The 144,179-nt window shown below is 43.3% G+C and overlaps 2 protein-coding genes across 7 annotated transcripts in view; one reads left to right on the top strand and one right to left on the bottom strand.

Moving 5' to 3' along the window:
- Positions 1-7,494, bottom strand: part of E2F3 (E2F transcription factor 3) — a 40,826-nt gene extending 33,332 nt beyond the window's left edge. The window contains exon 1 of one of the 3 annotated variants that reach the window (XM_064443693.1): positions 6,853-7,494. In XM_064443693.1, coding sequence (XP_064299763.1) covers positions 6,853-7,191 — 339 coding nt within the window. In that variant the 5' untranslated portion in view covers positions 7,192-7,494. Of the gene's footprint in view, positions 1-6,270; positions 6,600-6,852 lie in introns of those variants that run through there. The other 2 variants (XM_064443692.1, XM_064443695.1) reach the window with 2 other exon arrangements.
- A 28,062-nt stretch (positions 7,495-35,556) lies between these two features.
- MBOAT1 (membrane bound O-acyltransferase domain containing 1) lies at positions 35,557-94,519 on the top strand. 4 transcript variants are annotated; one of them, XR_010371624.1, is made up of 13 exons: positions 35,557-35,708; positions 60,949-61,094; positions 61,400-61,477; positions 65,123-65,218; positions 74,572-74,627; positions 76,836-76,890; positions 79,655-79,838; positions 81,499-81,691; positions 84,805-84,908; positions 87,681-87,745; positions 89,131-89,198; positions 90,488-90,639; positions 92,686-92,825. XR_010371624.1 is itself a non-coding variant. In XM_064443690.1 (13 exons), exons 1-13 carry the CDS (start codon positions 35,619-35,621, stop codon positions 92,816-92,818), a joined length of 1,485 nt encoding a protein of 494 aa, XP_064299760.1. In that variant the 5' UTR covers positions 35,558-35,618; the 3' UTR covers positions 92,819-94,519. The 4 variants fall into 4 exon arrangements, 2 of the variants coding, with proteins under 2 accessions (XP_064299760.1, XP_064299761.1); XM_064443690.1 differs by having other exon boundaries at positions 35,558-35,708; positions 89,131-89,263; positions 92,686-94,519; XR_010371623.1 differs by lacking the exon at positions 92,686-92,825 and having other exon boundaries at positions 89,131-90,091; positions 90,488-90,574.
- Positions 94,520-144,179: the final 49,660 nt, after the last annotated feature.

Raw genomic sequence — 144,179 nt, 5'->3', positions numbered from 1 at the left:
CCACTACCAACACATTTCCAATTAGTCATGTATGTACAAAAGGAAGACTAAAGCGGATGCAGTAGAACACTCCCACTACATAGCTGAGGCCATTTTCAGTATGCTCCAGCTTCATCATCATCTAGACAAACTCTTGTCTTCTCCCTTTGCAGGGTTTGCAGATGGAAATATTTACCATAGCTCACGTTGAGCCCACAAGGCATTTAGAACTCCACAAATGCCACGAGATCCAGCACATAGCAGCACCATCCAAGCAGACAGCATAGTACTTCAGGAGACACCCATGCCAGGCATAGCACTTCCAAGTGTGGTTTTGGACCAACTTACTTGAGGAAAACAGAAGTGAAATAGTTCCCTTTTAAAGATGTGATAAATTGGGCAATTTTGCCAAGTCTGTCTTCAAACAGAAGACAGAACTGGAATTGAAACTGAGTCCAAATACTTCAGCAGCAGCACCTCAGGCACTGCAACAGCCCCATCCTGGAGGCACCGGCAGGCTGCCTCCCTCTCTCCACACACCACTGCCCTGGACACATGAAGGGGGTTTCTTCTCCCTACAGCAAACAATTCTGCTCTCGAAAAATAATACAGGAAGTGATTAACTCTGCCAGCCAAAACAAAAGACTGAAGTCCAACTTAGTCATTTGTAGGTTGCCACCATATATATGCTCTCACTGCTGCCAGCTGTAAATGAGATTATTTGCAGAGACTGCAAAACCCAGAGATTTAGTTACACCAAGACCACCTTTCCATCTGCCAAAGTCTTGCTCTGGGCATGGCTGGATCTACAGTACCACCATTGGTGCAAGAAGCCCACCTGAACTGAAGTCACAGTCTCCAACTCATCCTTAGCAGGCAGCTCCTCCACAAGCCAGGATTAAAGCCTGAGCCACGCTCCCACTCCTCCACACCAGCACCAACCCTGCCACCAGAACCACAGCCATCAGACCAAAACGCACCTTCTGAAGTGAAGCCTGAAGGTTTGAAAGGTGTCAGACTTGAAGTTACTAAGAAAAGATCACATCTTTGCTTCTCATTCAGTTCCCCTCTTGGTGCTTTGGGGAACCTCTCGCAGCCACACCAGACTTACAGGCCCACACAGGACAGGGGCTCCGAAGAGGAATGGTGCTACTTTGTTTTCGTTTTTGCAACTTACACTTTGTAATGAGCCTTTCCTACAGTAATCAGGCGCACCTGGCCCCTCTGCTCCACACCTCCTGTTTCCCACCCAGGGCCAGGTTAAGACCTTGTGAAACAAGCCAGCTCTGAAAGGGTCTCTGGCTCCTACTAGGCCTGCAAAGCGGGTCCACCATGTCTTCAAAACATCTTTTGAAGCTACCAATCCCCAGAAGCTTGGCAAGTAAAACCTCACAACTAATAGCCATGTTTGTTTTCAAGAATCATGTGATTATTTTTTTTAAAGGACACTTCTATTTCAGCATTAATAGCTTTCATTTCAGGAGAAATTAAATAGTCTATCACTCTTCAGCTTGGAGGAGACAGCTGAGGACAGAAGATAATGTATCATAAACTGTGTTGAGAAACATATGAGGAAATAATTTTCCCCTACCGCAGTATCCAATGACACTAGAGACAGCAAGTTCAAAAAGAAAAAAGGCAGAAGCAAAATTATTTTTTTTTCCATACAAGATAACTAAATCATAGATAGAACTTGTTGCTACATGAGGTCAGAACTACAACTAGATGCAAACAGAGATTAGACAAAAATCGCAGGCAATCGGTAGCTGTAGAACTCATTGTAATCCCCGACCAAGGAAGTGCTCTCTCAAAGCAAGTAGTAGAAGGGCTGTCCTGTGCAAGCCCTCTTCTTGTGTTCCTTCCTCAAATGTTTGCCAGTTGTAGTCAGAGAAGCAGTAGGAGAACCTTTCATCTTGCAAAATACAGCAGTTCCTAAGTTTAAAGATTTTTTTTTTTAATGCTTGCACATACTAACAAATGAGCACACTGTAAAAATTCACAGAGCAGCACCAATGTACGTGGTATAAAATGAGGGGGGAAAAATGCCTTTAATTGTGCAATCAGTTGAAGCAGCCTCTACAGAAGGATAAACTGGCCCTAAAGTGACTCATATCCAGCCTTTGGCAAGCAGGCTGGTGGCACAAGGAAGATACATACCTTCACGGTCAGAACAGGCAAGAACAACTTCTGAAAATTGAGGCTCAGTAAGACGATTTAACACCTCAACACTACTGCATGTGAAAGCTCCTGCCTCCTTCCTTCATCTCACTCACCCCATCTTGAGCTATGTACACCCAATACCTACTGCGTGCCAGACCTAATTGCTCATGAGACCCAGCTATTTTACCTTGTTAAAGCAGCAGAAAACCAACCCCAAGCGCAGAGGGGTGGGAAGAGCACTCCCAGGCCAGGAGTAGGATGAAGAAGGTGCTGCAGAGGAAACGATGAGGGAAAAGCAAGCCTACTCCTTCCATCAACAGTAAAGCCTTTGAGCGGCTCAGCTGCTTGCTCATGGAAACCTGCCAGAAGCCTTATCACCGTGGGGCAGGAAACATACTTCAGTAGTTCTGGGGCAGACGGAGCCACACCAGCATGGCTGGACTCTGCACGAGGATAGCAAAGCCACCATCAGTGAGCACAGCAAGCTACGGGCTATTCCTGTACATTTTTATTAGGATGCCTGCTTTCCACTAGATGCTTGTTGGCAGTTAGGGCAATCAGGATTTATACCTCTTTGAACTCTCCTCAGACAGTGGTGCCAAAGGACCATGTGGTACCTCCTTGGGCTCAGAAGAAGTCTGTCACTGGAGGAGATGGATTTACACCAAAGAAACTCCTTTAAATGCTATTCAGAAAGCAAAGGCCCCAGTCTCATGCTCACATTAATTCCTATTGAGGCAAAGAAATAGGAAAACAGCTCTGCATATGAAAACACCTATGTCTTCTACCCAGACAAAACTTTTTATTCCTGCAAAATAAGGAAAAGCTACTGGTTAACTACCCACTTCTTTCATGCAGCTTATAGGTTTTTCTCTCATACCTTAAATTCTTGTTCAGCATTTATGTCCTATTCGGCCTGCTCCTTTACCTAACACCTAGGAGAAAGGCTGTGCACTACCCCATTTTTCTCCCCTTCCAGCTGTGACTTGCTGCAAAGGAAGGAAGGAGAGGTGCTTTCTAAACTACCAGAAAAATGAGAGAGGTGCTAAGTATTCAGTTTGGAAATGTAAATCCTCCCGCCCCCTTCTGAAGTATGCCGAACCAGCCTCTCCACAGCTCATGTCATCTAAAGGCCACAGGAGTTCTCTAAAGATATTCTTGTTAAGAGGATTTAGCCCCTTTTAAAAAGGACTTAACATGTGGGTGGTGTCTCCATTTAAGCATTTTCTCATGGCTAAGAAAATGGCCCTCTTCTTAAAGGCTTATCTTTATAACCCAAAGACAGTAAGAAATTCTCCACTATTTGAATTAGAAACATTTTGAGCAGCTTGCTTTTACAGCAGCCCCATTTTTAAGTACTGGGATTTGCAAATGGTAGTGACTTTCTCACACCAAGCGAGAAGCCAACACCAGCAAGAATGTTTTTGGGGTACCTTGCCAAACATTAATTTCTCCCATGTTTTCATGAGGACCCGAGTGGATTCACAAACTTGCTGCCACCAAAAGAGCATGGTGTCACCAGTCCTGTGCCCTCTCCCTGGCCACCGCCTTCCCTTGGTGGTCCCTAGCACTTACCAGACCTTCCATTAGCTGGTTCAACCTGCCTGCCCAGCAGAAAGCCTTTTATTTATTTATTTTGGTGAGGGTTAATTTTCCATCCTGGGAAGGCTGAGCTTCCAGAAGGGAAGAAGGGAAGTGGCACCAGCCCCGGCAGGGTGCAGGAAGGCAGGGGAGGACACAGGACCGCCTGCCCCTTGCAGCAGCACTGACCCAGTCTCCAGAGGCACAGGCTTCCCACAGGAGCACAAGCTGATGGTTGCTTTGCAAGGGTTAATTCTTCATTACCGCTTGTGTTTAAGCCATGGCAGGGGTTCAGATCTGCCCGGTAACACTTTCTATTAACTCCACAGGAATCATGAAAAAGCTCCTCAAGTTGAAAGGGCAGGCAGCCTGAGTCACAGCCCCCCAGAGCCCGGGACTCACCAGGGTACCAAAGCCCGGTTAGCAACCTTCAGTTGCTGGAGCCGCTGCACCAGGCGGCGACAGAGCAAGGAAGAGGTTTTGGACAGTGTCAAGACACCTGCCTGGGAGATGGAGTGTGCAAGCTCATCTCTCTGGGGCTGGAGCCGCCTGTTGTTATGGACTAGGCTTACCCTTCAAAGCTTTTCCAGCACGGTTACACTTACACAACCATAAACTAACAAATTCCCAGAGGGGAAGCAGCTTGCTTCAGCAAAAGAAACTTTTTCATTTGCTGCTATAGGCAAACACCCCACTGAACAGGCTAAACTGTACTGCTGTACTGACTCTTTTCCAGTCATACCATAGTTTATATTTGGAAGTGATGGGTGGCCTGCCACTGCAGTTACATCTGCTAAGATAAGGGTATTTTCATAACCCTAACCAGCGCAGGTGTGCAGGCCAAATTTTAGACTTATCCCTACAGTCTTTTGCATAGCAGGGCCTTGTTTTCATCTGGGGGGTCTCGGTCTCCATGCACTACTTGCAACTCAACTAATCAAGCGCTAAATTTATATTGGTTCTGCTCGCCTGAGCTCACCGCTTCAACCAGCCAGCGTTTTCTCACTCTTCTCACCAGTCTCCAATACCAGTTTCTCAAAACAGCTCAGCTAGGAGCCAACCGGGAAAACACCCTTGCCTCCCAGACCCAGAAATCCTCTGTGAGTTTTGGGAAAAACCAGGTGGGAGCCGGGGAACTGTGAAAGGGCTGGATTGTCTCTCCGCCAAGCAGTTTGTGGAACAGAAAGACAAGGCAGAGCACTAGGGCACATCAGCCTTAATTCCCGAAAGATGGGTCTGCAGCAAACCAGCAGGGCTCCAAGAGGGGCACCCGCATGAGCACGGCTGTCAGGGCAGAGCAGGATGCGCAGCCCCTTTCCTGGCATGTGCCATGGGTGGCTTATCGCCCTGGGAGGGTGCCAGCTCGAGCCTATAGATACCGCTGACCTGACCACTCTCTTCCTCCCCCATCCCACGTCTCTCCCTGAAGCAGAGGGTACGCATGGGGGCTGAGGGTACACAACAAACTCACTACTTGTGTGGGGACTTATTTGCAGGCGGATCCCAAAATTGCCTTCCTGCTTTTAAGTCTTTAAGGGGGGGGAAAGAAGACTTCCTAGACTTTTATGGCCAGGAGTTTCTCCCATTAGAGAGGTAAATACTATACCAAAAAAAAAAAAAAGCACTAGGTGTATATTTCATGGTCTTGTAGCACCCATTAAGGAGGAATTTCAGGGGTCCCCTATGACCCCAACATCCCTCCCACAACGCTGGAAAAAAAACCTGTGAAATTATTCTCCCAGAGTCATCCCATTACAGATATTCCTCTTTGTATTCACTTAACACCACCTTCTAGGAATCGGACCTTTGCATGGGACTGCCAAATATTTACAAAGCAGCTTGAATCAGCCTGCTTGACATCCCCCTCCACTAGGATATGCTGAGGACCAGGAGCGATGAAAAAAATCAAGTATCTTTTACAGCAAAGATACATATATTTTTAAAAAACAAATAAATTTAAAAATGCTTTGGATGAGATTTAACGAGCCTTGAAACTTCCATTGCTACCTCAGCAACCAACACCTGCACAAACCCACGCGAAAGGCAGCTCCTGCCATCCCCACGGTGTCCCAGCGGCACGAAGGCGCGAAGGCTGCTCCCAAGCTCTCGCAAAACTATTTCAGAATTCCAGCAGCATCTGATACCTGGACCATCACCGACCGGGGGCGGGGGGGGGGGGGGTGGGGGGGGGCTGGGGCTGGGATGGGGGAAGGTGGTGGGGGGGGGGTGTTAAACCCCCTTTTGCCCGGGCAGGGGCGCACCGGGGCGGGAGGGGAAGAGGCGGGAGGGAGTTTCGGGATCCCACGCCGCCGGGCGGGGGTCGTGGGCGCCGGCGGGGTGAGCCGCGCCCTCCCCCGCTCTCCAACTCGGCGGAGCCCACGAGGGCCAACGCGCACCCGAAAACAGCGAGGACAAAGAAAACCCCACGAGTGGGGGGGGGGGAGGCCGGAATATTTTTTGGGGTGAGGGGGAGGCGGAAATTTTGGGGGGTGGAATTTGAGGTGGGGGGAGGGAGGATCGGTGAGTGCCGCCACCCCACGAGTCACTGACCTGCTGCAGGGGCATTTCCGCGAGCGGCGGGGGCCGGGGGCGGCCGGCCGGCGGTCGGGCTGTCCCAGGCCAGAGGGAGGAGGAGGAGGAGGAGGAGGAGGAAGCGGCGTCCCCCTCCCCGCCCGCCCCGGCTCCCAGTCACAGCCGCGGCCTCCGCGCACGTGTGCCAGACGTCACCGGCGGCTCCGGGGGTGAAGCGGAGACACCGGCGGGGCACGGCCCGGCCCGGCCCCCCGCCCCGGGGGACGCGGGGCCCTTCCCCGCCGCCGCGCTCTTTGCACCCCTGCGGCGGGACCTGGCAGGGGAGGCTTTTATTTTCCTACCCCCCTTTATTTTTTTTTCTGTTTTTTTTTTTTTTTTTCTCCTCCTTTTAAATCAGACCCGGCAGCGGGGGGGTGGGAAGGAGGCAGGAAAGTTTATTGCAACAAAGCGCTGCCTCCGCCTTTCCTGCCCTCTCCCCCCGCACGCCCCCGCCCGCCCGTCCCCGGGCCCGGACGGCGGCGGGGAGAGGGCCCTGCCTGGCGCTGATCCCCCACCGTCCCCTTCACCCTCCCGCGGGGACGGGGGAAAAAACAAAATTACCGGGGGGCGGCCTCCGCCTCCGCCGAGAGCGGGCTGCAGCAGCGCCGTCCTGCCGGCGGGTCCGTGGGGGGTGCAGTACAGCGAGCTGCCAGCGGGCTGGCCCCCATCCGCCGCCGGGGCAAAGGCACCGGCAGCCTGGGAAGCGGCGGCGGCAGTGCAGGAGGAGGAGGAGGAGGAGGAGACAACACAGGGCGCCCCCGCCGCCGCGCCGGTGCTGCGGATCTGGATGAAGGTGCCGGCGGCAAAGCGGGCCGGGAAGGCGGCGGGGGCTGCTCTGGAGTCCGTGGACGGTGCGGGCGGCGGCGCTGCCGGGGCCGGCTGCTGGAGTCCCCTTCTCATCCTTCCCTCCGGGTCTGTCCCCGCAGCCGCGTCTCCTCCTCCCCCCGTCCCTCCCCCCCCGGCCTTCCCAGCTCCTTTCCTCCTCGATGCCGAGGCCCCGCGCAAAATACTGGGGGCTGCGGGTGCCGGGGGGGCCCCGGCGGCAGGATGCGGGGTGCCGGGGGGGGACGGAGGCGGCGGGGCGGGCAGATGCGGCGGATGGAGCGGAGCCGCTCCCGCTGTGTGGGGCCGGCTGGAAAATGGCTCCAGGAAGCGGCGGCTGCTGACAATGAATGAAGGGAAAGGAGACGGGTTACGCGCCAAGGGCCTCCCGCGAAACTCGGATTTCCCGCCCTCTTTTCAAACCAAATTTGCATGGCCCCGCCCCCGGGGCGCGCCCCGCCCGCCTCGCCGCTTCATTGGCCCCCGCCGCCTTCCCCGCCGTCCAACGGGGCGCCGCCTCCCCGCCCCTCTTCCTTCCCACTGGCCCCCGCCGCCGGCCCGGGGCGGCCGCGATTTGCATGCCTCCCGCCGATTGGCTGCGGGGGCGAGGCTGGGGGATTCCCCCGCCGAGGAGCCGGGATCCCGGTTCGCCGGTTCCCTGACACTGACAGCTGCGGCGGCGCCGGCCGCAACGTGCCCGCCGCGGGGGCCGCCACGCCCCTCGGCCACGCCTCTCGGCGCCGCCACGCCCCTCAGCCCCAATGTGCTCACCCGCGGGGCGCAGCGTGGGGCTGCGGGGTGCGGGGTGCGGGGGGAGGCCGCCGCTTTCCAGCCCCGGGAAGGCGCTGGCCCGGCGGACGTGAGGAAACCCTGCCGCTGCGGGGGCGCGGGGAGGTGGGTGTGTGGCCCCGGCGGCCCCCTTCCGTTGGGCCGGGATTCCCCCCTTCCCCCCCCGGCACCTCCGCTGCTCGGAAGGGGTCACCTGAGTTCTCGCCCCGGTTTGCTCGGGAAGGCACCGGCCTGTGCAGGTGACGGTTTTAGGGAGCCGTTCAAAGGCGTCCCGATGCGGGATTTCATGCTCTGGTAGCTGGAGCAGTGCTTTCCGTCGTCGTTGTACTTCTGCACCCAAAAATCTTCAAACCAGCCTCTCTGAGTCATTTATTTATTTATTTATTTATTTTTCACAAAAAGAGAGCACCCACCAAAATATTCCCTTCCCTCAGGATCTGTATTACCGCCAAGAAGGAAAACAGTGGAACTGTGTCCACCAGCTCTTTCCACTTTCCGGTCAGCATCTTCACCTATTAAACACACCCGAAACTTAAATAACCCCTTAACTTATTAAGTCCCCACTACCCCTCACTCAGCACCCACTACCCACACCCATTTTTCCCATGTTTTTTTTGCCCCCTCGCACCCTGCCGCCAGTGCTCCCAACAGACGTGCTGCAGGCTGCCCATCCAGGCTGACGCTGCTGAATCAGGCAGATGAAGACCCTTCCCCTCGGTAACCTTCCCCATGCCCAACACTAGCGGGTACACAAACAAGTTGTTCTATCAAGGCTGCAACCCTGCCCCTGGTTCCCCCCAGTCTGGCCCTGGTTCAGACAGAATGGACGCCTACAGTGTGATGTTGTTGCACGTAAAACGAAGGCATCTTCCATTCTGGGCATGTTTTCCATGAAAGGAGGAAATTCAGCTCTGTTTGGCACCGGAGAGGCCTTGATTAAGCTACTGCATACAATTTTGGGCACAGCACGTTAAGGAAGGTACAGACTGAAGAGAATCCAGAGGAAAATAAGAACAAAACATGGTCAGAAAAAATGTGTCCTACTACAAAGGTTGGCTTTTGTTTTGTCGGGGTGACAAGTAGGGGAAGAGGACATGGCAGTGGTGATCAGATGGACAAAAGGTCCTAAAAAGACTGCTCTTCTTCCATAGGGAAGGTATTGGACTTTTTAAGCGATATTAGATTTAATCTAGATAATTGGGGATCAATAGATGTTGAAGTAAGGAAACCAAGCAGCAGCCTACCCAGGGATACTGCAGGTTCTTCAACAGATGAGGAAGACTTCTTTTAGGGGTGATGCAAGTTTGAGCTGGACCAATCCAGGACCTTTCCAAATCTAAATGCCTTTCCAAGTCTTCATTACGGTCCTTCCAGACCAGGCAGGAACAGGGCTTGACTGAAAAAATGCCATGCTCTTCTGCAGAACCTTAGCATTGTTTAAAATTTTAACTAAATCTGCAGTTCTGCTGCTGCGGACCGCTCCTAAGGAGTCAGCCAGCAATGTCCAACCTTGTGCCCGTGCACAACGTGCAGCAGCTGAGAGCTGTCCCCAGCGCGCCTTGGCCACAGCAGCTCTGGCAGCACCTTGCCAGCCGGCTGAGGCGTATCCTCAGCAGAAGCAGGGAGAAACACAAATCTCTCCCTACTGCAGAGTTCATCTTCAGTCTTCTTCTGGAGCGCCTTTTATGGTTTTCCTTTGCCATGGTCTCTGCCATCTTCAGCTAACTACCCATCATGCGAGGCCGTCCTACACCAGGACTCGCTGCCTCGCAGCAGGAGAAGGTTACTTGGGCACATCGAGGGCCAAAGCAGGGCAGAACCTGAGGAGTGAGGACAGCAGGTGAAGGGGGAGGGAAAAGCCCAGATATAGAGAAATGTGCGGGCAGGTGGGCAGCCAGCTTGCTCATAGTTCAAAATAAAGATTTTTTTTTTTCCACATATAGAAATGGTAACACTAAATTGCTTTTGAGTATCCTGGAGGAAAAGGAATGGAAATCACAGGAAAGAACAGTAACCATGGGCAGCCATGAAAGGAGTAAAGGGGACTCTTCAGGAAAGAGAGGAGAGGGAAAAAAGGCATCCAGGAAACAATGTGGATAGAGACAACAGCATTCAAAAAATAAAAATAATTTAAAAAACCCCCAAACAAACAGGAAAAAAGGGGGAGAAAAGGAAATAATCAAGGGTCCTGCAAGATGAGGAGAAGAAACATGGGACATGATGTTACATCATAAGGATAAAAAGCAATAAAGAAAGAAACGAGGTACAAACATAGCAAAGTGATGACAGCAAAGAGTCATTAGAGCAGACCTTTAAAGAGAAAGAACAGAGAAAGACTAAAGTATAAAAAAGCCATGTAGATATAGTAGGAATAGCCAGGATCCCAGGAACAGAAACAAAACACAGTCAAACAGAGGGAGCAAAAGAGGCAGTGCACAGGTTAAGGGACGGTACACTTCAGAATTCACTTTCCTATATTGGTTCTTTCATTCTCTAACTTTCTAGTAGCTCATTACACTGCAAAGAGCCTAAGTCAAGCACCTGAAATAAAGTAAAGCTAAACTATTAATGGTTAAATCCAGTATTGTTTCTTTGTGTGGTGTTTTACTTTGTGAAGGAAAAGGGCCTGGCTTAGTGCATAAAAAAGTTTAAAAAGTTTTCAAGAAACAAGCAAAACCCTGTTACGCTCAGAAGGATGCTTTAGCTCAACCACAATAAATGCAGAAAGACAACATCTACTGTTACATAAGAATAGAAAGCAAATCCTTACCCCAACAGGAGAAGAAACTCTGCCAGGTAGCACTTCCCTGTAACCGGATGTAAAAAGCTAGTCCCAGAAATGTGCACCAGCCTAGCGGGGTGGCCAGGACGTGTGGCCCATATGGCCTGAATGGGAAGGTCACATGTTCCTGTCTTCTGGAAGTGGAGTTCTGCTGTGCCTGTGGTGGGGCTGGTGGAGAAACTTCAAAGAAATGCATGGGGTTCATCTGAAAAGCAACTTTGCTGTCCATAAACTGGCTTGTGCAGAAACCACTGCTGTGTGTTTTCTTTAAATACAATTGTGTGGCAGATATTTCAGTTTGCAGTGGGACCTATTAAACATGTAATTCACTTGCTAGAGCTAACAGAAGGAACCTAAAGAAAGTGGAAAGTAAAACATGCGTAAGAATTGTACAGAGAACTACAGAAAAGAAGCTAATTGCAGGCCCAAGCACTTCTGTTGGTCTATAAAAAAAAATATTGTGCCTGCTGGGATGTCATCAACCACATATCTATTGCAGAGAAAATACCCTGCAGAACTCAAAAGGCTTAGGAGATATTATAACTGAGACTTATATGCAGATGTGATTTATCTTCCCTTTTGAGTATGGTACTATGGTACTATGCTACTATCTTTGTGAGCAGCATCGTCATCTGTATGATGATATGCAATTTTACCCACAGCGTCATTTAGGGAAAAGGCTGCGTTTGTCCTGGAAATGGATGGACCTGTGTAATAAGGATCGCTTTCTTTGGGATTCTGACTGTTGTTGCAGGTAGTGGAAGCAACAGCAGAGATTAAGCTTTGCCTTGATGTTAAAATGGGTAAAAGCTGCCCCGGACACCTGGATTCTAATGCAACTTCTCCCATGAAGAAGATTCTGGACAATGTAAAAATGAAGACTGCAAAAAAGATCCTGAGTTAAAAAACCTGTCTCTACAAAAGGTTCAAATAGTAATAGACAGTAAATAAATGTATAGCCCTGCATAAGGGATAATTATAAGGACAGAAAATACTGAACAACTACTTACTACATCCTTCATACTCAATGAAGAATTGTGCAGGAATAATGTTCTCATAATGAAAGACTGCATCATTATGCATATATGCAAGGAGCAGAACGGAGATCATACAAAAACCACTTTCCTAATTATTAAGCTTTAAGAACTCAGTTTCTTAAATTTTGGAGATTGACTTCACAAGCATCAAAGGAAGAGTTGAGAAGGCAGGGATGGGATTATGTGCTCGTGATCACACATCTGGAACACAACTTGCATGAGAGCAAATGGACGTCTGGAGGGAACACTGAGAGTGGTGGGATATGTGCTTCCTGCTGTCACTGAAAGTGTGACACCCCATCACCCAGGTCATTAAAGAAGATGTTAAACACTGTGGGCCCCAGTGATGACCCCTACCAGACACTGCTAATGACTGGCCTCCAGCTGGACTTTGTCCTGTTGATGAGAACCCTCTAGGCTGCACAGTCAGCCAGTTTTCAATCCACTTCACTGTCCACTTAACATAGCCCACACTTCATCCATTTGTCTATGAGGATGTTACAGGAGACGCTGTCAAGATAAACATCATCCACTGCTCTCCCCTCATCCACTGAACCAGCCAATCTCACTGTATAAGGCTATCAGATTGGTCAAGCATATCTTTGGCTTCATAAATCCAAGCTGACTATCACCTTCCTGTCTTTCATGTGCTTGGAAATGGTTTCCAAGAAAATTCGTTCCATCACCTTCTTAGGGACTGAGGTGATGCTGACAGATCTGTAGTTCCCCGATCCTCCTGCTTGCCTTTCTTGAAGACAGGATTGACATTTGCTTCCTTCCAGTCTTTAGGAACCTCCCCCAGTCTCCATGATCTTTCATGTATTATTGAAAGTGGCCTCACAGCGATGTTGGCCAGCTCCCTCAGCACTTGGGGGTACATCCTGTCAGGTCCCATGAATTTGTGTACGTCCAGTTTGTTTAAATATTCCCCAACTTGATCCTCCATCTAGGGTAAAACCTCATTTCTCTAGACCTCTCTCAGTCTCTTAGGAACCTGAAAGTCCTGAAGGCAAATCTTACCAGTAAAGATGGAGGCAAGGATGGCATTCAGTACCTCAGCCTTCTCCATGTCCTTTGTCACCAAGCCCCCATTCAGCAGCAGGCCCGCATTTTCCCCTCATCTTCCTTTATGTACCTAGAGAAACTCTTCTTCTTGCCTTTCACATCCCTCTCAAGATTCAACTTCAGGTGGGCTTTGGCTTTCCTAACCCCATCCATGTATGCTTTGACAGCATCTACATGTTATTGCCAGGTCACTTGTCCCTGCTTCCACCTCTTTCATGCTTCCTTCTTACATATTGAGTTTTGTCAGGAGCTCCTTGTTCATCTATGCCAGCCTCTTGCTGCCTTCACTTGATTTCCAGCACATTGGGATTGATCAAACTATAGCGTGGAGGAGGTCATCCCTGAAAAGCATCTGATTGTCCTCTTCTCTCCAGGACAAGCTTCCACGGGATTCTTCCAGGCAGACACCTGAAAAAGCCAAAGTCTGCTCTTTTCCAGCCTGGGTAGTGATCCTACTGGGTCTCAGAATGAGAAATGCTGGATAACCTTAAGTATAGGCATGCCTACCCTCCCAGAGAATAATATATAGGCATCCCTTCTGGAGAGCAATGTGAGAATAAACTTGATGGAGCTGCAGTAAAGTAATAGCAGATTCTGCTTTTGTGCATGGTGCTAGATACTTGGGACATTACTGGAAATAATCTGAGTCCACAACCTTTGAACACAGTTTATGTCATTAGACCCTTTTTTCTTTTAGTTGGAACTAGAGTTAGAAACAAGCATTCAACTAACCAACTAAAAAAATTTAACTCCTGTGAAGTAAATGCCTAAAACCTGGGCAAATTCATTAACATGTTCACACTTACAGGATTTACAGGGATTATAACGATATCTTCTAGGGTAGAGACCAAGATTTAAGAAACATCACTTTAAAATTAAACTAAACAAGATAAACTGACTTCCTTATTCTGTAATTTCTACTAAGAAGGTGATCTGAGAATTTAGGAGTGAAAACGGCTCATATGAGCAGCATATGATCTAATTATTGGGTGTATTTACTTAACAGTTTCTAGAAACATTTACAGGACTATCATCCCTTAATTTTTAAAAGGCATCAACCTTGAAATGTCACTTTGCCATAAAAAAGTAATTAGACATGGGCACAACCTTTTTTACCAGCAAGCCATCCCTCCTATTTCAGTGGTTTCAGGGAAAGCAGCAGACCGCCTAACTAGAGCGACAGCATACAGTAACTCAGCATCCTTTGGTAGCATCTCCTTATTATACCTGTGTAACATCAATTAATTCTAGTTATCAAAAGAACTTGGTGGTGGAGAAATGATTGCTTGGTTCGTATGAGTTTATTTTTCAGGGCTGATGTTTGTTTGGTTTTTTTTTAACTGTTGGCAAGGTCATCACAATTTGTTGATATTCCATAAGAATCTCAATTCTTTGCATGTAGTCATGTATTTATGTGAAAAAAAACATCCCGTACATATCTATAAACTTGTTAATGTCTTCCATTTGTATACTTTGCTACCTATATACATTGGTAAACATGTAATTTTGATTTGCAGCAAATAATACTTAAGGAAATACAACAAAAATCATGCATGCATTATAAATTCTGTATGTCAGCATAGTTCTGCTTTAGGGATGATTTTAGTGAGGAATGTCAAGTCTGACTGTCTGCTTGAGGAGATGGAAGGGCGCTACACTCCTGTCATAGAAAGACAGAAACATATACCTGACCTTACACAGGCTAGTTATCACAAGGTGACTTTAAGTGTCTGTGTATTGCAGGATTAGGGGATTGGCTACTTGCTAGACTGTTGGACCTTCCGTTGCAAGTTTCTGCCCTTCCTTTTGTGGGATTGCAGCACACCTCACAGTTCTCACCCTCGGTGAACATGGCCCGGTGCAAGAGACTAAACTAGGAGGGAGAAGAGACATGGGGTCTGTTCCTCTGTGGCCAGCTCTGATCCCTTTTGCCAATTCAGTCCAACTTTACATAACACATTAATATCCATAGTAGCCTCCTGCACAGCGTCCTCACACAGCAATCAATTTAAACCTTGTTCATCTTGATCAAGTGCTATTTACAACACAAAGCAACCTAAAATAAAGCTGCTCTCAAGCCATCTAACCCTCTTAAGTCTACTTCTCAGACCTTCAATCTTTAAGTTCTTTCAGCCTTTGTATAACTGAACCAGTTGCCGTCCAAAAGACCAAACAATCCCCTTGTAATAATCAAGCCTAAACAGCTGTTTGTGAAGAGACTCTGCACCCAGAGCAGATTGCTTCGCCTCAGCTGCTGGCATCTGGAGCATGCAGAAGTCTGTGGGACAGCTATCCACGCAGGCCCTGAACCTTACATGCTCTTAACTTCAGGAGAAGAGCTGGCTTCAAAAGATTACTAAGATTGGGTATATAATATTGACAATTTTGTTCATTTTTATGTGCTTTTATCTTCAAGGTTTTATTTTTAAAAAGCAAGTTATTTAGGGACTTTTTGGGTGAGAGGCAGTTCTAGGGTGTTCTGATAGGAATCTTTCAATTTTGCCTTCCAGAGTTTTCTCCAGTTTTCTTGACTGGAGCAAGGGCTGCAATCCAGGTGTCTGGACTGATCACTTGAAATCATTTGCTGAGGAGTTGCTCTGACAGTGGTCTGGCTGGCAGTGGAAGAGCTCTATGGGAGGGTGCCCACAGCCTGCACACTCTCCTACGACAGAGATATGTTCAAACCCATTTTCCAAAGCAGGCAGAAGACAAATTTGAACCCAGGCTCCAATATCCCTTGCTGTGGGCAAACAAGGAGAGAAAATTTCAACTTCTGCTCAGTAAGTAACTCGCTGTGAAGAGCCAGAGTAGGGAACCCTCCGAAGCATCCTGCTCATTTTGGTTTTTTTTCCTGAGGAGGGAAGGCCAGCTCTTCATCTTGGGTGTCGGTTTCTCTCCATGCGCTGGACAGGAAGAGCTTGGGTGTTTGATTCAGGCCCAAAGGTTTCCCTAGGTGGCACAGGAACAGCTGCTGAGCACACAGCTACATGGCGAGAGCCTGGGCCGGGGTGAGGTTAGGCAGGTGGCAGAGAGCAAGGAAAAGCATCAATGGCTGAGTGGCTGGTGGACTGTTTGCTTCGTTAGGTCAGGGCCTACAAGACAGGCATCACAGTGCATCTTATCATCTTATATCATTACATCTTATATCCCCTCCATCAGTCCAGCTTGAGATTGCCTCCTATTAGAGACAGGAGCAGGACTACTTTATTAGGGCTCTGTCTCTTCTGTACTAGAAGATTTTCATTTCTGTGTAAACAAGGTCTCCTTTATCCTTCTTTAACTAGTGTGTTTGTTGTAGGAAAGTTATACCAGTGGAATGTCTTAATTCAGTCCAGGTTTGTTAGGTTTCTTTTCCACATTCATCCAGATCAGATAAATTGCATGCTGTATTTACTTTTTTGAATGCTTGCCTAAAGAGTCTATGCACTGAGGCTGTTTCTCATAATGTTCTGACTTTTGGAACCAACTATTTACAGGCTTTGGCAAAATGGTTAGATTTATTATTTATTAACCAGAAAATCAACAACCCTTTCTTTTAGAAAGGTACAGGGTTGCACAAAGTATACTGTGCTACCAAAAGTACAAGTTTTGTTCTGGACTTTTTCATAGTTCCTGTTATTTATGGTTTGATAGGTATGGTCATTACCATTTTTGGAGATGGAAATCCTTTTCTTCTTTCTCTTTCACTTTCAAACTTCCCTAACATTCCATGAACTCTTGTTGCATCAAGAATTTTTGTAAAGTTTGCTTTGAGATCATAGTTAGATTTTTCTGTGCCTTGTGAAGAAGCATTTCTTTACTGTGCTTTTAAAATGTTTCTTAAATCCACTTTTCATCTCACAGAGGGTTGCTATAAGCAGAGTTATATTCATCCTTATCTTCCACTTTAGTATGCCTGGATATAACATGGGTTAGCATTTTTCTTTGGTTTGAATTGTTTTGTCAATATAGGTTTTGCAGGAATATGGCCTTACTTCTCCAATACCCAGCAGCTTGTCTGAAATCTCATACTTCATCATCACAGGAGCATTACAGCAAGACATGCATTTTGGAGGCATCAAAAGTATTTACAACAACAATAATATATTCAAATAATGCTTGAATATTATTTCAGCATATAAAGGCTTCAGAAACCCATTCTGTTTAGACTACAGTGGAAACCAAGTTAAGAGCCCAAGGTTTCCACATGTGGTCAGAACTATCCCTGTGGGACTATCTTCTGCCTTCCTTGTCACAAGCTAGGTGCTAACAGAGCATGATAATAATGAAGACAGTTGGGGAGTTCCTGTTTTCTGACTTCTAGCCTTCTGTTTTGTCCTGAGCTGTTCAGATTAGGTACCTTCTGGAGACACATGAACATGGGGTACAGGAAGCGCAACCCACATCGCTCCAACATCATTCACGGCTGATTCAGGCTTGAGCATCAACTCTAAGAGCTTCCACTCTTAGGCTGTAGTTGCATGCATGACTTGAGCAGGCAGAAGCTGTCACTGCCACCAGAAGGAGTGCTGCCTTTCACTTATCATGTGTTCCTGTCCCTGTGCTACCCCTCCCTTTGCTTGTGGCTGGGGAACTGATCTGAGTAACAGCCAGCTATTATTTGGGCTGGGTTAGTCTTATCAGTTCCTGATCCGTTTCACTGCAGGGCTGCACAGAATTTTTTTGTGCCAACACAGGGGAGGGGACAACAAGGAGGCAGGGATGATCCAGGTGCCTGGAAAAAAAGGGATCTGAGACACCACCAGCTCAAAGAATTCATGAAACTCCAGGCTCTTTCTGACTGTGCTTTGCAGGAGTTCAGTTAATGAGGTTGGTTGAATTTTTGCTGTTTTGCCTTTTTTCAATTGTTCCTCATCCATCTCTGCAAAACAGGTGGTCTACACTACTTCCCATTCCTCTGGGCGTTTCTTAACACCCCTGCTTTCCAAGGTGGGACACTGGGAGCACCGAGTTCAGCGAAGATGTGGCTGTCAGCTGCCTAGATCCCAGGCAGGACAGTGGAGTCTGGTGGTCAAAGAGAAAATTGCAACCAATGAGACCTTCCACCTTTGAGATCTACAGCAAGCAGCTTTGGCCTTACAGCTTCTGTTCCATCTGCAAAACAGACCCACACAGGCTTCCTCTTGGCTGAACCACAGCTGGACAAACTGCTTAACACTGCACTTTCCTAATAGCAGTCTCTGTACTATGTTGACTGTAGAAGGGATGTTAACAGGGCTGATGCTTTCTCTTCTTGCTGTAACTCTGGGCTGTGCTTGGTTTGTTGGAGTGCAGCTGCAGATCCAAGTTTCCTCAGACCTGGGAGTAAAAGCTGATATAGTAGAGACCAGCTGGCATTGTCCCACGCTCCAGGACTCTTCTGTATAAGATGTGTGTAGGGGTGATACCATCTGCCCCCAAACTCAAGGGAAGAACCAGCTACAGATACAGCTGGGACAAACAGCTATAGGAGCAGCTGTTCATCAGCCTCTTAATCTCAGATTTTATGCACACCTATCCTTGGCACGGTCCCATTTGCCTACTTTTCTTATTATTTACTTAGGTTGGCCTTTCTCAGAACCTCCTCCCACCAAACCATGCCATTTCCTGCCACTACTTCATTGCAGTTGACTCTGCTTTGATCTCACCAGTCTTTGTCTCTCTAAAATAAAAATAATCTCTTTATAATTGAGTGTCATTGCACTCCATGGGTACCATTGCAAGGAAAAGGATTATAACTATTAGAATATTAAATATTCAAATATTAGAGATTTAATAATAGAATGGCTGTTGATGTTGTGAGTGATAATGGTAAGATAGGAGGGACTCTGAGTAATATCACAAAGATGAGCAAATCTTTATCCCTTCTGAGGAACTTCCATATGCAGAAGTGTGGGTGCTATGATGTGGCTGTCAAAGTCTTAGAAAATTATGAAGCTTGTGGAATGGACAGTTGTGAGATAAGACACTAAAGTAAATTGCTCTGTACTTCTAGTAGGAAATAGTGTCTGTTCTGATGCAGTCCTTGCCCGCAAGGAAAACCTCTTGTCAGGTTTTCTGGTCCCTATGTGTCCCCAGATTTGAGCACAATCTGGTCATGCATAAAGATTTTAGGATTCAATTCTCAAAATGATAAGTCTTGCTATGCATCTTTTAAAAAACTAGAGAGATTCAAGACCATGAAAATCCTCATTAGCCAGACATCAGTATTCTGAGACTAAAGAGAGTAGCTGTTGAAAGAAGCGTATACTTGCAAAGCATATTATTATTTATCAAGGTGAACAGGAGGCAAATATTTCTTTGACTCTAGCTCTTTTTGTTTTTAACTTTGTGTAAAATATCTTTCTTATTATGATCAGAACAAAGACAATTCATGTCTTTTAAATTCTAAACTTAGCAGAAGAGAAAAGAGAGGCTTGTGCTCTGTTTTCATAAACAATTTAGCATTTCCATTTTGGAAAATGTATGATGCAAGTTGATTTAGCTGAGCTGGGGTGTAAATGCATTCTTGTTTTGGTCTTCAATTCACTTGTATGTCTGACTCATCTGGGAAGATCTTGTCTTTCTGGGAAAGATATGGCAGCAAATCAGTCGGGAAACAGCAGATTTCTTCAGATCTCACATTCATCTGATTTTGCAGTGTGCCATTTCTAAGCTTGTGAGACAGATGGGAAATCTTAGGAGCTTGGAAACTTTGGAGACTGTTGCACTGAGATTAGTGAGATCTTCATGAACTAGTCAACAACTTCATCTATGTTGTATCAAATGTTATGTCTCTGCATTCCATGAAACACCATGGGTAAATATGCAATCTCTCAGAGATACAAGAAATCTCATTTTTGAGATAAAGGGCAGCAAAGACAACAGGATAATTCCCTAGTCCTGATTTACCCAATGGGGCAGCACTACTGAAATACACAAAAAGCCTGAGAGGCGTTATGAAATGTGCTGCCTGAAGATTGCTTTCTTGATCTAAGGACTGCCAGAAGCCTCTGAAAGGGTGCCATGCTGCAGAACAAAGAGCCAAGCATCCTGTGCATGTACTTGACAGGTTCACATGCTGCTGATGGAGGATACTGGCATTAACTTAGCAGAGAGTTGCAGAAGCAGAGAAGGCTGCCAGGACATGTGGTCATTATGCAGGTCAGTCTCCTGCTTGAAGCTGAACTATTGCCTGACTAGATCAAGTCAGATATGACCTTGAAATGGAAGTGTCATGACAGACAGCAAGAACATTCGGCTGATTATCAGCTCTCCAATAACAAATTATAGATTTTGGTTTTCTTCCTGATGCACTGACAACTTTCTGTTCTCTTTCAATGTATAAAGCCCTACTCACCTACCAAAATAACAACAAATGAACAAAAAGATACATATCCAAGTCTTCTCAACTGTTGCTCAGAAGCCCTTTCCACCCACCGTCAGTTTACAATAATTTTAAATTATTGCATACTTAGGGAAGCAAGGTTTGCTATTGAGAAAATACTTACAAACATAATAACTAAGTGCAGTCAAGCTTTTTTAATAGCTAGGTTTCCTTGGTGGTGCCTACTTAGGCTGATTGTGATTTAAGGTTAAAAATAAATTAGTTGTGCTAATACAGGTATGAGTATAGTGAGTAATTTGGTGAATACTGATTTCACAGGAATGTCAGCAGAGTATAGTTAATAAAGTCAATGCTGAGCAATACAGCTTGCTTCTGTCTGCCATTAAGGCTCTTTGTCTAAAGCAGGGCTGTCTGTTTAAAGAGCATCTTCTTGTGATCACTGACATTATAACAACTTAAAACTATTATTGCACCTGCTCACTTCCAGGCACCTGAATATAGTCTGTGATGATGTTAAAATAAAGTTACCCTTCATACTGGGTTAACTGGTTACATCAAACCCATGTACAAACATTAATGGCTTAAACTGGGATGTAAATGAAAGGAATAGCAGTAGTAACCCTGCTGTTAACAGGCAGGGAATGGAGTACAGGCTAAGGAACAGAAATCATCCTCTGTTTCTCAGTTTCAATATTTCCTCATCTTTTGTTTCAACAGGACCCATTTAGGTTCATATGAGGCATATCCTGAGATCTTTTTGCTCCAGGTGTGCAACATTAACTATCTGAGCAGGGTACATTTAGAAAACAAGGGTTCGAAGGGATTGGGAAGAGATCTCTCCTTCTCCTTCTCCTTCTCCTTCTCCTTCTCCTTCTCCTTCTCCTTCTCCTTCTCCTTCTCCTTCTCCTTCTCCTTCTCCTTCTCCTTCTCCTTCTCCTTCTCCTTCTCCTTCTCCTTCTCCTTCTCCTTCTCCTTCTCCTTCTCCTTTCTCCTTCTCCTTCTCCTCTTCCTTCTCCTTCTCCTTCTCCTCTTTCTTGTGGAGGGGTGGTTGGCTGGAGGTGGGCCCAAAGAAGGCAGGACAAGGTGTGTGGATGGGTTAATTCAGCATTCTGTACTTATAAACTGTTCCACTGAGTAATTATTTCCCCTGATTTTTGTCTAACATACAGTTTTGCTGAGGAAGAGCTTAATTTTTTGTGTGCTGCCATTTAAAAAGATGACCTAATTTGTGCCTTTTTCTGTAAGAAAGAGAAATAAAAGAAGAAACCTAGAAGCAAAAATCTCAAGTGACGTTATCTGTCCAGAGACTTATCTGTTACTAAGAAATTAAAGAGCATCAGGGAACACTTCTGGGCATGGATTTTACTTTATTTTATTTTAAAACTTTAAAATTATTAGAACAGTTGCTAGCATGCTTTTGGTCCATACTAACTACCGTTCTCCCAAAACAGTTCTGGGCAAATTTCAGGAGTTGCTGCGGGCCCAGGATTGTTCCTGGTAAACCACTTGAATATGTCTACCCTGTTTTGGAGGATATTATGGACTCCTAAATTTCACTGATATACCCTACTAGTTCACTCAATGACTTGTGTTTTATTAGAATACTAAATTACAGTTCCAGGAAATAGATTAAAACCTGATTTTAAAGTCAAAAGAGATGAAAGGTTACCGAGGTTTTTTTGAGAATTTATTCCTCTTAATCATTTGAGCTTAGTGTCTGTTTTGAAGTACATGGCTCCAATTTCCAGTCACTGACTGTTATTTTATACTTTCTTCAGTTAGCCTACAGTCGTTCAGTACTTCCTTCTTCAGAAGATACTTATACACTGTAGTCAAACCTGATTTTTATAAGAGGTTGTGTTTTTCAGGTCTCTGTTCATAAGATATTTTCTACAGCTCTGCTAAAATGCTGGTTTGTTTTGTACCAACACCCATTTTCAACATCCTTTTAAACAAGGATAGCTAATGCAGTTATGCAGGCTCTAGTGTAGTCTTAGTTCTCAAGTACCTCCTTCCTACCATTTCTCTCTGCATTATTTTCTAAGCCGTGCCAATTCTTAGTATTGCATTTGGAGGCTTTGTTCAGCTACTGCCTCCTGCAATTCCTCCCAGAGTCACCACTGTCCGGACCACAGCCTCCGATGCTGTGGGCAGAGCCTCTGTTTCTTGCACAATTTTATGTTTGGCTACAATTTGTTTGAAAAGGACCAGGTCATCGCAGAATGACTCAGATGGCTCCGTACAAGTGCCCTGTCCGCTCAAGTAACTCTAATCAGGCAAATCTGTGTTGTCCACAAATGTTATGGGAAGTGATATTTACAGCCTTGAAACAATTTTACTGTCTTCATTTAATAACCACAAATATAATAAAGATATCAGACTAATACGGCCCTGCAAAAGTATCTTTCTGTCAACAGCAATTCATTGACCCTTAGTTCCTCATTCTTTTTCATTTATTTAACTTTTATTCTATATTGGGTTGCTATTTCTTCATAAATTTTCCATTTATTAAACATTTATTTGAATACTGTCCATTTTGTCATTAATACGGGAATTTCTCTTAAAAAAAAGGATGCAGCATGTATTTAAGGAGCTGCTACAAATCAGATGCTAAGTGTTGACATTCAGGCTTCAGCACCATATTTTTTGGGACAGATTTCTGTGAGTATGGAGTGGTTTCTCAAGACTAGAAAAGCCTTAATAAGGGAATGTCCTGAGCAGGTTTCTCTGTAAACTACAAGGGAGCAATGTCAAAATGGAGCTATATGGCAATGAAAATAGTAGTTGAAAATGCAGATAGTATTGTGGGGAAGCTTTTGCTTAACCAATTCTGTATTCTCACCAGTGTTTTATAAAGTGTCCATCCAATTCTCAAAAGCAACGTATCAGAGACAAAAGGAAAAAAACAAACACAATTTAACCTAAATAGCAGTTGATTAATATGACTGGTTGTAAACCTGAAGTGAAGTCTGACTGTAAGTCTGGAGTAAAGTAGGAGTTAAAGCTTTTATCCTCATCTGTTCTGATACATCAAACACAGAGCAGAGCCCTCCATGAAGTTCAAGGTTCTCAAGTTTCCTTAGGTCACAGCCATACACATAGTTTATAGAGTCAAAATAAACAATTAGCAGAGCTTTTAAAAAACAGCTAATCCATTTCTATTTGTTATTAGCCCAGCTGGTCAATTATTTGCTTCTCAGCATGCCCACTAACCATCTAGAAGTTTCTACTGTTATACTCCTGACCATGTATAACATACAACGTTCGCTTGTAACTATTTACAGTAGAATTTCCTCTTCATACTTTAGCTGTTAAATAGCCTCTGAAAATAATTTCTTGGAGCAATAAGTATTTTCAAGTATGTAGTTTCTTGCTTTTCTTGTTCACAGTCTTGAATTCAGAAATGAACTTCAAGTGATAAGAGCCATTCAATTTTACTTTTCAGCAGTAAATAAGTTAGGCTACCTCCTAAGTTACAGGACTTTGCACTGTATAAAATGTAAGCCAAACACAATCTTCAAGTATAATCACATACTTAGGAAATAATTGTTGGTGTTTCCTTACGACTATGAAGCGGTAGCTGGATTTTTCTTGTGCTCAGCCCTCTCAGGCTGAGGAATGCCAAAGATGGGGACAGAAACTTGAAAGCTATTCACTGATGCACGGGACAGCCTCAGGCACATCCTGCAGAGGTAAAGGATGGTTTGTTTATCAACAAGGAATATTCCTGCTGGTAAAACTTTTGCAATTTGCAGATGGCAATGAGTATGCTATGCAGCAGAGAGTTAGTACCTACTGAAAGGACCCTGCTTTTAGGAACAGTGTGATTTTTGTAATCCACAACGTGTTCAGAATCTTTAGTGAGCTGGAATAACTTTATGTCACAACAAATCTTTTAATCATTTAGTGGTTTTCATTTTTCTTGTGTTCTTTCCATTATGTCCCTTGGGAATATTAGGATTATCTTTGTGTTTTGCACTCTTTACCATATCCAGAAATGAAGATGGATGCTATATCTGCAGGGATCTTAACGCAACAAAGTCGGACTTTGTGACAGAATTTTTTCATTTCATGATACCGGCATGTGTGAGAAATCAAAGGAACAGTCTGAGCAAGCAGTCAGCTCTTAATTATCTCCATACCCAAGCTGAGCTGAATTAAGCAGAGAATGGGAGTTGCAATATTAGGTTATATTTTAACATCCTGTACAGCACAGGCTAGTTTTAGCCTTCCAAAAGTCTAATGTAAAACTCTGGGATACTGTTACCAACCTGACCTTCCACTCCCATGCCCAGAAAAACCCTGCAGGAGGAATAATCTCTGTGCAAAGCTATGGCTTGCCAATGAAGAGAGGACAAATAGCCTTGCTTTTCCTACTGTCCCCAGTGTCAAATCTACCGTGTAGGGCCACATGGAAAAGTTGGCAAATCCAATGGAAAGGGGAAGCAGGGACTGCTGAGAAGAGACACTCTGAGTTAATATACTTTTGTCAGTATTCATTCTCTATTGCGCCCTATTGTTTTCCTCCGCACGTCACAGAGTCAGAGTTCCTTGTGGGGAGAGTCAGGCCATGACAGCACAGTCACTGAATAAGCTCCTCTGCAGTGGTTGAGAAGAGGGCTTTGCCTGTGTACATGGGGGTTTGGGACAGGAGTCCTGAGTATTGCTTTTCTTCAGATATTGTTCCACTACCTCTTTTTCCCACTGGTCCCACAGCCTGCTTCCCGTTGGCAGACACAGTGGACCAGTGGAGCTGGAACCACTCTTAGTCTTTTTCAAGACAAACAACACTTGGATGCATCCCTCTGTTTACATGGTAGACGTAAACTGCAGAACTCTACGGTTTGAATTTAAGCCAAAATCATTACACTGCTTGGTTTCAAGACATCAGGGAGCTCTCCCTAAAAATCTCAGGCCAGGCCCTTAAAATCAGTAGCGGCATTTGAAAAACCCACACAGCTAGAATATAAGTTGCCCATAGTGGCGCTTAGCAGTGAGCTAGGGCAGCAATGTATAAGACGTATCTGAAGCCTACTTAGAGAAGATAAATTCAAGTTAGATCAGAAGCCTAAATGTTTCCTTATAGGCATAACTCAGGCAAGCAGCATACACCAATGGAAGCTACAGGAGTTCAATAACTATGTAATGGCGATCGCCCTTATTGACAACCTTGGCTATGCATAGGAGGGAAAAGGAGATCTTTCATTAACTGTATAGGAGGCTGTCACTACAGCAGATCCAGATCATACTCTGTCAAGTGGAATGCAATTTTTCAGTTCCTGTGTAGCAAATTATGATGATATCAATTTAAAAACATGTTTGTAAGCAGTCATCTGGCAAGTGCATTGTACACTGGCCCATCTGTTACCACAGTAATTGGGTCATCCAATTCAGAAGAAGCTGTTTTGCCCGTGTAGTGACAGAAGCAATGACCTCATATGAAGAAAGCCTGTATCTGACCAGGGATTCTAACAGTGGGGTAGAGGAAAGAAAATATTCCTGTGAAACCAGCTGGAAACAGCAGACTCCCATTAGGCACGTGCTCACCTGATGCTCTGGAGCAGGTCTAATTGCACTTCAGAAATGATGCTGAAGGAAAAAAAGGAAAAAGGTTCTGAAAGTTATCACTACAGAGAGGACTGTAACCTACCTAAAGAGAAAGTTGCCAGGACTAGCTGTCTTCCTGTCCAGTGCTACAGATCACCAGCTTCAGCACCCTTCTGTTTACAGCAGGAACTGCCCATGTGAAAAAATGATACTGAGAAGGTCCTGGTGTATTTTAAATTTTTGGGGTGGCAATTTTTATTTGGATCTTCTTTTCTAAGAAGAGTTAATAAGAGTTGGTTTCTGATTTCAAGATAAATAGGGTTTTGGTTACAAAAATTACAAAGTTATAACACCCATTTTACTGTTCATGGGAGGACAATCAGGCTTTCTTGTACATTGAGTATTCATTTTCTCTTCTCTCTCTATCTCTCAGGGCAATTATCCATTAGAATAACTTTGCTAGGATTACAAGTCTTCTCTATCCCTAGCAATTTTAAAAGCTAGAGTACCTGCCCTTCTTCAAGTTAGGCTCTTAGTCTGAACAAGAAATAATTGTTACAAAAAGCTTATGTTACCTAATCAGAGTAGACGACTTCTTCTGAACCTTTTGATTTTCTCTTCTGAGACAAACACCATTACTAAACACGCACAGAATGAGTTTCTGAGAGTTGAGATGTCCACAATGCCGTGGCCACCTCTGGAGTACAAAGTCAGGTAAGAGCTTTTTGTAGTGAAACTCAACAGCTTCTCATTGACATAGATATATGTCTAACATGTAAAACAAACTGAGAAACTTCCCGTCAAATGTAAGGGAAGCACCTTATAGCTTAGTTTGAGAGTAAGCACCAAAAATATATACTTATTCTCTGAATGAAGTCCAAAAATGATTTAGTGGAAAGAAAGCCAAAGTAGGAAGACAAAAAGAAAGTTGAATCCTTCTAAAATGAAGCTTTGTCATACCTTCCCAACAGTTCAGACTTTGTGACCACCAGGGTCACTTCTGGCCTTATAGCCGTGAATCTCCACTGCCAGCGATATGTGAGTGGAGCTTTCAGCTACATCAGCCATTTCCATAATTTTTTTTCACATCGGACTTTAAAATTCCCCAAAGTAATTAACAGAGTCATCACTTTGAAAAAGACAACAGTTGCTGAAAATCATTAAAGTTTCACTTAATCTAGCAGACTACACCACTGTTGATCAATCCATTTCTTAGATGCACCTGTAAAATATGCAGTGAACATCATCCAGCACATTTCTCCCAGCTTGGGCAAAGGGGGGGTCCTTTGTTGCTCGTGATGAGTGAGCTGACTTTTGAAAGAGGAGCTAAATGATAGGACTGAGGCAGACAGGGTAATATTCAAACATCTTTTCAATATAGGGGATCATGTTATCCATGTAACATCAAGCCCCTCAGTCCAAATAAACCTTGTGTACTCTTCTGTTGCACCATTCCGATGGCACTTGGAGGCCCAGTTTTCTAGGCATCCGCACCATCTTAGCCTTGTGAGAAACTCATGCTGTGTGTTACGAGATTGGTCTACTTGGACCACTAATCCAAATAAATGTTTATTTGGATGCCTAGCTTTATAGTAGGGCAGGTGATTTTTTAAAATTATTTTCCTGTGCTGCTAAGAAACCTGCAATTTTTTCACATACTCTTAATACTGTAGGCATGGTACTCCTGAGCACCTGCTAAAGCAGATGATGCTCACCTTCATCTAAACTCTTTTCCTTAACCAGGTCTCCTTTTTCCTACAGAAGTAGTCTCATGCTTATGGGACAGCCAGAAGGTGTGCCAACATCCACAGTAAGTTTATAAAAATATCTGCGGACAGATGTGATTGACAGGAGACTTTGAAGGTGAAGGTGTCAGTTTCTTTTCCTTGTAGTATCCACAGCTTTTCTTTGATGATCCTGACTTGAAGCAGCGACACAAACTGATCTGCCCAGGAGGGTCTGTTAAGTGGCTGCCTTTAAAACAAACATCATCAATGTTTTACAGATCAGCCAGCAGGGGTCCTGCCTTTGCCAGTGATGAAAATACACTTAAAGGTCTCATTGTTAATTGGGTCATGTTCTTTCTGGTGGAGCTTGCTGGATGTTGAATGCAGCCCTTTCCCCCATACATATAAATATTATACTCATAATAATAATCACAGCAGTAATACGTTTATTATGTTTATTATCACTGTGCCAAGCAGCTGTATTCATGGGGGAAGACCCTATTTTGTTGGATGTTACACAAGCACAGAATAAAGCAGGCGGCCCCGACTGAAGGGGCTAATGATCTAAGTAGGAGGCAGGAATCAAAGCTGGATATAGACCAGCTGGCGTAGGAGGCCAAGGAAACAATAAGACAGCACTAATCAGTGAGTATGCTGTGATCGCAGCATAACAACTCTCTGTTGACAAGCTTGCAGTAGAAAAGCGGTTTTTCCCCTTGAAACAATAAGAAAAAAGTTTTAAGAAGTAATTAGAAAGAAGATTAATATACTAATCTTGCATGTTTACTGGGGTCAAGGGCAAGTTCAGAAGAAAACCCAGGAGTGCTTGTTTGAAAATCTAACATAAGGGCTAACGCTTGTCTTAGGGTGGACAGATAGACAATGGGGAACCTAGAAAAGTAAAAATGACACAGGACAGAGTAAAACAGAATATGCAAAAATAGGAGTGACATGTTCAAAGATGTGAGCTTGAGAAATACACTTTGCACTAGCATTCTGATGGGACAAGGGCAAATTTACCAATGTTGAAGGAAAAAGCATGTTTCAGTAACCAGAACAAGAGACAATGAGAGCCTGGATGAGTTTTTAGCTGAGCGTGTGTTGACTATATCTCTACAGATATTCACTCAAATAGAATAGTGGAGTACCAATTTAAAATAGAAAAATGCAATTTCTATCAATCAAATGGATTAGAAAATCTTTACAATCCAGAATTTCTTGTAGTTACATAATTAATACATTTCTCATCTTAAATAACACTCATCATACTTATCCCTGATTTTTTTTTTCCTTTGGACATTATTTGAAAAAGTCATGACTATCCACAACTAGAATAGCAGTACACACAGTTAGATCTCTTGAACAGCGTAGTATAGGACAAAGCGTTTAGTTAACACTAGTGTTACTAGATACCTTATTCAGGCTATACATGTTGTGGAGCAGTGGATTTAGCCAACAGTGTTACTTGATAGCATTAGTGGACAAAAAACTTTGTATATCTTGGCTCTTTAAATCCATGCAGCAGTACTGAAAGATTCCTGCATTGTAATTTAATCTTTTCCACAAGATTTTTACCAACAATTGAAAGGGTTTCTTTGCTTATATAAGTTTAATTTTTCTTCATAAAAAATTGTAATATTACACCTACAGCTTTAAAAACACCAGAATAGTTTTCTGCTAACTGTAAGTCTTGACTGGTTTCAACACCTTTTTTTCCCCACCTATTATATCTGGTGCAAAAAGGCTTTCTGGAAAATGATATTAAAATAAAAAAAATCGTGTATCTTGATTGACACTATAAATTCGCTAACCCTCATGGAAACACTATCAACAATTTCCTCTTTTTTTTCCTAAATAAAAATAATACAAGGAATTTGAACTACTTCTCTAACTTTCTGGGAAAGTTAAAATGACTTTTCTCTGTGTTGTACAGTTTCCCCTCTAGATGGTAGAAGAGAACAAACTCTAGGGTACTTGCACTGTGAAGACAGGGATGATGCTAAAGAAAAACAATGCTGCTGGTGAAGTACAATGCAAAGAAGCTGAAAAGTCATGCTATATTAAATTATCTTTGTGTTCTGTTTTCATTTCACATAGGTAAGAGGAATTATGCTTGATACACTGGTTATTCCTAGTAAACTTAAACCTGGGATTTTGAAGGAGCGCTACTATAAAAAACTTATATGTACTACAATTTGCTTTTACATGACTGTTCTGAAAATCCTTTCTTAAGAATACAAACATAATTATTTAAGTAGTTAATAATATAAAAAAATTATTTCAATATTCCCAGATATCTTCTGTTTTCTTTATAAAAGCCTTCTCTTGATTTCCTTAAATGTAGTTGAACTGAAATCTCCACATGTCCAATAGCTACTGCCTGGATCCTGAACTGCTTCAACAAACCTTTACTTTTTTCATATTAGTTATAAGTAATTCTTTTTAAACTTCATTTTTTGAAATTTCTCATTTTGTAAATCACAAAGTGCCCTTCCAGGTTTTTAGTTTCAGTCACAGAATGACAGAATCACAGACTGGTAGGGGTTGGAAGGGACCTCTGGAGATCATCCTGTCCAACTCCCCTGCTTGAGCAGGGACACCCAGAGCAGGGGCACAGGAACACGTCCAGGTGGGGTTTGAATGTCTCCAGGGAAGGAGACTCCACAGCCTCTCTGGGCAGCCTGTGCCGCTGCTCTGGCACTTCAGGTATTTATAAGCATTGATAAGATCCCCCCTCCGTCTTCTCTTCTTGAGGCTAAACAAACCCAAGTCTCTCAGCCTTTCCTCATAAGGGAGATGCTCCAGCCCACTGATGATCTTCGTAGCTCAAGCCATATTACACAGTCTTCTACATCTCAAAATGCTCCTGAATGAAGAGTAGTAAAGCTCACAAAAAGATCCATATAAACCATCTTCTTTTCAATTCACTAGTAAATGGAAAACAGAATCCTTCTATATTTGTGTCTGCCTTGTGACCACTGGTTTTGTTAAAGGTCAAGTGATCCCTCTCAGCAGCAGGAGAAGAAACTAGGCTGCAAAAGTATCTCAAGTCTAGACACAGAAGGCCTCATGTTGGTAGAATGAATCACAAGCTAACAAGTATATGTAAACCTCTGTTCATTTCTTCTGTTGTCTTTAATTTTACATCCATAGATCCCGAATCTAATTCAGTGTTATTTGAAAATACCAAAAATCATTACCCCATGATCTCTCACAGAGGATAAATGAGCAGGTAACATTCTTTTTTGATAACAGTGACGGCCATCAGTGCTACGACTTTACCAAGAAAAAAATACCCAACCACTTTCTCCCTCAGCTGCTCAGCTTTGTTTCTTGCAATATCATGTATCTGTACTTCATCCACAGGCCACCATGTTTCCTATGCCTGAGTTTCCAATGTCAAAAGGAAACAGGATGTGAAATCAAACCCATTACCCTTCATTCTGAAGCAAGACAAAGGAATAATTTCTAGCTCATCTCTGGTGAGTTTCATTCACCCATGAAAGGGACCTTATGGCACTTTCACATCATTATTTCCTTAACTGTGGAATCAAATTCTTGGGTTGTCCGCACCCCCCCCGCCCCGCCACCACTTTTTCCAAACTTTTCTGGATTCTTCTAAAACTGATGTTTGCAGGGCCAGAGTTAAAAAAACCCTGTGCAATGGTAAAAGGGATTCTTTAGTGGCAGACTACCATTTCTATTGATGAGACCATTCTAGATGTCTTATAACGTTGCTATGTTGTGCGTGGGTACTACACTGTCAACCTTCATTCCTGCATTTCCCAGCTGTCTTTGTGACTTCTCCATGTTGTCCAGTGAATTGCCTTTTACTGTTTAAATCCTAAAACAAAAACCTTCCACTGAAGAGTAACAATGTATGGAACTGTATCAATCAGGCAGGGTCAGAGAATCACAGAGCAGCACTCACTTCCATGTGCAACTGGTAGAAACTGTAGAGCAAATGATGAAATGAGTAGACACCCAGGTAACTATGATACAAGCGGGAAAATTATAGCCATTGTACGGAAGTTACACATCACAAATCCATTACTGTTCTTTGAACACTAAGGGTGATCCTGTCAAGAAAGTATATTTGTATTTCCAGATTGTTTGGGGTAAGGTTTCTCACCTATAGGAATTAAATAAACACAGAATAGTAGGGACTACTCTCTCCTGGTTTGACATCTGTTTAGAAGTGAATAAATAGAGGATGAGAATAAGTGTTGAGTTGGAAATTAATATGAAGAAATCTGCCCTGTTGAACTCATTGGGTTTTTGGAAAAGGACATGAGGAGACAAAGTTAGCAAGGATATGAAATAACTCAGGATAGTCAAAGCTTGATTATAGAGTTGTAACAAATTTCACAATGTTCTATTGTGGGGCAGGTTAAAGACTGTTAGCATTTAATATTGACAAATGTAAACAGTAGAAAGCAACTCTTAATTATACACACACATGTTAGACACTAAATTACCTCTTACCTTTGAGAAAATAGACTTTGAAGTCACTGTGGATGATGTTAAGGATTCTTGGTAAAGGAATATAGAACAAAATATTGTGTTACTACATAAATCTATAGTCTCCCTTTCAAAAATAGATACAGAAAAGTGTGAAAAGGAAGAACGAAGAAAACAACTTCCATATAATGAGAGATTAACGAGACTCCTCAGTGAGGACAAGAGACAACTCAGGATATATAAAGTTACGAATAGCATGGGGGAGGTGATTAAGCAGTGATTACTCGCTTATTTCTCACAGTACAAGAAATGACAAAGCAACTTCTTTAAAACAAACCAAGGGAAGTACTTTTTCATGCAGCACACAATTAAGGAGCAGAACTCTTATGATACTGTGGATGTCAAAAATATAAGTGAATTCAAAAAATATTAGACATGTAACATAGACCCATCAGTGGCTATTAAACATGATATTCCAGATGAAATTTCCATCTTGGGAAGTCCTGATGGCTAGAAGCTGGGAGAGTACAAAGTAAAAGTATTGCTCTGTATTTGCCATGCTTCTTGTATACTTTGTCTAAGCATCCACAGCTGTCACTGTCAGAGGCAAGAGACCTAAATAACCTTTTTTCTGACTGCTTATGTCTGCTTTTACACCTTGTAGGTGGTCCTGCCAGTAGAGAAGGGGGTGGCAGTGACAGACAATTTTCATGTGCAAATTGGTTTATAAATCAAATCCAGCAGTGGTGCAAAGACACTCAAGCTCGGTCCATTCAAACTCGTTTGAGTGTAGGAGAGCTCTGTAGTCTAAGTGCAGTGATCATGAATGCACCTTTGCTGAGCCAGTTTTGGGTCCAGGAGTGTGCTTATTTGGATATAGCCCCACTGAATGTCCCTTGGCTCCATGCAATGCCGGTTCAAGTGTCTCTCATAGCAGGGCTCCCCTTCCCATGGGCACAGGCTCTGCACAAAGCGACTGGCACTGCACTGCTGGCTCCACACATCTGTACTGCCCTGTAACCAAGCTAGTAAAGCTCCCCCAGAAGAAGAACCCAGAAGGCTGCGTTGCGGAGACGTCAAACCAAGCTCTCCCAGTGACAGCTTAAGTTTGGAGGCGGAATCTACCTTCTCCTCCTTGTGGGAATGTACCAGTCTCACGTGACTGTGAGCTGTAGAGATGACAGTATTTTGCTTATGTTTTTCAAAGCTACTAGCTAAACAAGAAGAGGAACACTGAAATTCAGGAATAGTAGTTTTTGATAGTCATAATTCTTTTAATAATAATTTTAGGTTTTTTTCATCTCCTCTTGCCACTCTCAGCTTCTCTTGTCTCTCTCCCCGGTGCTTTCATCCTAATAACATCTTGCCTTTCTTCCCAAACTCCTGTCCCACCCCGTTCTTGCTGATACACCTCCCTTACCAATCCTGTCCTCCTAACCGTAGCTCCTCTTGCTTCTGTCCCTTTGTATCTGTAGCCAACTTTGGTCTAGTTCCCTTCATTGGGCTTCTTGTGCTAACCCACTTCAGAATCGCTCTCTTCCTCCTTCTTGTGCTTTTGCTCCTGGCTTTCTCCATCTGTCTGTTTGTCCTTCCAGCTGTTTTCCGGAGCAGCTGTTACCAGCACCACACAAAGCCCAGATGGCTGAGTACTGACTAGAGAGAGACAGGCATGCTTTTTTCAGTTCCTGTGCCTGGAGCCTTGTGATATCCCACTCTGCTCCAGTAGTGGCAGAAATAGATGGGGTCCAGTCATATGGAGGAAATGTGAAGGGCCTGAGGAATGCTTATAGTCTTCAGAGACATTATATACTGACCTCCCGGGTCTCCAGATGGATCATGTGTGGGTTTTTTTCCCCCAGAACTCTGGCAGTTGGTCACTCTTGAGTAGTTTCACAAAGACAACGGAAGGCATTTCCTTGATTCCAGGACAACTACCATGTCTAAACTTGAAGTCACCATCCCAGAGGTACAAGATTTCCACAGCAAAAAAGCTTTGAGAATATCTGTAGTGTGTGTGTAATAAATCACTTTTATTCTGTTCCCAAAAGCACGTCAATGGTTTCAGCCAAAGCTCAGCAAGCAGCCTGCTTGTGGCGGACACAGCTCATGGAAAGTTCCGTCCAGATAGTTTCAGGCTGGCAAATTTCAAACAACTGGAGAGAGGGAGTTCTAATGGAAAATGTTAGAAAGTCTTATGCATGGCTACCCAGCCCTTCCAAACGGCTTACTTTCCCTACTTAAAGAATGTGTGTGCGTGTCTGTATGTCTGTATATATATTTATATATATTCAAACTGGCACCACTTAAACAATACTATTAAGAGAATGTCATTGCTGTAAAACTCCTTCCCTACTGAACAATTTTGGCATGGGTTTTCCAGCACAGCACTTGCTTGCGTGTCATAAAGAGGACACTTTGAACATGTCTCGCTACTGTTTTAAGCCACTACTACACTTTCAGCGATTATTTGAAGAAGAGAAAATGACGAGCCTGTTGGAGAGCCTGAAACCGAGCCTGCAAAGAAACTTTGGGATATTTCAGGTTCTAAGCACGTTAGCAGCGTGAGCTGAACAGAAAGCTTTGCAATGTTGCCCGAGTTCTTCTTGCAATACAATAGTACATTGTCTGGGGCAGGTGTAACAACACTCTTCTGCAGATAGATGATCTTGGCAGAAGTACCTTTTTAATAGCCATATCTCATTTACAAGATAAACATATCAGTTAAAACTCCTACTCTTTTCTTTTTTTTTTTTTTTCTCCCTCTATCAAGGAAAAGTCACTATTTCCCCAGATCACATGCTTCTTAGTTTCCAGTGATGTGAACCACAGGCTGCCCGCTTGGTCATTCTCTGTTAAAAGCATGAGTACGTCTAAGAGCAGTGACTGAAAAAAAAACCCCATATCTGTGTAAAATAAATAAATGAAAAAATAATCTTCTTAGAACTGTTTAAGTTGTAGAACTCCCGCTCTCCTCTGCTTGGGACTGTTGGAACTGGCAATTTTGCCCTGCAGGTGTCAGAGAAGTTAATGCTTCTGGCAAGAAGCTGGGTCAGGGAATGACAGAATCACAGAATCACAGAATCACAGAACAGCAGGGGTTGGAAGGGACCTCTGGAGATCATCTTGTCCAACCCCCCTGCTTGAGCAGGGACACCCAGAGCAGGGGGCGCAGGAACACGTCCAGGTGGGGTTTGAATGTCTCCAGGGAAGGAGACTCCACAGCCTCTCTGGGCAGCCTGTGCCGCTGCTCTGGCACCTGCACAGGAAAGATGATTTTTCTCATGTTTAGGTGGACCTCCCTGTGTTCCAGCTTGTGCCCATTGCCCCTTGTCCTGTCGTTGGGCACCACCGAAAAGAGCCTGGCCCCATCCCCTTGACACACACCCTTTAGATATTTATAAGCATTGCCGAGATCCCCCAGTCTTAGCAGTTAAGACCGGCCTTAACTTGAAACCAGTTTTAGCTGTGACCGTCGGTGGAACCGCGCTCACCGGGGCAGGGCAAGCCCGGTACGGCCGCAAGGCGGGGGCCGCGGACCCCGCCGGGCCCGCTCGCTGCCACCCCTCCGCCCCCGCCGAGACACCGCGGCCCCGCCCCCGCCGGCTCCCCGGCCCCGCCCCCGCGGGCCCCGCCCCGCCCCGCCCCGCCCCCGGCCGTTGGCGCCGGCCCCGCCCCGCCGAGCGCCCCCTGCGGCCCGGCAGCCGGCGCGGCGGGGCGGGGTGCGGCGGGGCGCGGTGCGGGCCGGGCCGGGGGCGTGTGGCGGCGGCGGCGGCGGGGAGCGGGGATGCGGCATGGCCGGGCCGCCCGGCGCCCCGCACCGCACCACCGGCTCCACCTTGCTGCACCCGCTGAGCGGGCTGCTGGGCATCCCGCTGGACCAGGTGAGGCTGCCGCGCCGCGCCGTGCCCTGGGGGGGGGGTGTCTTGTCCCGAAGCCGGGAGGCTTCCCTGGCAGAGAGGAGTGGTTGTCGCGCCTTGCATCTGCCAAAGGGCCTTGGGGACAACGCGGGGACACCGCCCCCCGCGGAAAACCTCGGGGTGGAAGGGGGGTTTCGGCGCGGGGGAGGCGCGCGGCGGGGCGGGATGGGGTCGGGCTGAGCCCCGCAGCTTCGCCGGGCCGGCTGCCTGGTGTTAGTTAGCTACCGTGAAAGCCCTTCATTTTTCCCGGCAACGCCTGGCGCTTTCGGTGCTCCTGCAAGAAGTCGCTGCTGCTGCTGCTGGTGGGTGCTGTAAGTCGCGGCACTGAGCTCACTGCGGCGAAGTTTGAAGTGCTTCAATAGTTCATGTGCTCGCCCACCTCTGGTGAACTGTTTGGGAACGGGCGGGAACGCGGGTGCAATGCGTCTTGTAAGAAACCAGTACGTGCAGGCACTGCTTTTGTGGCTACGGCTCGGTGGGACGGGGGCACAGAAGTCTCTCTCAGCCTGCCGCAAGCGGCTGATGGAGCTGCGCAGCGCGTGTATGGAGGTGTGTGAAACGCACAGGCACGCGTGCGAGAAGGCGGTCTTGCGGGCGAGCACGTTTGTACGAAATGCCGAAGGGTGTAACATATATTTGGCAGAGCTGGTGTCCGGTTTGTTTATAGGCTCCTAGTTAACCTGACACCTAACGAGCAGAAAACATAGCTTCCCCCGCCCCCCCCCCCCCCCCCCCTTAATTGTCTCTCAAGCTTGCATGCACCTGCTGCCTTCCTGCGTTCTTCCAGCAATGAGAAAGTTAGGGTCTAGAAGTTGGTGCTGAGCAGAAAAAGTCTCCACCAAACTACCGGGAGGCTGAGCTGTGCTCTAAGAAAGCGGGATAGCAGAGACGTGCTGGTAAAATACAACAGAAGTCTGAGATTTACTTGCCTGCTTCTGTTTGCAGAGTGGCTGGTGCGATGTGTCATTTTTTACTACTGTTTGTTTTTAAAATTGAGTAAGAGATGTATCATTTTATTGATTAAACCCCTGCATCTAACCATGCCAGATATTCCTTTTTTAACAGAAAACAGGTTTTGATGCAAAAAAAGAGATCTGTCGCTCAACGCTAAAACAGTTAAACAATATCTGCCTATAATTATCTATAAGCTATTCATTTAGGAGAAGGCACATGAATAGCGACAGCTTCTCTTTTGAGGTATTCCATGCCATGATTGGTGCATACAGCAACACCAGAGGAACCAGGAATAGCAAACATTTACTGTTCCATTTGTTTGCAATGCCGTGGCGTACGCGCAGTGTTAGGCTGACTGGGTCACTGAACAATGAAGACTTGACAGACTGCAGTTTTTCTTTCTATGCTTTCAAAAACTTGTCCTTCCATTCAGCCAAGGTGATACAAAGACCGTGTTGTCTGTGGAGAAAGTTCTCCCCATGCTCTTCCGGGCCCGAGGATGTTTCGTTGCATCTGGTTATGTGCTGTGTTTGTCCCAGGGCCCCGGTCTCATGGGTGGGCACCTGCGTGCCTGGTCATTTGCATCTTGAGCCCACACGAGTAAGTGGGGGACTTGTGCTCTGGGGTTAGCAATGTGGCTGGGCCGTGCAAGCACGCCTGCAGGCATAGCTGCTGTCCCTGCCCCCACCCCTCTTGCCCCACTGCAATGGGCTGGACCATTCTGAGCACCAGGGATTTCTGCCACCCTGGGTATCTCCTACGATACCCACATAGCTGCGTCGAAGCATTATGCCACCACCGTCCCCTCAAATGACATCAGTTTCAACTCTGACCTGCAGTGCTAATGACCTCAGAAACAAAATAAAAACACTTTCAACACTTTCACAGAGCTCTTTTGCCAGCTGGGTTGGTTGCCTTCCTCATTAGAATGAGAGAGGGCTTTTGCTGAGGGGGAAAAGTTCTCTTGCTCCTCTGTGCAGAACGGAGCTCTGCATATGAAAGACTGTTTTGCTGGTTATGAATCCCACGGGTAGCAGGGACTGGTTTTATACAAGTACCTTATTGCAATGCTAACAGGCTCTCTGTGCCTCCCATTCGGTGGCTAGGCTGCAACAGGGGAGGTAATCCCTGGTTTGTCACTGTATGCCAGCATCATCGTGCTTGGCCTGTTGGATGGTGACAGCCTAAATCTCCCTCTGGTCACTGTGACTGGCCGTTCCCCGTGGCTGGCCCTGAGCCTTCAAAAATGCCAAGACCCGCTCAGAGAGCGAGAGACAAAGGTGCACAGGTGGAGTTTAGACCCTCCAAGTCACTGCGGTATGTGAAAGCAACGCATGTCTGCCTCTACGTTCAGTAAGTGCACAGAGGACTTGTCCCTTCTTTTCTAGAGATGGTTTTCCATGATGCCTGTGCTATGAGAGAGATTACAGTCTATGAGAAAGACCACAAAAAAACTTGAGCTGAATATCTGAAAAACGAAAGTCATAATCATTACCCTTTTGTAGCAGGGGCAGAAAAGCTGTAGTAATGGTAGGCTGAAAATGTTTTGTCATCTAAAAAGCAGCTGTTGTATCACTCACTATGAGAAGCATGGGTGAATATGAAAATGTCATGTTTCCTTCATTTTTAAAAAATTACAACTTAGGTTTAAAAACAGAGCGGAGTTACAGAGGGTGCAAACCCTAGCTGCGCTGTGTACCTGGCAGGCTGTTCACATTTTATTTAGCAGACAGTGTACTGCATGAGAACACAGCGATGTTTTCTGCTTTAGATGCTAAAATAATCCTGGTGTCTCAGCGTATATTTGCATGTCTCTCTAATGGATGATTTATCTTTGAATTTAGCATTGAAATACTATTTTTTAAGAAGTGCTATATTCAGTAACAAGATTAATGAGCTTGAAAGAGGATGAAAAGGCTCTCTCTGTTCAATTCATCTTCATATCCCAGGGAAGCAGACTTTGAAGTTTAGTTGACTTGTGTTCTAAAAATATCTGGTTAGGTGTCACGTACTGTTCCTGGATTGTTATCTGCAGTGAGACAGATTCTGTCTGTTACCGTGGTTCACTGACGAGACGCCAGGCGGTTAACATATACCACAATTTTATTGAGTTTTCCACTGGCCTTAAGCAGGCCACTTTAACCTATATAGTAAGCTCAATACATAATAAGACAGAAATTGGTAGAGCAAGATACATGAAATTGGGGGAAGGGGGATACAACCTGTTCGGTGTTCCGGTAGTCCCCAGCAAGGTCAAAGGCAATGAGGGTCTCAGACCAGCTGAGAGGGAGCTCCACCGAGTTGCTCCCATTCTCTGATTTTATAGCTGGTGTGAAGCCCTTAGAACCCACATACATTTGTACCTGGAGTCTTAATTGCCTCGGCACACCCTGCTATGACTCTTGGAGTTGAACAGGGGATGTTTGGGAAGATAAATAAGAGGCGAGGAGTGAGGAAGGCCTCACGGTTCAGCGAAAATGTCCATGCTTCTATAATTTAAAGGGGCCACACAACTAAACCCTCAACTACAGTTGTGCTTGTGATTAGTGTTTAGCTGTGAGTGGGTGACAGCTTCTTGATTTGGTTTAAATACTTCCCCCAGCGTGTTATGCTAGAGACTATCGAGGCTCTTGACATAAGTTCAGGCCTAATTTTCTGGCAGCTGATAAGCAGTGTAGGAGTGGCAGAGGCATGTGATCGGAGTGTGCACAGTTGGGGCAGTGGGCTAAGCAAGGGGCGACCACCAAGTCTTCACCTAGTTCCACCCCTCACCTTGGCCCCATCGTGGCATTCCCCTCTTCAGCAGACCCCTGACATTAGTCCAGTCCCAGGGTCGGGACCCCACACTAGGTCAATGACATACCTCCGGCAGCATTTGGAAAAGAGTTTTGGGTTTGTTTTTCCCTGCCCCCCACCCCGTATCATGTATGCCCCAAATCACTGAATCTGGGGTGTCATCCCTCCAGTATGTTTATACAGTAACTTTTGGCAAAGTATGGACTTTTTTGTCATATATGCCCGAAATCACCAATTTTGGGAGGTCATCCTCTACCATAAATCAGTGAGATATGGGAAGTTAAACATTAAGCTTTTAATAGTGTGATTTCTGTAAACATAGTGCATGTGCGTATAAATACAGTGAAGAAATAAATATGCTCTTTAAAGGTATATTAGCAGTCAGTTTGATGGCATTGTCTATCCATATGTAGTTTTACCATGCCTTCCAAAGCTCTAGGCATCTCTAGAAGTAATTCAGATTCAATGGGTTAAGATAGATGACTAAAAAGTTTCACTTCTCAAGGTTATTTTGCAGTACCCTTGAATATCCCAGGTTACCTATTGCCTTCGAAGTAGCAGCACAAATGCAAATCTTCGACCGTGGTACAACAAACCTTACATTTTAACAGGCCTTACCCTGATCTACGTCAGTACTGAGTTTGTTGACTTTTAGGGAAATACACTCTGTGTTCAAGGAGACTCTCTCAAAAAAACATGTGAGCATTTTCTCATGTTTGTATCGGAGGGCTTTTAACTTCAGTGTTTTCATTGATGAGGCCAGCTGTGTCTCCCTAAAGGGGAGTAAATGTGCATTTGAACTTAATTTTGGATGCTTTGGCTGCTGGTTGTACACCTTATTTTTCATTTCAGTCTTTTCATTAGAGCTGGTATGCATATTTATGTTTCGGCAGTGGTTTAAACAAAACACTAACCCTGTGGGGGGACTGTGTGGCATGCCTCTGTGTCTTGGGATAGTTGAAGTATTAAAGATGTCTTCCCACTGTTCCTTGAGTTTGAATAGCTCTCTGCCCAAAGCATGCTGATGAATTGGTTTAAAAAGGAGAAAGAAGAAACAAGTATATGTATATTTTTTCCTTTTACAAAAGTCAACATGAATTCTGATCCCAAAATCATGTGTTGTTTTGATAAATTTCACATTTTTCAGCTCTTTTGCTGTCTGACTTCAGTTTTACTTCTACGCTTTCTGGTTTAGCTAGTCAGCAGATGTGTTAGTCCCAGGCCTCTTTGCATGACTTTCCTAATTTACTTTTTGGGCAGTGAAAAGCCAAATAAAAAATGAGCTTTCTAGGAACTCGACAGTCTTAAGCTGGGAACTTTGAGGTTCCTTTAATGGTGGTCTGTGGGGGCATTAGACGATGTAATGCTGAGGGAAAAAAGGTAATCAGTTAGATTGAAGCGAGATAACTGAAGGTGGAAGTTCATTGAACACTTAAGTGGGCTTAGTATCGGATTTTTACCTGAAAAAAAGCTACTCTAAGGCAACAACTGTCCATATTTGGTATGAACTATGCTACATTTTGATTTCCTAATGCCAGTCATTTTGCAACTGAAAAGCCTGTTTTCATTTTGAACTGCAGCAGTACTTGTCAGATTTAATGCCTCCCTGCTTGACATCCTCAGCTGCAAAAAATAAAGCTGTATATCTTTTAGTTATTTGAGAAACAGTAAGCAAAAATGAAATTTGAAATCAATACCTTAAAACACATTTATATAGAGATATTACTTAAGTTGCAAAACCCAACTTTTACTCTTTATATTTTCTGACTTTTGAGTACCCAGATTTTGTAAAGCCATTGTCCTTAAAAGAAATAATTAGCTTTTTACTATAATGCCATGAAGGGCATCGCACCTGATTTACAGAACGGAGGCATAGTCTTGCTGACCCTGCTTTGGGTCCCCATTTAAACAGGTTCCTGCAAGCAGGGCAGTCCACAGTGCTCATGGGCTGCAACGCTTTTCCGTGCATTTAGAGCAAATCCACTCTCTACCTTGTTGCACCTGCTCGGGCAGGACCCAAGATTCTGTATGTTCCTGAGACAGTCATGAGGCAGAGGTATACTGCTTTCAAAGATTAAGGCTGTCTCCAAACCATTTCTTTCTGTTCAGGTCAGCTGTTCCTAACAGTTGCAAGAATACACATTATCCCCTGCCTTGGAAACGCGTGCTGCCTTTTTCAACGCGTTCTCACTCGGTTTGGCACTGCAGTCTTGAACCTCATGGCTGATGTCTTGGTACTGTGGGTGTAAATATTTCCACATCCCTCATGCCTTGAAAACAAAGTCTGTCCTATTAAGTTTTTCATTTGGCAAGGGACAAAAGTGCAACTGGAATCAGCTGCTTGCAATTTTCCCCCTTTTAAGCACTTTTCTTCTCATTTGTGTTAAACGAGATCTGGAAAAATAAACGTTGAAGTGCTGTGTAAAGTTTCCCAAAACCTTCTCTGCACATTAATCACACCAGCACTGATTTAGTGGTGCTCTGTAGCTATTTTGAGACAATATAAAGTAGTGATGAAGACTCTTGGGCTCCAGCCTAGGGGTCTATGCACTGAGCACAGAGCTGGCTCTGTGCTTTCAGGGGATTCCCTGATGGTTAGGATTTACTGCGTGTTGGCCAGACTGGCACAGTATTTAATGCCCTGGCTGCTCCTTGGCTCCTGTTACAGTTCACAAGAATGGGCAGCACTTGAGGTAGGCTTGCCAAACTGCAAGTGGTGCTGGTGATCCCTGGGCAGGGGGAGGCTGAAGTGCTGGGCTTGGCCTCAGTGCAGAGGTGAGTCCAACCTTTTGTACTTGTCCAAAACCAAGTAAAAAGTCTGATGTCAATGGGCTGTGTTTCTCTCTGGAGTGGAAGAAAAATCCCTCTGTATGTGACCTAGTAGTTACAGGTAACCTTGAGGGTACCAAACCTCATCTCCTGGATGCTCAGGTAGTCTAGTGAGGCCAGAAACTCAGACTTACTCTTAAAAGTACAGCCTGATGCATAAATGTCTACTGTCTACTAATAATGGGAGTTCTTATGTTAACATCTAGTTTTGGATCAGCAATGTGCTTTGGGAAAGAATTTCTTTACTGTCCTCACTTATCACATATTATACGTGAAGTGGTCCCGGAGTATCTACACAGGGTTGCTTTCTGAGAACGTGAAGCCAAAGGATGCGCCCCAGGAGCCTGCGGTGCTTCAGCTGCTAAAGGGCATGCAGCCTGCAGCACCAGAGTTCAGCTTCTCTGAAGTGAGACCCTCTAGACAATGAGTCATGTGAATGTGAATCCTCAGCTGTTTTGCTCTTCAGACCCAATTCTGCTGCACCACAGCACTTGCTAAGATAGGCACAGTGGAAACCTCTGACCTTCATTTGGTGGTTTCTTCAGAGCATAGCACTGGTCAGGCTTGTTTGGTCGCTTCTGACGATGTGGAAACCAGTCCATTCTGCACGGGGCTCAGCTGGGTCAGCCTGTCCTGCCTCTGCCAACGGGGTGAACGGCACGTGGAGAAAAGTGGCCAAGGGGAAACCATTTGGGTGATCCTTCCCCAGAGGAAGGGATTTGATCATTCTCGCTTCTTACGATCTTGATTGGAAATGTCTGTTTTCACCAGTACTTTCTTCCCTGGCTTAAGGCATTTTAAACAGCTTTTACAAAACGGTAGGTGAGCACTGAACAAAACCAAAAGCAATAGTGTCTCACACAAATATTTTTTTAAGAACTTTTTTTCTGGGGGGCTACTTACAGTGTGTTGCATCCTTAATGGTTGGTTGGGAAATAATTTTTCTACTGTGTCTTGGGCTTTCCTCATGATAAGAAAATTTCAGGCTTAAAAAAAAAATCTAAATGTGAGGAAAAAACCCTCGTAAACATATTTAAATAAAATACACTGAATCATAGAATCAGAGAACCACTGAAACATTTCTATTCTTGCTAAATGTTAACTGAAACATTTACAAATTCCCAGAGTTTGTTGTCAATTATTCCTCTAAGTTTTAGTAAAATACCCAAATAAAAAATAACTTTATAACCAAAATTCAAAATATTAACTAGACAGCTTTACCAGCTTGAGGGTTTTTTGTTTGTTTTTTGAACAATGGTAGTCATTACTCTGAAAATATTAAGAAAGCTAGTCAGTCTATAGCATGACTGTTGCTGAGCTATCTAGTCTTAGACATGACAAATACTAAATATTAGAACAATTCTTCATTCTTGGTTTCCCTTTTTCTGGATGTTTTGTCCAGGTGAGATTTGAGGACTTTGAACATTTACCTGGTGTTCCTGGGTGGCTGGATAATGAGAATTTTGCCTGTGTCCTCATGCGATGCTGTGTGGCGTAGCGGGTGGGATGCTGTCTGAAAGCATGTGAGCTACCTACCTAGATGACTTGTGCAAAGGACAGATAGACCTGAGTGTGTGTATCTGGTTCATAAGTCCCAGACAAAAATCTGGCAATCCTATGGAATAGCAACTTTAAAAATTATTGATCCGTGTCAGATTATATTCTGCAGTGAGTGCGTCAGGCTGGGGACATCTGGGAGGGGAAAAAAGAGGCAAGAAAATACTTCTTTAGATCAGTCTTTTGGACTGCATGCAGAATACTAAAAAACTAAATAACAATTTCAGGCCAAGAAAGAAACTTCAGCTTCTGGCTGTCATGCACAGAGTGAGCGTTTGCTGCTTCTACAGGCCCTGGTCTTGTGACAAAAGCTCTAATTGGACTTGAGCAATTTCTTCATTTGTGGTTTCTCGTTCAAGTGCAGTTTGGCACTGGTATGCAGATAAGGCAGGAATGGGGAAGGCAAAATGACAAGGCAGAACCTGAGGCATTTGAGGACCCCCGGAATAACTTCCATGCTAGTTTTCATGCTCATGTATCAGTTTAAAATAAAACTTCTCTTTTTTGAAGGACAGCTGAGTAGAAAAGATTTAATAATTAACTCTTACACCTAGTTAAATGACATTACAAGCTGGTGAAAGTAGGCTTTTTTCCCTGTTATCAGTGCAAGGGAGTGTTAAAGAGTAGTACAGTATTGACTTTGTTTATCTCATGTGCGCACACACAGAGGGCAGGTTGAAATCACTGACTCCTATGGTTTGCAGTAGGTATTTATACCAGCAAATTCCAGCTGATAGCTCAACGATTTGTCTGTTTGAGAGAGAGTTTTAGAATTACTTTGTTCTCTCACAAGTGGAGTTTAAGTTGTCTTACATTTACACTTCTTATGCGGCATGGTTTCTCAGGATGTTTTGCCAACTATGCTGTATTGGAGGTGAAAACCAAGTGCAGACAAATGGTTTGGAGACAGTGACTGGGAAGTTCAAGGACTAACTTATTGAATTAAGTCCAATTTTTGATGGCAGCATTACATATCCACAGTGAGTTGTAGGCACTGTTAGCACCCACAGCTGTTTATGCCTTTGTGTGTATGTTTGTGTTCATGCTAATTCTCTTGAGGCAAAAAAATTGTGGTTTGTAGTTGCCACAGCAACAATAACACTGCACTCATTGCATGGGTGGGTTTTGCCTATTTTATACAAGTGTGTTGAAAGTGTAGGCATATTGCTGTGGTACGTTGTGAAATATGATAGACTCTTGAGAGAGGAAATATTTGTTTGTTTTTTTATTCACAGAATGTAACTTTAATTTTGTGTTGCCTTTATTGCTACTTCTCTGCCAGGGTACTAGTTCCCAATTGCAAACGTAACACTGCAGAGAGAAAAATGGGCTCAGCACTTTGGAGAAAGAAAGTTTTAGAGATGTTCTGCTGATGCTAACCAGTAAATAAAATTATGATTAGAACAAAGAATGGCCCAGGCTAGAGGGAAATGGGTGGCATAATTATGTTTATGTTCCATTGTAGTTGGTCTTGTCAATTGAAAGATGATTGTAGATGTTCTTTGCCGTGAAACTGGAATGAAAATATGAAAAAGGTAAAAGAGAAGAAATTACGGGGTAGTCGTCTTAAACATGCAAAAGCAAAGTGAAGGAACTGGGTTGTTTTGCTTTAGAAATGTGACTCTTAACAGGGATTGTGGTGAAAGTGTATGTGAGCAGCATAAATGAAACAGATCTAGGACTTCTTCCCATCTGTCTCCCAGTGTTTCTCCATGTGAAGAAAAAATGGGATAACATTGGAAGGCTGCAGGTTCATCAGTGATTAAAATAAAGGTCTTTTTCATGCAGTCCAGAGCTGGACTGTGAAACCTATTTCAAGAGGAGGCTGCTAAGGCCAAGAACTTGGCCAGAGCCAGCATGGACTTGGATGTTTATATGAAAAACATGAGTATCTAGAGTAAGATACTTAACAGCTTAAAAAGGAAAACTTTTGGAAGTATGTATTCTTTTGCTGGCTCCTTTCAGGGCCTCTCCCTCTGCAGGCCCTGTTTCTAGCAGCTCTGCCTCTGGTGCTGCTGATGCTTTTGGGATCCGAGTTGCTGCTGGCAGTCCCAAGCGTGTCTGCTCCCGTTATGGGTGAGTGGGTCTGCTAGAGTTGTCATCCCCTCCCAGGGCTTGACACTGGATTTATTACTTGAGCTTCTTCACATGTTGATACAGCAGGAAGCAGCAGATCTCTGTGGAGAAGATCAGCCAACGCCCAAGAGAGGTTACTTTTCCAACATCCCACTTCCAAGGAGCCCAAGTTACAGATGTCCTTCCATTAGTTTATCTAGAAAGTAACTGTCCCCTTATATGCTTTGCAGTGTATTTCCATCTTGGTTATCCTCTTGCTTGTCTGTTCTGATTTTTAACTGTTGGCATTTTTTTTTTGGTCCATATGCTGAGCATTTCCTCTCTGTTCGGTTCATGCTGCATATCTTTAACGTGGTATTTGGGGGTTTTGTGATCTGCATTTTCTCTTTGAAGAAACTACACCAGCAGGCGTCTAGTGTAGTCTGCCCTCATACTTTGATAGGGTTCTCACAGGGTTCTGACACCCCGATCCAGAGGTCTGTTATCTAACTGTTTATCATACATTTTATGTGCGCCATTACCTCAGTTGCGTATCTCAGTCAGGCTTCCTGTTTTTTTGGCCTGGATAGAATTAAGTCAGGGTTTAAGTGATTATTGGGAGAAAATCAATTCTGTATCTGCCTCTTCTTTTTCCTTTTTCTCTGACGCTTCAGTTTTTGAGCATAGTCACTAATAAGGGCAATATACCAGACCAGTTCAGAAGACCCTAAATGGCAGGTGTGCTGCTGTTTCCTGTGTCTCGGATCGGGTGTTTGCAATTGCTTGGGCTATTACTACCTATGAGACAGTGGCCTCATTTATTTGCTGGCTGGTGGAACTATTGGTTTGTGCCCTGGAGAGGCTTTGAGCTGTCAGTGGGGACCCAGGTCCCTGGTCATCCCCTTCCAAGTCTCCTCTCCCTCGTCCTGTATAAAGTACGTGCTGCTCATTGCTCAGGTGCCTCCCAGCATCAGGGAAGCTGAAATGCTACCACACTCCGCACTTCAGTGCTACAGTAACAGTGGGAAAAACTCCACGTGCATTTTGAGATATCTGACATTTGCTAAAAATCAAACGTGACGTGCTTTCTCAAAGTGCTTCTGAGATAGCCAGATGTTAGTGGTATAAAACCTTGCAATCAAGAGATGGAAATAAATTTTGCAAGACAGCTGTGCAGATCATGCAATGTCCTAGTTCTTCTAAAGCATGGTTTTTTTAGGCTTTATATGTAAAGGGCTTGTTTGAAAGTGAAGTTATAATTATTTATGCAACTTAAAGCGTTGTTGAATTTCTTTTCCCTGGCTATGTTCAAGTTCATAGGGTATTTCGAGAAGAGCTCACTTGAAGTTTCTGGAATTTTGTTCTTTACTCTGTTTCTTGGACAATAATTTGCCTGTTGCTGCATAGTAGGAGCATCACTGTAACAATTCTAAAATGTAAGACCATTCTTTTCTCTTTGTCTCCAAACTGTTAAAGAGGAAAAAATGAGGCTTACTCCTGTTGCCTAATGATTGCTGTCCTTTGTAAAGGAAAGTAAGCTATGTTTCTGCTATTGCTGGCTCATAATCGTGGCAAGAATATGCCTGGGGAAAAAGTGTAATACTGTGGTTAAGTAATACAAAAGTAGGAGGGTTTTTTTCCCTCCTGATATGGCAGCTATCATTGGAAAACATCCGTATTCTAACCCAAAGTTCTGCCATTCTGTATGCAAACAGAAGTATGGAACTCTAGTGGGGGATATATAAAGAAGGCAACATGCTTTTAATGAGGCAAGGAAATTAAATCTTTTTTCCTCAAATACAGTATAGTGCAAATGCAATTAATCTATAGCAAAATCCAAGTATCTTCTTTTTTTGTTTGTTTAATTCACATTTCTTTATGCTTATTCACCAGTGGACACTTGTTCACGCTGTGTGTTTTCCTGTTAGTTTTTGTTTTGATTTGGTTGCTAGGTTTGAAAACCAGGAAATATTTTTTTTGTGGGTTTTTTTTTTTGAGGGGGTAACCCCTGGAATTCATTCAGAGCATGACTTTTTGGAAAGGAACTAATGATTTCCAGATATTTCAGTTTAGTGACGGTTGAGGTGTTTGACTTGCACTGAGTCATGAGTGCTTGTCATCTCCAGGTTACTTGTTTTCAATGGCGTATGAAGTTGAGTGCCTGAAATGAGTCATGCTCCAAAGTTCAGCTTCCAGAGATATTTGCTGTAGATGTAAAGTGCTTGTAACACAGGCATAACTGAACAGCTGGGACTGTGTTCTTGTCTGCTTGCATGGTTCAAGATCCAAAATAAATGGGCATGAAGAAAGCGTGCTGCAAATTCTGAGCAGAAATAAGGAAGGAAAAACCAGCCACAACATGATATTGTCACCGTACATGTTTTATTGGTGGCTTCTCTTCCTGTCACAGTTTTGAAGGGATTTAAAATAATTCCGGAGCCCACATGAATGAAGGTTAGATAAACATATCTTAACTTAAGCAGCATAGAGTGATAATTTTACTTTTAAACGGTAGAATAGAGAAGAGCAGTATTTTATGACTGTGAAATCTCATGATTGTGAAAGCCAGTATCTGAAGTTGGCAGTTACGGATGCTTGCTAATTCTACATGGTTACTGTTATAGCAAAGGAATGAAACAAAGATATTTGTGCTTGAGTTGGAAAAAACAACCCCATACACAGTTCTTTAGAAATAGGCTAAAAAATGAAGAAAAAAGTTACGTGGAAAATCTGCTTTCCAGCAGAATCAAGGGCCACAGTGGAAAAGGGGGACTCTGCAAGCAACTGCAGAATATAAAGGCTTCCTTATTTGCAGAAACAAAGGCAGTGAGTTACTAACTTATGTTTGCAAAGATAATTGCCAAAATATAAAGTGAAAATGTGAAATTTTCCCAGTCAAATAAATGGCTCTGACTAAAGCTTACTACTAAAAAAAGTGCTTCTGCGTATATTGCCTCTCCTTGTGCCATACTTCTTTCTCTTCTTTTGTGAAAAAACTCAATTGTGCACCTGCACAGGTTGAGCTGACTGAAAAGTAACTCTACAAAAAAAAATAATTCTGAGCAGATTCACTGCAGATTTTCTCTGGCCCTTACTGATGGCTTCCCAAAACCTTTGTATCTTTTCCTGCCTGTGAGGGCGTTCCACGTTGAAAGGTAGCTGGGAATATCTTCTGTACCTCTTCTAGCAAGTTCTGTGGCTCTGCAGTGTTGGAAAGTGAATGGTGACACCCTGAGATCTGTGCCCTATATTTTGCTAGGTTGGAGCACAGGTAGAAGAACACAGATCTTCACCTCTCCTTGTTGACGTACCCTGAAGTGATGTTTTTAAGCTCAACTGAAAGCATTTTCTTTGTTGTTTGCAAGGGTTTTCCTTCCGTTTTTCTGCAAGTGCTGTTACTGAGTGTTTTGGAGACGCAAGACTACTTAGACAAGGAAGATGACAGGAAGAGCTGAGGTTTGCAGCACCTGCTTGCAGAAGCATGAAACCGGGTGCATTTGACTACACCCATCGTGTAGGAGCATTGTTACCCTAAAACTCTTCCACCCATATCTGGCAGTAGATAGACTAGTAATTTTTTTCTTTTTTTCAGAAGATTGGCACTACTTCTCCCTCCTCTCTCTATTTCAGGCACTTGAAGTGGGCTTAGTGTATTGCAGAATGCTGGCTTCTGGAACATGATACCATTTTATGGTGTCTTTAAGTGGTAAACCAAAAAGTGGAGCACCAGGAGCTGTGGGTCATTTTTGAAAATTTCATCTCTTACAACTAAATGGAAGTCCAGTTTCACAGTCCAGAGGTTTCTTTTTTCTTCTATTGAAGTTAATGCATGTACTATGGCTACTGTTCATCTTTTTAAGTCTGCAGTGTACATTTCTACATCTAAACTCACTCATCTACATTTTATAGTAGAAGTACCTGTTTTAGACTTGTGTTTTAGAAATAGATGAATTGCAACCTAGAAATGCCTTTTTTCCCTATTGACAATAAAAGAAATTTAGAAGGACTAGCTCACGTATCGACATCATCTCATTGATGAGGTGATCTCCAGAGGCCCCTTCCAACCCCTACCATTCTGTGATTCTGTGATCAGTGTTAGGACAGATAAATTCTAACCCTTCTTCTAGCAAAGTCCTTGCATACATTTTTAAAGCATGTCCTAATACACTCATTTTTACTGTGCCCTTGTTTTAAGTTACTGTGAGCATGACTGAGCATTTAAATACAGGATGTTCCAGATTTTTGATGTGTAAGGGCCTAATATATTCTTATATAATACCGTGGTGAAGTCTGAAAGGTTTAGTCTTTGATCAAGCCACTTAATTCCAAGGATAATATGCCTAAATGTAACACAGTGCTGATAGTTTCTCTGGTGTGGAAGAAAGCCCAACTTTTGTTTGGTTTAGAATAACTTGTGAAGTTGGCACTTTCTTCCCCTTACTGGTGTTTGTTTCTTTCTGTTGCATACACTTACTGGGATATCACTGGCATAATGTGAACAAAACGGCTCTGTTTGTATTGGTGTGTATTTTTAAAGACCACTGACACATTTTTCTATAGAAAAGGAACTGAAAATAGAATTGCACAGATATTGCAACAACAACAATTGGGCAAGTTATTTTAGATGTGCCAGCTCCCATTCTAGTGAAGGATTGCTCTTTAAGCCTACTGTTTTATTTTTAAATTGGTGAATATGTGCAGGCGCAAGGCTATCATCAGGTCTGAAAGTTAAGCATGTTTCTCAATTGGGACATTGGAAACATTGCTATAAGGATCCATCCTGCCATTCCTACATTCATGCAGCTCCCATTGGTGTTTGGGGAATGTAATTTACATTGAGGCCACAGAAGGATGTGCCAGCAGGGTAGCTGCGTATACACACGTATGTATTGTCTTCCTTCTTTGCATTTTGAATAAATCATCTATGTACTTAATGTCAGTTACATAGACAAAGTGAAAAGGTGCTGGACTTGCTGTTCTGTCTTCTAATTTTTTAAGAACCAAACCTTTAAATCTGGGGGAAGAAATGCAGTTCTGTGTTGATGCTACTCTTAGCATTGCTACTTTGAAGTTATTTACTGAAGAATACAAAAGTAGAAACCAGACTGAAATCTCCAGACCATTTAGCGCTTTGAGGCTGGGGAGCTCGAGCTGGGACATGTGTGATGAAACCTGACTTGGTCCTGCCTCTTTTTTGTTGCTGACCTGCTGTCTGTGGTGGATGAGGTGACGGTGTTGGAGAGCAGGGGCTAGGCAATGCTCTTGAGAGGCTGTGTGAAAAGAATTGTTTGGGGTTTGGGAGCCCTCATCAGGACTGAAAAGACCAGCTGGGAACAATATCTATTATCCAAGAATTCACTTCTGTGAAAAAGACGGGTAACTGGTATATTTAACTCATGATTATGAAAGCTAAGGATCCAAGGTCCAGTTAGTTGCCTGAGCCATACAGGTGGCAAAGAAAGGGGGGAAACAGCGCCATGGTGTCCCTGCCATGGGAGGTTCCTAGGGACTTTCAGAGGAGGCTTTGCAGGCACTCAAGTCTCTGCTTTGTTGTACTTTACTCTCCTTGAGTAGTTGTTTTTCTTGTTTCTGTTCATTTTCACTTCAGCATCTATCTCCTAACTTTACATATACTTAAATTGGGTCTTCTGAGTGAATACTGTGAGAAGAGCTGGAGTGATGGAGGAATGTGATGATAAGGTCAGTCTATTCCCTCTGCATCAGTATGAATCCACACATAAGCAAGGAGGGTAGCCAGTACAAGATGCCATCTTTCCTGTGAGAAGTACAAGATCCCAGTGACTTCCTGCTTCCTGTGGAAGCCTTTGGAAAGCAAGACAGGTAGTCCTGGTGTTTGTGGTTTGTGTGGGGTTTTTTTTCTATTAAAATTCCCATTTGGGTAACAACACTTCACTCCTTTTTCCTTTTCTCATTAAAATATATTCTATGCTCTGTCCTGCTGGCTGTAGTTCTGCTTGTAGACGTGTCTGCCATGTTATATCATGTGACACTATATCTGCACAGAGGTATGTCAAATTATTCTTTTAAAGTACTCTTCTGGGGTAAAGGTTCTGTAATTAGTGTACTACCTCATGCTGAGCTCGTACTGAAGAAACGAGGCAGCTCTCCTAACAACCTAAAGGCATTCTGGTTTAAAAAAACCACCTGGTTGACTAAAGGCTCCAGCTTGTTTGATTTCATTGCTGCTTCTATTATAGATAGGAATTAGTGCTGGCTATCTCTGGTACAAGGGAATTTCATCACACTATATTTTGGCATTACTCACTGAAAAAATAGTAATTACTGAGTTACAGGTAGTGGCAGAACACCAGTGCACATAAATGATCATTATTTAAACATCTGTTCAACATACAAAGTCATTACAGTTCAACATAAGAGCTGTTGACAGCAAGCTAAAGCTGTATTTGGATCAGGTCCACACGTTAAATTTATCAGGCATCAAAGGTAAATGTGTGGGTGTGTGACTTAGCATTATGATGTAGATTTGACTTTTCAAGCTTACTTTAGACTTAAATGCTTTTCTTTTAAAATTTCTGATGACTCAGGATTTAATCTGTTCTGTAGCTATATTTATGTGTCCTGCGAGTGATTATTCTACTAGTGGCTTCATAGAGGTAATCCAGAAAGAACATCTGTTTCAAGTTTATAGTCTAAATCATGGAAGGATATTTGACCCTGTAAGTAGGGAAACAGCAGAATTTACCCGGGAAAACAACACAACAGGCCAAAATACTGTCAGTTTGGCATATCCTACTTTACCAACTCCATATTCCACATGCCGTGAGAACTTAGTGCTGCTTCTGAAGAGGACAGTAATCTTAAATCAGTCATGCATATATGTCTGCCTCTCTCTTTTCCCCATGAGAGAAATTATATTTTCAAACCTTTGCTTCTGCCCCCTCAAAATCTTCCTCAGGACTCCTAAAATGCAAAGTCAGAGGAATGAGTTGTTTCAGTATGATATTGGAGATTTGACACTTCAGTAGTCATATCAGTATTTCCCCAATGTAAATGAATTTGTCTCCTCTCTGATCTACGCTGCTTGCAATTCACAGTGCCTGGCTGTAGATAGAAAATACAACATCTTGTAAGTGACAGTCAATTCTGATTTCTTCACAAATGCCTGTTTGTGCTGGGTCTGGCGGCGCTGAGTTCTGTGCAAAGCGATACCACTGGGCAATAGGGGAGCTGCACAGATGATGTTACACGTATCCTTTTTCTTTGTGGAAGCCTGAGTCAAAATTCTAGCAGTGGGAAACTTGACATGGTTTCTGTGATATTGCCCTTCTTTTTTGGGGTGTTTTTCCCTTCCCTGCGTAGGTTTAAGTCATCTCTGCAGAGAATATTTGTCCTTATGGTTCATAAAAATAGTCTGGAAGATCAAAATATTTTGAAGAATTTCAGTAAGTATCAGATATCTTTGAGATGATCTGATTAAAGAATATTCCATCTCTCATTCTTAACACACCCATTTTAAATACCACAATTTGGATGTTACGAAATGCTATCATAACAGCACGTCTATTTTTCAATATCAAAGTAGAAATGTCTCTGGCAAAGTGAACTTAAACATGTTGTTTGCCAGGTGTCTTTGGTTATATGTGCAAAATAATCTTCTGAACAGAGAAAAAAGCCATTGCATTTCTGTAGTTCTTGCTTTATTATTTGCAAGAAAGCATCATCCTGGTAGATGGAGCTGATCTCTGGCAAATGGCACCCCCCTCCCAAAATACTACCCAAGCACTGTTGGACTGCGCAGACAGTAGTTTGACTTGAGGAAGAGCTGCTGTTGCTGTCAGTAGTTTCTGTTAACATGGTTCCTTATGCTTTTCCAAATACTGAAAACAGCTGTTTGGTGATCTGCGTAAATTAGTGAATAGAGGAAAATTCTAATCTACCAGATAAAAACCTTGTATTAGCATCCTCAGTAGAAGCAAATACACTGTATCTTGACCATAGTCTACAACTTCATTTTACACTGAACCACCATGGGAGGCCTGTTCATAAACTTTCTTTTCTTCAGCAGATGAAATGCAGATTTAAAGCCTTATTCTCTCATTTGGCTGGTAAGCACAGGGCATGGAATAACAGTAGCGGTATTTTCTGTGATACCTATAATCTGAGGACAGTCTGCATCATCTGCTGCATGTTGAAGTGGGCATGGACCTAGATGCTAGCTAAGAATATTCTGGCAGCCTGGTTGTGCCATAACACACTTGCATATCTGTCTGTGAACATGTATGAATGTGCAACATGCCTGGTTTTTGTCCAAAGGTTGTGTGCTGTGGGGGGCATGTCAGCACCTTGTCATCCAACAAGTGACAAGATACAGCATTAAAAGGAATTTTGCTTGCAGAGGACTGTCCGGTTTGGGTAATGGACTTAATTCCCATTTGGAGTTTGGAGAGAACTGCGTGGTCAGTTTGTTATATCCTCCTAGATTTTTGGAAAGTGAGATCAGTTTTTCTGGGAGGAAAAAAGTGGTAAAGTAAAAGCAAAGTATTTTTGTGGTGAAAACAGAATGCAGGATTTTCCTTCCTGATACTTAACTATATGGAAAATGTTAAAAGCACTAAAATAACAGGCTACATGGTTAATCTTGCTTAGTATCTCCTTCTAGAGTGTGATCTAGTAATCCTCAAATGTCTACTACCACTTCTTTAAATAGGGAGATTCGCAGATGCAAGGCTTGTGGGATGAGGGGAACTGAAACTTCCTGAAGTACGTGATTAGTGGCCTGAACTATGGTGAGCGGTGGCCAAGACTATTAGTGATGATTTGGTGGAAACATATAAAGCCAGGTTTTTCCTCCTCTTGTATTTTCTGTTTCCCATCTCAAGAACTTCTAGCTAGGAAAAGCAAAAGCACTTTCCATTTTCTCCTTGTAAAATTTTTGTGGGTCTTTTCAGTCATTTTCCAGTGCACCAAACAACACATTTACCTGTCTCCTTTTGGAAAAGCGCTATGGCTCCATGACTTCCCTGTTAGAGGAATTTGACAAATTGCTACTTTTTTTTTTTTTAATCTCCACCATGGACTCAGTTTGCCCCCAGAACAAAAAGTGATAATTGTTCCCACTCAGTGTTATCGGCAATGGGCTCAAGTCCTCCATGCAATGCTACAGGCTTGGGGAAGAGTGGCTGGAGAGCTGCCTGGCAGAGAAGGACCTGGGGGTGCTGGTTGGCAGCCAGCTGAACGTGAGCCAGCAGTGTGCCCGGGTGGCCAAGACCAACAGCATCCTGACTTGTATCGGGAATAGTGTGGCCAGCGGGAGTAGGGAAGCGATCACACCCTGTACTCGGCACTGGTGAGGCCACACCTCGAGTACTGTGTTCAGTTTTGGGCCCCTTAGTAGAAGAGGGACATTGAGGTGCTGGAGTGTGTCCAAAGAAGGGCAATGAAGCTGGTGAAGGGTCTTGAGAACAAGTCTTCTGAGGAGTGGCTGAGGGAGCTGGGGTTGTTTAGCCTGGAGGAGAGGAGGCTGAGGGGAAACCTTATCGTTCTCTACAACTACCTGAAAGGAGGTTGTAGCGAGGTGGGTGTTGGTCTTGTCCCCCTAGTAACAACCGACAGGATGAGAGGAAATGGCCTCAAGCTGCACCAGGGGAAGTTTAGATTGGATATTAGGAAAAACTTCTTTACTGAAAGAGTGGTCAGGCATTGGAACAGGCTGCCCAGGGAGGTGGTGGAGTCGCCATCCCTGGAGGTGTTAAAAAAATATGTAGACGTGGCACTTCAGGGCATGGTTTAGGAGGCATGGGGGTGTTGGATTGGTGGTTGGACTTGATGACCCTAGAGATCTTTTCCAACCTTTATGATTCTATGATTTTGAGACACAAATATTTAATATCAGGTATTTGGGACTTCTATTTTGTGACTTGCCAACTGGCTGTTGCCCTTAAAAGTGCCTGCCTGCAGATGGCTAATGGTACCCAATAAAAGATAGGGCAAAAAGTTTTATGGTTTTCCTCTGAGAATGGTTAGCAAGTTGAACAGAAGACTTTCCCACGTAATATGCTCTGCCTGTTGGAGATGACTTAAAACGTGACTCTGGATCCCTAGGAGTTCATGCTTCCCCTTGCTAGAGTACTAGTCCAACATTTGCCAAGTTGGTTTCATGCTATTAAAAATGGGAGAAGGTGCAAAGGCTTGAGGCAGATGGAACTAACCTTTTATGTACTTTGAGGGCTTCGATTTTAGCACAATAGTGTAGGGGGATCTTGAACCATTATGTTTGGTTATTCTCGTGTCAACATCATAGATGCTTGGTTGCTTGGTTTGACATGATTGCTAGCTTTGTATAAAACTTAGTTTTGCAGTCCAAGCATCGCTTCGAGTTATTGCTACTAAAGAGTTTGAATGGATAAAGGGAGGAACTATGGGGTTTGTTTTTTTTTTTTCTTCCTCATTGTTCATATCTGGTGTTTATGTGCTCTGGATCCATCTGGCCTTTTAAACTTGAGCCGATTAGATATTAAAGAATTCCTTAACCAGACAACAATAACCACCAACCCAGTTGGGCTGGAGCTGTTCCAGATTTTCTCTCCAAAAGTGCAGATATCTTGTTTCTGCATTGCAAGGCTGTTTTCAGCTGGCTGTGACTCAGGTGCAAGTCTTCCAGATGTCGGTGCAGGATCCTGTGACGAGACTGCCTTTCTGTCTTCCAGTGTTTAACCATGGAAAATGAAAGATAGTATGTTGTTTTGGCAACATATCCTGTGCTCCAGTTCCTAATTTTATTACGTCTTACTTGCTAGAGCATGGAAGAAAATGACAGTAAAAAGCAAAGGTGTTTCTTTTCTGCTAACAAAGTTGAAACCAGATGTGAAATAAGTTTGATGGCAACACTGAATAGCTGCGATTAGCTAAAAACATGGATTAAATGACTTATAATGGTGAGTCAGAATGAGAAAGGTTAATTCTTGTATAATTTCTTTTCTGTTTCCATGTTGGTTTTGTGTGGACACCATTCATTGATGTTCAGAAGCCCTCAATTTACTGTTTACAAAGTATTTTGAGCAACAGTGGAAACAAACAAAAGGGAATAACATGAACCCTTTTCAATCTTGGGAAGGGAAAGGGAGGAAAGTGTGATTGTGACTGCGCTTGTGATGCAGTGCAACATTTCTTAAAATCTTAGGGATCTGTTTACTTAGGTACCTTAAATAAGTAGAGTGAAGTATAAAGTTAATGTTAAATGGAATGCAGTAAAGTCACTGTCAGATGAACTGGCAGTCTTCGTGTGTATGCATGTGAATGCTGCGCGTGTTTAAAATGTTACATATAAATAACTAAATAAATGTGGTAGTCATATGAAAAGCTATCATATCCCTCTAGTGCTTTGTGGAGAACAGACCAGATCTGGTCTGGTACCAAGTTAGTGCTCAGTTTTAAATATGGAGTTCAGCCTGCCAGGCAGAACAAATTTTTTAGCACTTAATAAAGAGCTCCCCAGCTTTACTGGTGTCTTGACATTTGTCTTATATTCCCCAAACCCGACAAACAAATTCCCTACCTCTCTTTGTGACAGGTTGTAGTTAAGAAAAGATTTGGCCTGGTTTATCCATGCTTTCAGTTTGGCTCAGGTAAACTCAGAATGGCTTGATATGCAGAAGTATTCTGCAATGGCTTAGCACCTCTGAAAGTCAGTCTTTCAGTAAACTATGCGGTAGGCCTGCAGTGACCTCTGCACAGCTAAATTTGATCTTCAGACTGAACCCTACAGAAATCAGAGGTCATCTTGGTGCATTCAGATTCCAAGTACAGGCTTACAGGTGGACAGATACAAGAAGTATTCTCCAGTACTATTCTACAATGTCTTTGCCCAACAGGTACCAAATACTTCATGGATGACAGAAAGGTTTTATCAGTAATTGTTGTATTTACCTGGATTTCTTGTTCATTGGTATCCCTCTCCCAGCCCCTCTGCTGATGAATCCTTTAAAACCAATCATGTTGTTTGTACTGTGTATGTGTTACTGTAAATACACACAAAAACCCTTGAAAGCCTTAACTGTAGACAAAGAAAAATGCAGCACGTTGTGTTTAGGAGCAGTGCTGTCTGTCAGAAGAACATGGCCAGGAGTCAATCTCCCAAGCAATGCCTTCCCCCTTCCCTTACGCTATTGTGGTAGGTCACAATAAGTTCAGATGACAGGAATACTGATGTATGTTTGTGCCTCTCTAACACCATCACTGTCGTTTACGGATCCTGAAAAGTAAGGTTAATCTTTTGGTTTTTGAATCATATCTGAAACTTTTAATGTTGTCTTGTAAATGTTCCTCTGCAAGGTACGTTCTAGCTTAGTTTATTAGAAAAAGGGTAAATAAAAACTAGTATTCTGAGATTACTGCTTGCTGAGTAGATTGGATCTGTGGTATTTGGATGCTGTACAGAAACAACCCTTATAAATTGAAAGCCAACTGAAGCATAAGTCTAGTGTATACTTTTCCTTTTATCCTGGTACAAGGTTTTAGCCCAACTCCTGCAGTTCTGAGAATAAATAGTCTTGGTTAATTTGCAAAACACAATGAAGATGTGATAGTGGCATTGTTGGTGTACCCATGCTAACTTTGATCCAAGTAGCACGGATAACACATGCTCAAAGGAATTGATAGTCTAGGCGAGCAACAGCGTATGCATGCGAGGCTGCTGTGCTGTTGTATACTGTAGGTTAGCTTGTGATGAAGTCTCTGCTGGTTGGTTTCTGCTGCTGCTGTGGTTACCTGCCTTAGAGTTGTAAATGCTATTATGAGTGTGTCTGCCATGGGATCTTGCACTTTGATTTTGCTCTGTGTGTGAACCTCTGAAGGAGCAGCATTTTTAACACTTTGGACTGAACGTACAAGAACAGGATGAAAGTAAAAAGCAAACGCTTGCTTATTTTGATGGGTTTTACTGGTATAAAGCTTTCATGAGCGATGCTGCGCAGGAGGGGTATTATCTTTTAAACCACATCAAGTTTCTTGGGAGTCTCTGCACTTTCCTTCTTTATACTGAATCAGATGGGCTCTGCATGCCACAAAGTTGAGCTCCACTGGAGCTCCTGTACTATTATGACCGTAAGTGGGAGTAGACTGAGATGGGATTAAGGTTCGCTGAATTGGCATCCATCAGTCTTGGGAACTTGCTTAGAACGGATGCAGTCAGAGCAGCCCTGTAGGGGATGTCCTCTCTTCAGCCTTTTCTGTGGTACCTCTGGCTGTGGAAAGACGAGAGGGGAGGAGGTAGTGTTTTGAGTGTAACTGTACTGTAATAGACCAGAAGAGAGTTTGGGATTTGTATTACAGCATCTGGGTTTTGTGAGACCAGGGCATTTTTTTCTCTCACTTTTTAAGACTTGCATGGAAAATAAGAATTGTCTTATTTAAATAAAGCATCAAGTATTGTCCTAATAAGACATTGCGAATTACTTGCTTTTTGGATATAGTTCTATGATATCATTTATTATAAATGCTGGCTGCTTACATGAACAAGAAATAAAGAAGATATTGTCTTTGCTCCAAAGAACTAGAATTCAGCATATCTAAGTATTTAAATTATTGCATTATTCTATTGCGTGTCTGCCTGCATCACTGAAATAAAGGAACTACAGCAATGTAGCCAACAAACCTTTAAGAAAAGCATTTGATTGAACAGCACCATGTTGGATCTAGTCCACCAGAATAAAAGCAGTTTGGGGCTGTAGTGTCTTGTTAAACACATTGTAAATGTTTTTGACAAGACGCCTCGTTGAATACAACTACCTCTGGACAGCCAGCATGTCAGAGCATTTCCAGCTGAAATATATCATCCTGTCCTGGACTGATAGCTTTGGATAATTCTCTAATCCAAGCGAGTGCTTAAATGTTGCAGCCTATTTAGTTTTGCTCAGTCTAGGATGACTTGCAACTGGAGAGCTCAGGGTGGGTTTTTTTGTGTGTGTGTGTTTTTGTTTTTTGTTTTTTTTTTTTTTTTTTAAATAAAAAGGGGACTGCAGCTGAATAAATGAATTTAACTCCAGTGGTCTAGGGTCCAGGCTGGGCTTATGGATATTGCATCCTAATGCTGTACTGGTCTATTAGAGACAGCTCCTGAAATTTGTTGTTCTTTTGACTTCTGGGACTTTTGCTGAGGCTGTCAAAGAGAAGGTGACTTGAAGAAGGGAGCTTGGTGTTGGTTTTGCTCTGAGGACACTGCCGCTTTTGCTTGTCCTTGTCTGATCGGAGTAGCCTCTAGTCATGGACTACTTGCTCTCCGCATATACCTGCCTTGTGCTCCCACTGCCATTGCTACCCTCTTACAGGGGGGCCAGACTGCTTCCCATGCTCTGTAGAGATATGCAGTAGCCAAAGAGTAACTGAGGAGAGTTTTCCTTTAGCTGTCTGTGTGATGGTAGAGCAAAGTTGTTTTCTTTGCAGTCTTGAATTGCAAAAAAATTGGTAAGTTGAAAGGCCTGCTTGGAGGGTGCTGTGGAGCAGAGGATTTCAACTAAGAAGGCTGTCCAGTTATTGCTTGTGAAAGTGTCACATCAGGATTGTTGATTTTTGCCCTTGTTTTGGGGTTTGTGAAGAAAGTCAGGCATGGGGGCAATGCTTTGAAGTCCCAATCTGCTTCTTGGCCTCTGCCTACCACCAGGAGGACTGAGAGTGGGGTGATGTCCCCTACACCTGGGTTGGGCTGGTGTGCCAGTGCTCCTGGAAGTAGAGAAGAGCCCTACCTTGGGGAGAGTGAGAACTGCCCAGACCCTGCCTGTACCTTGGGTAGCTGGAGCCTCCTCTTCCTCCTGTCTGAGTTTTTGTGTGGCTACATGGTTGTTTAATCCCTTCTGTCGTTGGCCAAGGAAAGGTACTTCTTAGGCTCACAAGTGAGAATGCTAAGAACCAATCCATTGTGTCTCCCTTTTCCCCCTCCTTTTCCTGGCTTCACTGTTTATTGTTCTGACAATGGAGAGACTCCTTCCCCTCTCCTCCAACAATCACAACCATTTTTTGTTTTGTTTGTCTTTTACAGATCAATTTTGTAGCCTGTCAACTGTTCGCACTTCTGGCTGCGTTTTGGTTTCGTATTTACTTGAGTCCCAGTCATGCCAGCTCTGCTGTTCGCCATGCATTTGCCACCCTCTTTGGAATATACTTTGCTGTCTTCTGCTTTGGATGGTGAGTATTTAGTCACCACGTAGACAAGGCTTGGGTAAAAATATTTTCCAATTTCATATCAGCTTTTCTGGATTACATCTTTTTTAGTCTTGAGGCACTTTCTATATTATCCTAAAAAAAAAAAGATTCCTAACCATCCCAAACCCTCCAGGGAAAAGATGTCATTGTAATAATCCATGTTTACTGGTACCCTGAGATGACATTACATTTATGTCATTTGCGTGGAAAAATATTCCCTTGCTCTGAACTGCCAGCCCTTCCAGGTCATGTAGAAATGATCTAAATACTGACTTTATGTCTTCAAGGTACTCCATTCATCTTTTTGTCCTGGTGATGATGAACTATGGTATTATGAATATGGCGAGCATTCCCAACATCCACAGGTGAGCTGATGTGGCTGCAAGTCTGGAGCGGCCCCCCTGACAACTTCTCTCCTTTTGCAGAGAAGCATGAAGCTTTTTTCTGCTTCTTTCCTGTCTGCCTTTCCCAGTTACTTGCAGGAGCTTTGTTCATTCAGTTACAGAAGCAGCTGTAATCTCAGTTTGTGGTTTTTGCATTGATATATTGCATTTCCCTACGAAATTGCTGGCCTCAAAAGTTGGCTTTTGTAGGCTTCATAATTTATGCCCAAACCTCTGGTTTCTTGAACATAATGAAGTCATATTCTCCCTGGTCTTGTGTCCTTGAGGTTTGCTTTTAATAATCCTTTTTTTAATGTGTTTTCCCCTTGCTGTTTGGCCTGTAGGTATTTTCCACTTATTCTTGAGTTAGGTAGTTCAAATAAGGTCGCTGTGACAGCTTAACTTAGTGATCTATGAAATTAAGTCTTGCGTTTGGTACTGGTTTCTGGGCTTGAAAAAGTAGAAAGTACCAGAAATGCCACTGCTTTGAAGCGGAAGCTTATAGTATCATCATGAGAAGTTCTCGACCATGGGATCTTTCTTTTTCCTATACAAATGTCTCAAAGGAAAGAAGACCCCTATGATGCCTAAACTGCTTTATCAAAGGAGTGCCTTCCTGCCCAGAAGACAAAAAGTGCTTTCATATGAAAATGAAAACTACATGGTAGTTACAGCTGCTTCTTTCACTGAGTAAGAGGAAGTTCATGATGTGGAACAACTTCTGTGCTCGGTCACTGAGCTTTCTTATGTGGGTACCGTACTGCCTGTTAGAGTTCAACATGTGGGGGTTTCGAAAATTGTGTAGGTGCAGTCGTTTGCTTCCCAGTTATCTGCACAAAATGGAATTTTTATTTGTAAAGCTGCTACTTTATAGCAGGCTAGAAGGACGAGCTGGTAGTTATTCCCACTTCTTTACTTTTGTGTTTGCCTCCCTAAGAGCACGTGGTTAATACCGTGGTATGGTTTGGGTGTGTTACAGATGATTTACGTCTCCACACTGTGTGGCTGTTTCTGTAGCTCCGGCTGAATGCTCACATGCACATCAGTCTGGGCTGGGGAACGGAAACCATTTCTCCGCTTGCCTTCAGTGCCAGGGCTGTCTGAGGATCTGATGCTCAGACAATCATCTCCCCTTCCTCTTTATCTATTCCTGAGGTGACCCCTCTCTAATATCCAAATGGGAGCCATCACTTATGATTTCTCTAGGATGGTTTAGAAACATGAGCCATAAACAACAGGCCTGTCTATAGTAGTCACCAGCATTTTGCACCAGCAAGATAGGTATTAATCGAGGAGGTTTTTTCCACCTCCTCAGAGAGTGCAAAGTCCAGAAGTAATAATTTAAAAAAAAAAAAAAAAGTTTTTGGACAATGTTTATGAAAGAAACGCCATCCAGAGACCAGAAGGAAAAGGTGCTATAAATGTATATTACGTGTCTCCTGGCCATTGTCCCTGCCTGTCACCTGAGGGAAATCTGAGTTACTGATTGTAGATAAGAGGAACCAAGTCTACAGAGGGAATCATCCAATGCTTGCTTATGTCTTCCTAGGCAAACTGAGGTGGTGGTAGGGAAATGGGCACAGTTTCAACAGGAAACCCCCTCACTCTTACTATTTAGCTGATTAGTCACAATGGGAAGAATAGCTGTATACTGCAACGCAAATTGAACAGGTTCATATAATGTCGCACACTGCTGTGAGACAGTGATGTATTGATTTGAGTCAATCTGAAATAGCAATCCAACACACTGAAAAACCTTAGGAGGGCTGGGAGGATTGGGTTAGGATTTTTCTACTATATTCCAGTAGCCATAGCAGTGTGACTCAAAGTACCATCCACATTATGAATTTTGCAAAATAATAGTGTATTCAAGCTGCTTGAGTGTAAGCTTGAAAAATGCCAGTTTAAGGGCTGGACCCATTTATACAGGGCACTGGATCCTTCATAATGGGGCTCCAACACTTGACCTTTTCCGCCCCAAAATGCAAGTGGAAGTAAACAAATGAAATAAACTACATAGTTTAACCTGCATGTCCTTTCCCAGTTATTTTCTGCTAGTTTGCTTTCTAGTGAGGCTTCCAGCCTTCAAGGCCTATAAATGGACAGGCTAATCCAGCATCAGAAATGCTCCCAGCTGTAGCAGCAACTCAGTGTATCTCTCCCTGCTCGCCCCCCTTTCAGTCTAGGTGCTTTACACTTAAGCATTGGGGCTTATTTTAGATGCTTCATCCCATCTATCACAGTTAAACGTCTGAGCTGGGTGACTTGCCTTTGGAGGGATGCTTGCTGTTCTCTGTTGATGAGAGGGAGCCCAAGGACCTCACTGAGGCTGGACTGGATGCCTGACTGAGATAAATAAGGTATATTCTGCACTGATCTGAAGAAGCTATCACGCCCCCTCAGCCTGCCTTTCATCCAGCTGTTTGCTGTGGGCCACGTGACCTGCAAGTTGCCTTGCGATCCTTCACTGTCATTCACACTACAGTTTATTAGTCCCCAGGGAGGAAAAACTAATTTCTTTTAAAGCCAGCCATGATTTGATGAAGGCCTGGCTCATTTTCAGTCATCTGCATAATCAATCCTCCCATGGGTCTGGGCGGAGGCCACTTGGCAGTGTGAGCTACCAGCCTGCCTGACCTCCCATGGCCTCAGCTCTGCTGGGTGTGTGGGATGTGCAGTCTCGTTCCTCTGTAGGTCTTTGTATCTTCTCCTCCACGTAGCTATCTTCTCCTGATGCAGGGCTCACCAGTGGACCTGGTCCTGGCCTGTCCACGTGATGCAAGCCTTCCATTCACATGTCCCAGCTCTCTGTTGTACTGTCTAGTTTGCTTCATTTGTCAGGCTTGTTTCCAAATATCCATCTGCTTCTTACCTCCCCAGTATCCTCTTTCTTGATCAGGTCAATACCGAGAGAAGTTAGTTGTAGGAAAGGCTGCATCTGCCACACCTAGACGGTGCAACGCCGCCAGTCCTCAGACCATTCAACTCTTAAGATAGAAAGAGTCATGCTACTGTCCTGCCTAACATAATTTCCATCTTGAAAAACAGTGAATTTGTCAAGCCCCACTTAAGGAATGCTTCTTCTGGAAACGGGCATTCTTCAGCATTTAGAGCTGAAAAAATTAGGCTATGTGCCATTACCTGCCTTTACACAAAATCAGAAGAGAGGAAATACCTTAAACTTGAAATATTTTAGTTTCTGGTAGATCTGAGGAAGAGCTGTACATGTGTAAATAAAGAACATTTACAGATAAAAAAGGCAGTGGATAACTTCAGCAACATACATGCAGTATCATCTGGTTTCAAATACTTGAGTCAGAAATTTGAAAGTAAAACATGAGGGTGAAAACTCTGAAATTGAAATTCCCAACTTGAAGTGATCCTCTTTTCTTTTTTTCCCACCCCCAGTGTGAGGAGACACCTCCATAACGTTACTGCTGGGTACACAAAACCATCGGTCCTCTTTGACAGTTTCTGCCAGATGTTGTAACATAGCTTCAGACTTGTTAACAACCTAATTTGCAAAAATCAAACTCCACCCCTAAAAAAACCCAAAGCCAATCTGAGTGATTCTAGTTCTTGTTGGTATTTGTGTTGGTAACTGTGTTCTGTATGTTATGTTTTTAGGTACTCCTTTGTCGTAGCTATGGGATACCTCACGTTGTGCCACATAAGCCGAATATACATATTTCATTATGGTATTCTCACAACAGATTTTTCCGGGTGAGTGAGTCTGCAAGCTGGGTCCTGGGTCAGTTAGTATTAGTTAAATTTTAGCATGTTTTAAGAATAAGTTTTGTTTTCTGAGGAGTGCCTGCAATTTTGTTTCTTTTAAGCTTTTTCTAAGACTTTTTTTCTTTTTTTAGGAAGGAATAAATACTGTGTGATTTTAATTTTTTTTTTTGCATTGACTCATGGTTTCTGCTGTTTTCTTGCTAGGCACCATCTAGTTAGGAAGGTAGAGCTCAGTTAGCTAGACTTCCACCTAGAGCAGCGTGTTGTGCTTATAGCCCTGGCGAACAGTCGAGCTGGTGGTCTGTCCTGAGAGGTGGGGTGGGCTGCTCTTCTCTCACCTTCCTAGGCACAGCCGTCAGCTCTGCGTCGTCCTTTCCCCACTCTGATTTATCCTGGGAAGGTGTTTTCCACCCCAGGAACTGCAGCAGGATGGAGGGGAGGACTTGGGCTCAGGGGGTGAGTGGCTGGGGGAGCTGGGTGGGTGGGTAACATGGGCAGAGAGACACGAGATCAGCTGTCACTCTCTGCGCTGGTCTTATGGGTTCTCTCATGGGGCAGGTGGTGGCTACTGTTTAAATAACACAACTCTTTATATGCCATGTATTTCTGTGAAACTGTTTTTCATACACACTGTAGTCTCTATTTAATTTCACTGAAGCAGTAGAGGATGCTTTGCAAAAATATAGACAGCTATTTTGTTTATGAGAGGAAAGTACACTTTTTGATTTAAAACCAGTGTGCTAATCCATATTCCGTTTGTTTAATTGAATGTCTTGAATACAGAGTAATTAGTAACATACTGTGAAAAACCTGTAAATTGGCACAGCAAGTTACAGATGACTTTCCCAAGCCTCTGTCTGCTTATAGGCAACTGGAGTTTTTTGCTGTCTGTGTACGTGTCTCTGTGTGAGGTGGTGGTGGGTTGAAGCATTTAATTAAATTGTGGGGGAGAAGTTCTTCTGAGACTTTGGAGTTTTTTATTGGGGGGGGGGCGGGTAGAAATGGGAATTCACACATTTAGAGAAGTTTAGTTCTATAATTTTTTCTGCAGTTCTTTTTGTACACAGAAGCATGTCCTTGAAAGAGCATGACATACCAAGAAGCCTATAAATGGGATTTCAATGCTATAGCTCTGTGCATGTATGAGACAGAGAAACACGAGAAAGCATGCTTTTCTGAATAGTGCGTTCAGAAATGCTCTGTGAGGCGTATTAGCTGTCTCTCTGTGAAGACATTTAATGAAGAGGCAGCTGAGTCTGGGGGTGGAAGAGGAAGAATGGTGGTTGTTTATATTATAGACTAGGTAGCGTTTTCTGCTCTCTTGATGAAAAGGGAGCTACTTTTATCTCATGATGAGCTTGGGGATGAAAATGGTCCTGAAAGAATACCTGAACTCACTCTGTTATTTGATTTTTGTCCTGATGCTTCAAGATATAAGCCAATTCCTAAACTTCAGTCAAACATAAAACTGCCAAGTAGTAAGCAACTGGAAAATATAGCATGGATATGAAATACATCTTCATGGCATATTTTAAAAACTAAGAATAAATAGCAATATTGTAGTGGTATTAATAAAAATTGCAATCCAAAGTGCTCAAACCCAGGTCAGCCACATAAATCTGTCTTAAAACCTGGTTTTCTCAGCTGTAAATAATACGTGCCCACTGAGGCTTTATGCACACACCTAAACAGATGTGATGACCCAGAGAGACAAAATATACTCCCTGACCACAATTTTACCGCATATGAACAGCAACAGAACCTCCTCTTGCTCATTCTCCCATGATTGATCGTTCCACATCTATTGCATGTGGTAACAGGGAAGCATTCAAACATGCTCCTGGCTGGAAGGATGACTTTAAAGTTCTCCCTCAGGACTTCAGAAGCAACCAAGACAGAGTCTGTGGGGCAATGTCAATCTCCCTCCAGCCTCCCACCCTTTGGGGTGAACGTGGCTAGGGATATACACTGAGAAGGCAAAACACTGGGTTTAAGGCAGTCTTTAAGGAGGGAAGAAAAAGCCTCTCACCTGCTGACTTGTATTTGAGGTCTCAGTATCCTGTAAGTCTCTGGTGATATCCAGTTGCAAGGAGGAAGTTTTAATCCACATCAAACAGGCACGTAGCCAGTTCTAGTGCCATCAGCTTTCCAATGTCAGTTCCCTAAAGTGATGAGCGAGATGTTAAATGAGTATTTCCCGATGTCAGCGCTGGAAGCTGGCACACCTCGTTTGCTCTCTCGACCTGCTTTGTGCACTTAACAGTTTGCACGCATAAACCTTTTGATGTGTGCTTACAAATGTATTTTTTTGGTTCTTTAGTAATGGTTGTGCTATTTGTTTGGAGTCCCCCCATTTTGAGAACACAGCTTGTACAATGCAGGTAGAGATGGACGGAGAATAAGGTAACTCTTGAGTCATGTCTTAATAAATGAAATGGAAAATGGAAAATCTAACTGTGACTCAACAAGATTAAGAAGTAAGGAAACTTGTTCTCTGCTGATGACTAGCTAATTCTTCTATCTCATGCAAAGGGTAGGTTTGGTCACTAACTCTCATGATCAAAACTGTACTCAAGCTGCTTGCAGCAATTTCTTGATTTAAGTGTGTTTTATGTATTGCATAGTCCTTAAGTGAAAAGTCCATTTTTAATTTAAGCTACGTGCCAGATCTTAATGAAAACCAGTTCCAGGTTGCTATACTTTGATTTTAATTACTTTTCAAAATATATATATATTTTATCAAAGTTCACAAAAATGTGATGACATAATTTAGGATTTTTCTCCTGACTAATTTCTCAAAGAAAAATACTCATTTTTGAACACGAATTGTAAAATAACTGAACGCCATGCTTCCCCTTAATTCAAATCAGTCTTTGAGAGAAACATGCATATTTTAGTTTGGTTGGTTTGCCATGGCATTTATGCACTGTACCTAGGAATACTAAATCCTAACTCTTTCTCTCTCTTTTTCTCTCTCTTATTTCTTCTTTATGCTAAGAGGATTATGCTGGTAAGTTGCCTGGTTCCTATACAACTTAGTAAAATGGTAATACTAACATATAGTTTGGGGTTTTTTTTCTTTGTATCACAGGCTCAGACTGAGTACAGCAATATTATGGCCTTAGGGAGAAATTAGTTTAAAATAAATCAAGGGATCTTGACTGGGATTTTTGGAAACTAGTAATAGGTATGGTTTCAATCTAGCAAGCTACATGAACAAATGCCACATGCATGTGATCATCTGGATGGAATTTAGAGGCGCTTCTCATCCGTGTGAACTTGTGTCTGCTTTAATCCTTTGCTTGTTTAGGACCATAGAGCTTTTTGGTTTCCTCTTTGAATTCTTGTAGTGCCTGAGCAAAATTTCCTAATATTGCAGCTCATTCAGTGAATGTCAGGGAACGATCGTGCATATGTGAGTTTCTTGGTGCCATTCCTTACAGAAGGAAACTCAGTTTGTGAAAATCACCATGTGCACTGGCATTGCTGTCAATCTTCTCTTGGTTTTAGAAAGATCAGAGCTGAATTATCAGGGAGACTTGAGCAGTTTTCCTCCCCACAGATGTCAAATCAGTACCTCTTACATGAGTGTTTTGGTGGACATTGCTCTCCAGAAGGAATGGGCATCTTTACATGTATGCTTTATACCAAATGCAGAGCAGCAGCAGCATTCTCAGCAAACCGCTTAGGAAGGGATGGTCGTTGAAAGAGCCCTCGCAAAAAGCCATATAAGCAGATACTTTAACAAGTGTCACTTCTGGCAGTGAATTTTTGTCGGGTGGTTTGTGCTTTGTTGCCGTTTTTTCCCCCTCAGTGGCTTAGTATCAAGCACAAAAGAAAGGAACAAAGGTACAACAGTCGGCTTTTACAAAGGAAATACTTTTGCTGATGGAAACAAACATAGATGTAGTCTGTTACCATGTTAAAACACAATGCAGAAATGCTAACTGGTCTTGTGAGTTCAGCTGGTTATTTTTACTTTCTTGTCTTTTAAACGTATGAAGTACAATATGTTGCCTGCAGCGTATGTTCCAGCCGCTCTGGGTAACTTGGGTCTGCACCAAGTTCCCAGAGGCAGTACAGTAGTGCACGTGCAAGGTGAGTAAGGGGAGGTCAGTCAGTTTTCCGTGCCCGCTTGCTGCTTGGTGGCTCTGCTGAGTGTTTGCTTGAAACTGCACTGAGATCACTTACCGTGGGTTACACAGAAGCCCTGCAAGAGCCACAACATGGGAATTAGCCAAAGTTGAAGCAGGCAGTCAGTGCTAGAGCTCCACATATCTAGTGCATCCCAGGACTCTCTCTCCAGAAGCAAATACTCTTTTAAGTTAAATGCTTCTATCATGAAGGCGTAAGAAACACTCTTTGTGAGCTTTCAGCAGAAAAACACGTGAAGCAAATTGGAAGTCACTTTGGAGGCATGAGTGCGTTTAATAAAATATTTTTCCTCTGTGTGCTTCAGCACTTCTTCATTTTGTTGTCGAAAGCAGAAGTAAGAGCCTGTTGCCAGTGAAGCCGTTGTGGCGCCTCTGGCTCGGCAATCCCCTTGGCAGCACAGTTAATGTCGTAGCAGAGTGAGACTGTGTGAACTTCCCGTCGTGGCTTCAGGGCTGAAGAGATAAACCTGAGATAAATGTTTGCTGTTTTGGAGTCTTGTCTGCAATGAGCCTTTTGACTCCACCTCCTCTCTTAGTGAAATCAGGTCAGTGGAAACTATTTCTAGCGAGTGTGTGCCAGACTCCTCCGTGGGATTACCTAAGGTCAGGCAGACTCTGCTTGGTAAAAGTCTTCTCACATAAGCTTTGAAGCTTGCTCAGTTCAAAAGCCAGCCTGTGATATGGGGAGGATCCCCACAGCAGGCTACCACTGGTGCTGACATCCTTAGTTCCACTGGCACATGATTCGGAGCAAATTTATTATGTTGGGGCGAGCCATATTTAAGAATGATATTAACTGGTATGTGTTCGTTTAGAAGGTTTAATTAGGGGGGTGGAACCCTCTACTGAGCATTCTTTGTAAACTGTTGCATCTTTGTCTTGTGCTGTTTTTCAAGGCATCTAACATAAGGTAAAGACAGTCTGGGTTTTTTTTTTATTTGTTGAAATTTCCTATTTCATACTGACTTCCGGGGACAATTGTAACAGGAGGTACAATGCAGCTACAACCTGAGAATAAACTCTTAGCCAATATATAAAATATGGGGGGGCCAGATATCACACCTCAGGTAAATCTAATTCTGTGCTGCTGTGCTAGTTTGTAACTGTAGTGCATGTAGAGGATGTAGAATCACAGCTTTTGGCATGCAGTTGCAAAGTGATTGGAAGGTGTTCAAATATGATCGAGTACAAGTCATTTAGGCTTCTTAAATATGTGTTTTATTTCAAATGCCCTGTTTCTAGGGGTAGATCTTCATGCTTCATCTGTAAATGCAAGTATAGTAGGCAGATTTCCTTTTTAAATTCAACCTAATAATTTACCCCACTCCCAATAATAACCTGTGCATCTCAAAATTTGGGAGAAAGAAAGAGTATTGGAAGTTTTCTAGTTTTGTTAACTCTCTTCTTGTTCGTAGCACTTCTGGCTTTTTGCAGTAGAGTATAAAGTTTAAAATATTAGTGTGTCAAACAGTTGACTCTATGTGATATGATGCTCTATTTTACATATTAACTTGCTCAATGCTTTATTGCTGTGTAAAATTAGAGGTTACCTGAAAGGCTGAACAGAAATGACAATTCAATACTCTGGTATTTCCAAGTTTTAATAATCAAAGTTCACATGTGTATTTAGGAAACAATATTAATTTTCCCCCTAAATTAAATGTATTTTTCTTGTCTTATTTTTAATATTTATTCAGGACTTGCATCCTTATGCACTGCTCTGAAAATAAGGGGGGAAAGGACTATTTTACATTCCGAAGAAGTAAAAACAGTCTTAGACTTGCTCTATGTGTGTGTGCATGACAAGGAGAGATTGGTCCTCAGGGGGGAGTGGGACAGGTGTGGGTGTGCAGAAGGTGGGGGGCACCCACACCCCAAAGGGGTGCCAGAAGGTGACGGAGCTCCAGCACTGTTGCTTTGTTGTGCCTTGCCCTTTCCTGCAGCGAAGGCTTGGTCCCCCAGTAAGATCAAGTCAGTGGGGGAATGGCAGATGGGTGAGGGAGGGGGAAGGTGCTCCCTCTTCACCTGAAACCTTGTTTACCCTTTGTGTGAAGTGTTTAATGATATCTGATACTGATCTTGTGAAAGATTTAGAGGGTGCCAACCCATTGCTACAGTAAAACAGGTTTCTTCCTTCCCAAGAAGGGTATAGAAGCGATATGTAGATATGTAGTATGATGATGGAAGGAGAGGGAGAACTGAAGGTATCTCAGACGCACTTTGTGGGTCTCCCTCCCACCCACAGCATTGGCAGTGTCACTTTTGGGCCCGCTTGTCTCCTCTGGAGTTGGGATTTGAGGGAGGCAGACTGTCCGTGTTTCCTGACTAATGTGCACAAGAGGTTGACTTGTTCTGCTGGGTCACAATGTGCCGTCAACGAGGCGAAGAATTCCTAATATAGACAAAGAGAACCCATCTTCTCTCTGTTTATACATTCTGTGACTTTAGCGCAGGCTGCACTTCTGCTTCCCTTGGTTGATCAGCACATCAGGATTGTTTGCATTTTGATTCTCTCCTGCTTACGGTGGGGGGCCTAATTTTCTAAGGCAAGTGTCTAAATTTCGGCACTTAAAGTTTTTGGCTCTGAGCCTGAGGTTTGAAGTTACCCACTTCAATATTGGCATAAAGTGCTTGCCATAAGAAACATTTGCAACAAATTGAACCAATTTGAAACAAGTGTTAGTGTTCACCCATAAAGCTAAAAGGTCAAGCACTGACAAAATAAAAACCTGTTTATTGCAGTAGAACTGCTGGTTCACTGACAGCCTGTGTCTCTCTTAAGGATTAAAAAAATCTGCTTTTTCGTATGGTTAAAGGATTGGGATTTATGTCTCTTTGAAGGCAAAGCTAAATTTTGTCTGAATGGGAAAAACTACTTTGAGAAATAGGATGTCTAAGATAATGGTGAAAACAGCTTATAAATAACTTTTTTGAAAGACAAATCTGAATAAAAATTAGAATGACTATTTCACAATATTGGAGTTTTCTGGAAGATGAAAAGCCATTGCTGAATTCATCCAGTCCTTAGCTGCAGTCAGTGATCTAGGTGACCCAAGGAAATCTGCTGTACAAACCCTTGTGTTGCAGTTATATTCTGGATCTGCGTATATTAAGCTTGTTCTGGATTTTACGTGCAAGATTTTTTAATGACATTTCAAGTAGAGACTGCTGAAATGATAAAAATAGTTTAAGAAATTGGCCGATATTGCATGTTCTCTGTTTTTGGGTAGAATATGCAAATTACCCACGCAGAATTACATGTAGACTCCTGAAAAAGATCAGTCATATTTAGTATTAAAAAAAAGAAAAAGGCTACTTACGATGAAAGAATGTCTTTTTCTAGTATTCTTGTGTTTACCATGCTCAGCATATTAATTATCTTGAAAATCAGTTTGATTTATCATAAACTGCAATCTGATTATTGTACTATCTCAGCCACTGGATTTACATTTGATTGTTACCGATAGGTTGATTTAGTTGAGGATGATTCAGAATCGCTTGAAAATCTCTGCAAAATGTGAATATTTGACTTATTTTAGACAGAGAGATCACTGAATGTAACTTTGATCATTTTTTTTCTCTTACCTTGAGAAATAAGTGGGGAAAATACAATGCTTGAACTAAAAAAACCCCACCAGCATTCATCTTTTTTCTTTCATTGAATTCCAGAAAATATATTACGATATTTAAAGTTAATAGGCATAATATTTGGAGTAATCATGTCTCTTTAAAAGGTTCCATATACTGGTCAAACTCTGTAAATTGTGTGTACGCATACTCAGGTTTTAATTTCCATGTTGAAGACCTCATTTGTGTTCAAGCAGAAACCTCTGTATGGTTTATGTTGATAACTTATCACCAAATCGAGAAACAATCCATTGTATTAATTCTCAGCGAAGACAAATGTCTTCTGTGGAACTGGTTTTACGTACAATCATCACAGTTAAGGCTTTTAAAATCATGATGTATCCTCGTCACCCGTTACAACCTCCTGGCTACTGTGGTTGTAAAGATCTCGTAGGTAGTGTGAGATCTGGGCATCCTGTGCTGGTGTCCCCAGTGGCGGAAAGATGGGGAGAGGCAGTGTTAGCAGGTGCTCATCCCTTGCTTTGCCTGCCGTAGGTCCTTCCAGATTACAGGTGTCGAGCACTGGGTTAAGGGCTCCACAGCCCTTAGAAGCTGTATACAGACCACAGTTAGCCCTGGAACCTCTGCTTGTGAGGGACTCATTAGTTGTCCCCATGGTTCGCCCCCCTCTTTCTTCTTAAGTACCTCTGAATGCCCCTGGCTGTGTCCTTTATCCTCATGGGGACCAGCTCCTGATGCCACCAGGCTGAGTTTTGCCTTTTTTCTATTTCTTAGCTGCAGTGGCTCACATTTACCTACACTGCTAAGAAGCTCCGTAAAGCTGGATATGGGAAGTATAAGCAGCCCTATTGAACATAGTGGCTATTCCTACACTGCTTGTTTGGTTGGACCCAAAGCTGCTGGGTAGTAGCCTGTAAGCATGACACAGGTACAGCTAGCTCATGTTTTTAGGGGACTCCAGATCCCGCATGCCCAAACACTCCCAGCTGGATGGTACATCTTGGACAGGCTGTCCACACGGCAGTTACATGGCCGGGAAGCAAGTGGGGAACTGCTGTGCTGACAGCTATTCTGGTATTTGCACGTAGTCCTGATTGATAGGGCTATTCATGTGGGGAAATAAGCATGTGCATCTGCAGAAACAACTTTTTTTTAGGGCACTGAGGAGGCAGACAATAAGAGAGTAACAGTAAGAAGAGCAATAGTTATGTTACAGCAGCATTGCTGTGTTTTAGTGTTGAATCATATGGAGCTTGGATTTGCCCTTTGGCTAAAGGGAAGCCCAGCGGACTGCAGAAGCTGGTAGTTCCAAGTGGTGTGATTTCTTCTGAATTACAATTTGCGCTGCTGCAGGATGGGGAGACATAAAGTAAGGCTTTATGCACACTTAGCCATTAAAAATTCCAGTGCAAGCTACTGCGGGGTTGTTTTGAACCCAGGCATTTGTCTTACGCCTGAGTTCCTCCTTCAGTTTTAATTGGATGTTTTCCACTTGTTGCTATTACTGTTAAGCCTTTTAAAGGGATAAAGACATTGAGTAAGAAAGTTGCGAATAATTTGTATTACAAGACATGTAACTTGTTTCTGTCTTTGTTATAGTCCGCTGATGATAATTACACAGAAGATCACAACACTTGCATGCCAGTTACATGACGGTAAGAAAAGGAATCTCTTCCCATGGCCTGAAGACAGCCTTTTCATTGCAGTGCAATCTGTGGTTGAGTTATGGGGTGGATGAATGTAGTTCAGCAAGCTGCTTCCAAATGAAGAAGAAAAACGTTTTGTGGAGGAAAATGAGAATATTCAAGTTTTGATCAGTTCTCTAGGATCAAACCATCTTTGCAGTAATGAAGACAGCTGCTTTCCCCTTTGGGGGCTCTGCTTCCTTGGGCTTCAATTTGGATTTTAGTTAGTACCAGTATCTGCTGTTTAGACGATACAGTGCACCACCCTTAAGCTCTCTGAAAATGATCTTATTTTTAAAAAATCAAGAATTGTTTGATACGTAGGTTGAGTCAGTAATGTTAATGTAGCAAAAATATGATAATGATCATATATTTATATATATAAAATATCGTGATACTATATTCTGTGAGTTGCAAGAGGTGGAATTCAATAGCTTTTTTCACAGTGCAGGGAGAAACACAATTGCAAGCAAAGTAACATTGTCCTCAGTCTTGTGCTGTGACAAAGAGCACTATTATTTCCCAGTAAAATGCCTGTGTCTAGTACGGTGTAAAGGCTAGAAATGTCAGTTGTCCTCAGTACCGTTATTGCTCATGTCTCCTGATGTTGCAGTGTGAATTTCTGATGGTCCAAGGCCCATTACATTATAAGCTGTGGGTGACTCCAGTGGCCTGCTATAGTATTGGTATGATCTAGGATTTAGGCAACGGCCACACCGTAGACTGCAGGGTCTGGCATTGTTCACAAACCAAGTTAACAGAAATGTGTCTAATGCTTTTAGCTGGCTATGATGCTTACTTGAGCTGAGCTTGAAGCTCAGCTAATTGACCTTGTCATTGACACTCGTGTTGCTGAGGCTTCTCTCCTCCTGTTATTTAAGCTAGCCAGCTCAGGTATCGCTCTGTGCCACAGTGGTGTGCAGCTTAGGTGCACACCTAGAATACTGGAGGTACTGAACAGACAGAAAGGAAAAGATAACCGCAGAGGGAGGAGCATTTTATGCAAATCAGCAATCCTACAGATTAGTGATGGTGGAAAAGGCTTGCTACATTGTGAACATCCATATATAGAGCAGTTGATCAAATGGAGGCAGCTTGCACTTCATTAGAGGCAAATCTCTGTAAAAGTTTAACGCAGCTGCCCATAAATGGAAACAGGCAAACAAAATACCCAGCCCTTTAAGTAATTAAGTACTTAATTGTTTCCCTGGAACTCATGCCCTCCCAGTACTTACAAACTGAAATAGTGGAGAGAGAATGGAAATGAACAGCTTATCAGCAGTCTTTTCAGGAAATGGGTCTTGTGTGTGTGTGTCCGTAATTATGGCCAGTAGGTTTAGAACAGTAGTGTTAATTGACTCCAAGCCCCTGATCTTGTGAAGATGAATATATGCATGCTCAGCATCAAGTGCTGTGACTCATCCCATGGTGAGTTGTTCTGCTGAAGCCAGTGAGATTCCTCACAGTATGCACAGCTAAAGCTTCAGAGTGAAGGTTTTGAGATGTTTGCTATGAGCAACATCTGTTTACGCACTGGCCATTGTACAAAATTTTTCCATAGTTTTCCTGGGACAGTCTTGTGCACTCAACAGGAAACCGCCCTTCCAGTCTGGGCCTTATACAATTCCAGATTATTACTGACGTGTGTGTGTAGGCTTGCTCCGGCAGCAGGCAGCCGGGCTGCTCGTTCACACCAGTGGAGCTTCTGTTTCCTGAGAGCCCGTTTCTCTTCCACTGCCCACTCCTCCTGCTGTGAAATGCTCCATTTCTCACCAAGGAGCCAGCAGGAGGCTTGCACTTAAATGAGCCAGCGGCTTCTGGGAACAGAGGTTTTTCCAGCCCACGAGTGTTCGTAGAGGCTGCTGGGGGTTGCTGCCAGTTGGTGGCACTGCGAGTTGCATTGTGTGTGTGTGAACACTATGGCTGCTCTTCTTGCAAGTGTAGCATGGGTGAGAAAGGGGGAATGAGGTAAGGAACTGGGTGAAGAGGTAGGGTAGAGTATGAATATACTTGACCTAAAAGTTAGGAATTGTGCTGTATTGCAACTGCCTGTGACAAAGAAATCTTGAAGCTTATGGCTTTAGAAACTTATCTGTGGGATGCAAACATGAGGCTTTGGGGATAGCTTTCGCTGTTTGGCTTTTGGAAAGATCTAATGTGACATTTCTTCCTCTCTAGGAATAGGGCGACAAGCTGAGGAACTCACTGCTGAGCAGAATCGGCTTGCTGTAAAGTAAGAATTCAGTTCCCTTGCTGGTTTGTGTTTCATTTCAACCAAAGAAGTTTAGGTTTGGTTTTTGGGTTTGGCTTTTTTTTTTTTCCCCTTTGCAATATCAGCACCAACTCAGTGGCCTGGCCATGAAAATGTTCCCTGCTTACTTCCAGTCCATGATAAGCCAAAAGTCCTACCTGCTTTTTCAATTTGCTTGAGCAGTTTTGTTTTTGTAATGCTGCTGTCAGTGTCCTCCTTAAATAAATATCTTCTCTGCTATATACCTTAGTTCTTCAATCCAGGAGATCTGCCTTTATCACCCTTTGCTGGTCAGTAAAGCACTGAAGTACTTGGCAACATTTCATTGACTTAAATATATACACCACAGGCAACAAAACTAGTCTTTGCTGAATCAGCTCTTCTATTCAGGCTAAGACTGTACTATATGGACTTTTTGGCTCTTGTCTTTATCCTATCTGTGATATGCTATTTTTCGAAGTAGAATACTCCTCTGTCAGCAAACTACTGTGTAGTAAAAATCTATTTTGGTTTGACTGTGACACTTCAAGTACTACTATGCCATAATTGTTGGACACAAATTGTATTTTTCCTATCTCCAACCATAATGTTAATACTCCTAGTCCTTCACATTATGTGACTAGTCTTCTCATTTTTCAGAGGGAGACAGCATGTTGATCATATATTTGAGCGCCTTTTTTTTTCTATTTTGTGTCTCAATACAAGTGCAGGATACAGGTGGATTCTCTTGTTTTTTGTTTTTTTTTTTTTTTTTTCAAGAATTAGTGTTACAGAATTAGTCTTAGAACCATAACTCCTTCTCACCATTTAGTGTTTGTTTAGGGCAAAGGAAATTACTTCCTTCATTTTCAGGGCAGAAGATTCAGCTGTCAGAAAATCTGCCTGTGATTCTAAAAGTAAGAAAGTAATTTCTTGAAAAGCAAAAATCCTGCAGGGAGACTCTTAAAACTTTTGCTGTCACCCATAGCTTTGTGTCTATTTTTAAAGCTTAAAGCATAATGTTTAACGGCACTGGGCCCTTGTGACTATATGATTAATTCTAGTCAAATTCTTGCCAAACAGGCTTTTTTTTTTTTTCTTGTACAGTAGATGAGCTCATAATAGAAAAGTATATGCCAATAGCTCAAGTGTCGGTGGCAGACAAGTCATAACTGAAGTTTTAAATCCCCTTTGGTAATACAGCCTTTTGTCTTCCCTCCTGTTCTTGGTCTGTTTTTGTTTCTCGCTCATCCTCTGTACATTCCTTCAGGCATTGCTCATGTCTCCCCACCCACCCATGTGCAGAATCTAGTTGCAACTGATGACTTTATTTTTAATCTTACCGTAGAGCTCAGAAGCCCAAATCAAGGACCCGATTTTGCAGAACAGAAAGATGAGCCTTACTCCAAATTGTTTGCTGCATCTTTCTGTGAAATGCTTTCACTAGAGAACATATCATTCAGGCATTAATATCTACAATAACCAGCAGGGTGAATGCAGAAAATCCTGGCTAAGCTAACTGTTTATTCAAACTAATTCCACTTCAGAATAAAAGTAGGCAACGGCAAATGTTTAACTGTTACTTAGTTTTTCTGCTAGAAATTAATGGTTTGCTCTGAAAGAATTTTAAGTGGGTTTTGGTTTATGTGTGTCCATCTGTGTCTTGGACAGGAAAGTCTTGAAACACTGTGCCCTACTTTCTGTTCTCATCTGGGGACTCTTTGTGCACTTGGATGGTGACTGCTAGCACACTTAGAGCACTGTGTACCTCAGTGCAGAATTTAGATGTTGGCATTTTCAGCCACATAACAGCCACATAACTAAAGCAAGCCCAACGATTCACAAATTATGCTAGCAGTGGGAGGCCCATGCATCTTTCTTTTCCATCCTACTGATCTGGACAGTGGATCTTCTTAATTTTACACCTAATGTCCCCCCAAGGAACCTGTGGGACATGCGCTTGCAAAATGGAAATAACAAACATGATGGACTCTTGACTTTCATCTTCAGCTGTCTTTTGATTTATGTGTTTTTCCCCTTAGTTCGTTTTCCTCTTTGTGATGCAATACAGGCAACTACTTCCTTTATGTGCACAGCAGGACAGAGTGCCTCTTCAATTCTCTTCCTCTGTGTCTCACATCACACTTCCCATTTTTCAAAAGGCTGAACTGAAGGGTAGGTGAGAGCTCTTCTCAGGCCTGAAAGACCTGGTCTTAAATGCTCCCTGCCCTGTGGTTTGCACACCAAGGCAAGGTACTGCTCGGTGACACTTGTGTTACTCAGCTTGTGGTCTGCCAGCCATTACTGGTCCCTGACATACTGGGCAAATGTCTATAAACAATTACCAGCTTCTTACTCCCGGTACCGCTGGCCTGTTTAAAATGCGCAAGTCAATTTCTTTGAGAGTGGGTATTTACATTTATGACTTTTTAACTAAAGTGTTTCTAGTAATAATATTAAAACTTTACAAATTGGTAGCATTTGTTCACCTGTAGTGTGGGCGCTTCCACATTGCCCTTGTTCTGACTGCCATCTGTCAGACATCACCGGGATATGAGAGGGACATTGCTTCATCTTCTCTAAAACAGATATAGTGAGCTTTCAGCGGGGGGGGGGGGGTTGGTAGGAGAGAGTTGGGGACTGAGGCAGACAGTACAACAAAAAGCATTTGTGAAAGCCTTTGCTGTGTTTTACCTTGTTTTGGTTTTTTTTTTTGTTTGTGTGTTGGGTTCTGTTTTGTTTTTTTGTTTGTGAATGATTTTCACAGGACAAGACCTTCTTTACTGGAGTATTTAAGCTATCTCCTCAATTTTATGAGCATCATAGCGGGGCCTTGCAGCAATTACAAGGATTATATAGCCTTCATTGAAGGGAGGCATGTGCACATGAAACTATTAGAAGTGAACTGGAAGCAGAAGGGTTATGACAGACTTCCTGATCCTTCTCCAACTGTAAGTTTTAAAATGACAAAGACTTATTGCAAAGGGCAGGAGAGTACAGCTTTGCACATGATTCTCATAATTAAAAACTAAGAAGAAAACCCATTTTTGGATTATCTTCCCAGTAAATGTTAGTGTTTTCTTCTGTGAAGTGGCTGCTGTTTTTATCACAAGGTCAGGGGTGAAAGGGCTAGTGTCTTCCCTTTGAGTTCCCAAAATGCATTTGGCTTGCCAAATGGGTCACTGGTTAATGGGTCTCCTTTGTGCAGTGATAGGAACGGTTTGCAGGTTCTGACAATGGTGAGTTGCGGTTCACCTCCAGATAGAAAAGGAAATGTCAGGGGGAAAAAAGAAAGTAAAATCTCACCGGTAGTGTATGGAATGTTAGAACTACATGAATCACAGCTAATCAGAAACTATGCCTTGTCCAGGTGCCTAGCAAGAGAATCTCACACTTTAAGATGACTTGGAGGTAATTTTTCACATACAATTAACAATAATGTTGTTTTATGTATATATTTATTTTAATATTACTTAAGACCTTCTTATAAAATGACCATCTTGTAAGGCAGGATAACAAAGCGTAAGAACCACATTCCTCTCTCTCCTTAAGCCGACACTGAATGTGTAGCTTTGTAAGCGTGTGCAGAATATCTCCTCTGAAAGTGAGTATGTGCCTATACATACCTGACTCCTGTTGCATACAGTTGTATTTCTGCTGACTTCAGTGGTGTTACTTCCCATTTACATTAGTCTGACTGAGGTCAGAATAAGACCCATATTGTGTTAGATGCAAGTCAGCAGAGAATATTCAAATTTGAATTGTAACTATTTAAAAATAATTACACATTAATTTATTATTAATTTATTAATGAAGAAGATATTTAAAAAGTACTTGGGATCAAAATATGCATTGTTGTTTCAATAGTGTATTGCACTTTTATTAGTCTTTTGAGAACATGAGTCAATTTTTACATGGTACCCAAGTGCCAGATTTACCTTTTCAGTTATGACTCTGTCAAGGAGACTTTACTCCTGATGTGTATTTGAAATCTAGCTTCTAACTACTGACATGATTGCCAATAATATTAGTATATATAAAGCTAGGGAGCGGTAATAGTAAACAATATGGCATAGCAAATACTCTATATCATAGGAAGGTATTTGTGCTGTATAAGGTGTATGCTTTCTGGACAAGTGATTTTTAGCAAGATGTCTGGATGGTAGCTGGGCAATAGACCTACTGTTGTACTGAATACCAGTGGTTTTGGCTTCGAGGAGGCATCCAGTCTTCAGTTACAGGAGATGACAGCCCATATAGGGAAGGCTTCTCCTTTACATCGTAGGGTTCTTTTTGTTTGTTTGTTTCCTTTCTCATTTTAGGACCTTCATTAACTGATGTAGGAGCCTCTTGTGAAGTTCATCACTAGTTTTGACTTCTAATTGTCCTTTGTACCTATCTATAGGTAGTTCAGTAAAACAAATTAAACCAAAGGTTTGACCGTGGCCTTTCCTCTGTTACCTCTTGAAAATTAATCATTGTCAGCTTTGTCACTAACTTTATTGAAGTGCGTTCATGAAGGGCATTGTTTTTGCGTGTCATGAGTACTGTATTCCCCCCACTTAAGCAAATGTTTCTAATCAATGTTTTATTATTGTATGTGCTTTTTAGGGAGCAGTGATGTACAAGCTGTGTGTCACACTAGTATCTCTCATTTTATTCTTGACACTTACCAAGAACTTTCCTATGGCATATATTATTGATAATGAATTTCTTGATAAAACACCCTTCTTGTCAAGACTTGGTTACCTGTATGTTGTAACACAGGCAGCAAAACCGAAGTATTACTTTGCATGGACATTAGGTAAGTCTGGCTACATCACTTCTTTTTGTTGGTAACAAATTCATAAATGGGGGAGGAGGTCTGAAATATTGGCAGGGAGGGGGGAACTAAATTAGTCCCTAGACCTGTAGCTCCCATGCGAGATGTACACATGTTTTTGTGTAGGTGCTGGACCCCACTAAAACGGGGAGATTTGAAAAGTTTTCAAAAACATGCATAAAATCTCTTCTAGCTTGTCTGACATCCCCTGCCTCTGGAACCAAACCTGCTTTTCAACTTCTTGCCAGTACAGTCAACGTAACAATTTCCTCTTACTTAAAACTTTGTAACTGTACCAAAATAACTTTTACAGGAATTCTTAGGCGGAAAAAAGGTGTCTCCTCTAAACCTTCTTTTTCATGCTTTATTCATAATTTGCTGCTTATATCAGTGTGGTTGGGAGGTTAAAAATGGTCACACTGGCTCAGGCCCTACAGGCGTGTTATAATGCAAATACACCTCTCTTTCTATGGGACATCTTTAGCATGTGCCTCTGTATTAGAAAGCTGTAGCGCTTGTTGGGGGGGCTGATGTTAGGCTTTGCCTCTAATGTACCGTGTAGTCTGTGCACATGGTAGCTTTGAGTGGTAAAGAGAAAGGACTGGAAGAACCATGGGGAAGGTGGGGAACGAAGAAGGTGATGAGAAAGACCCGAGAATCTCTGCAAGGAAAAGAGAAGAGGGTTCATTACAGAGAGAAACAAATTTATTTTACTGGGAGCCAGCTAGACTGATGGTCAAAATAATCCTTTTGTATTTTACTCTCTTCCTTTTAGAAGTCACTTTTCCCATCTATGTGTGAGGAGTCAAATCCTTCTAGGCCAGGCTGAAAATTGAGAGACTCAGTTTGTTGCTGGTATTACAAGACTGTGTGTGTAGGGGAGATCCTGAAAGCCCAGCCAGCAATGCATACACCTAAAACTGAGAAGAGTGTCATGGAAAGAGCCAGGGAAATTCATTGTGAGGTTGTGATTAAACTGCAGCGAGTAAAACCGACAGGTCAAGGGAAGACAGCCAGGAGTGGCATGTGTGGGATGGGAAAGGCTTTGGGTTAAAGAATTGCTTGCTCAGAAACTTATTTTTGTGGCATCCAATGTTAAATTGTTGCCTCCATTTTTTTTTTTTCCTGTCATTATAGTTAACTAAAAGTCCATTATCAAAGAGATAAACTGAACCTGGATTTGTGAGATGACTAAGCCCTAGAGGCTGTAGAAGTGTCTTACAAATGAGGGGTTTTGGGAAGGGCATGCATTGCATACTGGAGGATGAGGCCTCTATTATTCACATTACAAATCCAGGCAGCAGAACAGCAGACACTTTATCCTTTCACAGTTTAGCTCCCAGTGGCATGGCCCAGGGCGTTATAAAAGTGCCTGCTGAAACAGCCGATAAGCTCTTCCTGTTCTCAGAAAAGGACAGTCACGCTATTGTGCAAGAGCCACGCTGCTGAACTCCTCCAGATCCATGGAAAGATGGAAAATTCAGCTTCTTGCTGCATTAGCAATAGTCATGGGAATGTGGTTGCAAACTTAACTCAGAGCTGTTGATGAAACCAATTCGGGGCTGAGCGCCTGCATCCAAGGAGCTGTTCAAATCAGCTGGGAAACCTCTGCTGGGCTTTGTGGAGGTGGGTTTTTGTGAGCAATTCAAGGGTGGAAAATTGTGATTCTTTGGCGCTTCACATGTTGCTCTGCAGACAGCAGCTGGGGAAGTGGGAGGCTGATGGGTCTGCTGTATTATGTCCCCAGGTTTCTGGTTTCTTGCTTTTGGGAAACAGACACTAAGCAGTCCCTGCTACCCTTAGAGCAAGGAGCAAATCCAGGAGTCCCCCTGCTCAGGGGTGACAGTTATGCACAGCTCCAGTCTGTGATTGGGCCCAGGTCCTATGGGCCAATTTCAGGCAGGATTGTTGTATGTTTGGGGTTTTGCTTGTTTGTTTTTAAACAGGGAGAGAATTAAAAACTTAGACCTTTCTTTCCATCAGTAAAATCAAGCTTGTTTAGTAAAGTGGAAAATAAAATGGAAGGTTTCAGGTTAGAGAAAGTTGCTCATTTATTTATTTGTTAGTTTTGTTGCTTTTAATTAGGTTCTCTCCCTGGTTTGGTGCTTTGGGATTCTTCCATGAGCTTGTGCCTGTGCCCATAGCAATTACAAAGCAAAAATCAGTTTTCATTCTTGGGAAAGAAATGCTGACCTTTTAAAAGCATAACTTAACCCAACTTCTATTTTGTAACTGATCTAGAAGGAAAAGCCTTACCTGTATTTTAGCTTTCCTTTTCCTTCTAATAATGCTCAGCATTGGCTGCATCTAGTGATTCAGAGATAACGAATCCCTTCTGTTTTCTTAGTACTCTGAGAGGATTTCTGGCAGGGGTGTGTTAAAAGCAGGGTCTTCAGACCTAGTGCTGAGAAGGTTCCCAGGCAAGGCTGAGCGGGGAGGTAGTTGGCCAGCGCCCTGGGAAAGAGCAAGAGCACAGCAAGTGAAATGCCTACCGTTACCCAAGCTTTTATCTGCACTTAAAGTAGTTAAGTCAGTAATTGAACTTATTCAATATTTGTAGAGATGGTGAGGTACTTAGGGAGGCACTGAGCAACAGGATTAGCAAAAGACTTTTTCTGCAGAAGTCTGAATGAAAGTCTTAATTAAAACATTAAGACATTAAACCATGTTGGAAATCAGTAGAAATGGCAAACATGTCTTTGAGACACTATGGTTTTTCTGAATTCTGGAAGATGCTGTGTCATCCAGGTACTGTTTTGATGAAAATTCTAATTAATTTTATGGCAACTCTTACATATATATCTCAGATTGATAATAAAGGCAAAATAATGGGAAAAGTTACTTCTATCCATTGTTGTTTATTTTTATTATTTCATTTATTCTGCCCAAGGAGTAGCTAGTCTTTCCTCTTGAGGAAATGACTCTTGCGTTGCCTTATAGCAATGCCCCTTTGCCAAGAGGAAGCTTCTCATTGAAAGAGAGGATGCTAAATGTTATAAAGCTGGCATGAATGTGTGTTTAGTGTCATACTGACTTGTAAGAGAACATGGCTTCTCCAGCAGTCTGCTTTGACCCATTTTGCTTTGACATTACAGCAGATGCAGTCAACAATGCGGCTGGTTATGGGTTCAGTGGAGTTGATGAGAGGGGCACTTTCCGCTGGGACCTGTTGTCCAATTTAAACATCTGGAACATTGAGGTGAGTTAAAGGAGTGGCTGCATTGGCATAATTACAGAGATGGGCATGATAATGGGAGAACCTTTGCTTAAAGGAAAATAAGTCCATCCCACCAGGCAGCCCCTCTTTAACACGGATTTTGTATTTTATCCACTGGGGAGCTAAAAAGCATCTGTCACGCAGCCTTCATCATGCTCTGTATTCAGGTTGCATTTCTAAATAGTTTGCAGAGGGCTAATAAATGATTAATCAGATTTTTAATAAATGAGCAGTCAATTACTGTAGATTGTGGCTGAGTTCAGCGGGTCAATAAATTGCTCACAGCTATGATTCTCCACCATCTGGTGTATTCTGTTTATTTACTTCTAACAGTCTTCCACTTTTGCAACCCAGTTGAGATGGGTGGTGGTAGTGAAAGAAGCTGCCACGAGTAGGCGTTGCACAGACACTTGCAGGGGCTGGGTCCCTGCACGTGCCTGGAGTGCCTCTTGCAAATAGAGAAAAGCAAGGGTCAGAGGGATAACAGGTGCAAACCGAGCAACCTTTATGGGAACTGGCAGGGCCACATAGTGGTTAGATGGCTCCATCCAGCAAACCACACTACTTTCTCAGAACATCTGTCAGACATGTTTCTTGTGATTGCAGTATACTTTTAACATCCATTAGTCTTTTGTAAGCTGTTTATGTTTGTTTCTCTAATGCAAAAGATGGCCAATGTAATTTGTTTGCCCCAAAGAATATTTTGTGAATGCCAGGGGGAGGTAAAAATGTTGTGTCTGAGACTACTTTCTAAAGGCTGCTTTTCTTTAGAAATAGGAGGAGCTTCCCCCTGTAATTCTGTAGTTATGATTTTAAAAGGAAAAGCAGATGAAAATAAGTTGACTGCTTTATTGCTGAATGATCTGTGACTAAGTGAATGTTCTTTAATAGCTCTTCTTCAAAATGAAAGCGCTCCTGTAATTCTTCATTGAAAGATGCCAAAACTGGAAGTATTGTTATACATTCTCTCTTTCTCAACCCCCTTTCTTTTCTTTTTTATTTTTAATGAACGTTTTTTAATATTCAGTGTACATCTCTCCTTGAGCAGTACAGAATACAGAAGCCCAGAAATGCATTGTATTCCTCAATGACAGCAGCACCCTAGATACCACTCTGAGATCTTGAATCAATATCTGATTAAGTTTTGGGGCAGGAGATGATCCCTACCTTGATGGGCTGAGGCACTTTTGCTTGAATGAGGAAAGTGAATTGCAGGCAGTGCTTTTCAGTCAAGCCAAATTAAGGAAACAGGATGTTTTGCTCCTCCCAACCCATTGAACTGTAGACCACTCAAAAGTTTTTCCTTTACTGGTCACACAGGCAATAGAGACCAGGGTGGAGAAATTATTTCTAGGAGCATAAAACAGAATGTTCTCAATTGATTTGATCACATCTACAATAAGAAAAAGGGAGGCTACAGAGACAATTATTTTGGGTAAACCTTCAACTGTCATTTTATGCACTAACAACAATTCTGGGAGTTGAAGTTTAAGTGTGATTCTACAGTGCCTTTTCAGCAGGTATAGCCACCTGCATATGTAACATTGCTTGAGAGTTGAGAACTTGAGTGCTAAATTTGGCTAGGAAATGACCTGATACATAGTAAAGAGGAACACGTGGCAGGAGTTGTGAGGGCATTAAAATGTGGCTGGGGCTAAACGCATATGGGGGACTTGAAGAAAGCCTTGGCAGCATGCATATTTTGACAGTCAATGTCTACTTTCTCTCTTGGTAATGTAACAGGGGAACTTAAAGGATGCCAAAACAGAGTGACAATATTAGTTGGAAGAGAAATAATATTTTTCTTGGCTTCTTTTGATGCAGTAATGCAATTAAAATGTGGCACTACTGCATTGGGAACTGCTAATCATGTTAACTCTTTAAACACAGAGGATAAAGTTCTAGACTTCAGGAACCTGCATGGAAGTGCAAAAATATCTGCATACTCCCCTTGGAAACCTTTGCCTTTAATCTGTCTTTTCAGTGTGTCCTTTTCTTCAGCTGATATGGGAAAATAACATGGTGTCACTGAATTATGTCCCTGCTTGGTGAGGAGATCCTCAGCGGTTTCTGACAGCAGGCGAGGACAAGGGAGGGAGCAGGGATGGGGAGCCACCAAAGGTGAAGTTGACTCGGATTAGGGGGAGTGATGCTGAACAAAGTCCAGCAGTCCCCTAAAGCTGGGAGAACTGGTGCTGTGAGGAGGTACAGGTGGCTCTCCTAGGACGCTGGTTTCTCAAACTGGGCAGTGGGCTGAGAACTGGTTTCTAAATTTAGTCCTAATTTTTTTGTCCATATTTTTCAGTCTTCCTTCTTCCTTCTCCAAATAATAATGGATTTCTTCTAGTTTTTATAATGCTTTGTTTTAGTAACACTCCAGTGAAGTCCAGATCGTGTAATGGGTGGCAAGATATCCCTTCCAAAAATGAAGCTGTTTATGCACTGAAGGGAAGGCCAAGCATTTAAAACAAGAAGGCTTTTCAGATATCCCATAATTTGAAAAATAAACAAACATTGTATTTAATTTTACAAAACAAAGTGAGATTTACAGCAAGTGCCAAGTGTTAACGGTGATCAATCAGCCTAGTTAATGTCCTTCCCAAAACATATTAGTATAATAATGGACTGTGGCACAGTCTTCACAACAGTTAGCTCCTAGAATTAATATCTTCTATGTATCACCTCTCTAATTTAAAATGAAAGTATTATTTTACAGGTTTCAGTGCTAACATTTCATGTAAACTTCTTTCTTAGACTGCGACAAGTTTTAAAATGTACATTGAAAACTGGAACATTCAGACAGCTGCCTGGCTAAAACGGTAAGAGTAATGAGACAGTAACGTGTTTGTGAGACCCCAACACTCTAGATGGCCTGGAAAAACACTGACTGGTGAATCTTAAATGTATAGCCTCTTGTCTGTCTTTATTTCCTGTCTGTGTAACAGTTGGCAGAATACAAGGGTATTTGGTGCTATAAAGTTTTATTGCTGCAAATGTAAAATGCCCACATTTTATATATAAGCAGCAAAGCCATAAACGAACTGTTCAGATCTTCCATAATAAAAAGTAATAGCATTTTGATGGCATCTTTTAGGCTGCTATTTGCCTCCATCATTCTTGCAGTACTGTTTCACTTTACTATGTTATGTTTCCCATGTGTACTACTACTGGAGGTGAGCCTTGTGTCACTGGGATCCAGTTCAGCTAGAACTGGAGAGAAGTCAAAATCTTCAGAGCCCCTTCAGAATCCCATTTGGAGTTACCAGAAGATGCTTGCTAGGGAGTCCCTGTTTAGGATATGGAGAAGAGACTTCTTAAAGGACTGAGAGGATCTGATTTTAACCTGTGACTGTGAAGGCACATAAATTCTAGCATAAGTTCCAGTTTTGTAGATTGAACTCTCTCCTGTTACTCGTTACACCTTTTGGCATGATTCAAGTTCAGCGTACGGTCAAGGTGGTGTCTGAAATGCAGGCACAGATTTATTGTAGTTATCATAATTATTTTTATTGTTAAATATATACATTTTAAAAGTCAATGTCTACTATTTTTTCATGGTTCAAATTACGTTCCTGGTAAGAAGTGCATTATCTTGACTCTTTTCTTTAGAACACAGCATTTCAGTTTAACCTCAGGTAGCCAAATAGACCAGTTAGTGTGTTCTTGAACTGGTATCATTCACTTGCATCTTTGGAGTAAGATTTTGGCCTGCTAAAGTCAGCAGGAATTCCCTGCTTTGCAATAGCTTCCAATACTCCATGTTGTTCCCAGCATCTGCCAGATGACAGTGCCTAAAAATACCTCTGTTCATCAGTGAAGGGTGGGGTCACTTCTCTTTGTCCTTCAACTTGCTCTTGATCTGCCATTAGAATTTTGAAGGGTAGTGTGTGATTTCAGGTAGAAGTATAAAGGTGAAAGAAGTCTTGCTTGTCATTTGCCCTGTTAATTATTTAAATGCCATGAGCTCTGACAATATTTGTACAGGCACTCTTTGGATACTCAATGCCTAAAAGCATGCTTCCTCTTTCCATCTAACCCTCTATCTAGATGAAGGGAGAGAGTGCCTCATGCCCTCATCCATAATGGAGGCAAGATAAGACCATTAAAAAAACAGAATAAGACCCTAAAAACAGAGAAGGGTTTGAAGTGGTGTCCATTGTTCGGTTGTATTCAGCCTCTTCTTGTTTTGTTTTCGTCTTTGCAGTGTTTGCTATGACAGAGCTCCCTGGTACCCTACGGCGTTAACGTTTATCCTGTCAGCCCTGTGGCATGGTATCTATCCTGGATATTATTTTACGTTTCTCACTGGAATCCTTATCACACTTGCAGCCAGAGCAGTATGTACCTTTCATTGTTCTCTTCTAAGGCCCATGCCAGATACTATCCAGCTGTCAACTGCAGGGACCACCCTGACACGGTCAAGCAGCTTGTCCCTGCTGTGAGCCCTCTTTCATGCCTTTGTGGGCTTGATGTTCACTGAAACGTTGTTCTGTATTGATGCTGATTACAAAGTACCCCCAGCAGTTTTAACCAGCACCAATTCTTCATATGCTGCAGTGCTGTCCCTGGCTGTCAGAGGAAACATTGCTTGTGGGTGTACCATTGGTAGTGCCACCAGCTATGTCCAGTGCCATTGGCTTATGTCCATACAGTCAAATTAGCTTGGGTTTCAAGCTTGAGCATGAGTCCAGACCTCTGCTACGTCCTGTTGCCTATATGCTGGCATGTAATTGTCTCTGGGCCCAGTCTTTCACAGGAAGGCTGTTATGGGTTGAGCACTAGCCCAAACTTGAACTCTTTCATGTGGATTTAATTGGTGCAGTAAACTAGTCTCTGCATTTGTGGGCCTCACCTTGGGTAGAGTCACCCAAGACAGAATAGATTTCATGTCTCACTGTTGTTAGATTTATCACTGCTGATCTTTTGGGCTGAACCAGCCAGTTGTGCAGGGCTGGGAAGCACCACCGTTGTCTTTCAGAGTCTGACTATGGATGTGAAACCAGGTCAATTTGAAAGGTGAATTAAACTAGTGATCAGTATTAACTGCTATGGCTAGAGCAGGTTGCTGAACACACGGTCTTAACATGTGCTTTGCATCTCATTTATGAGGATTTCATAGATGTGAAGCTAAACCAAAATCTATAGAGAACAGAACACGCTTGCAGGTATAAACATTTTGTTCATTTAAAGTAACTTTGTTTCACCACTGAGAACCAATGATAAATCAAAACCAGGAGGGAGGAAGATCAAATCATAACAACTCCCCTCCCCAAACATATTGTGCCAGATACCCAGCATGAGAGTCTGCTCCCATGACTGTGACAGAGGAAATTGGGGGATACTTCTCTGTTTGCCACTGGTTAACTGTGGGATGTTGGATATGCCAGTCAATACTCTTCTGTCTGCCTTCCTCTTCTAAGTGCTTTCTAACTGGTGTACAAACTTTTCTGCAATACTAATGCTGATGCTAAGTGGAAAGTCCTACATTGTAATGCGTCCGCGTGACTTTGCCGAAGAAATGAATTTATATAATTTTCAGTTTACTTTTCCCTGACCTGCAGATAAGAAACAATTGCAGACACTACTTCCTCTCGTCAGTGCCTCTCAAGATAGCCTATGACGTTGTTACCTGGGTTGTCACTCAACTGGCTGTGTGCTATACTGTTGCACCATTTGTTATGCTGGCTGTTGAACCCACGATTAAGTTTTACAAGTAAGTTCTCTCCTCTTGGCTATTATTCTCTAGACCAGCACAGGCCTTTATTGAATAACCTGAAATGCCAGCTGCCTTTCAGTAAGGTTTATCAAATTTGAAAGGAGTTCAAACAGGGTGCTTAATAGTGTGTAAGGGGTGATATTTGCACTCCCATAACTTAATGAGATAATAATAATGCCAAGGCAGATCACTCCTCTTCTACTTCTCAGTCTTTCTGTGTCATTACGTGACATTTCACGTATTCAGATTCCTTTTTCAAAACAGTCAAGTCTCAACCATTAACAGTAGCCAAGGCTGGAGAGGTTAAGAATAACGTGAGCTGGCAGTAGGAAGGACTGGATGAGGAAAGACCAGGTTTCCAGCTGCCAAACGAGTAGAACAGGAGATGTCATTGGGCAGCAGGAGATAAGGAGGGTGCCTGGCAGAGCATTACTTCCTGAAATGAGTTTGCTTTTCTGTTCGAGTGCTTCCATATGAAGTGAATGCTTCCCTAGGCTCCTTAAAAATAAGAAAACAGTGGTGTTGCAGAGTATATTGGCTATACCCTAATAAAAATAATCTGAAATAGAGAAATTGAGAAAATAATTTGAAAAGGGAGACTGGACCATATTGCTTTACTGTTCTTTCATTCTACAGTGAACTGTCAACATAGAGTAACAGGTTTTGGAAAGAAGGTCAAGATAGCTGCTGTCAGTAAGGCTGTTTGAAGGGGGTTTAATTCCTGTTCCTTAAAACATTTGATTTCAACAGAGAAACCATATAAAAGTGACTTCAAGCCTTTCTTAGTTTTGGCAAGATGCTCTCCCAAGTACCTTGTTAATATATAATTTTTCTGGCTTTCAAGACAAAAGTACCAAACAGCAATCAGAACAAAAAAGGAGAGAAAAGACTAAACTATTAAACTTGTGTATAAATTTGCCGTGCGAGCGAAGTTGATTCCCTTCATGGTACAAAAGGCCATTCCATGTAGTAAATATTAATGTCATTCTGTGAGGTTACGTTGCTAACATCAAAACTTCAGAAATAAATATGTGTAAAGAACTTGTTAGCACTCTGCTAGCATCCATGAATGCAGAAATGTTACTTTTACCAAAGTTCTGAACAAAGAAAATGATTTTCCACCCTTGCCTCAAGTTGGGTCATCACCTTAATGTTTTTGCCCTCGTGACTTTAAACATAGTTAACACTTAAACTTAGAGACTGTTAAGCAAGGAAATTGTAGGCCTCTGGACAACGGCATGAATTTTTTGAGCACTGCACGCCTAGCAGTCATCTTAAGCACCTTACAAGGGTATTAAGAATTGTGGGAAGAAGTGTAAATGAGACTACAGAAAGGTGTATCTCTGTGGTTAAGGGCTGGACCATACTACTCCCAAAGGTCACCCTCCCCAAGCTGCCAGAGCCTCATGTAATTGGCTTAAGTGTTTTTTTATTTCTGTTCAATCATGTGTATACTGAATTATTTGAAGGAAAAATATTTTATATTTAATAAGATATCAAATTAAGATATGCCTGAGTAGTTGCCTTCGAAAAAACAACCCTTCTGTGAACATCGTTACCTGGCCTTCCCCACTTAAAAGCTAAGTGTTCTACTCTATTTCAGATCTCAGCACTTGGAATGGATTTTTTTCTTTCTGTCACTTCTAAAAAATTTTTAAAACTTGTACAAGTTTTGTGTCCTAAGCATGAAGGGCATTTCTTCAGAATATAGCCTTGTATACTCCAACATTAAAAGAGAGATGGGCTGAATAAGTCTAGGGTTGAATTACATGGGTTTATCTGAGCTGTCAGACTTTGGATTCTGGAGTTTGCTGATTGATTCCTTGCCTCATTAACATCCATGGCATCATTTTCATCGATGCCAGCAGATACCTCATGTTTAAGCTGTGTGGAATTCAAGGGTATATTTTGTGCTTTCAAGGTCAGGTTCGTACTTTCTTCATTCATCCCTTGGCACTAAATTCTTCATGGACTTACTGAGGTTTCACAATTCATGTTATTACTAACAAAAATGTAATATTCTTCTTCTGCTTTTGTTCCCAGGTCTATGTATTTTCACATGCACATTCTAAGCATCCTGGTGTTGCTTATGTTACCGATCAGACCTCAAGCCCAATCCATAAGAAAGCCTCAGAATCAGGCCATGCAGAACTCTATTAAAAGCAAAGACAAATGATACCTCCGAATAAAATTGCCGACGTTGGGAAACGGAACTGTCATATTGGAAACAAACAAGAAGAAAAGCGGGGTGGGATGAGGGTCAAAGTACAAGAGAAATTGAATTTCTATTGGTTATCTTAAAATCTTATTTGACAGGGCAGAAAAGGGCCTGAATGACTGTATTGCAAATTATTCCAGTTATAGGCAACGTTTACAGGCTCATGGGGCATTTTGATTTTTTTAATAAATATTTTTATGAAGTGTTTTTATATATTTAAACTTTTTCACACAGAGAGGCATTTTTGCTCTTTTACAGAAATATACAATTATTAATCAATAATCTTGTGATTAGAGGGATAGGAAGCAGCTAGTAAAGAGTTTGACCAGCTGCCTGATAGCCTGGCGCTGTCGGCGGCTGGCAGGGGAAGCTTTTAATCTCTTGGCTATGGAGAGAGGTGGTGCAAGTAGAAAACTACAGATGTGGGGTTGCTCAAGGTGCTGGCGCTGATTTATGTACTGGCAGGGAAAAGAGGGAGCGGGGCTTTCCCCGACAATCTCCAGGGCAGGGGCTGCAGCCTGAGCATGGCAGGAAGGGTATTTCACATCCTTCAATGTGACACCTGCTGGTAATGAGGGCAAGACAAGTCCCTTGGGAATAATAGGTGTCTGGGAGCACTGGTAACTGGCTAGGCCAATATCTAAAGCCAAGTAAAAGCAAAAGAAACAAAAAAAAACCAAACCCAAACAAATAGACCTTTAAAGAAGGCACGTGCACCCTGTGATCTGTAGAGTGCTTCTCTAATGACGCAGCTGGTGTTTGTTGCTACATCAGCCTTACTTTGCAGTTTAAGCGTGATACAGCACTTCCATTTTTGGTATCAGAATAACTGAGGAGTCATGAAGGTTCGGTGTTTTAAAGCTTGCGGTTATGGGTTAAATCTGTAAAAGGTTTGTAATGGATCAGACTGTTCTACTCAAAAACATCCCGTCTTATGGAGGGGTTACTTTCCAGCAGGATAACACTAATAGGAATCCTGAGCAGTAAGTCTCATAGTCATAATAAATCATTCTCTGCAAAATACTGTGATGTGATATGATCATCACAAGAGTCAAGACCGAGCCCTTGTATCATCTTGACATGTGACTTAGCCTGTTGATGCAAGTTTCCCTGCTCATAAAGTCCTTGGCTTACAGGGATGTTTTGAGACTTAATTTCTAAGAGCTTGTTGTGCATTGAGATAACCTGCTGTAAAATACTGTGTCAGGTTTTTTTTTAATCCATTTTTTTAAAATCAGCTTACCCCAATAAAGCAAGCTGGTATGACACATCAAAACCGACTAAACCATTTTTTAAAATTACTGTTTTCCAGGAATGTGTTTATCAGGATTTTGTCTCTTGCTAAACTATTGGTATTACTTTATGATCATTTAAATGATGTGTGATTGAGCAAAGAATCTTCTGCTTACTGCATTCTGATTTTTGTGTCAGATTAAAATTTTTCAGAATCCTAACATTTTGGGAAGAAACAAATCAGTGAAACCAAAACAAGCTTAAAAAAAATGAACTTTTTTTTTTCTTTTCTCTGGTGGGAAGCTTTTGTCCTGCGACCACCTCATGGTTTAGAGCATAGTTCATGGAAGAGCTTATTTGGTAATTTATTTTGAAGGTGAGATGGGATTAAAAGGTTGATCTGAATAAACAAATTGCTTTGTGTCACTGCCTGGTATTATTAATCACAAAAGTCTAATGTGAAAACGGGTGAGTGTGTGTGAGATCCCTTGTGCTTGTGAGGGGAGATGTTCAGGCCTGCTGGATTTTACAGAGCAGCTGGGCTGCAAAATGGAGCAGTTCCTGCTCCAGCTGAAACAGACAAGTGACCCCCATTCATTTCTGTGGCAGCTTTGTCCTTAACTTGGCCAGTGCTTATTTGTCCTCATGCGTGTGCTCTTGTGGCACCAGCCCCGGTTGCATCTTGGGCATCTAACATTTTCCTTGAGGGAAATGACAGCGCTGTTGCTCATGAGAGGGAGCCAGGGTACATCCCCAGGGAGAATGTGGTCTTGGGCGCCGCTGGCCGTGGGATCCCGTGGGCTGAAGCCACTCTGCATTTACCTCCCAGAAACTGGAATGAATCGCTGTGAGTGCTAGCAGAGCCAGTGTGTAACATGCATCAACTCCGGGCTTCGGCAAGCCTGCAGAAGGCAAATATTTCCAGCAGGTTGGCTTTAGCACCTGCTTTGAAAAATAAATGCACTCAAAGAGGGTTGCAGGTTTATCTGCTACTCTGCGCCCTGAGATCTGCCTGTACAGCCCATGCCCTGGTCTGCAGCCCTTCCTGAACTATATGTTTCAAGAGAGGACAGATGCTATCAGTGGGGTTTCTTTTCTAGTGTTTCACGTAAGTGGAAGTTGCTTAATTCTAATGGCACCAACTTCTGACGTCGTTTCAGCTTCTGTAATGTGATGAATTAGTCAAGGCTAGTGAGCAAACTGTTACTCTTCTCTCACGTTGTCTTCCCAGCCTGAACTTCTCCTTGAAAACAGGAAGCCTGGGTTTCAATGAGCACTGTTTGTGTGGATTTAATATGATATGTTACACAAATTAAAATTGAAATGGTATTTTTGAAATGTTGCATTTGCAGGGAAACTCTCTGGTTGAATTAGTCTTAAAATGGGGGGGCGGGGGGAGAAAATTATCTAAAATCTTTGCTGTACTGCATTACTGTGGACTAGGCAGCTTACCTAGCCGGACATGGCAGTCCTGCAAAGCTAACACAGAGTGGATTCCAACAACTGTAAAATATGCCTTTGAAAAAAGGCTGTTAGCTTTGGTACTACCTTTCTCAATCCGTTGTACTGAATTTTCCTCTCCTTTTCTCTTCCTCAGGGGGAAAAAAATCTGGTTTTATAGAAAGACTGCAAATAGCCACTACTACTTGGACGAGACTTGTGCTAGAAGCGTGCATTTACTTTGCATAGGAGTATATAACTCTAAGAGCAGAAGTAGAAATTCAGTGTTTATAAGTATAATGCCAGGAACCTGAGTACTGGCCTTGCATTACTTGGTCTTTACTTGGAATATTGTAATTGGAGGGTGTGCTTCAGTGATTAAAATTTACAAAATCATGTACATGATTGTGATTATCAAGATGTTATGAGTTTCTAATCTTTCTCTGGGTTCCTTATGCTGCAAAAAGTTGAGGAGCTGAAGATTCTAGAGAGATTCTGAAGACAAAAACAATTTCGGTGGTTTGTAAGAGAGAAATATGGGACTGTCAGACAGAAATTGAAAAGGTAGATTGTACTGGATTGACAGCGGTTGTATTTTAAATATAGGAATACCAAAAAGACACCATCACCCCCTTGGACTGAAAGCAAATTCTAGCTGCTGTTTTTCAGTACATTTGGCTGCATTGAAACTACGCTAGAAGTTGAGACGCACTTAGGACTGAATTAAGAGTAAAAATTCATTTCAGCTTAACTATGGGTCTGGTATTTAAAGAAGCAACAGCTCGGCTCTTTCCTCAGTGGCCTGGAAGCACAAAGTACTTTTTTAATTGTCCTGTAAGCTGTCCCCCTCCTTGAGTACATTCCTGCATGTCCTCTTGGAGCATGCCAAGCAATGGAGGCAGCACAGAAGTGGGATGCAAGGTGGGCAGATATTTTTCCTCCCTTTTTGGCCGCTCTGTTCTGTGTGCATACATTGCACATAGCTGGGATTTTTGCATCACTTAAATTGAGGTAGGCGGGTAAGAAGGCCATAGATTTTTACTCTATTAGTAGGTGTTTGCATAAACCTACATTTACCTCTCTGCACACATGAAAGCAGGCTCAGCAAACAAGATCTGGATCTTTTCTTAGAAATATGGGTTGAAATCCTGACACTCAAGGAAGTCTAGTGGTAAAATTCCTACCAGGGAGGTCAGTGCCTCTGATATTTAAAGCCTTTATCTCCTTATCCCTGAACTGGGGACTTCAGAAAAATATTCTACTGGCTGCAGTGGTAAAGGGACTAAATGGAAACTTGTCTTTGACATTTAAGAGTGTGTTACAAGGAATGCCTACAGCCCACATGTTGTGGACGAAGGAAGAGCATGTCTGTCCTCATCCTTGCCCAGGACAAAGTGACCTGCATGGCTGCTTATTGAAATATCAAATATCCTTTGAGGTACCATTCTTTTTCCTTATGTCACTGAACCGAGGTACTTCAGCTCTTGGCGTCTAGAGGCGTTCCGCTGCGATACAAAGTGGGAAGCCTTGCCTGACATCTCAGCACGAGTACAAATGCATAGTATGCGCTTTAAAAATGTATTCTTTTGTGTAGCATCAGCCTGCTGCTCCCTTTCTTCTTGGAGATGACAGTAATAATATGCACGAAGCATTTTTATTTGCTCTGGGTGGAAACCGCAGCCGTCTGAGTGCTGATGTGACATAAAGTGACAACGCATTTGCTCGGTTACATTTACGAGTAGTGCCCTCTGTGGGCGACTGGACCTCGGCAAACACTCGAGTGTTTCGAGTGTGCTGAGGGGGCGATGCTGCAAAGGCAAAGGTTTTTGTAGCAGTGCAACTGCGCTAACTACAGGGTAGCTGGTGGTTTTCACGTGTTCAATAAAAAATGTGATTTGCTTTGGGGCAGGAGAGTGAGAGAAATTGAAGACCAATTGTAGATTGGAAAAAAATATTATTACAGGAGGAAAATGCTGCCTTGATGGTAGAAAAGATGCTGTTTATTTGCCTTAAGAACTTGGGGTACACTCCCATTCACCTGACTCAAACGTGGTCTGTGGAAGGGAACTACAGGATGGGGGAAAATCTGTTGTGAGAAGTGCCCCGAGACTGCCCTCAGGACTTGATTTATTGTCTGTCCACAGAGCAGCTCTGAGAGTGAGACCCCAGGCTTGCTTGGAGGCTTTTCTATTGCAGGGTGGTTCCCTGCACATGAATGAGGAGCCATGCAGCTTGCCCGTGAGGGCCTGGCATGAATGGCAGGCAGCAGCTCCAGGACCCTGCCATACCCACAGCTGGATTCCCCGATCTGTCAGATGCTGTACAGGTAAATACTGTGCCCAGTGGCACTGCAAAAAGCTTTTGGAGTGTACCCGGGCCAAACCAGTCGCTGAAGGACAAGGTGAAGGGAAACTCTGCTAGGGTCCTGACGTGCTAAGCAACCCTTGCCTTGTCCAGTGATGGGCACTGGTACCCTCCTTCATCAGAAACATCTTCAGATTATGACATTGTCGCTGCTCCAAGGCACATGGATTTCCCTTTGTTTGTAAAGATGCCTATTTATTCTTGCTTGGTGGCTTCTGTATCAGTGCACTTTAGTTCTTGTGCTTTGTTTTATTTGTGTTTGAGAAAGATGGTGTTATGTGGCTATTTTATATCTGATCAGGCAGATACACAACTGAAGGCAACCTCAGGAGACATGGTGAATAACTTAAGTGTAGGAATAGATAATGCGAACACATTCTAAGTCTATTAATTGATTTACCTGTCTGTCACTCTGTGGGGTTTTTTGCCCCAGCATTCTTAAATGACACCTTCCAGTGTGCAGCAGATGGTGCAGATTTCCCCTGGAGGTGTCTTGGGAAGCAACTCAGAGAGAAAAAAGCCCATTTCTGACACCCGCTGGCCCAGTCCATGAGTCCCCACAGGGCAGCTGCATGAGGGGCTGCCCAGGATGCTTTGGGTACCTCGGGGTGCCATGTGCTCCCTCCTTATCTCAGCCCATGAACATGCGTGCGATCTGCAACATGCGAGAGAGAGAGACTGCTTGGAACTTCAGCCCTCAATATGCAAAACTCGGGTGCAGGGCCCCTCAGGTACATGAAATAAGAGACGATCCTCACACAAACCATGAGCAGAAAGACAGATTGCTTTGGGCAGCAGACAGAAATAATTGGGTAGATGGGGACTGGATGTACAGAGAGGTTGTGACAAGGAACCGCGAGCCGTGAGCTTGCGGCACACACAGGAGTAAAAGGTGGGTTTCCGAAGTGCCAGCCTGTGGCTTCACATGTCTGACGACAGAGATGGTGGCAAGGTTTGCCTGCTGCTCTTGGAGGAGTCTGTGCTGGACCCAGCAGGCACAGGGCCGGACACAGCCACCATGAGAATGAACATCTGCCACAGCGTAACCGTGGGACCTGCATGGCACTGCTGGAGAGCACTGCAGCCCTAAGTGCCTCTCGCTCTGGGTATACGCGTGTGCCTGATTGCCGGTCCTGTGTGTTTCCAGTCCCACACTGGTCCCTCCTGCACTTCCCCCCACCCCAATGACATCAAGACATGCTCTTAAAATACGAAATGTCTTTGAGAATCTTTAGTGTCTTTATATTCGCCTTCTGATCTCAGCGCCTTTGAAGCCTGCGCATTGAAGCCGTTCCCAGCTGCAAAGGCCAGAAAGGCTTTTGGAAACCACGGGTGTGTCAGTAAGACCATTTCCACGCTGCGCCTAGTCTCCTGACATGTTTTGCAAATTATGTGAAGCCATGATGGGCACAGGAACTCTCCTTTCTCCTTGCTCCTTCCTGCCCAGAGTTTTGGCTGGCAGGAGGGGCGGTGGCAGAAACTGCCCGGATGATGGCAAGTGGCATTATCAGCGGCTTTCAGAGAGCCGGCTTCTGCGGAGCGGTTTTGTTTGCAGCCAGCCGCGTGGTCCCAGCGGCATGCTATTGGCTTGCCTCAATTAGACTTCTTGACTGATGGCCAGTTTAATGAGCCTATGTACAGAGGGTCATTCAACATGGCAATTATACCTATAAATCTATTTGCAGCAGGGCTCAAATAACCTTTTGCGCAGAGTTCTTCATAAAATGACTGTCTGATTAATTAACATTAATTTATGCACTGTATGGAACCAGATGCAGTCTGTATGAAAGCCTCCGCTCTGATGTGCAGGCACTGTGTGAACTGGGAGGATTTGGGGATGGGAATGGCTCTGATGTTGTTTAAAGCCTCTCTTTTAATTTTCCCCCCCTTCTTTCTCCCCCCCCCCCTTTCCCTCTGGTCCCAGTTGATTAACATTCCAGGGCAGCATCATATAACAGGGGGCAAAATTCAATTAATTGAATATGAAATATTTATAACCCTACCCTATGTGTCTATCAGAGAAGGGTCCTTAATAGATCTTCTCATTAGCATGGACTGGTGACTCACTTCTCTGCTTTCACAGTCATTTGGAATTAAAATCCAATTAATCTAATGTCCCTGTGAATATTATTAAACTATTTGAAAAACTGCATAGAAGAGATATGAGGCAGGGGGTGAGGGGCTAAGAGAAGAAGAGGGAATATGTCTTGAGCTCATGAAGATTCATTTCTTCCCTGTTAAGCATGTAGTCTGGAAAGACTAATTCCCTGTTTTCTGAAAAGTGGATAGCTAATTCTTAGTATCAAAAGGTTGAGAATGGAAAAATAACTTGCTTCCTACAAGCAGAACTGTGTCATCTTTGAACAGGCAAAGAAATGCCCTTACCTCCTCCCACCTTTCAGGTTGCTCCTACTTCTTGCGTGCTAATATTAGCATGAAGTGGAGGACACATTTACACAAGGTATTTAGGCACCCTGAGATAATTCTGGGGCTTGTTCCCAGCTCTTCAGCAGCATGCTGCTGGGTTGGCTCTGTGGCCAGAAACCCCACTGCCCGTCTGGGAGTGGGGGACCAGGAGGGCACTGCGTGTCCCTCCTGACCCTTGCAGGCAATTTCCCTTCCTGTGGGATGGGGAGCATGGGGAGGGGTGGGGTGAGACCATATCTTCCTGGAGCGAAAACAGTCAGGGCACGTAGATTCCCCAGGCTGGGGAGCACTCCTGGACTGCCTCGTACAGACGTAGCCTAAAGGACTATTTAATTGTTAAATATCTCTGTCTCTTCAGTGGATAGGGCACTGACCTGAAAATCGGTGAGGAGGGATCTTAAGCATGAATTTCACATGCAAACTTTGAGCAGGAGGCAAGTTTCTAAACTGAATGTTCCCCTAATGGGAATGACTTGAGGACAAAATCCTTTAATGACTCTAAGGAATTCAGAGACTGCTGCAAGAGCCTGTAAGTCAGGAGATAAGTATTTCTGAGCTGGAAGAATATTCTGGATATTTGGATACAAAATGTTCCTCTTCTGTTTTGAAAACAATAAATTAAAAGATTTATCTGTGAAGTTTGTTCTGGTGTTGTTTATTTGCTTTTTGTTTTCGGTGGAAGTAGCCTATTCCTTTGAACACTGCCCCCCTTTTTTTCCGCTACTAGAAGCTTGGTCCAAACATTATCGCAGAACATAAATACACATTATACATAAATATTTATACATAAATACGTGTTATACACATACAACTACCATACATCCCAGTGTCTTTATGAAGCCTTATAAAAACTTTAGAGAGACAGAACATACTTCCCCTGTCACAGAGGTACAACCCAAGGGAGACTTAGCTGCATAGTAATGCTGCCGTATGGACCACAAAGCAGAAGCAAGGAATACTTGTGCATATTGGGAAGAGGTCAGGCTCAGTCACTCCTTTTCTTCAGTGTGTCTGGAATTTTTGTTGCGTTGTATTGACCAGTTCAGATTTATTTATTGTGTCTGGTAAAACTGTCAGGCTGTGACTGTGTGGTACAGTGAAGTACAACACGCAAATCTCAGCTGCTCTGGACTTGATGCAGCAAATAAATCACAGGTTGAAAGTAAGTATTTTTAATTCACCAAGGGAAATGTGTCTTATGTGCCTGCTTTCCTATTATTGTGATCCCAAAAGTAATCTAGACCTTTTTTAAGTTGCTTAATTTACTAGTAGTGAAAATCTCATCAGCAGTTTGGTTTGGTGCTCATCTGTACCAAGGATCTGAAGACAGACCCAGCAGAAATATATTCCCATTCACAGCAAATGTGAGAGAGAAGCCTCTTAATTCAAACCACAGCTTTTCAGGGAGCAGAAAGCATGAACTGAAATCTTAACCCTCTTCACTCTGGAGAAACCTCAGTATCTGAAATGCCGTGGCACCTCGCAGGACAAACCCAGAATGCCCTGAGAGTGCACCGTTGGTCTGCTGAAAGCTGGTGCCACTTCAAAAAGCTGCTGTTTGGGCCTTGGTAGTATTTCATCCCTGTTTTTGTTTTTGTTTTTTTTTCTGTCTATCAATCTATACTTATTTATTTATTGCTGGTGCCCTGCTATGAAGAATATAGGGAGCTGGCTGAATCTGAACTACAGGCTTAAAATTTTATTATCTAAGGCTATCTAATTGGGTTTGCTTTTGATATTAGAAAAGATTGATTGTGGCAAAACTCTCAAGTCCCATCAAATGAAGAGAAGAAACAAGTTTTTATTTTCTGTAACTCTCTGCTTTTTCTGCAGCTGGTCACTGGATGTTGCCCCCAGTTTATTCTTATTGCCCTCTTCCATCCTAGCCAGAGATAAATGTGGCAGTCCTCTTCAGCGGCGTCCCTCTCCCTTTGTCTGTTGTTTATGGTCTATGTCCTAGCTTAGGCTCCAAGCCCCAGTGGTCAGGGACAAATAGCCTTGATTAACCCTTTCCCTGGGATCTCTGCAGCAGGGAAATAGAGAGAAAGGCAACATAAAGTGCACTTGTTCTGTGCCATGAAGATTGCGCTCCCACTTTATGCTGGTATAAAATGACTGTTGCTGCTGAAGGGCAGTGGAAAATCAAATCCAGTGTCTTTTTTTTAAATCTTCTGTAGTCCCCTGCACACTTCAGGCATTGTATTAATCATTTTAATTTCTTCCACATTGCCACTTTGTCTGCGAGCTTCCTTTGAGCAGTGTTTTCTGTTTTGTGCTCTCTTCCAGCAGGCTCCAGCTTTTCTGGAAGCGGCTGCCTGAGCTCTTTCCCAGGGCAAGGGTATGCCAGCCAGTGCATCAATCCACTTTTGTTTTCATTATGCCAGCTTCCTGCGAAGTTTTCAAATTAATTTTAATGCCTCCCTCAATTTTAAGGCCTGTAAAAAGACCTTGGTTCTGCCTACCTTGGTGAACTGGGACACGTTCAGGAATCCGGAGGATGCTTTTTGCCTTGGTGCCGGGGGTAACATTTCCCCTGCCTGCATTCAGCAGGTTCCTGGCACTGTCGGTCTGAAAACATCCGGACCCTTCCCCAGCACCCTGGGGAGCAGAGGATGGGGCTACACTTCAGATATCACACCCCTGCCCCACGCTGTGCTGGGTCAGGCAATCCCAGTAGGACAGTCCTGAGCCTCGTGCCCGTGTCCTGGTGCTTGGCTGGTTTGTGGGGCTGGGGCTGTTCCATGAAAGCCCAGCTGAAGCCCAGGGGGAGCGCTGAGGCCGAAGTGACAAGCAACACAGCATTTGGGTTTTTTCCTATGTCAGGTAAAAAAAAAAAAAAAAAAGGAAAAAAGGGTTTGGTCTGTGTCTGGATTGCAAGTCAAAACGGTGACAGTAGCTCATGTGAACTTATTTATGGTAGCTTTAAACTAGCTGGCTCTGTGGCAACATGGACCTTGGCACAGGCTTAGAGCTGGCAGAGGCAAGGGAGGGTGAGGACATCCTTGTACCCGTGAAATCTGTCCGCGTTACATACTAAGTTAGGGGTCTATCACCTGTGAATGCTTCTGAGTCTGTGGACAACTGCTAAGAGTTCTGTGAGGAAAAGGTAAACGTGATGTAGGAGTCTTACATTTGCAATTTAGGCATCTTCACTGCCAGTGGAAAAATGTCTAGTGGCCTACAGATCAAAAAAAAAAGCTCACCGTGGGGCAAGATGCCAGACTGCACTGGGTAACCCCTTTTCTGCTTTTCACTTAGCTCTCTGCTAAGTATCTTTAGCAGCTCCCCTTTCTGATGAAAGAAAGGGTGTGTGAGGTAAAGCAGTCTGGAAAGCATTTGCCTGGGTAGCCATGGGTTGCTGAGTCTGTGTTCCAAGGGACACCCTCTTACTCTCCAAGAGCTGTCCCATGGTGACAGCATTTGAGGGGATGAACCAGGCTGCAGAGAAATAACTGTCCTGTGCCTCTGGAGTCACAGGTCTACAACAGCGGAGCCTGGCCGTGAGCTGCCATAAGCCACAACAGAGCCAAATAGCACTCAGCCACTCTGCAGTCGCAGAAGCAGCGTAACTGAGGTTGGGGGGATCTCTGGAGGTCACACAGTCTGGCCCCCGCTGCCACTGCATGGGCCTGACATGGGGAGGAGGCAAGAAAGCAAAATATTGATGAAGGGGTCCCACAGGCATCTTTCTGCATCTAGTTCTCCCTTGTTCACACCAGTGAGGGACCCTGCCGCACAAGCCAGCAAAGTGGTGCTGCCAGAGCATGCGTGCTGGGTGGGGGAAGAGACCAGAGGAGAGACTGCTGCCTTTCCCCTACTCCCAAGTACCTTTCACAGTTCAGGTGTTTCAAATGACACAAAGGGAAGAAACTTCTATAAACTTTCTATTCATAACAAAGAAAGAGAAAAAGCTGCCAGTTTTCCTACTGACTAAAGCCTCATGGTCTCAACTCGGACATTACCTGGTGCATCAGGAGCCTTTCTCCAGTCCGATGGTGAAAGGAGCTCCTCTGCCAGTACCCACCGGCCCACCCAGTATTCCACTGCTTCAGATAAGGCTGAGACCTGGGTGGCTGAGAGATAGCCTACTTTTTTTTCCTTTCCAGCATCAGGCTGCAAATGAAAATACCTTTTCAGCCCTCGTATTATTACCCATATGGATGGCACCTTTAGTGCATGCTATTCATTGCTATAATAGCTGCACCTGTGTATAGCACGCATGCTGGAGCTGCGGCAGCTGTGGACTGTAATTGCAAAACATTTTTTTCTGTTTCTCCCTGAAAGCTTTTTTTTTTTTCTTGTTGTTGTTGCCGTGAAGGTCCATTTACAATGACTGCAGACCTCTTTCTTTCTGCGGGGCTCCCTCTTCCTATTACACCTATTTCTATATGCTGGAGTTCTTCAAAGAGCACCTGTGCGAGGGCACGTGCCGTTTCACGTGGGCGTGCGGCCGGCAGCCTCCACGCGCGTGTCTGGCAGCACCCAGCGTGGCCGCGGCACTTGCCGCGAGACCCGGTGCCTATGGTCAGCCAAGGGGCCAGCCTGCGCCCGTCGTCGCCACTGCTCTGAGCCGTGGGCTTTTATGCAGGTAGGCATGGAGGCTCCAAGAAGATTAATTCATTTGTTCCTTGAATATTCTGCCCCTGGGTGACTGCATTACTGTGAATCGGTTTACAACTTTCAGGCCTGGATTAGTGCAAGTGCCGATGGAGCATGCATGGGAGACAGGAGGGGGATGGAGTGAGGGGAGCAGGGGGTTACCCAGAACACAGCTAGCGACTCTTAAAAATGAAAAATACAGAAATACAGAGCTGGAGCGCTTTAAAAAAAAAAAAAAAAATTGCTCATTTGTTTTTCAGTCCTCTCAGCTATCGTGCTAAATTCAGTTCACTGAAAGGCAACCAGCTAGTCAGTGTTTCAGGTTGTGCCTTATAAATCAAGTCTGTAGCAAGGAATTTGAAATGTATATTGACGCTGGCTGTTCTCTTACCTCCTGCTGTAATGAATTCATGTCTGCAGACAACAGACACAATTATTATGGAAATTACACACACACAAACACTCAGAGGAAAACAGGAATTTTTTTTTCAGAGCTCTTGCTTTACTGCTCCTAGTTCAGGCCTCCAGCACCTGAGTGGCCTGTCACAGCGTGTGGCAGGATTTTGCCACTTCCTCGAGCAGGTGGGTGTGTAGCTGGGGGTACCGCCGCCTCCCAGCCTGGCACCCTAGGGCAGAAGCATGGAAGTTGGGTGTCCAGCTCAGGGCTGAACAGCGGGGCAGCAGCGCAGCGGGCGGTGTAGGAAATAACCGGGCACCCGCCGGTGATGCCGAGGAAGGTTGCTGTAATTAAATTAAATTAATAACACCAAATACCACTAAGTGTTCAAGCAGAATATGTGGTACTGTGGGGAAGGGAATCAAACAGTGAGTGGACAGGACTGATGCGCTGAAAAGATGAGCAATCCACGTCGCCCCCCACCCGGACCCCTCCACTGCCTTTTCTTCGGGGCTGCAACCCCTCGGCAAAGAAAAATCTTCAACCTTCAGTCAAAAGGAGGCCTTCAGTCAGCAGCGTAACAACCGCCCCCCGCCGGGCAGTGGCGGCGGGAAGCGCGGGTCCCTCGTTTCCCCCCCCCCCCCCCGGGTAATACTTTGCTGGGTGCAGGGAGGATGGGGAGGGGGTGCCCCCACAGCCCCGGGGTACCCCACAGTCCCACGGTACCCCCACAGCCCCGCGGTACCCCGGTAGGTGGCAGTGCTCCCTCAAGAATTTGGGAACTGAGGTTTTAAAAAAAACAACCCTAAACGTAGAAACCAGGGATTTCGTTGCAGATGCGGCTGCAAAAGCAAATGAAAAAGAGAGCAGAGGGCTGGGGCCCTTTTTCCTGTCTTTCCTGCGTTTTCACAGGTAAACGTAGAAGTATCCATCTTTCTTTTTTCTGTGTGTTTAAAATAAACCCTGAAGATTTCCTCTCTGTGCCTAAAAGTAAAAATGAACAGACCTTCCACTCACTAGCAGGTTGGATAGGAGAAGGTACGTATACATTTTCAGTATTGCCAACCACTAACGATATGCAGTCGCCACTATATTTTGTATCGGTGAAAGGGTACTGATGGCTAAAGTACTGCAGCTTGCACATAGATGGATTTAGTTCTCCTTAATCTGAGGCAAATGTATTCGGTTCGCTTCCAGCCCCAAAGACAAGTTTTCTGCAGCTTTCTGTAAAACCTCAGGTTGCATTTTGTTTATTTTTTTTCTTCCTTTTGCATAAGTGGGTTTTTTCATATTTTATTTCCACAATGTTATGGGCTCTTCATCGCTTGCTCTTTGTTAGTGCCCCAAAGGTTAAGGCAAGGGCAGTACAGTGGAGGCGTTTCAATGAAGCAGAAAAAAAGCCTCACAAGAAAAATTGTCCAGATAACGACTTATCTGTGTGCTGCATACAAACCCTCCTTGAACGCCACAGCTTCATGAGAGTCGCTGTACCAGGAACTAGAAAATGTTAGTGTATTGAAGGGGTTTTTTTTTAGGGTAGTTTATATGAAAGTTTTCTGAATTCAAACTTTTTTTGGCTGCACGTTTAGGTGAACGTTGTGCTGTAAGTGCAAGTGAGGTATTGAAGGGGCTGGATGGTGGCACAGTGTGAAGAGTGATTTGTAATGTCACGTGTGTTTCATGGCTGCCCCAGAAATGCTAGCGAGGAGCATTTGGAAATGTTGCCTTTTCATTCTGGTCCTTTCAAAGCAGCACCTAAAGTCTAGTCTAGAAATTATCCTGAAGGGGCCAAACATCTGTGAGGGACAAGGCTGAGAGTTCATGGCCACCTAACCTCCATCCAGCATACTGTCTTTTTCCTCCCCAGTGGATTTAGTGTGTATGGCAGAGGCCGAACGGGGAGTCCCAGAGAGGAAAGCCCTCTGTGCACAAAGCTAGTGCAGCAGCAAAGGGGCTTCCCTCGCACCCCTCGCCTCTGGAGGCACCCCAGACCTCCATGAGAGATTTTCACACAGTCTGTGCCTCGGCATGCTTGGATGCCACTTTGAGCAGGCCAGTATAGGTGTTGGTTAACGTTACCTGTCTCAGACACTAGATTAAGGCCTTAAATTGCTTCCAAAGAGGCTGTTGAATGGCCATTACAGAGCAGCGATGTTTGGTCAGTAGCTTGCCGGGCTGAAACTGTAATGAGGTGCACAGAGGACATGGGCTTCCACCTAGTCTTGCTCATCACCATGCCCCTCGGCATTCTGGCTTGTTTGCTTTGAAAGAAGTCATTTTATAAATCAACAGGACAATGCTGTGGAATCTTCCTTGTTGTGAGGAACAGCTTCATCAGGATTTCAGAAGCTCTACCGAGTCTTTGAACTTTCTCTTATTGCTGCTCACCTTTTTGTGTGTGTGGATAATTCAGTTAGGGGGAGCCATAAACAGAGAATTCAATTTCCCTTGAAAAGGTTTTAAAAATATATTTCCTAACAAAGAAGTTAATTGCAAGACAGAGCGAAGCGTTGGGTGTAAGCTGGCTTTACCAGTGGGTTTGTGTGACTGCAGCTTTTTTGTGCCTTTATTTCAGAGAGGAAATCTTCAAGGATGGATGAAATGTGCAGAGTCTGATCATGATACAGCAGTTCTTACCTCCACGTCGCAGGCTAAAATGAGCTGAGGGCTGCATGGATAGCTGTTACCATCTGTCAGATGTGAAATGATTTGATAGTTTCGAGTTGTGTTTCTGTGGGACGAGTTTCTACTTAACAAGAAAACACCAGTGAAGCAGACGCTCTTGCTAATCGTTAGAGAGGCCAGAGATTGAATAGATGATGGAAACCGAATTTCTTTCTCATCTAGCTCTTGTCAACACTACATGAAAAATAGAGCAGGCCTCGATACGGGAAAACAGCTTCATCAAATTTTGAACTTTCCAAGTTATTTTCATTGTGCAGGAACGTTTTTTCATTTCTTGTGAAATAGGCCACAGCATCCATCCTTTAGTGAAATTTGTTAGCAGAATAACTCTTGAGATATTTAATTTACTGAAAGTATTTTTTTTTCAGAGAGCAAAACCACTCAATAGTAACTTTGGTGCTAATTTTGTTAAAAATGATGACAAATTTTTGCAAAAAGGAGGGAAAAACCTGAAAAGTGTTATTTTTTCCAACTAAATTGTTTTTAATGCAAAAATTGTGTGTTGTTCCCAGGTGAAAAATGTGTCCCAGCCATCCTTGAAAGATTATTCAAAGCCAGGTTTGGGTTTTCTAAGCTGTTTTTCGTGTGTAATAATTAGTAGCAACACTGGAAATCAGATCTTTAGCTGATGCTCACTTGAACTCCCTGCAGTTGCCTGTCTTTAAACATTTTTTCAGATTTTGAAGTGCCTACACCTTTTTTTTTTTTTTTTTCCACTACCAACAATACCAGCAGATTTGAGTGAGGATTAGCGTGCAGTGTTGCACAAGCGTGCAGCAAGAGCCAGTTGTGGCCCTGAAGAGTTTTATAATCAACATAATGAAGGCAGATGACATTTGGGAGTGGAAGCAGGCAAATGGAGACAGAGGAACTTGTCCAAGGTCAAAGATGGGATGAAATCCAGGTTTCCAGCATCCTTGTCCAGGGCCTGACTCATGACCGGCTCAGACTTCCCCACCCTGACCCCTTCTGCAGTATGTTGTAGTTGGGTGGACTTTTCCTCTGGCCTTCCCTCTTGTTCTGCACCACCTTTTGGGGACCCACCCCCTTTGTGGTCAGACCTGAGAAGAAATGGCTGAGAGGAGATGTCAGATGTCAAAGTAGAAGACTCAGCAGCTGGCTCGCCAACCTCCGAGCCCTATCGCTGCAGTTGCTGGAGCCAGATGCTTCAGGGGAACAGAGAAGAATCCCACAGCAGGCAGTTATGAAATGGCTTACCCCTGGGAAAGTTTCCTTTGAACTGCTGTCAATTAAAGGATGTGGCCTCGAGCAGTACTTTTTTTTTTTTTAATATTTACTATTTAAATTCTAGATGTTCGTGTTACCCAAACTTGTTTATGCTTGGTCTGCCTAATTTAAACTAAAACAGATCCTCAGAGCAGAGATCTGGTCTTCTTAAGTTTGTAAATTACCACATCCCCCCTAAAATAATGTAGATTATAATAAATATAATAGCAGTACTGGGTCCTTCTGGTTTTAACCAGTCATTTCAAAACTTTCCTTCTCTGTTTAGTATTGGATAGGCACACTGCTTTTGTTGAAACCACCTTTGTCCTGGATTTTAAAACAAAAGAAAATTGTATTCAAAGAGGGGAGGACCATCTTTGGGATGTCCATATTCTTGTTTCTGTGGCCTTTTCCATCTGGGTACCTGAGGCACCAAAAATTCCCGAGCAGTGAAATTCAGTATCAGGAATCAGACCTTCGGCCAGGGTAAGTCAGGCTGCTTCCCCAATGTTGGGGGGGACTTCAAGGCATGGCACCTTGGGGGTGGCTCCAGGGGCACCTGCCAGAGAAGACTCTTTTTGGGGATGGCTTGCAAGGCAATGTGAGCCTCCCAGGGCAGAGCTCCAGGGAGGATACATCCATCCTCCTGTCTGCTCCTGGCACAGTCGTAAGCCAGGCTGAAACCAGCATGTGATGGGACTGATGGATAACTCTGCTCCTCCCCAGACTGGGTGAAGGAGTTGTACCTCATATAGGGTCTTTCCCAAGCTGGTATTTTGGATGACTTTGAGTTTTCACGTTGGAGCTGTGGAGACCATCTGACACCAGCTACCCTGGAACTTGCAGGGCTTTTCCCTGAAGTCTGTTAACTGCTCCTGAAAGTGCTGGGTAAACTTGATTTGTGCAAGCACTTACAGAGAATTGCTTGCAAAATGTGCTCCATAGCACTTAGCGCATGCACTAAGGATGTGTGCATGCTGAGAGCAAAAGCAGCCGCCGCTCCTTTTGAAAAGGAGGAGGTACCACCACACCTGCAAGACTTGTGGTCCTGATGCAAGGCGTACTTAACATCAAGAAAGGTTTGGCACATTTATCATAACCCCTTTGGATCATATACCTCCAGTGCGATATTGTGGGTGGCTTTTTCTCGGAGCAGGAGAAAGAAAAAGTTTTTTCAGGGCAAGGTTAGTTTATTTGATGTGGTAGCTTGAGTTAGATTTCACTGAGCTTGTCCGAATCTCACTAACTTAGCTGTGAAGCAATCGAGGAAACCCATTAAAGCTACACCAATGTTGTGAATTAAAAATTGAAAAAAACAACGCCACCCAAATCCAACTCTCTCTGGTCCAGCCTTACTGAGAAAAATTAAGATGAACAAAACCTCATGTGAACTCTGGCCTAACCCTTGTCCCCAGGTCTGGCTGAGATTGAAGATGAGTCACTTACTGTGGCATGATGGTGAAAATGAGCATCTGGATTGGTTTTCTAGCATGCAAAAAGCCACACTGTGCACACTGCAGTCCTGTGCACTGAAGTAGGATGAAACATCCTTTTTTTTGTTGTTTTTTTTTAACAAGTGGATTGCTAGAGCTCTTATTCATCTTCCTTCACCCCTTTCCCTCTCCTACAGCCACACAGACCAAACCGGGAGAGGTCACACAGAGGACCTCCTACCTCAGTGTGTGCCTTCGTCCTCTGAGAGAAGCGAGCACACCGCCTGCCTGCTTGGGAGCAGTGCTCAGATACAAGCCTTCACCACAGATGGCTGAAACAATTTTCAGTTCACTGGGTGTGTTATTTCTACCCTGTTTGAACCAGAAATATGTTTGTTTAAATATTTTGTCTGAAATTTCACTTTTGGAAATTTGCCTTGTAGCATTTCAGAACTAGTTCACTTGGTGATTTTTTTAATTTGGGAGATAATTATTACAATTTTATTGTATTCCTTGATGTCAGTTATCAGAAATATCCTGATGTGATTGGTAAGTAACACAAATAGCTGAAATGAACCACCTAAAAATATTTTGACATTAGATTCTCAAATTTCCTTTCAAAACTCCAAAATATGACCTCAAAATGCCAACATGTTCTGGGATGAAAACGCCTAACTCATTTTTATGTCATTTCAGTACCTTTTTAATGGGACTTCTATTGAGATCATTACTAAAAAGATTAAATTGGGTAAAACATTCCGTTTTTCATTAGAATTTCACTCTGAAATTCTATCGTCACTACCCTGACCTGCAGCAGAGCCACTTATGTGAGGTACACGTCTCCATTGAATCTGGATGAGAGACTTTTGCCTAGGTCTTAGAGAAATGTTAAAGGCAAAATCCTGTTTAGTTTTTTATTTAAGGCAACAGCAAATTTATTGTATCATGGCTTTATTTTCCCTAGACCTATCAAGGCTCCAGCTTGTAAGTCACTGCATACTTACATGTAACACCTGCCTGAGATTAATGAGAGGTTTTTAGTTCATAAGCCATGATGTTGATATTAAATATGAACATGTAGATATGGTCACGGACAGGCTGAAGAGAGGGTTTCTGCCATATTACCATGTCCCTTTCATCACTCCTCTGAGAGGAGCAAGGGAAGAGCTGAAGGAGGGGTCAGAAGAAGACTAGGAGGTCGGGCAGCAAGCACCTAGGTTTAACATTGAATAAGGGAAATCTTGAGGTAATTTTAATTTCTGGTGGTGGCAAGTTCCACGCCACATAAATCACAGGTCTGTGGGAGAGTGGCCAGGCGCTGCTGTCAGGAGGAGATGGATGGCTGGTGTGGAGAGGTAGCCTCCCAGGTGAGCCTGGCTGGGCCAGGCGCAGGCGCGATGGGCAGCTTAAACTGCTCTCTGGCTGCACTGAGGAGTCTCTGTCCTGCTAGCGGGATGAGGGGGGAGGTTGTTCCCAGGGACCCACTTTGCTGAGCAGATGTGCTGCTCTGCTTTGCACCAATGCATAGCTTAATTTTTTTTGTATAGAAGCAGGAAGCTTCAAAATAGTGCCCACCTCACTCACCCTGGGGGTAAGCAGTAAGCCAACCTGGGCAGGTGAGAAGCACTTTGTTTTGCACCTGTTGTTTCTTACCTTATTCCTCAATCCAGGCTCCAGGGTGGCAAGGGCTGAGCCCAACAGCCTGAGCAGGCACTGCTGGGAAAAGGAAGGTGGTTGAGGCTCAACAAGCCTCCGAGGCAGGCAATGATGGTTCCTGTGGCCTGGCAGGATGCACGGGGAAACAATGCAAAGCGACTTGCACCCCTGTCCCTCTAGAAAACCACCACTCCTCCTGCCAGCCTGGCATCCAGAAACTCTTCCTCTGACTGGTCTGAGAGCTGGCACAAAACCTGGGATGGCTGAAGCTTGCAGATGGTCCGCACGGCTCGCACAGAACTCTGTCGCTGGCCCTTTGCCTAAGTCTCCTTGTCATGGGACAACAGCAGGGTGGCAGGGCTGTACTTCACACCGTCACACCCCTGGTCGTCCCCTCCTACCTCCACACTCCTTGCCCTGTGCTGAACAGAATAGCAGAGTGAAGATAATGATCCTCATTTATACTAGTTAAGGTCTCAGCCCACTCTGGAATTTATTTCATTAGGACTGTAGGCTGAATTTATTTCCATTTCTTCTACACTAGTTCCTTGCTGCAGTGTAGCTGAAGCATCTCTTTTTAGTGTACTAAAGTATAAGAGTTGTCTCTTCTCATTTCTTTTAAACTTCTTCAGCTTTCTCTTCCTCCCCTTCCCACTTGTCCTTCTTGCTCCCCTTTCTTGCAGGTTGTTTACTCACTATTACCCAGCCTCTGACACCAGGCATCATCTGGACTCATCAGCTGCTAGCAATGAAAAGGCAGTAGGCAGGGATGCCTGCACACTCGGTACATCACTTGGCTTGTGGGTCAAAGCCTAGTCTTGCTGTAGGGGGCAGGTGCCTCTCCCTCTTACCCCAGCTATAGCAGGTCAGAAGATGCACTTAAGCCTGCATGGGGTAAGAGTGCTTTTGACCGAGGGAGGGCAGAAAACTCCCGCTGGCTCTAGGTCCAGCAATAAAAAAACAGGAGGGGTAAGAGCCCAAATTTAAGAAGGAGGGAAACAGGTGGGGACACTGGGAATGGAGGTCATGGTCTGTTGCATGTAGCTGAGGGAAGTACATCTGTATGTGGTGTGATGCAGCTGTGCATATCTTATGCTGATATGGTCAAAAGCGGTACTTCATGTCCAGCACCATTCTGCCTCCTGTCTGGGGCTGGGGTGGGACTGCCCTTTGAGAAGCTGTCCTGCCCTCAAGGAGGCTGGGTCCTCCCCTTCCCCTTACTCCCATTTGTGCCTTTGAAGGAGGAAAAAGAAGCAAAAGGGCTGTTACAAGGCCCTTTAAGGGGAGCTGCCTCTCAGAGTTTTGGCTTGTCTGCACGAGGGGAGTGGAGGTTGTGGGGACACGGCTTTTGTGGCAGTAAGGTCCCATGTAATGTGAGCAAGAGCCGCAAAAGGAGCAGCAACCCTAGAAGAGCTCACCCCACACAGGCAGCCTGTCCCCAGTGGTGTGCCTGCCATGGCCACAATACCAGCTCATGGGCAGCGCCCTCAGTGCCCACCATCTCCCTTCTGCTCTTCCATCTCCCTTCCCCTGTTCCCATGCCTGTGAGGCTGTGGTGGGTCAGCTTGGCACCTCACCAGTTGCGCTGCAAAGTCCCCCTGCGTTGCCGACAGCACCAGAGTGGGTGCCACCACCATGGGACCTGTTTTCAGAGAAGGCGTTCCCGTGGTGAGGTTATTGCCAGGTTTACCAGGTTTTGCCTGCTTTCTGCCATGAGACTGGAACCTCCTCCCCTTCTTTTCATCCAAGCCCTGCTGCTCCCTCTGCTGGGAAAAGTAAAGAGGTGAAAACCAACACAAAATGGGCAGAAATGGCCTGAGAAGTGTTAACATGATATTGCACTTTCTGCTCCATGACACACATGCATAGGCATAGCTGCAGCAAGGTCATGGCCACTGACTGCCTTGGACATACACAAACAGGGTTGTTTGGTTTTTTTTTGTTTTGGTTTGTGTTTTTTTTTAAATAGGCTTTCCTGTGAGTTTATGTTTTAAAAGAGATGTAGGGCCTTCTTTCATGACAGCCTGGCTTTAATATAGCTAGCCCAGCCCCTCTGTTTGCCCCTAATGTGGGACTTTTTCTAAAGGCTGACCCTAAACTCTGAGCACTGGGGGCTGGTGCTTCAGCACACCCATCACTCCTTACCCTTACACCTGGAGTAAGACCCCTAGAAAAGCCCTAGAGACAAAGGTTTTCTTTGGTGGGGGTAACCCCATGGTATAAATTGCCCTTTTCAGGTAGCACCGGTGCTGCATTATAACACTGGAAATACCTTTTTTGGACAAGGTTTAAATGTGTGTGCTTGTGTGGTGCACAAACGTGCGTCTGCATGTGTGCTATCAATGAATGGGGAGGCAGTGTCCGCCAAGCTCTTCATCCGTTTTGGAGGTGGTGGCAGCACATTTGCTTCTATAGAGAGCTTTATAGACTTGTTTCCCATCAATGGGCAGCCCTGACTGCATTAATTCCTTCCATTGAAACAAATGAGTCTGTGGCTGGATCTGACTGCATGGCTTTCAAGGGAATTCATTCTGTATCTTTCATGTTAGCGATATCTGTGAAAAACAGGAAACTGTTTTCCCATCTCATTCACATAATAGATAAGATGAGAAATTAGCTGCTGGATGAGCATCCTGGGGGCTGTTCATTTTGTCACAATAAATAAGGCTCTGCTGCTGCTGCCTGCTGTGCGCATGCACCACACACAAATGTGCACACACACACATGTGCATGCACACTTACACTCATATTGTCTCTCTCTCTCTCAGGATTACCTTCTCACTTGAGAGCAGCTCTACATCACTGCTACAGACTCCCTGATTTGGAAAGGCTTTCCTCCCTCAATTTCTTTTCTCTTTTGCTGCCTCCCACTGCCGCTGCCTGTGGAGTGCCCAAATTCCCCACAGCTGCCTGCGTGCACCCTGAAATGTGGAAGGTTTGGGTGGGTAGCGGCTTTTCACCAGCATGGCAAGGTAGATACAACCCCTCCTACTCGCTACTCTTCCCTGTTCTACATCCAGGGCCAGGGACCAGATGGGAGCCCCGATGCACCGCTGAGGTGAGCTGAGGGTGCGCCCCAGCTGACCACCCCTTGGATGGCCTCCACGGCTTCACAGCAATGATTTTTCTCTAGCTCGATAAGGACTGCACCATCCTTCTGCACTGCTGCCTCCACAGGCAGCGACCAACGCCATGGTTGGGTTACACTGTAACCCACAGGGGACAGACAGCACTGACTTTTTTTTGAAGTTTGCTTTTTCCACCACCTCACATTTTGTCCACTCTCAGACAGTAAAATGAAGCCAACATCAGGCAGAATCAATCATGTTCAAGAGCTGCAGTTAGTGTTTAGGACAAAACAAAAGTACTCCCAGGAGGATGCTGGAGAAGGAGAGGGTGCTTTTGCCCTCTGAGTTATCTTCCTGCTGACCCAGCCTGGGGGAAAGCTCACAGCCTTGGAGCAAATTTGAAAAAAGGAAAGTGTAGTCAAAGCAGAGGTGGGTTTTTCTTCTCTTTTTTTTTTTGTTTAATGTTTAGAAAACTAAAGAAAAGAAAATCAATTATGAGGCCTACCTGAATTTTATTTCCTCACCAAAAACCAAATTACTCAGCAAACTTATCGCTTGCTATTGCAGGCCTTGGTATTAAAGAAAACAATCAGGCCAGCAGGATTAATCTCTGACAGCTGCCTTATCTTTAACTTGCACCTTTGTTATTTTCTGATGAGCTTCTCTTTTTTTGCTGCCACGTTGTACCATACCTCACTGGTTCCTTTCATTTTATCATCAGGCAGGAGCGGAGGACCTTTCAGTTTATTAAAAAACCTTTATTTGTGAAGAACAAAGAGGGGGGGAAAAGGCAAACAATGAGGTCAGACAATCTCCTTCTTGCCAGGAGTCACTCACCTGTTATTTAGAGTGTTATCAGTTAGAGGAGACTTGCATCATTGAAAATCAGTCCCTGACAGCATACTCTGTTAATGCACACACCCGCTTGCACACACACACACACACATGTACGTGCGTGCACACAAAAGCCCTTTATGATTGACTCATACCAACCTCCAGACAAGGTCCTCTCCTGCGAAGGATATAATATTTTCACTGGGGGAAGTCCACTTTTGTTCTGGCTTGGGCATAGCAGTCAGGGCCTGTGGCGCAGGAGTACAGCTTTGACAAGTCTGTGTGCATGGGGCTACCTGCACCACAAACAGCGTCCTCTGGCCCCCAGGAAAGCCTCCTGTCCTAACCTGCCTTGTGCTTTCCTGGCAGCTAGTGAGACGCAACGTGACTGAGATTTGCTCTGAAACAATACCCTTTCTCTTCTGCTGGGGTTGTTCATGTGCCTCTCTAATTAAGCTTTGCTAATGAGGTTGACTCAGGTAGCATCCAAAATGACTTTGTCAGGTAGGAACATGTCATTTCCCAACTGCAGTCCTCAGTGTCATGCAGATGCTGATCCCCTTGGTGCAGGAAATGCCTCCTGCCTTTGTCCTGCTGGTGGGTTTTGCTGTGGAAGTCTTCACAGATGCTTGTAGGGGCAAGACGAGCCCTGATTGCAAAATGCAGAGCTGGCTTCCTGCTCTTGATGTAACAAATCCAATTTGCGGTGGTTTTTTGCTTCCTTTCCTCCCATGGAGTTCTAGACTTGTGGGACATCAGCTCTTTAATGTTATCTCACAAATTACTGCATTTGAGTTAGTGGAATCACATAGGTCCCACAGGGCTGAGAGCTGCACCTATGAAAACAGAGTTATAAAACCTGACTTCTCTTTCTGGATCTTGAAAAGCAAACAAAAAAACTTGAAGCTGTCTTTAAGGAAGAACTTTTTGAAGACATTGAGATTATTAGTGACTACTTTATGACAGTGGCAATGGATTACACTCATAGCTCATCTTATGTGTGCATTGCACACATATGTAGGTGAGCTGGGGGTACTTACAATGTATGTGTTTCCCATAGGCTGGGATGGGGACTCAGTTGCAAATGTGTCATGAGACAGAGTTTTAAACAACAGAGAGCCAAACAGGTGATTCTTAAAGTCTTTTTAAGCCATCTCTGTACATCTGTGGCCTAGCCAAAACTATGTGCATGTTGCAAGAGCTGTGGAGTTAATGTCACTGAGAAATTTTTTCAGTATTTAAAAAGAGCTAGCAAGAGAATCAAGGAAAAAAACCCAACCAACCATAAATAATCATAGTAAAATGGTGTTACTCAACCCCCACAAAAATTAAAACTGTTTGGAACACAAATATGTAAACCTATGAATGCATACCTTTACCTTACTGCATCCATGTGAACAGACATAGTCATGTACATGATGACAGAAGACATGACGATCTAGCAGTGTAAATGCTTTACTGGCAGGAGTTTAAATTGGTCTGCTGTAAATCATGCTGCCAAGACTGGTGCATGGCATTCTTGTCCTTTGCCTCTCCTCTGAACCAGAGGGGGAAGCAGATGGTATAAAACTCTTTCTTCCAGCACTATGCCAGTCCCCATCCTAGGAAAAAAAACCCCAACCCTGCTGCCTGTTTGAGGCAGCTTTCAGTCCCCTTTACACCGCTGGAGAGCAAAAATCCCTTAACAAAGCTTTTCTACAGGTAAAAAAAAGTGCAGTTTCAATGGGCCAACTTCTCATGCCCTTTTCTGGTTAGATGCTGGTTGGATGCTCCCTGGTTAGGGAGCTAGGTTTCTCTCCTTTCCTGGGTCTTGGGGTGAGTTCTGTGGTGTGTTTTGCCCACAGCTTTGTCCTATGAGCTCTAGGCAAGAAGTCTTCTCTGCCACACATGGGAACAGAAGGTCTACAATTGTCATTGCATACCCCAAACCGACTATGAATTGTGGCTGGTTTATTAAATAGAAATATACACAGATCTCTAGCTAGGAGGGATATAATTGTCCATAAAAGGAGTAGACATGTTTCCAAACTGTGGATATACACAAAGAAATGCTTTTTGTGGTCATGATCTATTCACCTCTGTGTGTATATATGTATGTACATGTGCCTTTAGACAGAATCAGCTATATCATCTGGGACCCCTGGTTATTCTCAGCAATCTGCCTCTCTTCTTTCTAGGTGTTTTCATTTTTTCTCCAGAAGCATTATTCAGTTTGACGGCTCAGTTCAAATCTGCAATGTACAAACCCAGCTGAAAAGGACCTGAGAAAATGAGCAGAGACAGCCACACAAAGGGAGAGTGGGGGGGACTAAAACCAGAAGAAAAAGAAAGGTAGGATAATTCTTTTACAAAGGGGTCTTTGGGATTTAATGCTGTTGTGGTTTGTTATTGTACTCAATGCTTTGTTGTTGTTGTTTGGTTGGTTTTTTTTCTTTTTTTGACAGTGTGTCTTGGTCAGTATCTCTGTCCTTTCCTCTCTAAACTAATGGCAGTCACATATTGCAGTCCACGGTCAATATGAGCTTGAAGGACATGTCAGGCCCCAAGAATCCCCTTGCAAGGAAACAAATCAGTGGCATCCCATAGCTTGAGCATACAGAGGTAACCTGACTTACTCCCTTTTGTGTGGCCGTACCTACTTAATTCTTTCTGGTGCAGCAATACTATAGTCTTGTCTTTCCTTCCCTGGCTCTCCAGTAAACAGCACTGGCCTGAAGCAGTTGTAATTATTTGATTTCATTTATGCTATGCAAAATCTTAGATTGCATTAGCTATAGTTAAAATAAAAACAAATCAAAACTCATATCCCCTACTGAATTATACTGCCATGACAACAATGAAAGTAAAAGTATCCTCATCAAAACCTCCCTTCTTAGCCCACCCCAATATATTAAACTAAAGCTTAACAAAAGAGACAAGTTTCACAACGTGCCCTGAAGGTTCACCACACAAGGAAACCAATTCAAGAGCTGTGGGCCTTCTGCTGAGAAAAAAAGCCATTTCCAAATATGCTGCTCCAGGGACTGTCGCTTCAAATGCCTCGGCTCATCTCAACGGTGGACCTAGTGTTCATAGACAGAGGTAGTCTCTGGGGGACAGGCAGGTTCAAATCACAAGGAGATTTAGAAACTAAGGCCTGAATTGCACCTGGAAATGAACTGAAAATTGGCGCAGCCTGTGTACCATCTGCGCTCTATGGTTTGTGTCTGAAATGTGGATATGTAAGCAGGCAGCTGCATACTGCAATTAGCTGAAGTTTCTGAGTGGTCCTCAGACGTAGTGCTGAGCAGACCACATGGCAGCGATCCAGTCTGGAGATGAGAAAAGCACAGACAATGGCGACACAGTCCAACAGGACAAGAGGTTGAAATCTCCTCACCAAGCAGATACGAGAAGGGGAAATAAACACTCGTAGCTCCTGCTGCTGCTGGAACATTCAAAAGCATCTGGAAATCCAGGATGCCTTCTCCAGCCGGGCAACAAAGGGCAAGGCTTCCCTCCATCCAGACGGCGAGCATCACTTTTGCCATCTCCCCCAATTATTTCCTGCTACCATTATCGTTTTGATTTCATGTGCAGTCAGCTCTTGTCTTCCAAGCCCTGGGTTTGGATTGAGCCTCAAAAAGCCAAATGTCTGCAAAACCTGAAGTTCCATGAAATAGGAGTCACAGAGCTGAACATCATGAGCATTTTGATGGCGCTGTTTTCCAGCACTGTGATGGTTCCTTTGTGAGTATCACAAGCCATCTGTGGAAAAAGCAATGGAATAACCCTCTAATAACCAAAATCACATGCAGTTTTTTACTCATGTTAGAACCTCTTGGCCATAAACTAGGTGGGTGCAGAATACAAGTAGTCTGAGGCATAAGCCCTGTTATAGAAGACTCTCTAAAGTTTGCCTCAAAGGCAATGATCTCCTTGCTGCGGTGAACAAAACCTATTTGAGACCTGCTAAGTTACCATATCCAGGATTCAGGAGTGTGCCGTATTTTAGCCCTAGTTACAGAAACAAGAAAGGCTGCAGAGACTTTTCTGAGGGAATTTTTGGGAGGAAAATAGTGGCTCGAGGTGCGAAGTTGAGGTTGGAGCTTTACTGTTAGCCAGGAGTCGCACAGGATCTTAGCCAGGATCTAAGAACCCAAGTATACAGTGCTGTGAAGGTCTGATGTATGGAAAGGAGGCCAAGTGGACTGGTTATATTACAAGATGACAACTGCATTATCGCAGACCCAAAGGGTCTGAACTGCCACTGCATTGCTCAAGTTTTTTGGCTGGTGTAACTCTTCTGAAATTACTTCCTTCTGCTGAGACATCCCACAGTGAGGCATTGCCCTGGAGCTGTGTGACGGCGCAGCTAGTGTCATTTCTTGAGGGACAGAGAGCAATTGTGCTTCTGGGGGTGAATAAGTAGAATCACTGCACCTCAGAGTTTAGGCAACAATGTAAATTAATGGCAGCTATTCATTAACTAAAAGGGGTTTTATCAATAAAACAACATGGAAACTGAGAGAGACAGATTCACATGGGGAGCAGATTCCACTTTTTCAAGAATGACTGTATGTTAAGAATGGTAATGTAGAAATCCACCTTATTGTATCACCCAGGTGTGAAAGGTTTGGTTTAAAGTTATATTTGCCCACTGTGCTAACTGAAATGGAGGGTACACTGCTTTTTGTCCAGCAAGTGCCGAGTAACCATCTCGGCATGGGAGGCCCTGCTTGATTTTGATCTGACACACCCAACATCCTGAGGACTGGCAGCTAATTTTAAATTGGATGGCTTTGCTTGTTAGCAGTGTGTAAGACAGAATAGCAGTGCAGGCTGAGGCTGTTGCTGACAGTTAAAATAATGGTCTTTTTATTAGTGAACCGTGCACATTTGATCTTGAGTCTCTGAGAGAAAACAGCATGGAAAGAGCTCTGTGTGCCTTCTCTAGTACAGTGGCAGGGGAGACTCGCACTTCAGATTTCTGCTCACTTGATGCCAGCTTCAGTTTTGTTCCTAGCAGAAAGTGCACCTTGATTCAGATCTGCTAGTTCATATTCATGCCTAGGAGAAAACCAATGCAACCATGTCAGTGCAATTGTCTGCACAACAGGTTTGGTAGTCTTGATTTTAAAATTCTGTTTTGGAACTGTGTGACCTGAAACTTTGGGAGCATGCTATCTACCAGTTCACCTACCTGCCCAGATGTCCCAACACACCAGATCACTTGACTATCATGATCCAAGTTTTCTGTGCCTTGTTGTGTTGACCATGCTAGTCTGTCTTGAGGGATTCCCCTCCCTTTGCTCGTCTTCCCATGCTGCATCGAACATCAGTTGCATATCTTCATTTCCAAGGCCTGTCATGACTGATTCCCCAGCTAGCACACCACTTGGTCACCATCATCTCTTGTGTGCTCATGAAATATCTACTTCCACCTCCATTCAGGCACTCTTCTGGTCTCTATTACTCATTTGTTAAATTTTCAAACAAGTGCCTCTGTGTTTTCTTCCCTGTTGCCTTCTTAAAGTTTCAAACAAGTGTCTCTCTGTTTTCATTCCTGCTGCCTTTTGTGCTAAGATGCATCCCCTGCAGCCATAGCCAAACTTGCCTTATTATCACTGTCCAACCCGCCTTGAAACTATCCTTTATAATGGTATCTATAAAAGGCTGGACAACTGCTTGTGGGTGTGCTGGAGCGACTGCCTGTCCAGCTGACTACTATTTTCCTGTTATTTCCTTGTATTTCCTTCCTGTCCATATTTGCCTGGGGTCTTTTCTTCTCCCGCTAAGTCTCATTTCTTTGTAGTTTAGCCCATTTTCTTGCACTGTGCTTATTCAGCGCCTGGCACAATGTGAGCCTTGCCTGTGACTAGGGCTCTTGGACATGGTGGTGCTTTATGTCAGGTGGAGAAGTACTACTGGGAGAGAGGAGGATCCCCAGGTTGCTAGCCCTGTTCAGCGTGGGACATGCATTCCTCAATCCCCAGCATGGCCACAGCTGTGCAGCCTTCTGGCACTCTCCCTGGAGTTCACCCTACACATTTGAGACATAATCTGCAAAATTTGGAGGGGTTTTACAATGAGGAAACTCCATGCAGTAGCACAATAAGATGCAGAGCCAAGTTTTTCCCTGACGCAGAAGGACAAAATGCCATCCCAGCAAATGGAGCTACAGCCATGGTACATCAGCAGAAAACAGGCCCCTCTGCAGGTGGGTAAGTACTGTGGGGTGTTTCTGCCTCTGATTTGAACCAGCCACCATGGGCTCATGGCTGTGGCAGAGAATTTGAGCACCTCATAACAGGTCAGCAATGGGAAGAGGAGAAGAGAGGAGAGGAGAAGAGGAGAGGAGAGACGAAAAGAGGAGAGGAGAGGAGAGGAGAGGAGAGGAGAGGAGAGGAGAGGAGAGAGAAGATGAGAGAAAAGAGAAGAGAAGAGAAGAGAAGAGAAGAGAAGAGAAGAGAAGAGAAGAGAAGAGAAGATGAGAGAAGAGAAGAGAAGAGAAGAGAAGAGAAGAGAAGAGAAGAGAAGAGAAGAGAAGAGAAGAGAAGAGAAGAGAAGAGAAGAGAAGAGAAGAGAAGAGAAGAGAAGAGAGAAGGCATTGTTTTCAGCTGTTGGCCAAATACGTTTTTAAAATATAACTGCATTTTTTCCGCCTCAATGGAAGATGGAAATTCTGTAAAAGTATTTTCAAGATAAGTACTAGTTAAGTAGACCCCAAATAATCATACTTTTCTATGAGCTTTATATTTCTCTTAAGTTAAATCCATTAGTAGATTAGGTTTTGCCAGCTCTATTCATGGATATTTGATCCTTGAATCCTTTCAAGAAAATCAATGCGTAGCTTTCCATCTAATTAGCATAACGTTAACAAAATTTATAACGCGTCCAGGATTGCCAAAACCCCACACTTCGTCTTACAAAGTCTTCGGGGAAGGTCAACAAGTCCTTTCGGCGCAGCGGCGGGGTGGGGGGCCGGGGGCAGCGGCTGCGGCACCCCGGGCGGCGCCGGGGGCTGGGGGGGACGGCGAGGAGGGGCGGGCAGGGGGGCAGGGACGGCCTCCCCTTCCCTATTTTCCGCGGCCCCCCCCCCCCCCCCCCCCCCCCCGCTTTCTGCAAATCAAAGCCGCCATCTGCTGTGACAAGTGTTCGCATTCACCTTTTCCCTCTTATCTGCTCCCTCGCAGGGAAGTGCTCTGGAGGCTGACAGCCTCATCTCCGTGCTGATGCTGCAGTTCTGCACCCTCCCCTTACCCCCCACCCCTCGCTGCCCACCTCCTGCCCTCCCTTAGCGGCGGGGAGAAGGGGTCGCCCCGGGGTCCTGGGGGCGAGCGGGGTCTGCTGGCGTGGGGGGCGAGGAGGGGAGGTGGAGGTGCTTCATACCCCCGGGGTACCCCGCTGTTCCCCAGCATCTCTTAGGATCCGTCTCTGGGTGCTTGCCTTCCACTGCATTACTCCCATTTTTGAGGCAGATGCTTGGGCGGGGCGGGGACGGGGGGACACCTTGCTTGTTTTCCCCTTCACCCTCTTTCCTATGAACTTGTGAAGCTCACTGGTATTTCTCATTTGTTGAGAGAAAATCATTTGGGTGACTCAGAAGCTTAAGCTGAAATATGGAAGGGGTCCCAGTAAATCACGGCAGTAATAGTAATGCAGCAGATCACAGAAATGCTGGGGGTAAATATTTTTTCTTTTCCACCCAGTCAACTCATGCTGACACATCTGTGGTTGCATAGGTGTCAACAGAGAGAGAATTATTTCTGTGCATGGGAAAAAAAAAAACCTGAGAAGGAAAAAAAAAAAGACAAAGGAAAGGATAAGAAGCTCCTGTAAGTACTTTTGTCCTGCTGTAAGGGGAAAAAAAAATCCCTTTGTTTCGTTCTCTTGTCTGGATGTGACATTTTACACCGTTTCTGTTCCATTCTTTCTTATCCAATTTTAAAGGCTATGGCTATCTCACACAAGCATTTCTGTGGCAGGCTGTTAGCTGCACCGAAGGCTGCCAGCATGGGCAGGCAGCCGCAGCTCTGTCCTCAGGGCTCCACCCTTGCGGTCCCACAGTGCTCTCAGGAGGGTATCGAGTGATTTCTCGGGAGTTAGTGCTGATTGCTCAAGAGTTAATGCTGCTTTCTTGTACAGAAAATTCCACGCTCTCAGTGTTTTGCACCCTTTGGCCCAAAGCCCGCAGTCCCGGTGACTCCCTGCACAGCGGCACAATAAGGCCATTCCATTCATTTGAACCATCGGAGGGTGAAAGAACTTTGCAAGTTCAGTAAAAGCGAACTGCAAAATAACTTTCATTATAGGTAAAATTATTAGTTAACGGTTACTGATAGAATATCACTAGATAGGTTTGTAGGAGCTGTAGACACTGGAAGAAAATTGAAAGTGGGAGGTAAGCCTGTCTTTGCCACTGCTGAACTTGGCTTGAGGCTGACTACAGGTTTTGTTGCCTTTTGATTCTCATAGGTGCTTCATCCATGGAATTGGGTTGCTTAATTGTCTTTCCTTGAGAGTTGATACATAATTTTTTCACTAATCACCTAATGATATTTGAGCTGATGCAAATATATTTAGGTTATTCAAAGCTCCTGAAAACTGTGAGAAACTTCAGAGTAACTTGATAAATTCAGGTAGGTGCTCAAAACCAAATACAAATGGTGAAAAAAGGTGGAGGACATCCATGGAAATAGTTTGAATAAACCACAAGTACTAGTGGGGTCTCCAGAACAAAATAATGCAAGTAACATGTTACAGTCCATGGGACTAAAAAACCCAACCCCCCCTTGTGTAATTACGGTGTCTTCAGCCACAGAAGGAAAGTTAGTCTACCTTGCAAAACTTTTCCGTTAATTTAATAATAATAAAAAAAGCTTGAGATGAATGATGAAAGGATCTGCAATATGAAAGGACTTCAGTCAGCTATCAGCTATGGAAGTTGTTAGAGATGAGGAAAGATAACCTTGGAGAGAGAGGGGAAAATGTGTGAAATCTAGAGTAGACCAGAGATGCGTAAGGTGCTCACAGAGGTGTGGACCCAGAGGATGCCTAAAAGGGAAGGAGAGCTGTACTCTGCACAGTATTAAAGATGATTTAATCTATCAGTGGTATAAACCCAAATGCTCCATGGCATAACTCAAGAGACCCACCATCTAGCTTCAGAAGACATTTTTCAAGTGGGTAAGTTATTTCCTAACTACCTACTATAAATTGCTTTGCCTTGTCATTGGAACTGCTCACACTGGTCACTTGTGGAGGCCAGGTACTTGTCTCCACAGCTAATCTCTTACAGGCTATAATTACACATCTCTGTGCCAGACCCCTAAGGGTTCTCAGTGAATACATTCCTTAAAAAAGGTTCCTAATATCCTGTCACATAGACGTACTTGAAAATTGTCTCAAGGACTTCTGTCCCTATAGTTGGTGCTTTCTCCCAGTGCACTGTATTCATGTGGGCACTGCCATCTGTCTCCATATGAATGAGCCGGGAAGTCTGTACGGGAGGACATGGATCTGGGTCCAACATGTGCTTTTAAATGAAAGAACCTTTCCCCAATATAAGAAAATGTGTGTGGCTAGTACAGTGTCAAAGCGCTGAGCAATACATTTTTCTGAGCGTGAACCATATTGACAAAAATTTCCTGTCTTGCTAGATGGGATTATGATAAAGTGCCATGGCTTCATCACTATTACTGCCATGCTGGGTTTTTGCTTGTTGGGTTGTTTAGGTTAACATTTGTAATGTTGCTAAAAAGCAATTCTCTGCGTGTTCCTGATTCAGCTGTTGTTCTTGTGTGTGCTAGATTATGTGAAAGTAAAGGGTTGCAGGGTGGGAATATGTGAGCTCCGGCTGATGTGGCTCAGGTGGAGGGCAAAGCAAGGGACTGAAACGACTGCACTGTTGGGTTGCGAAGCACACGTGTGTCTTGCAGTGCTTTGGTGGCATTGCCAGTGACACAGAGCTTTGGCTTTTCATTCTTTCCGTGTGACAGATATAGACATCTTTTCAGACAGACTTGCCCTTGCACCCACAGCAGCCGTGTCTTGGTCATGGCTTGGGTGGTCTAGCACATCAGCAATGATGAGGTGATGCGGGAAGGCCTGACCCAGCCCTGTAGCTAGAGCAGAGGAAGCTGCTAGATGTCTGCAAGCGGAAAGACATTTCTGCCGTGTTTCAGGAAGCTTCTCTACCTTGAACTGACTGGCAAATGTTGGACTAAAGTTTCTGTGCTGATTAATAAAGCCTCTGTGGACGGGGTCCAAGCCAAAACTGTGAACAGTCTCTATCTCTGAATTTCAGTCTGTTACAGCATTTACATTAACATGTAGATAATGTGCTCATACAGCATTAATCTAATACTCTGAATTACGAAGCAGTTGCAGTTGAATTAATGTCTTTTTACAATCAAGTCTTATTTTGATACCCCTTATGTTCAGTTTCCTGAAAAAAAATCTCTTTTCTACCTAAAATTTGCATATCTGTTTTTTAACAAGTCTGGTAGAACTGTTTGATGGAAAGTATGAGGTAGATTAGCAAAGGTATTTCACAGGCTTAGGCGTGTAAAATGAGCTGCAGTGTGTATTTTGCAATAGCTTCCTCCATTTTTAACCCATGTCTCAAAGTTGTCATGTTTGGAAGTGTGAGCCTTAAGTAAGATACAGATTGCAGAAGATACATCCTGTTGGCTTTGAATTTACATCAGTTAGACACGCAGTAGCTCACCTTGTGAGTTTAGGAGGAAGTCAGTCAAAGCCAGAAGATATATTTGGCACACATTTGCAAAGGTGAAACTGTAGGACCCATCAGGCAAGCGTCTTATTAGAAAGACAATTTAAACACTGCTGGAACATCCTAAACTAAGGTGGCACTGGAGTCAGAAGCCTGTATAATCCTAATACTGAATGTACTGGGGTTCACTTCTGTTTTCTGGTGGCAACAAGGCAGACCAGGACCTTCACATTTCTCTGTTGAACCTTATTCCAATCACTTTTCCTATGTGCAGGAAATACCTGGTGTTTATTCACTAGAGTGAACTATATCCCTGAAAACTCAGATTAAAAACTTTGCTGACAGGGAGTAGACTGCCTCTCCACGCTTTCAGGTAACCCAGATAAGACAGGACATCAGGATAATTTGTGCCTGGCCTAGCTTTCAGAGGGTCCAAGTAGTACTTTGTACATAGAGCAAATCTATGGTAAGAAGTCACTGCAGACATTTGAGGAGTTATAAGCTCATTAGGTAAGTATATTTCAAAAAAATAAAATACCTTTTCATGATGGGAAACCAAAAAGGACATAGATTTGATTTTTTTTTTATTGCACCAAGAGTTTGCTGTGCTAATGAACTGTGAGAGCAAAGTTTGAACATTACAGTATTCGTCAACAAATTGGTTTCCCAGCCTGTTTTGTTTATCAGCTACTTATTTGATCTGGATTGTCAGTAATGTAGAATTATGAGATAGCAAGTGGGGTACAATTGTGATTTTTCAGTGATTTTCAATAAGTCCCTTTAAATCTTCAGGTTGACTACCTCAAAATACTGAAGGAATTTTCAACAAAGTTGTTGGTTATGTTTACTAACTGCAGGAGAAAAAAAACACATATTGGCAAGTTAGTTTTGTAATGATATATATTCTTAATATCCAGATAAACTCCTAATCCTACTGACTTTTTTTTTTTGCTTCAGTCATATCTGTTGACAGTTAGCTCCAGAAGTTACTTGTGTGTTGTATACAAATAAATAAATCCTTTTATCAGTTTTTCAATTGAATGCTTTTCAATTTTTTTTTAACTATCTCTTGTTCTTTCATTATGAGAAACTGTAGATAACACAAAAGTAGATTTTTTGTGTGTGTGTCACATAGGCTAGCAAGTCCCTGTTTTCATTACTTTTCTAAACTAGAAGTCCTGTTCTTTTCAATCTCTCTTTCTCTGGAAACTTACCTCATATCTCTAACAATATAGCACTGAATTACACAACAATGAACGGAAACAGGATGTTTCCTGTTGTACAGTTAGCTTTGATGAGTGGGTCTGCCAATACTATTGACTATCAATTGCCAGTTTATATCAAGTACTTCGGGTTCAGGGTTCATGGATGGAGTAGACGGCCACTCTTCCTGGTGGGAAGAGGCCAGGAGGGATTTGCTTATCTAATTTTGGAGCGGATGGTAAGTGGCACTGTTGCAGGGGCAAGGTGCCAACTTCCTTCAAAGAAGTAATTGTTGGACACTTTCTCAATAAATCATCTCTTGTTTCTGATAAACTCACCAGTGTTTGTTCTGCCTCTTCTTTTTCCGGTAGGATGATTGGGCTAAGCAACACCAGCATTATCTGAGCCTTTTGCCTTTCTTAACCCTAGCGAGGTTGGTGTGCACTGGGGGAGCCCCATGGGAGCGGTGCTGGCCAGACTGTTTGATAACACTGCAGAAGGTCATGTAAGTTGTGCTGACTCTCTGGGGTCTGGGGCAGTCAGGCATACCAGGTTTGTCTGGTGTGGAAGTGCACACACTTCCCAAGAGAACACAAACTTAGTGACTGTGGCGTCAGTATGAGCTCCATGCTGGGCTATAGTTGCCCCAAGACTTTCCCTGGGGTCTCCTACACCTTTGGTGGGCCTCACTTCTGTTCTTCCTCCTATCATCTTCAGAAACACAGCATTTCTGGATCACCCCGCTCTCAACCCTTGTTGAGGATGTCCCAGGTGTTCCCTTCTGCACCCACCTCTGCCTTTCCCCCTCAGCCTGTGCACATGGCCCAGTGCCCCTCTGACCCCAGTCCTTCAAAAGCCACTATCCTCATGGCGATTTTCTTTCCCCATTGCTCATGACTCCCTATGGTATCTTGTTTCTCCACTAAGGCCCACAACAACTCTTTATTTACCTTGTAACAGGAGCATTCACCTATGCAGAACTTATACAGAGCAAATGTTTTGGGAGGTTACTTCTCAAGAGTGTTCAGATGTTGTCCGGGCATTTTGTAAGACCAGTAACCCTGGCTGTTGCTCTGCCTGCCGGAATCTACCTTTGTGCAATTTTGTGTCCAAATTATGAATACCTGCTTCCCCCAGAACTCTGTTGCCTGTTTACTACTTATAGAAATGTCAAATAGTCTTGACTAAAATGTAGACATTAGCAGAGACAGTTCTATGGTGGATTTGAATTAATGAAACAAGATTTCATTTGGTTTAACTTCCAAACACCTCATTGTTCATCTAGAACCTCAGATCTGGGTATGTTTAATTTGTATGTAGCAGGATGCTTGGGAGATGGGGAGTTTGCTTTGTGATAAACTGATTTTAGGCTAAATACGGCTGTTGATTTATATCATAACAACAATAAACTTCCATTATCCAGATATTGTTTCTCAAACTTTTGATCTGATGTGAGTAAAAAGCGATACCGAAAGAATCTGAAGTCATGGCTTCTGGCTCCTCTATTGTATGTGTGAAGAAATGTCCATAGGGTAATTTTTTCCTATGGACATAGACAAATTTGTGGTTTCTAGATTTCACCCTGAGTATATTACCTTAAATACAGCACACAGAAAAACATAAAGGCAGAAAAGAAATAAAAAATGTCACTATCAACCCCTGTATGACCCTGGTAGAAGTAGCTGCAGGAGTGGCCCTTCAGTGCATTGTCTCAGGCTTCCTAGCTCTGAGAGTATATTTCTCTAATGATCGCTGGAAAGAGGAGTTAGTGCATGTGTGTGAGAGAGAGAGACAGGGAGAGGAAGGCAGGCAGGGAAAGTTTTTTAAATTTGGTATTTCAAGTCTTCTGTAATTCGTGGCTAATCAAAACACGTTATCATATGAATAATATATAAAGAGATAATAATATAAATGCATTCTACATTTCTGTATCTGCACACCCAAAGAAAGAAAATTTGATTCACTCCCATAGTTTTTCTCATCCAATTGCTGTAAATATCTCTCTTCTTTTACATCTGTCAATACAGTATCTGAAATATGAATATGCATCCAGACAGCAATATCTAGGTGGACTGCAGAAAGGTTTCTGCTCTTCCCCAGCCTGTGGCAAAAATAGGTCTTTGACAAAATGGGGGAAAAAAATCACCTTTTGCTTACAAATTTTTCCCTTTTTATTTTATTGAGACCTGCTTTGATAGTTTTGTTTTCTGTTGTTGTTGCTCCTTCTTTCACCTCAACTTGTTTTTCCAGTAAAGAAGAATGCAGAGCTGTGGGGAAAAGCAAAAGAAAGCACAGAAAGAAGCAGGCTTTACTCACCCCTAATTTTAACATAAATCTTCAGAGAAAACAGTGAATGAATGAAAAAGTTTGTCCCAGAGCTGTCAAAGGAAAACATTACTGGAAGTTGTTTCAATTTTTGAGGAATTTGAATCATCACCACTTGCAAGGGAGCAATCAGCTGCGTTCACTTAGCAATACAGTAAACTGAGGTTTCTTTTTCCTGGCTGTCGATGTTGAAATACTGGCACTGTTCAACTACTTTCTGAAATACTCCATTCCTAAGGACAACATTTTGTGGGAGCCTAAACATAATAATTTCTGTAGATTAGATTTATTTCAAATGCCCTGGTGAAATTCATTGCCTTGGTACAGAAGTCTCATCTGATCCCTGCTTTTAACATGCACATTCCTCAGTTGAGAAACCCATTGTTCTGCCTTAAACCAGTGAGGACACAGATTAAACTATCCAAAACCAAACCATTTAACGGGGAGTAGCCTTCGAAACATGTATACAAGTGTTTGTTCTTGGGAAGGTTTCTGTATTTTGTGTAATCCAGATCATTGTTATTTTTAAAGGGGCGAAAATAATTACTTCTGAAAGCAGGGTGTGAGGGGGATAAGAGCACTGCACTGTTTCTCTTGCACCACAGGCTGCAGTGCTGCTTGCTAAGCTCTTTGCAAAAGTACATGACCCAGGGATTTCAGTGTCTTTAGTGTCACCGATGCACAGATGCTGCAGGTACATGTGTATGTATGCATGTGGGGCTTTAATGTTTGGTTATATATGTCTGAGTGTATGTGATTTTATAGATAGCACACATTTGTGCTTGGCAAATGAAAATCGTTAGAATGCAGTGTCCTTTACGGGACACAATGGTGAGTATTAAACACAAGACTAAAAACTATTATTATCAAGTACTGTTACTGCTTAATGCACAATGCCAGAAGATAAATTTTTCTCATGCTTCCCCTTGTCCTGTGATGTTTAAGATGTCCTGTTCACAGCCACCCTTCTCTTGCCTAATTCTGGTATTCTATTTGACATCAAACACTTCCATCCTGAGGTGGGTCCTTGACAGCCTTTAATGCGACAAAATGATTTGGGCTTCCTGTCATCTAGTTTAAATCACTTTTCTACCCACGCATAAAAAAACCTCCATCTCAATCCTTGATGGCCACAAGGAAAACACGGCTGGTCCCGACCTAACCCTCAGCTGCACGGCACTGCATTGTCATCATAATTGGACGTGATAGATTTTCACTCTGCTTTACTAAAATTTTGTTTGTGATTGAGTAGGTGTGCCACTAGCAGTTGAAGATAAATGCTGTTTAAAAAAAAAATTAGCCCAGAGCAACAACAGCAGGAGTGCGTGTCCTTTTTATATACATACATACACACCTATATATACACATACGCATAAGTAAAATAGAAAGGCAGTATGAACAGGTCAAGTGCCTAGCTAAGATTAGAAAAAAATTGTCTTCATTGCTAAATGGCGTCCTGAACTCCATTTTCTAGATGTGTGTTGTACATTTCCACCCTCAGAGAGGGTGAAAACATAAAAGCAATACTGCAGACTGTGGCGTGGGGGAGGGTTTTTTTCCTCACACTTTCTACTCCTGTCAAGCCACTTGAGAAGTTGATATGAGAAGGACATTTTAGAATAAAGACATTGCTCTGACAGCAAATACAAATGAAATAAAATTGGCCTAAGGCTTTGATGCCAGAACCTGAATGGAGAGCTGAGACTTGGCAATGCACTAGTTTAATACACCAGAGAAATAGAACAAGAATAATTTGCAATGCAGTATGATGAAAGAAGAAAATATAACAAACCCAGAGATTAAAATAAACTTTCCAGCCTGTGTATATTCGCATTTTGCACTCAAGTTGACCCACAAACAGAGCGAGAGAAGTAAACGTGCGCTTTTCCTTTCTCTTGGAACAAAGCTGTTGGAGGTGGGGGGATGCCACGTCAAGAGCTTGGCCCTGAGGCTCCAGAGGGAAGGAACTGAGGCTCTCGCAATTCGTGGATGAAGCCTTCTTTGTGGGCATCTCCTAACTCTGGAAATAGCCATCATTGGCCACATTAAGTTGTCGTCCTGGTCGCTGAACAGACAAGCAGGCTTTGTAGTGGAAAGGAAGGAACAGTTGAGAGAAAGGCAGCACTCGTAGGACACCTTACGCATGCCGCTAATGTTTTTTTTTTTCCTGTACATGTGCACACACATCCCCAGCTTCCTCCTGGTCAAATTACTTTCCTTAGTGTAAAATCTCGTGAGTTAAGGGTTATTTGGGGTTTCATGCTTGTACAGCATTTATAACCAGAAGTGATCCTATCTGTTGCCACAACGCAAAAAGAAAAAATAATAGCCAATGGATTAAAGACTAAGTTAGTTCACATTAACATGCGGGTCTGTTTATTTTCATATCCTCCAGAAGACATCATTTATTGGTCTCTAATGTTTTTCAGGTTTGTATGACCCAAATATGAATTGTTTTACTTTTTTTGCAATAAGCATTTTGGCAAGTACTGAATTAATTTTATGGTATTAAGTCAGCTGTAGAGAAAAATAAATAAATTGTTGAAGTATCAGAGCCAATTATGGGCACTCGTTCATGTGTTGGATTCTGCATTTCTCCTTTAGATATTTAAATGATTCCAGTGTACAGGCCCAGTCATTCCAAGTCTTTGGATGTATTTAAAGCAATTGAAAATCCCTTTTCAACGCAAAAGTCAAATACCATTACAGTCCCTTTAACAGCTACTAATGGTTCCCCTAAGATTGTGGTAGGATGTTTTAGTATAAAATTCCACTTGCTGGTAAAGGAGTGTTTGAGCTACACAGGAAAAGTGCCATGAAGTACAAGTAATAACAACAACAACTGTTTTTTTAAAAAATGGGTTCAAAGACCACACCATTCTTACCTCCTGCTACAAGTTACTTCAGTTTCTTCAGATGTAGAACTTGATTGAACAGAGAGTGATTTGCAGCAAATAAATGTAAGACACACCAGAATTATACAGGATTCTCCTAAGGGGAGGCTTCGCTAGCAGCTCTGTCATACAAACTCTCCTTAGGAAGGAAACCAGCAATTTAAATGAACCAGTCATTGGTTTGCATCTAACTCATAAGTCTGAATCCTTCAAGTCATTAATTTTGGGTGGGAAGGGCACGAGCATAGTTGTTGTCTGATTCTGACAGTAGAGTAAAAACCAAGACGATAGTAGTTCTAATTTATCTGGAATTTATGTACGTTAGAAAAGCAATAACTTTGTCACAAGTATACAAACTATCACAAATAAACAGCTTCTTCAAGCCTGATGGAAAAAGCTCCAGCATTCCGCAGCAGCAGTGCATTTGTTTATTATCATATATAGTTTAAACTATTTTTATGTTGACTCTCTGATTCTTTGCTTTTCACTCAGAAACAAAAATCCTGGGTTAGGGTGTAAGGGAAGGCGAAGCTTGTAAGCAAGAACTGGCCAGCTGGTAATGGAGGTTATTAACCGAGGACAAAGCAGACATTTACAACTGTGGGGCAGAAAAGAGAGAATGAAAGAGAGATCTTTAGTTATATTTTTCTCCTTCAGAAATATCACATTGTCTATGGCAGTTCAAACACTTGGGAAAAAAAAAAGCAATAATATGAATGTTTAGGCTTCCCCTAGGCATTTTCCATGCTCTAGATATCCCCAGAATGCAACAGAGCATCTAAGCTCACCACTGAATAACGTCTCAAATATACCCTTCCCCTTGCTGGCTGGAGGGACTAATTTATGAAGAGAAATTAAATGAATTAAATATAGATAGCTTCGCTAAGTGAAGACTACAGCGGGACAAAAGAATAACCTACAAATACATGGAGGGGGTAAATTCCTGAGGGAGGTGAATTATTTAGGACAATGGGAATAGGTTTAACTAAGAGCAATGGGATGAAATTAAGAATAGGAAAAATTAGGCCAAATGTATAAAAGAAACCTTTTTGACAGCAAGATCTGTTTGGTTACGGATGACTGTCCCTTTGGGAAGTGATGAAAGACCTATAGTTTGGTACATTTTGAGGCAGGCTTTGACAAAACGTCCGTGAACGCACTGTGGGAAGCAACTTGCCAAGAACCACTTGAGAGGAGTTGATAGGTGTTGTTGGTCTCCTTAATCTTTCTGCAATACACCTCCTCACACCACCACCCCACCTCAGTGCACCGACTTTGCCATCACCACACTTGCACCGCATGGATCCTGTGACTGCTGCGTGAGAGCCACACCATCACCATCCCCTCGTCCGAGCAGAAGGTGGTAAATCTTGCAAGGTCATCTCTTGGCATGGATACATTTGGCAGTCAAGGTGTAAACAATGGCTACCTCTATAATAGGGCTCCTTCTGTACTCTCAGATGCGGAATTATTCTTTCCTTCCCCTATCTTACACCACCTCATGGGGGCGCTGCAGCAATTTCTTAATCTTTAAAATCCTCTTGCACAGATGGCTTCGTGTTGGGAGCTCCCTGAACCTGCAAATGCTTGAAACACCTCCCTCTCTTTCAAATGTGTGTTGGGAAGAGAGTTCTTATTGCCACCGCCAGTGACAGCGGTCAGCACTGCATCTTAGGAATTACGTTGCATTTGAGTTTTGCAGTCTGTTATAAAAAGATGGTGATGGTTTTGCATTATTTTTAGGAGCAGAAAAGTGGTTTCTGTAGCTAGCTGCAGGATCCTCTACCCTGTCATGTGCCTGGGCACAAGAAGGAGCTGCAGCACAATATATTTTGTACATATGTTTATTATGATTAAAACTGCATTAAAAAAAGAGACATGAAGTCCATCGCTTTTAAAGAAATGGCACACAGAACCACACTCAACATGGCTTTACTGGTCATTCAGACCCTCAAAACAAGAATTATGTGTTGTGATGGAAAGGTGTGACTTTCTCAATGCATCTGATTTCCATTCTATTGAAGAGCTCCATTTTGACACTTTAAAATCATTAAGGCTTCCTAGTTGAGATGTGGAATTTTTCTATACTAACCCTGCAAATTTCTTTCACCCAAAGTCTTTATGTGACCCCATGGATTCCCAAGTACTGCGCCACCACCCCGAGGGACAAATGCCCCGCGGAAAGGGGGCTTTGAGAAGGACCAGCCTCACACAAAATGAATTCAGCAACTCGTTTGTCATTTTGCCCTTCTTTTGCAGGGAAAAAAATACCCACCACCAACAAAAAAACCCCACGCTAGTGATTTCTTTTGACTTAAACTGGGCATTCAAAAAGCTGTTTTTATTAATGAATCATATTAAGCCATCAGTGAAAGGCTCCCTGACTCTGTTTAAATAACAGGCTATGATTCCTCCCTCCCGCACCCCCCTTCCCTTTGGCTCCACTGCTATTAATTGAGGAGTTTCTTTGTTTCTTTTCTAATGAAGCTAACAGAACACATCTGTCAGGTGCTTGTATTCTTCACCCGTCTATAGTATGTAATAGCCCAGCTGGAGGCTATAATGCTACACAATACCCCTGGCCGTTACAGCAACTATTTATTCCTGGGCTTTTCCTCAGATAGGGATTTGAAAAAAGTCTGAAATTTGGGCCTAATTGCTATTTACACAGCGATAGACACCTGTTCTAGCTGAGACACTGGCTCATGAATCCCACACCTGAGACCTTAGGGAAAGCGAAGGGGAAAATTTCAAGCAGCTGCCAGTCCAGTTCAGAAACAGAGAGCTTTTCTATGCAATATGTACCTACAGTACATAAATTCGTGCCTGCGTATTGCCATAGCTACTGTTTCATGGCCAAATGTTCATTTAAAGGCTTAACATATGCTGGTTGTGTGGACACACGTACACAACCGGGAGGAGAGAGTTTCTGCCTTCACTTCTACATTTTTATTGGACTCTCCCAAATTCGTTGTGCCAGGATTTCTTTCTCCAAAGATCGGTGGCCGTGGGTTGCTGCCAGCCGCCGAACTTCCACTCTCGCCTCACGTCGTGCAGCACAATTGCTTCATTTTCCCCCTTGTTTATGCAAAGGATCCTGCTCTTCCCCTTTGTTTTTGTTCAGGGGAGTTTTTCTCCCCCGTGTGCTGCTCAGGAGCAATAGTCCATGGTGACGGTGGTGGCGGGGGCTTTGTTATTGTAAAGCTGCTAACAATGGGGATGCAGTGTAAAACCATACATGAATCTAATACAAGTTAGCAGCCTCTCCAATGCAGTTAAGAGCTCAAATTGATTAAAATGCAATTAGCTCATAAAACTCCCTGTTTATTACCTCAGATGTTTGTCAAAGACAGAGCTGAAGAAAAGGTTTCTTTCCGTTTCTCTCCTCTCTTGGTCATCATCATTCTTCCTCCTTATTTGTTTCTGTTCAGTGCCAAACAGCCCCATTAGTTAGGTGCAGGACAGAAATAAAATGTTATTGCTCTGCCACTTTATCAGATGACAACATCCTCTGCTGCTGCCAGGGGAGGGAGCTGGGGCATCTGCTTTTTACAGAACTTTTCTCTGCTGTCAGTGGGGGCCTCTGAGCTTTTTGGTTGAGACCTGTCTTTTGTGGGAAGACCTTTAATTCGGTCTATTTATTTAATCCGGCGATGCTCTGTCACCCCAAGACCACCTTTATAATGTTTTTGTTCGGGGGGAGGGGAGAGGCAGGAGAAGAGGTTGAATAATTAACTGGAAAAATTGGTTCTTATGTCACGCAAAAGACATCTGAGAGCTGCAGAACATCAAATGCAAGAAAGGAAGGTGAGGAATAGGAAGGCTAATAGATGGATTTAAAAAAAAAAAAAAAAGGTGAGAAAAGCTCACACAAGGGATGAAATAAGACTACCAAACCAAGCCGAATATTCTAGAGGCTTTTAAAAACATATATATCAGAAACAGAAAGATGAGTTGAGGAGCCAGCAGAGCTTTTAAGGTGGGGTGGGGCACCAAGATTGGTGAGAGGCAAAGAGGATACTGCTAATATTAATTATTTGCCGCAGGGCTTGCAAAAGCCGTTCAGTAGCTGAGGACAGAAACAGAAATTCATTTCCCAGAGGAGGAAGAAAGAAGTAGTGAGTGATCTCAGGGTCACTCCAGGACAGGTGATAATGAAATTAGAGATAATGAAGATTAGGAAGACACCAGGCCCAGATGAGCCTCCATCCCAAGATTATGAAGATGATGCTGGTAATAAATGCTCCCTGCACATAAAGAGGAACCTTAAAGGTAGAGGAAAACCGTGGCTGCATCTGATTTAACAGGAGCTTTGGGGTAATAATAAACCTTAACCTTTTTCTTCTAAAGACTGAAGTTTTAATAGCTGCTGAGTACCTAGGATCACAGGCTCATCCTGGTAATGCTGGTAATCCACCTTCCTCATCCCTGCAATAGCCTCCAGGTTAAAGGGAACAGATAATACAGGATGGATTAGATATAATTTCCTCGGATTAGATATAATTTCCTTGCTATTTGGCCCTGTATGGCACTGGGACAACTTTCTGGTGAAACCAAATCCTTGATTGCTAATAGAAATGAAACTATATATGCATATGTATATATATTTATATTCTTCATTGCAGAAGCTGTACATGCTTGTGAATATAAAACCCAGGAAACAAGGCGAAAGCAAGCAAAACTGATAATGTAGCCCCCATTGTAGAGACAATAAGGTGATGAGATGATAGCTTTGACCCACTGCCGGCTCGTGCCAGAGTGATTTAAGAGGACGCTGCCTCCAGCTGTAGCCTAGCCAGTGGTTAGGGACCCAGTGACCAAGTCTCCACTGTAGTGGCACTGATTTTGATTGTCTGATATAATTTTCTATTCAGCAAGGGTGCTTCCTGCAGCAGCTTTTGGGGGTGTTCTCTCTGTTCTGCCACCTGTGAAGTCCCCTGGGGACAGGTCTGTGGTTACTTAATGTCCATAAAGAAAAAACTTTAGGTCTGTGGTCCTTGCTGAGCAAAACTCCTGCTGATCCAGAGCCTATGTCTAGCAGAACACACAGTTTTTCATCATTTCTAAGTGCCATGACAGGATGTTAGTGTCCTACCCACCTCACCCATGTTTCATCAGCGTGACGCAAAATTTTATGGGTCTGTTCTGGACTCACAGTTTTGTCCTCAGTATGGGACTCCTCCGTCGCTGCTCTCTCTTAATGCCTATATATTCCTTATTTGACATGGTTTCATATATGAACTGTTTCTTAAATTTTGGACCTTACCACCTTTTGCATGTGTTGCAGATCCAACCACCTTCCTTCCCATTTCTATTACCACAGATACCTTCACCTGAGCTACAATAAGCTGGTCCTTCCTTGAAACGCCCTTCTACTGTGAAAGTTTTGCAGGAGAGGGCCTTGATTTTTTTATCTTTAATCAAGTGAATTACTTCCCCATTAAGAATGAAAACATTATGCGTTTGAGTAGATTGTAGTAATCCTCTCATATAAATCAGCTTTTTGTATGATGCTGCCTCAAAAGCTTTCTTGTTGTCTAGGGAAATAATGCTCAGTTTCCTCCCATTGATTCTGGGTGTTACATCTGTGATGACTTCTCTCAGCTTTTTTGGCTGTAATGTTTCTTAATAAAGATACACCTATACTTTTGATTGGACTAAGCCCCGCTGAATATTTCATTACTCCAGTTCTGTGTGGCTGGTACCTTCCTTGTTACGGAAATCAAATTTACAGCTGTGAAGGGTTTTTTAAATAATTAGTTTAATCTGAGTTTAGCAGTTTCTGCTGTTCATTTCACTTCCCTTTGTTTTCTCTGTAACTAAAATGACTATATCAGAAAAATGTAGTTCTCAGGATGCCATACCCTGTTCTTTTGCCTTTGTCATATGCTAAGCCTTTCTGCGTTATATATGCAAAATGCAGGGTGAGTAGCACTGGCCTCAGCAAATGTAATGAAATCTTTAGGCAAGCAATGCAAGTTCAGGGTGACCAGACAGTCTATGTGATAGCATCATCATTTTTGTTTGGCTCATTATTAACAGGTGAAGTTCTAAATATAAGGGAGAGAACAGTTAATAGATTTTAAGTTAGCTTTATATGAAGGCTCTTAGTTTCTCTTTGTCGGTGGTCAGAATAATCAGCAACAGTGCTTTATTTCCATCTCTGGCTGGTTCACAGGTTTCTGTCTAAACTTGCCTAAATCTGCATCCCAGGTTACGTCCAACCTTTCCACCATGTTCTTTTTAATGACAAAGTGTAAAAAAAGTAATTTGGTCATTCAGAAGTTTTAAAGTTGAGCGAAACAGTTTGCAAGGCTTAGTCATGGTTTAAAAACCAGCCAATTCTGATCATTATTGCAATATTTTCTTGATACCTTTGTTCATGTTGACAAACACTTGAGAAGTCTTTGAGAAGTCCTGCTTATTTTCAGCAGCGCTACACCCAGGGTAAAGCATTGTTAATTTTGGAGAGAGAGAATTTAATACTATGTGCTCTTGTCTTCCTCTAGGAAATATTCTCTAGACCAACATATTTATGCCTGTGTATAAACTGAAATACAGAATATACATACAAACCCAAATGTATGTATACGTGTGCCTAAAAAAAAGCAAATACATCTAAAAAAAGAGGGTCTCCTGAAATTGGTGAGACTGTTCACAGATAAAGGCATTGCACAACATATGCAAAGGTAGCAGATTTCAGAACTTTTAAAGCCAGCTATAGAAATCAAATCAATGAATTAAAAATAGCTGGGAAGAGGGTGATGAGGGCTTCTCAGGCTGTGAACTCTTTGGAGCCAGGGCCTCACACCACTGTGTGCACCCTGCCTTGCGCAATAGGGTTTCAGTTTTTCAGCTGGCTCTTAGGCATAGGGGTAATGAAAATGATTAACAGTGACAACACGTTTTAGTGAGACTTGTGGGGTTGGTCCTTCCCATGTGTGAACGTCTGGCCGCACAGACCATCTCCTTCTTACCAGGAACTGCAAAACACCCTTGTGGCCAACATAGTAATTGCTTACAGAGGAAATTAATGTTGGGAGAGTATTTAATGTATTTTAAGCTGCCTTTTAATGCTATTTAGCAGGTGGAAACAAGGAAGGGATTTAGCAGCATGTGAACAGCCAGTTCTCAGTGGACCACCAAAAGGCTGGAGCAGCTGAGTTGGGCTATCAGAGGCACTTCCAGATGTTGTCCAACAGCATCCATTTGACCCATTATGTGGAATAATAGCGCATTCCAGATGTGATCGAGCTACATCTGAGTTCTCAGGGAAAGAAACATGCCTAAACATGATATAGATATTATATGGTTGCTTGGCATACTCCAGGAGTTTATTTTACATCCAGCATTTAACCTCTTTTTCCCCCAAGGTACAAATGTCAATATTGGATTTTCTCTGGTTGAATGAATGTGTCACAGTGCAGATTAACCACTGGCAGTGATAAAGGACTTTCACTTGCCAAAACTAAATTTCTCACAAATGGATCGAAACAGTCTGAGGTACAGAAAAGAAGCAAGATGGGAAATCTTGCCAAATTTAGTCATGATGGTTCATTAAACTGATCTTAAGACCTTGGCGTATGTACTTTATCTAGGAGCTCCTGCTTCAGCTGGCAGGAAGTACAGGCTTTGAGTGTGCCGGCGTGTCTGTGTGTGCAAGTGCTCGTACACTTGGGGACAAAGTGGCAGGGCAATAGCTAACAAGACAGATGAAGCTAATACTTATCACAGCAGAGTTCCTCAAAAGCCCACTACTCTCTTCAGTTATTCCCATTTTCACAGTATAGGCTGAATTTCCCCTCTCACTCTCGGGGTAATGTTTCTGTTCCACCATTTACTGCTGCGCTTCATTAATCACAGAATGGTGTGTGAGGCCTGCGGGCTGCAGGAGGACCTGCTCCCCATGAGCTGGGCTGGGTCGGACCTTTGCTGCTGGGGGATGCCTGCCTGCCCCACTGCGCTGGGTGCAGCCGGTCACGCTCCTGGATGTCTGAGCCCCTTAAAAAATACGGCTCCTTCCCCCACTCATAAACCTGAACAGCATCTATTATTCCCACGTAAGGAACCCCTCCCTTCGTTTACATCGTGACATAGGTTGTTTAAGTTAGCTCAGCTCACCTCTGGCTCTTGCTGGAAAACTGACCTGCCCTTGTTATTTATTATTCTTTCAATTTTTGTGCTCTCTGCAAAGCTCAACGGCAATAACTTTGTGTGTTCTTCTGGTTCACTGATTCTTTTTTTTTCCTTGGTATCATTTCAGAGGCCTTTATCAGTTTTCCACTTCTGTGATTTTTAAGTTTTACATGTTTATTGCCTTGTTAATTATTATGAAAAAGGGAGGGGAGGGGAGGGGAGAAAGGGAAGGAAAAATAGGATACACATGCATCTGTTATTAATATATACTGGATACAGTAATGTTGTCCCAATTGTTCACCACCAAATGTTAGCATTCACAACAGTGACTTGCAAGGCAATATGTTATTAAAGTGTGGTGAGTGCAAGATTCAAAGCCTAGATCTGCTTTCTGTTTCCTTTGACTTTACATGACTTTGTTCACTGAGAGATAATTGCAAACACAGGCGTCTAGTAGGCAATGGAAAAGGATACGCCAAAGATCTGTGGGTCTGATTTTTCTGGACTGTCAGGGTACACATGTAAGGTCAGAATCGGTGCTGCTGGATGTCAAAAAGCATCAAAAATGATTAAATATTTTTAAATTAGCATTTTTATATAACTTGAACTGGAGAGCTTTTAAAGGGTTGGCTGAGCCTTTCTTGTCTTTGAGAAGTGGGGGAGCTCCAGTAAAGCAGGAGAAGGTCGCTATTAAAAGACTCCTCACTCAACCCAGGTGATTGAAATTACCTTTAGCTTGAAGAAGATTCCAGGCCAGTAATCTCAGGGTTGTTACTGGCATTAGTACAGGGTAAAATGAGTATCAATGAAAACTATATAATGGCTAATTTTTAATTGTTTTTTTTAAAAAACGTTGATACATTTCAGTGGTGAGATTTCAAGACTGATAACTAAAAGTGCCTGTACTGTCATGGTAGGCATCTGTAAAGTGCCTGACTTGATGCTTGATCCATTTTGATCACCTCAGAGGACTGTCATGCCACAGAGGCCCACGGCAGTCCAGCTGGACAGGCAATGGAGCAGGAGCTGTGGAATTTGCACCAATTCTTGTCGCAACCAGAGCATGTCTTGGATGAAATTTTCCTGTCTTAACTGAAAAACATGCACTGATTTAGAATCAGTAAGGCACAAGTAAAATGGATTAAAATTTTCTATTTTACATAACCTAAAAGCAACTCTAAGTTGCTTACTCTGTTAAGTAGTGGTTGGTATGATCTATTGATATAATTAATACATTGTAATGGTATTTTTATTACAGCAATAGTAACAAAAGAGAGTCAAACAGCCTGACAGATCCAGTAATTTCATGGGAAGTCAGTATCTAGTTGATTCTAAAAGGATCTAATGAGGACATCCCTGCCACTGAAGGGACAAAAAGTAGTTAATAACGGCAGTCTCTGATCCTGGTGGTCTGGAGCTGGGTCAAAAGCTGGGAGCAGCCCAGCGCCCTTCCTCTGGGCACCCAGGAGCACAGGGGGAAACGTTGGAGCAACACCCTTTCCATTTAGGTTGTGGGTTTTTTTTTCTGTTGTGTTTACATATCACGTTCCCTGGCTATGTCAGGCTGACAGCAAGCAGACAACTGTGGTACTAACAGATTGTTTGGGTGGTATCTGTTCCTCAGGAGCAGTGATTTACAAAGTTTTACCAAAGTCCTGAAAATAGCATAAGCAGGAAATACCACCCTGAAAGGTAGAAACAGTATATTTATTAGGGAATGCAAATGAAAATGTGAATATAAAGGAGAGGGGGAGACAGCCAACAATTAGGAACTGCTCCAGGAGAGAAGGTGGGTGAGGAGAGTGCAGCCATGTCATGCAAAGCAAGAGGAAACTTAAAGCAAGAAACTCTGTCATGAACCAAGAAGCCCAGCCCTGGAAGAGCAGCCGAGCTGACTGCCTCCCTTGGACGTGTCTAGTCCGAACGGCTAGTGCATGCTGCAGGATGTGGCAGGTCCCAGGTCCCTGTGAGTTGGGCAAGGACTTGAGCAAAGGCTGCTGTAGTCTGGTGCAGACCCATGCACCTGGCTTCCTCCCCACAGGGGTGCGGTGGTGTTGGGGAGAGAACTGATCTTGGGGGCATCTTGCTCCAGCGTGAAATGAGATCTATCTCTCTCTGATGTTGCCTAAATTAGCTGAAGGTTGATCTTGAGATGATATTATGACATTTTGTTCTTCTGTAGCTGCTTACAGGTTTGCAATTGAATGTTTGACCCTGACTGAATGGTGCATGAGGGAGCTTTTCTCCCTCCAGCTTTTATCCATCACGTCGCTTTGCAATAAACATGCCTGGAGTGGTATGTTGCTGAAAACTGAGGTATCCTTTGAGGGAAGGAATTGGTATAAAAGGCAGCTTAGCACCTGTTACCCAGCACAAGCTGTACAAGTCTCGAAAGGGGGGATGTACTCTCTGCCAGCCTGCCCCACATGTCAAAATGACACCAGGGAGCAGCTCATTGCAGGTGTGAAGTAATGTCTTTTCAGCAATCCCTTGGTTTTAGGGCTGGATTATGACTTTGAGACTATCTTGGTCTTGCTGGTGCAGGCCATGCTTAAGGGAGCAGTGGGGAGGGTTTGGCCCTGGCAAGCAGTGGCTGCTGGTGAGGCAGGTGGAATGGTCAGAAAGCAACAGAACAAGAAGTTCTGGTCTGGCTGTGTGGTGAATGAGCTCAGCATGAGCAG

The sequence above is a fragment of the Phalacrocorax carbo genome, chromosome 2 (assembly GCF_963921805.1).
Source record: "Phalacrocorax carbo chromosome 2, bPhaCar2.1, whole genome shotgun sequence".
In the NCBI taxonomy this organism is placed as follows: Eukaryota; Metazoa; Chordata; class Aves; order Suliformes; family Phalacrocoracidae; genus Phalacrocorax; species Phalacrocorax carbo.
This window is presented reverse-complemented; position numbering and strand designations above follow the sequence as displayed.

Bases quoted from the DNA above. Each gene is read 5' to 3' on its own strand.
- MBOAT1 (XM_064443690.1), top strand. From the start codon at position 35,619: ATGGCCGGGCCGCCCGGCGCCCCGCACCGCACCACCGGCTCCACCTTG. The intron at 35,709-60,948 runs GTGAGGCTGCCG...TGTCTTTTACAG, and splicing joins TGGGCATCCCGCTGGACCAG to ATCAATTTTGTAGCCTGTCA. The intron at 61,478-65,122 runs GTGAGCTGATGT...TTATGTTTTTAG, and splicing joins AGCATTCCCAACATCCACAG to GTACTCCTTTGTCGTAGCTA.